At 37.4% G+C, this 106976-nt stretch overlaps 4 protein-coding genes across 5 annotated transcripts in view; 3 read left to right on the top strand and 1 right to left on the bottom strand.

Annotated features, from left to right (window-relative positions):
• The first annotated feature begins 5580 nt into the window (after nt 1–5580).
• Nucleotides 5581–12180, top strand: LOC117416611 (vomeronasal type-2 receptor 1-like). Its single transcript, XM_034027865.3, has 6 exons — nt 5581–5859; nt 7469–7760; nt 8395–9273; nt 9756–9983; nt 10091–10214; nt 10609–12180. The coding sequence occupies exons 1-6, from the start codon at nt 5636–5638 to the stop codon at nt 11604–11606; spliced, it is 2745 nt and encodes a 914-aa protein (XP_033883756.2). The 5' UTR covers nt 5581–5635; the 3' UTR covers nt 11607–12180.
• Nucleotides 12181–20660: 8480 nt separating this feature from the next.
• On the top strand, nt 20661–76699 carry LOC117417349 (voltage-gated potassium channel subunit beta-1). 2 transcript variants are annotated; one of them, XM_034029444.3, is made up of 14 exons: nt 20661–21113; nt 51933–51976; nt 60459–60496; nt 61611–61690; nt 62971–63015; nt 64817–64861; nt 65542–65585; nt 67912–67998; nt 71213–71298; nt 71970–72090; nt 72838–72932; nt 73318–73438; nt 74204–74292; nt 74776–76699. In XM_034029444.3, exons 1-14 carry the CDS (start codon nt 20869–20871, stop codon nt 74863–74865), a joined length of 1230 nt encoding a protein of 409 aa, XP_033885335.3. In that variant the 5' UTR covers nt 20661–20868; the 3' UTR covers nt 74866–76699. The 2 variants fall into 2 exon arrangements, with proteins under 2 accessions (XP_033885335.3, XP_033885336.2); XM_034029445.3 differs by lacking the exon at nt 20661–21113 and adding an exon at nt 35343–36478.
• A 363-nt stretch (nt 76700–77062) lies between these two features.
• On the bottom strand, nt 77063–80118 carry LOC117417339 (translocon-associated protein subunit gamma). Its single transcript, XM_034029415.3, has 5 exons — nt 79852–80118; nt 78908–79034; nt 78649–78747; nt 77702–77833; nt 77063–77301 (listed from the first exon to the last, which is right to left on the bottom strand). The coding sequence occupies exons 1-5, from the start codon at nt 79982–79984 to the stop codon at nt 77235–77237; spliced, it is 558 nt and encodes a 185-aa protein (XP_033885306.1). The 5' UTR covers nt 79985–80118; the 3' UTR covers nt 77063–77234.
• A 15226-nt stretch (nt 80119–95344) lies between these two features.
• The window catches only part of LOC117416696 (protein mono-ADP-ribosyltransferase TIPARP-like), a 16201-nt gene continuing 4569 nt past the window's right edge, over nt 95345–106976 (top strand). Inside the window, exons 1-4 of the mRNA XM_034028055.3 lie at nt 95345–95538; nt 96243–97186; nt 104533–104698; nt 105356–105543. Of these exons, the coding sequence (XP_033883946.1) occupies nt 96261–97186; nt 104533–104698; nt 105356–105543 (1280 nt within the window). The 5' untranslated portion in view covers nt 95345–95538; nt 96243–96260. The remainder of the gene's footprint in view (nt 95539–96242; nt 97187–104532; nt 104699–105355; nt 105544–106976) is intronic.

The raw sequence follows: 106976 nt of genomic DNA, 5'->3' as shown, positions 1-106976 counted from the left end.
TGTGATGAGGGCTATGAGAGTTGGACTTAGACAATGTCATGGATTGGAATATTATAATACATGCACAGCAGATGTTATTGGGACGCCTTATTTTGTTATGGGTTCTTTTTTCACTTTTTGGGGGGATTGAATTGTCCATTCTATTACATGCAAATTACTTTTCCTCCATCCCTATCCTCAGTGGTAAGCAGCAGTTCCCATCATTCCTGCGCACCATTCCGAGCCACACTTTCCAGTCCAAGGCCTTTGCTTACCTGGTTAAATACTTTGGCTGGAAGTGGGTGGGCACGCTGGCCGAGGACATTGAATATGGCACACAGGTGCAGCTGTTCATAAAAGAGGTGAAGAAGTTGGCCATCTGAATTGCCTTCGCTGAAAAAATGTCATTTACTCACGACAGAAGTACGTGCGGATCGTGGAGACCATCAAGAAATCAGGTCTTTTCTGGAGAGACCACAACATGATCCCTTTAGTTGAAGAGATCGAAAGGCAGAAAGTAACAGGCATAACTTGGCTTGCTAGCGAGGCTAGGCGCACAACAACATACATTGCAAGCAAAGTGCAGTACAAGTATTTCGAGGGAGCCTTGGGTTTTGGAACCACGAAGGGGAGCATTACTGGCTTCGATAAATTTCTTAGATGCAGCCACTGAACACCCCTCATGACATTTATTTAAAGGAGTTCTGGGAGAATGTGTTTGGATGCACGTGGTCAAACCAGGGAACGAAGCCCCGCTGCACTGGGAAAGAAAGCCTGCTGGAGTCGAACAACGCATTCTTAGACACGTCGGAGCTCAGGATCACATGCAATGTTTATAATGCAGTGTTTGCTATTGCTCATGCACTGCACAAGCTGCATTCTTGTCAAGTTGGTAAAGGTCAGTTTACTATTTAATTGCTTGTCCTGCACACGGATACATTTAGGCAAATGACAGTAATATTTGTTGAATTCGATAAGTCATTAGTATAAAACTACCGTCAAGCCCAAGGCTTGAAAGGGATCAAACGCTATTAGGGTTGACTCATCCCCACTAAATTGGTCTAATATTGATTACGTATCAGTGAAACAAATGTACCATTTTCTAGGTCTGGCACAAAAGTCAGTTTCTCTGTTAATGATTACCTCTGTGAAGCAAACATTTTGAGACATTTCTACTCACTGATTTTTTTTTTTCTTCTAATAACAATAATTTGTAAGTGTTATTTTATAGATTGTAACAGATCCCAAAACTAAAGGAACATTTTAATACAGGGGTTTAATTATTTGTCACAGCTGCTGCATTGTGTGAAGAAGGTGCAGTTTATTGACAAAACAGGGAATGAACAGGACTTTGATGAAAACGGTGACACTGTCCCCAAGTATGACATCCTGAACTGGCAGAGAGCTGCTGATTGCTCCATTGTGCTGAAGACAGCGGGCAGATACGACGGCAGTGAACTGGGCCAGGAGCTGAAAATCAATGAGCAAGCCATTATCTGGAATGGTAAAAAGAAAAAGGTATTCAGATGTGCAGCTATGGCCAAAAGGTTTGCATCACCTGAAATGTTAGGGTTGAGACATATATATATTAAATATTTTATTTAACATCAAGTAATCAAAAAAAAAACAAACTACAAAATGATATTGCAAAAGTCTACCAGATCCTATAACAGTAGTACAGTATTTAATGTTAGATTTCGCATGTCACATTTTTATCAGTTATTCTATTTGGGAATATTACAAAGCGGAATGTAATTCAATATGTTAACGTAACATTATTTCAGCAGGTTTTAGTTGACTTTATGAAGAAAAAAATGTTATAGGATATAGGATTCTATAGGATGATGCAAAACTTTCGGCCAGAGATGTAAAAATTGTTTTGTAAAGTTAATCTGCAATTAAAAGGGCTTTACTGATACCATGTAGTGCTTCCTGATCTGTGCTTGTACATGTGCTGTACCTACTGTCCATTGTCATGGTGTTTCCGATGTCATTCCAGCCCCCGGTTTCAGTATGCAGTCAGAGCTGCCCTCCTGGAACACGGCAGAGTATCTAGGCAGCCTGCTGCTTTCACTGCATCGTCTGCCCTGATGGGGAAATATCAAATGGGACAGGTGGGTAAACAAACAGAAATATGAAAAACAAACAGAAAGAGGTCTTAACAGAAGAACTGCACAAAGACATTCTATCTAAAATAGGTAATGCAATGTTTTTGTTCACATTCACTGTCTCACATGCCCTGTGTCAGCAGTCTCGCACAAATCAACCACAACCTGCAGGTAGTGTATCAGTCACTTTGGCAGACAAAGCAGCAGCAATATACAGAGAGAATGCTCTTTGTACAGCATATCCTTTTCCTGGTTGGGTGGCGCGCTTCTTTGAGTGGACAGACGTTATAATGGATTTCTCGTCCACCCGGTCACGAGTCAGGGTTTTGACATCACAAGAGCTTGATTTAGGTTGTCGGCTGCTAAAACAATGGGCGGTATTCAGTCTGCTAAACTGCAGCAGCATGTGATTTTAATACAGGGAACACGAAAATATCAAAAACCAATCAGATTAGCAGTTTGAATTACATTGAGAATTATATTATCATTGCCTTCACGAAGACCGACGTACTTTTTAAAAAAAAGATAAATTTGAAAAGCTTCCTATAAAATGTAAAATGATTGGATTTAACAGATAGCAAACTATTCCATACCACTAAAACAGAATGTTATTAAAAAACAAACAAACAATGAAAAAAAAAAAACTTCTAAGTTGCTTAATGGTTCTGCTTTGAGAGGTTGATCTTTTTAACTCCAAATCACAAAGCTCAGACTGCTTCCAGCGTCAGATTGAAGAATTTACAAACACATTGTGCCTTGAATTAGAAAACTACTTTTCAGTGTATTCAGTATTGTATATTTTAAAATGTACAACTTATATAATGTTTCTTCACAGGGTTAAGCGATATTTTGAAAACAATGTTTAATCATTTTTCACCGCAGCATCGTAAAGGAACAGAGAATACGCGTTTAATAAAGAATGTATGATTACTGCCACCATTCCCAAAGCCTTCACTTTCTTTGATATGATAAAGCAATTAAGCCATCCAGTGGTCAAAAGCGGAATTTGAAATTAGTGTGCTGCCTGCCAGCACGTCAGGGGTTAAAAATAAGTTGCATCATTTGATCCCACCTACCACTGGAACAGTGAATGCCTTTTCTGAATCAGCAGCTAGCAGTCTGACTTGAAGGATTACACGCACGCACACTGTGCCTCAGCAAGCAGTTACTGTATTTTGGAAACTGGAGTAGCATTACAGCCGGGGGAAAAAGTACGCTTGGATTATTACATTACGCCTTTCACTCCAGAAAAACAGATCAGGGACGTATACAGCACTACCATCTGGGACTCGAAACCTACTAAAGAACACACTGGTTTACATTCAGACATCAACAACATGCTATTAGAGACCGATACAATACAGCAGTATAGGCTTGTTTTCATTTCTGAAAGGGGTTTACACGTGCATCGTCTGTGCAAATTCCATATATATATTTTTTTAAATCAAGGGAGACAGTTGTCGCCAAGCCGTGCACCATAATCGATCCATAGGCTCGTTATAGTGAATATGTGACGTGTTCTTTTTGAATCTATGTTGGATTTGAATATAAGTCCTGTGACAGACTTCAACAGAATCAGTCATTCGGGCTGCGGTGCAGTGACTGAAGCCCTTGCAAGTGTATTTTCCCGTTCCTTTCCCCGTGGTTATCCTATGCATTTACCATAGTTTACCCTAGTTAGTCGTGTTTTAAATTGGGATTTAGAATGTTTGCCTATGCTTTCAGTATACCTTATTACACTTTGCAATGTTTTTTTTTTAAATTATTATTATTATTATTATTTGGGAAATAAATACGTATTGTTATCCCTGTTCATCCTTTTAAATAAATAAAACTGTCCCTCATTTTATTTGTTTTTTGGAAAGGTTACTAAGCATATTGGAAAAGTTTCACATTCTCCCCGGAATGACAAAGCAACTGGACCATTCGTCTTCCAGCCACACAGTTCTAGATCACGAAATAAAATCAATAGTTTGTCAGTTTGGAAAATAACCAAGCATATGGTCTATGTTAGATTATTATTATTATTATTATTATTATTATTATTATTATTATTATTATTATTATTATTATTATTATTATTAATTAGTTACACACTACAGATATTATTCCCAATTAATAATCCCCATTACCAAGTAGCTGAGGTATATGTAGGTACCCATTTTGCGGAAAACACACAAATATTAATATTATAGGCTACGTTAGTTTCTCAAATAGGGTAGCATTTTAAGTTTTAAAAATGTAAAATGTAAAAAAAATGGCCCCCACTATTTTACACAAGCTCAGTTTAATCATGCGAGGAGTAATTGTACCTGCATGCTTTTATTTTTCTTAAACAAGTTACTTTTTAATTAATGATTTCTGGACTCTGAGCAATCATAACAATCTAAGACTCAAACCCCCTTGCCACCAGAGCGCGCTTGTAGTTCAGGTGCTCGCTTCACTTGTGATGGGTAATCAAGGACAAGTCGCAGCAAGCCGGAGGATGTAAACCCGAGAGGACAATCTAGAGATGACTTTGTTATTGATTCGTGTGACAGACAAGTGTGTTAACATAAACACTTGCTCTCGTTAGAGAAGTTAAAATGGAACTTCAATAACCCCGCTGGGCAAGCTTACAATGTCAAGGGGCATATTGTAACGTCCCAGCTGAATCTCACATGGGCAATTAAAAGTGACAACTCTATGTAACTTTATTTCCCCAAGTTGCATAAATTTTTTTTTTTCTGTACAATAAGTTTTTTTTTCAAAACAGTTGTGCAAAACACAGCATTGACTTGACCTTTAGTGTTTTGCTGTTTCTCATTTCATTTGCAATTACATGCCGTCTCAACCCCACGAGAAGAGTATTACATTCTGTGAAGTATGAAATTGCAGAATTGTAAACAGCCTGAATCTATTATGACACCTGCCCACCTGTTTACCTGCAGAGACCGAGCGGTGACAGCTGCCACAGAGCGTACCTGTTACACCCAAGACAAATGCAACTGTCGCATTGTTGCAGGGTGTTTATTAAGCATTTATTTCAAATACTGTCAAGCTGAAAACAACTTTTTAAAACATATACATTTTAAAACTTAAAATAAACTTTGTTGCCTATTTTGAGTTTTAAATGTTTTCCTTTCCGTAAACATAAACAGCATATAATGATATTTTTATTGTTTATTTATATGATTTATTAATGTCAAAAAAAGCATCTCCTAACTAGCACGATAGTATGCATGAATGCAGCCTATATATTATTCTGAAATCCAAGGTACTTTCCACATCTCCACAGTATTTATGTGCATATAATTTATATATTTAAAAATAAAGGTTTTAAAAAGCTGTTATTTGTGTGTAGTCATTTTGTAATAAGCTCTGTTGAGTGGGTTTTTGGTTGTCGCCTTATGCAATACACACAGTAACATGGCATCTTTTCCCCTGGGGTATCTGGTGAAGTACATTTTAAAGTATACCAACGGGCTCTACGAAAACACGCATAACGCTTTGGTAAGGTTTATGGCAACCACCTTCAGTCTTGGATTACGAGTTTAACAGCAGCTAGGATGAAAGTAAAAATTTTGAGCATTGGACTATTCGTCTTTTTTCAAATACTGTCAAATGTTTCTGCAGAGTCTACATGTAAACTTAAAGCAAAATTCAATTTAAATGGATTTAAAAACACCGAAAAGAAAAAGGTGATCGTTGGGGGAATGTTTCCTATACATTACAGACTGGCCGCTTCAAACTCGTCATCTACTTCAATGCCGGTGTCTGTTTCTTGTGAGGGGTGAGAATTCAAAATATATTATTTCTAACTTGAATTAATGTTTTTGTTTTGTTTTGATTTTTGTTTTGGTAAAATATCGTTTTTACGTTGCCTTGTCAGTGGTTTAAATGTTTGCATATGTAAAATACTCATTTGACGCATTCATCTATATCATTTAGGCAATATAATATTTTTAAGACGATATCAGAAAACATAATTTGTTTTCAGTTTTGTACGTCTGATAATTAACACATTGATGTTAAAACATTTTTGTACAATGTTTGACAATAAGAAATTGAAGCTGATTAGCCTATTTTATCTTTTACTTTAAGGTTAAACTAAAAATTCCAAATGAATTCAGATGTAAGTTAAACTTCGGTCACAACTTGAACTTATTCTAAGTTTATTAAAAGACATCTTCAAAATATTGAAAAACAAATATGCTAAAATAATTAGGCTTAGGGACATCACAGATGTTCAGAAAATTAAAATAGTCCCTATTGTGTGCGTGCATATATATATATATATATATATATATATATATATATATATATATATATATAATATAAACATATATATTGTGTCATGTAGTATAGTCAACAAAAACGTCCACTTATATGTATGTTGTTATACTATACTCACTACCCGTGCCTTCTATGGCAATACACCAGCTAATCTGCGTCACAGCTGAGCAAGTGGGTTTGACTCCTCCCTCCACTGACGTTTCCTGTGCTCATTGGTTACTTGAAGCCCAGCTTTTACTCCAAAAACGAATCAATGGTGGGATAAATTAGACATTTCGAGCGTGACCAATAGTATTCTTTTCTGTCTTTGAGAATACCCAATGCTAGAAAGGAACATTATTTCTTTATTTCTTTATTGCTAAGCAGCTTCTTAGAACAATGAGGTTCTATTCAAAGCGCTTTAACTTGGGAGTTATTTAAAGTTATTCAGATAAAATAAGGTTTGATATTAATGGCCTTTCATTCCTGGGCATAAATAAAATAAGGTTTGACATGAACAGACTGTGTAAAATAAACAAACAAAACCAAAAAAACAGCTCATGAGTTGCAAGTTTGTGAACAGGTTTCTTGTGTGTTTCGTATATTGTCAGTTGCCTGTCAGAAATATGAACCCATTTGATTCCTAGTCTGTCACTACTTAGACACAAAGTACAATCTGAAGACAACCTGCTGCTTATCTGTCATTGGATGAGGATGTGCAAGTACATACAAACAGCTGATATGATTGCCCAAACCAGCGCCCTCTAGTGGTCTCTTAGAAAATGGATTATTTTAGTTCAGTCCTACAGTTCTGCTTCTGAGAGGGCCATTCTGTATCCTCTGTACTGTTTGTACTGATCATACATTTCCCTTAAGCCCTGATTTTGGTCTACAAAAATAAATAAATCATAATTTCTGGACATATTCATATCCAATAGCAGTATAATATTTTCAGTTTGTATCTGTTTTGAGAAGACACATTTGACATACACCATTTTATGTAAGGCCTTATATAACCCCCTCCTTATATATCCCCAGGGGTTCCTAATAATTACTTTCAGTGTTACATTCACATGTTTCTTTATTAGGCAAACCATACGATTTTAGTTGTGTTTGTATCCCCACAGATTCAATTACAGGACGTTTCGGTGGGCACAGACCATGAGATTTGCCATAGACGAGATCAACAAAAGAGAGGACATCCTTCCAAACACAGAACTGGGATATGTGATCTATGATTCATGCTTCACAATCTCCAAAGCTGTGGAAGGAACCCTGACCTACCTGACAGGACAGGATGAAGCTGTGCCCAACTACAGATGCAGCTCAGGGGCTCCGTTAGCAGCCCTGCTAGGAACTGGGGGATCTGCCCTTTCCATTGCCACAGCCAGGATCTTAGGGCTCTACTACTTCCCTCAGGTATTATATATACAGCTATGGTAAAACTGAGAAGCTGCTGATGATTAAGGATTATGGGACTTAACCAAAATGTGATTTTTTTTCAGCTTGATAAGACCTTAAAAGTGCACAGACTCAGGGTGCAAGGTGATGGTCACGCTGCTCAGCTGGATCTAAAAGCAGACTGGTAAAAGATAAAAAGAGGATGCTCTGGGGAAGGTGAACGGTGTCAGTGTGTAGCACATGGCAATTTAATATAGAAGATTTAGTGCCGATTCTTTAATCCACCATATTACATAGACCTTTTTTCCCCCCATCGATTCCAAAGAAAATCCCAAGGGATTTTGCTTATGGATAAAAATAAATGAATGAATAAATAAATAAAAACCCTGTAATAAATATTCATGGGTTTCATTTATTTGAAGCTCTTATAAAATATCCTGTTATATTCCCATCGGATTCTCTTTTGTATATTTTGATGTAGAAAAGCTAAGAACCCTAATGTAATCATAATAGGAAATAACATTGGATTACAATAACTAGCTCTGATCCAGGCAGGAGTCATGCACTAAAATACTACACAGAGAATTATATAGGCATTGTAAAAGCTTTTTGTCCCCGGAGGGTAAATTCAACCAACTGTTTGTGTTTCTAGGTCAGCTACTGCTCCTCCTGTACGGTTCTGAGTGATAAATTCCAGTTCCCCTCTTTTCTTCGGACGATCCCAAATGATGACTTCCAGTCCAAGGCCATGGCGAACCTGGTTGTTTATTTCGGGTGGACCTGGGTGGGAACCATAGCAGCCGACGACGACTATGGAAAATACGGCATCAAACTGTTCAAGGAAGAGGTGGAGAAGGCTGGGGTTTGCATCTCCTTCTCTGAGACCCTTCCCAAGCTGTATTCCAGAGAAACGATCCTCAACATAGTGGAAACCGTCAAGCGATCTACAGCCAACATCGTTGTCGTGTTCGCTGCTGACGTGGACCTGTCTCCACTGATAGAAGAGCTCATTATCCACAACATCACTGACAAAACCTGGATAGCAAGTGAAGCCTGGGTTACATCAGCTTTGATCTCTAAACCAGAATACTATTCAGCTCTTGGAGGGACTCTAGGTTTTGCCATTCGGAGAGCCCACATTCCGAATCTTAAAGAATACCTCCTTAACATAAACCCCTTTGACTCACCTGATCCTTTAATAGGTGAGTTTTGGCAGCAAGCTTTCAACTGTACACTGGAGGATATGCATGCCGTTGAAAACATGTATACAGCCACAGTCAGTGGTAACATGACTAACACAAGACTACACAGCATTGACCCCATTGCTAGCCATCTGTGTACAGGGCTGGAAGAACTGGACAAAATCAATAACACATATTCTGATGTCTCGCAGCTGAGATTCACCTACAGTGTTTATAAATCAGTATACACTGTGGCACATGCTCTTCATGACATGGAGACATGCATCAAAGGAAAAGGGCCATTCGTTGATCAGACCTGTGCCAACATTTCAGATTTTGAACCCTGGCAGGTAATTGTAACATTTTTCATAATGAAAGTCAAAGTAATATCCCTTTCATTTTCACCCATTCCCAGTATTTTGACAACATTTTAAAATGTCCCATATTTAAAAAAAAACACCCCAAAACCCCCCAAAAAACAACAGTTTTTTGCTATAGTGAAAGTACAGTAAACTCACCCAACCTGAAAAAGTGAAGGTTTTAAAATCCATTTTCTTACCCCATAGTCCCCCTTTTCTTCTGTTGAAGATCTTACATGCAAACATTATTTATGAAAAGAAAATGTGTTTGAAGCCTATAAGCTGACAGTTTGTTCTTTTTGTTTTTGCTTAAAACAGGTTTTCCAGTTAATTCCGTAGCTTGTTTATTCAATTACAAATTTGTATATTTTCATAAGAAACGCACAGTTAGCAGGAACATGCAATGCAAACTGGATCCACTGTGCATTGCTATTACTTGTCTTGTAATGCCCCTCTTGTTACTACTGTTACAGTTAATGTATTATTTGAAGCACGTCAGATTCACTGCTCTGGATGACGAGGTCGTCTCCTTTAGTAACGAAGGTGACGTGACTGCAGTATATGATATCTTGAACTGGCAGAGGAACCCGGACGGGACCATCTCATACGTGGAAATAGGACATTACAACAGCACTGCACCTCCGGGCTCCGAGATGACCATTAACAATGGTTCCATTGTCTGGATCAATGACAAAGTTGAGGTTGGTCCATGCAGCAGCAGGGGGGGGTTGGTCTGTCCACTTTAACACAGGGCTACATTTCAGATTGATTCAGACTTCAGATCCGCCCTTTCTGCTCTTTACCGTAGGCTCCTCGTTCCGTGTGCAGTGAGAGCTGTCAGCCTGGTACCAGAAAGGGGATACGTCAAGGGGAGCCTGTCTGCTGTTTCGACTGCATTCCCTGCGCCGATGGAGAAATCTCCAATGAAACAGGTTTGTAGAACAGGGTATAAACGAGGCTGCTCAAATGCTGCTCCCTGTTCTTCGTTTTATTGGTACACGATGAAATCTGACAACTTTAAAAGCAGATTTAGAACCTGCACACTGCATTTAACCACTGGTTCTACAGATACAGATCTCCCACTCTTTTTAAAATGAAATGTTAATTAGGCATTCCGGTGTGTCATGGTGGTGATCCATTGGTTCTGTTTTGATAGTGAGCCAATCAAACCTCCAGGCCGGTACAATATCAGTACATTTTTTCATCATACTTGTTAATCTGGTATAGAATGGCCCTCCAGGACCAGAGTTGCATGTACGGTGAAAATAGGTCTGAATTGAAGGTGTGTTTAATATGTTGTGGTTTTTTTTTTTTTTTGTCAAACAGATTCAAGGGAATGCATTCAGTGTGGTGAAGATTACTGGTCTAATACGAATAGGGATGCCTGCGTGGCAAAGGAAATTGAGTTTCTGGCGTACGACGAAGCCCTGGGAATTACTTTAATAGCTGTTTCAGCCTTTGGGGCCTGTATTGCTATTGCCGTGGCAATCATATTCTTAGTCTATAGAAACACTGCCCTGGTGAAAGCCAACGATGCAGTGTTAAGCTTCTTCATCCAGTTTTCGCTGGTCATTACCTTCCTGAGCTCCATCATCTTCGTGGGCGAGCCAGTGAAGTGGTCCTGTATGACCAGACAGGTGTCCCTCGCACTGGGGTTCTGCATTTGCCTTTCCTGTATCATGGGAAAGACCATTGTGTTAATGTTTACCGCCAGGGCAGCGAAATCGAAAAACCCAGAGAAAACCAACAGCGAGCCGATCAGACCCATCCACCAGAGGATCATTGCCCTTACTTGCATTCTGATCCATGCTTGCGCATGCACTGTGTGGCTGGTCCTTTACCCCCCTTACCCTGTGAAGAACACAGCGTCTCAGAACATCAAGATCCTTCTGGAGTGCGATGAGGGCTCCATCATATTCATATGTTGTATCTTTGGCTATGATGTGCTGCTTGCCCTGCTGGGTTTTGTTTTTGCCTTCATGGCCCGCAAACTTCCAGATAATTTTAACGAGGCCAAGTTTGTGACCTTTGGAATGCTGGTGTTCTTTATCGTCTGGATTTCCTTTGTCCCCGCGTACTTGAGTACCAGGGGGAAATTCATGGTCGCTGTTGAGATATTTGCTATTTTGGCCTCAAGTTTTGGCTTGCTGGCCTGCATCTTTATCCCTAAATGTTACATTATCTTACTGAAACCAGAAAGAAACACAGAGGCTTTAGTGAGAAGTAAGCCCAAAATGAATGATACGAGTGCACCAGGCACCTCAGCTTCCATTACCAGTGAACTAAACAGCACGACCATTTCTACTGTCTCCTTAGATGAGTGAACCTGGTGTGCTGGTAATCTCTCAGGCGATGGTTCTTTGAATCACATTTAAGGGCTGAAAATAGTGTATGATACTTAAATAAAATGATATAATCCCAATTTCAAATAATTGTAACTGTGCTTTAAAAAAATTAAATTTAAAGAAGTAAGGTGTAATATGTGTAAACTATTTTTAATTGCTATTACTGCTTCTAATTTAAATAGTAATTATGAATGCATGGGTTTTATATCTGTCAATCAATCAATATTCGTTATCTATTTATCTATCTATCTATCTATCTATCCATATGATAATTTACCAGTCTTTGTTGTTTTTTTTTTGTTTGTTTTAAATGTCCCTTAGGAAATTGAGTTAACTTTTAAATAAGCTAGTACTGTATGTCACTGTATATGATTGCAAATGTAAAATTGGAAGGAATAAAGATTATATTTATCTTAATTTAAAAAAATTCTATGTGGAAAAAAATCTAATTTGTACAATGCGCTTATCTGTTTGAACTTCACTGAAAATAAAGCAGATTCTTATATTCATGTACTTGTTTAAAAAAATAGTGTCAGAATAAACTGGTTATGGGGTTGAGTCATCATATTATGCCTTTGTATGTATTATTTAATGAGAAGCAAAATAAAGCTCTGAGAGGCTTGGTCACCAACTCAGCGACAGTGTTAGCAGCACACAGTACTATATTAATGACTAGTAGCTGGCACAGGTTACAGTACTCAGCGACAGTGTTAGCAGCACACAGTACTATATTAATGACTGGTAGCTGGCACGGGTCACGGTATTGTGCTATTACTGGAACTTTACCCTGAAGACAAACATGTGGGAGAAAGTCCTGTGCATATACAGTCTTGTACCACTGAAGCACGTGTAGTTTTGAGAAGACAGAACAACCAGGTATACTATCAGGTATGATGAACTGCATGGCTTCTAATTCATTGTGTGGGGTGTAACGTGGAAGATACACACACGTGGACTGAGTCAATGCTGTACTAACTGTACAGAGGAGGCTTCCCCCCGCATGTGTAGGGTATATATTGTCAGGGTGATAGAAGTGCCCTGGCCTCAGTCCATATGAACAGCCATGTGTTCTCATTATTACAAAATAATATCAGTAATACATCTGCAGGTGACACATACATCTGTCACTGGTCTTTCCAGTGGTCAACTGTCACCCTCTATGGGATTATTAGGAAAAAGTTTCTACTTTATAGCTAAAGTTCTTCTTCTATGAGAGAGCATAGCCCTAATATTAATTAAATCCCAATCTCCCCAGTTTATTGCATGAATTTAGAGTTTCCCAGTTAAATAGTTAATTGAAATGAATAAACTGACTGTGTTGCAGTCTTGATGCTACATTACCAGGTTACAGAGTATCAGAGAAGCCACTGAAATGATCCCATTCACACATGAATATTCTTTGTTTTTAATAGTTTTTCTAATTAATTGATTGATTTTTTTTTAAATTCACTTTGCTTGATTTTTATTTTGCAATTGAACTGAAATTGTACGTAGACAATCGATCTAATCAGGGGCAGATTAAATAGCACTGACCCTTATATACTTTATACTAGAAGGACGAAAATAATTAATTCATGCTACACAAAGGGCCCTAGACTTCAAAAGTGTGGTCACATTTATTTATTATTCCAATGTAATCATTTTTGTTCATTTAAAATCTTTCACCTGGCTTAAATACTCCATGTGCTATGAACATGCTTTCCCCTGATGCTGATCCCACATGTATTACTGTACTGTAAGCACCCTGATCTGTGACAGTAATGTATGGCTTCCTGAAGCATGTGGTGTGCATTGCTTAAATCACTGACATGTTATTGTAAAGATAAAAAGTCACAAGGGGAACAGGTCAGGAAGGGTAACTGTCAACTGCGCAAATGAGGCATTAGATCCACACATTAATGTGCCCCGCACTGAAATTAGTTTCTCTGTACCATACAGGCAAGCTTTTGGGACAGAAACAGAACAGATGTTTGTGCTATTTCTTGTTAGAAATAGAAATACTGAAGATAATAACTGAAGGATGACAGATTTCTTTCAGAGTTTAGTGTGGGCATCATTCTGTCTCCAGCAGGCACGAAAATTCCTCAGAAAATCAATCTCTCTTCTGGCTATTGGTACAGAACATGAGCCGATTACCGGTCACACTTTATCTGAAGCTTCCTTCTCCAACCGTGTAGGAGCTCAAAGGCCAACGAGGGATTCGAACCTCAACTCCAAACGCAATAAAATCAACATGCACTTCAAACAGCAGTTCTGTCTTATTGACATGTTAACAAATGTTATTTTGCTTTTTGTTCAAGGATAAAAGTCTCCACAATAACAAAAACAGATATCCACCAATCACAGGTTTATTTATTTTTTTATTTTTTTATTTTTAAACTACCACAATAAATCAAGGAAGTAACAATGTTTATGTACTTCTATTTCATTTTATGAAAAAACAAATAAACCTGCAATGTTCAATTAACCATTACTGTGAACTAATACAATTTCAGAGATGAAGCACTAGCATGTCAAAATTGCCCCTGAATAATACATCTCTGACAGGATCGATTCCACTCCCTGGTTGTACATATTAAACCAGTAGTGCTAAAAAAAAAAAAATAAGGCCCAAAGGTTCAAATACTGAACAGTACAGAAAGACTAATGATATACTATTCTATTATATATATAGCCCATGAAACTTAACCTAAGGGCTAGTTTGCGTTACCTTGGTAACAAATAACTCTGAATCTAGTTCTGCTGCCCTTCCTGTCTTCACCTGAGAAAATCAGCCATTAGACTTTCTATTTTAAGGAAAGCAGCTTTTCAATTAGCTTATTTTAGAAGTTGTTGCTAACAGTTAAGTGAATACTGATGTTGGAGAACCTCAATTTAATTAAAAAAAAACACCTGGCATACACTGAGTTTTAACAAGTGCCCTGAGAAAATATATATATATATATACACACACACACACACACACACACACACATATCCTGGTCAGCGACACTGAGCCCAACCCTAACTGCAAGTAAATAACCAAGCAAGCAAGCTGTGAAACAGATCGTCATACCACAACATTATGCCCAGTTCAACTAATATAAAGAATGAAGACGTGTATTAATCAAGGAGGCAGTGTGGTCCAAGTCCAGGGCTTGTAACCAGAAGGTCATCAGTTCAAATCCCATCTCTGCCACTGACTGACTCACTGTGTGACCCTGAGCAAGTCACTTAACCTCCTTGTGCTCCATACTGCAGATAAGATGTTAAATGAATGTCCTATTATAAGTGACTCTGCATACAATGCACAGTTCATAGCCTACCTACACCCACATTATTTTGTCAAACGTTTCTTTTTAGCATTTCTAAAAAGCTTACGATTGTGTGTTTCACAGTTTATAGATAAGAACCAAGGGAAGCATTCAAGATCATTTAGATAACTTCGTGCAGTTCTGAACATTGAAAATGCTGGATTTTAAATGGAGCCATTCCAATTGTCGAACTCCGTATGCACCACAATCCTAATTCATGTGTGCTTGGTGTGGTTTCTTAAAAAAATTAGCACAATATATACACACGCACACACACACACCTGAGTGTTGGATGTTATGGATGGCTACATCTAAATTATGACAGGATTCACTCACAAACACAGTTCATCTGCAAAACGGTGCAGCTGCACCATTTGAATCCTGACATTCTCTGCAATAAAACATATGACCACTAGAGAGCAGCACTACAGAAATTTTGGGATTATGGTCGTGAATGTATTTGCTTTTATTCTTGAACACATACCAGCCCTTATAAAATATACATTTTAAAAATGATAGATATCGGCATGTTGGAGGCTGGACTAAGGCAGTGTAATGTGGCTCGCTGTCTTGGGTGCTCACAGCTAGCAATTTCAAACCTGACGAGACGGTATAACCAGACACACTCTGTCAATGACAGACCATGAACTGGGAGACTAAGAGTCACAACACCTGCCCATGATCGACAGATCATTTTGCAGCATCTTCGTCATGTCAATTGTTAATCAGCACAATAAAAGAAGTCACCGCACCTGCTCTAAAACAGAGATTGTTCATCTAGTGAATTTTATCCAAATATGAGTGATACATTTATTTTGATGCTCAAATATAAGTGATAAGTTTCTTTTTATGTTTATATATATATATATATATATATAACTTTTTTTTTTTTACACATTTAAAAGGTAGGAACGTTAACACTTGGTCTGTTGTTTTGTAGATGCTTTATGTGTATCGTAGATATTTAAAAACCACCAATTTGACATCTACAGTATGTTATATTTCATGTTTATAACATTAGCCACAATTAAAAATATGCTACCTAAAGCACACTAAATTGAATATATTAGTCATAGTGGTCGTTTTGTTTGACCTTGCAGGCGTTTTCCATTTACTGCATCGGAAAGTGATGTATTCCCACTCTGTTGCCTACGTGGCTGTTTTTCAGAAATACCACGTCTCCTCTAGAATGCGGTATAGGTAGGATGTTCAGCTTGAAACCTTATGACATACTACTAATCACTTATTTTCTTGCAGCAGGAAAGCAAACACAAATCTGTTCTGCTGTTATCTGATATACAGTCATATAACAGTAAATTTATAAAGTCTTTCTTAATTATTAGAAAGGGAGGTGTCAACATTTTGAGTACCAGTAACCGATAGTAATGCTGCATGATTTTCACCAAGACCATGATCCCAGACAGAATGAATCTGTCCATTTTCAGAATTTATAAGGACAAGCCGTTATATTGGTAGACTACAATTTGAGTCTTTTCTGAAACAGATAGCTTCCCTTAAGATATATTGTGCATGGGCAGTTTTACTGAAATAAATGTATTTTAAATAGATTCACAGATGTAAAAATAGTTTTATGTATTGTAATTTGTTAATTTGAATTCAAAAAATGTGACTGTTTTAGATATAATTTGTTCTTTGACATAGTGGTTTTGTGTTAGCTTACTGCACTTAAATGTTGGCTGTTTACGTACAAATCAATAACCTTCAATATTCCCCATATAAAAATTCTTACAGCCCTGTATGAACAATTTGAAAACAGCACTTCTGGTTGCTGGAATTGTGTGAGGGTGATCAAGGGGCACAGCAGTTGGATGAAACAAGCTTCACTTGATGTTCTGCAACCTGGTTTCTACAGCTGGTTTCTATTTATCACAGAGTCTGGAGAATGGAAGGACAATTCAGGCTTCGTATGAAAAGTTGCTGCAGTCTGTAAAGACTATACTGATGTATCACAGATTGTTAGCTTGTTCTGAGATACTGCGATTCATTTAAAATAGGCAAATCCACATACAATGATTTCCAGCAAAAAGTAGATTCATAATTTGATCAATGAAATGTCTCTCACTAGTAAAGCTGTCGTGTTAGTGTTTTTTGCTTTTTTTTCAGCTGAAAGGGGAGAAAATTACATTAAAATCTATACACAGCATAACACTTCACTTAATTCTTAGTGATGGTGTCTTTTTATAAGGGTTCTGAGGGCTGTCAAAAATCCTGAGGCAAGTGGGGGTTTCATAATATCTGATTACTATATTTTGAATTTAGCTTGTGATTTTGTTTCATCCCCATTTACGTGACATGATGCATGCATTGGCAAATTATTATATCAATGGATAATTTCATACATGCTAAAAACACATAGACATGCTAACAGATATGTACCATATACAGAATGGGGGAATATATACTTACTGTATATATCTGATCCTCAGAGTTTGGGGTTGTGTCACCTGCTGCCTACCACCCTATAATAACTTAATTGAATACTGGGATCCATTTCACAAAAGCAATAAGAAATGCACGTGTGCAATTTCCTATGGATGTTCAGAAGGTTGCAGTGACTGGGGTCTGATATGCTTAGTTAAATACCAGCTGTCATTCTTCATCTTCTCATTTCTGTAGAAGAGATTTATTAAGCATCTTCACTGCCTGTCTTATCTAGAGCCATAAACTCACCCAGTTCAGTAAAACAATGTGTCATTAATTATTGTTAGAATCACTCCACTTCCTCTCCAGTGGGGAGAATTAGTTTTGTACAAGCAATCCAGAGAAAGAGTGAGACAGAGAGAAAGAAATTAATGTTATTATAAAGAAAGTTATGTTCATACAAAAATGCATATACTTTCTTTTGGAAAACTAATATTAAATAGCAGCAGTGTGGATAATGAACAGTATGGAGGGAATCCAGAGCTGTTTTAAATTAGCATAGAATTCATTTAACCAAAAATGTTTTGTCTAATTTTGGACACATGACCTGGCTTTATCATTTTGCCTATTTTGATATTTTAAAAAAAGCAACAATTATATCTTATAATGTGCCGGTATGTGAGGTTTAAAATGTATGTTTTTTTTTTTACCTTGAACTTCAAGCACTTAAAAGCTGGTAATAAAATAAGACATTGTTTAGAAATGTGTATTTACTGAGAAAGGCTGAGACAGGATCTGTTGTAATGCTACAACCAACAACAAAGGATTTCAATGCTGTTTACACGCTGTGTTTCAGCTGCACCGTCTCAGCAAAGTATTGTACTTTTACACTCGCCTGTTGACTGTGACTGTCCCACACCTTCCACTGTGAGGATCAGATGAGCTCATGCTAGCTTACATTATCTGGCTGCAAAAAGCCAACCAGCAGTTGGCATTGAAGCAGCAGCAGCACCAAACAAAGCAGTGTGCTTTATTTTTATCTGGAGCATGTTAATGTCTTGCTGTCAGCAGAGTCCAGTGCCTTTATGTGATAAGATTAGGAAGACTGTTTGCTTTATGTCTGACAAATTCCAATAGATGAAGGGCCCAAATTATAGCTATGGCCAAAGGTTTTGCATCATCCTGTAGAATTTAGCTTCATAAAGTCGAATGAAACCTGATGAATAATGTAACATAACGTTAACATATTGAATTACACACCGCTTTGTAGTTTTCCATATACTTAACACTGATAAATTGAAAACTAACATTTAACTTGAAATAGCCTACTGTACTACTATTATGGTTTCAGGTAGACCTTTGGATCAAGATATAATAAAAAATAAAAAATAAACTATATAAAGATCATTTAGATATTTAAAATGATATCGCAAGTCTACACAACAGTATGTAATTAAGTATGTTAACACTTAGAATTTTAGGATTGAGACATGAAAAAAAACAACTATAATTTAAATCTTTTATTTAACACAGTGTCATTAAATAAACTATAAATTAATATTACAATATTCTACTGGAAGCCAAAGTAGTACAGTATTTCATGTTAGATTTTAAAATGTCACAGATTTTTCCATTTTTGTCAGTAAAACTACAAATTGATATGTAATTCAGTATATTAACAGCAGGTTTCATTCGAATTTATGAAGCAAAATTAGTTGATTCTATAGGGTGCAAAACATTTGGCCACAGTTGTATGTGTTTTCCAGGTTTTGAAATTACTTTCGTACCTTTTATTTAAATTGGCAGCATTATCACTGATTCCCTTTTTTGTGTTTAAGATCTCTTGGTTGGATCTCTTGCTTTCAATGCAGAATCGATAGCTATACTTTTAAGTGAGACAGGAATGACTGCACACTTTAGGAAATTGCTACGAATGAAGCATAATAGATGTGTACATTAGGAAACTGTGGACATATGTTATGAACCCTGCCATATATTCTGTGTGACTCAGGAATACATGAGACTTTGGACTAATGGGTGTAGTAAAATCACATAAATCAGTCCACCTACCATTGCCGCATTAACTTGAGTTAATATTCAGAGCAACACAGTAGATACAAACTGCAGTGACTCATCAATTCACTAGAAAACTTGGAAGCGGTTGCTCGTCTCAAAAGAGAATATTACACAGAATACTTTGAATGTACAACTACAGTTTATCTTCTGCTTTGGGATTTATTTAATACACTACTATGAAGCTATGACTGAAAGTTTTGCATCCCTTGCAACTCATTTTGCTTCATGTCAATAAAACCTGCTGAATAATGTTATGTCAACATATTCAATTACATACCGCTTTGTAGTTTTCCATATAGTTAACAAAAACTGACACAAATTGAAAAATGTGATGTTTCCAAGCCATACAGTGGCTTCGTGTTCCCTCAGCTTAAAGGATAAGTCTTTTAAATCCTGAGATTTTAAGTCTCAAAATCTTTGTTGTGAAAGACCCACACTCCATGAAAGTAAGAGGTCAGAAATTCATAACCAAAAGCGGTATAGTGGAACTGTTTTCAGCTCTCCCCATGCTGTACTGTAAATGACAGAGGCGATGTGTATGAAATAACCAGGAAATGTAGAATGTCTGCAAGAAATCAATAATATAGGGCACCCCTGCTATTAAAATAGATGTCTCAGAAGCTGATCTCCAGTCATGTGATAGATTTAGTGTGTCTGCGCAGTGTGGGAATTCCATTGTCAGTTGACTTCTCTTCCCATATTATTCCTGGCCATGTCGTTATGGGAAACAATTTTTGCTATTTGGTAGACTGGGCAAAACGATGTGATGATCTGCTGCAATATTTATTTAGTTGCGCTATTTTTTTTATATGTATGTGTATGTGTGTGTGTGTGTGTGTGTGTTTTGAATTACACAATAGTTATAATGTTGTTTTGTTACGTAGTATTTGGAGAATTTGTTACGCCTGTTTTTAAATGTTGTTGTATATCACAGCGGTCAATTGGTTAAAAAAAAAAAAACAACTCTTTCTTCACATCGTTCTTCATATTTGTTATGAAGTTTTCCAGACAGTCTGGGAACAGATGGTAAAATAAAGGTTTAGTACCAATCCTTTAATAATAGATGTTCCCAGAATAACATGGGAACTGGCAGACCTCTTTAATCCCACAATCTCCTCAAAGACCCGGTGTCAAATTTAGACTCAAAGGTGATCTGAAATCACAAGGTCACTGGACCTGGCCACTGTCCATCTCATGTAGGCATAGTAAAAAGGGAGGCACTCGCTACAGATTATATTGTGAAGGAAAAAAATGCCCTAGATTCCCATGGTATTTATTAGGCAGTGAAACATAACTAAGCTGCTGCATAATACGCTGAGGGAAGTGTGATGGAAAAGGGCATTATTTATAAGCAGCAGAGGAGTCTAACATGTGCATTGCTGAAAATGCAGTTTTCCCTTGTTTTTGAATTAAAAGAATCTGGATTTTAACTTTTTATTTTTAATTTTTTGTTTTTGGGGGGGTTTCTTTCTGTAAAGCAAGACACAGTCATGTACTTGGTCAAAGCTCCATGCAGTGAGATCTCTAACCCCAAGCAACGGGGCGTGCAGAAACCGGACAAAATCCCTTCAAAGTTTCAAAAACCTAGCACAGGTCCAAAAGTGTATCCATCAGGTATGTGCTGGAGCGTGAGGTCAAACGGAGCCGTGGAACTGAAACATCTCGAGGAGTTCCTAAACGTGCATGCGCTGTCCTTGCAGGAAACAGTCAAAGCAGAGACTGGAATGCTGTACAGGTAGAGTGGCTTTTGCATGTTTTAAAAAGCAGAGACAGATACTTTAACACGACCACAAATTAACCCCAGAGCAGCAGGGGAGGTTGCAAAATATATAGTAACCTTGTGTAGGTCAAAAAGTTTATACTGTTGGTACTGTAGCATATTTAGCAAAATATGTAATTATGCAAAATATTAATAAAATCACATCACTCCCCATTAGTGCACAGGTCTTCCTAAAGTACAGCAATGGTCTTTTTTGAACTTGATGCTTGCTTTCATAGACTGATTTATATCACTTTCTGGAACTCAGTAATTGTAACAGACAGTAGAAAAAACTATCATGTTAATAGGAGCCCCCTAACTGTCAGTGATCTGCAAATCGGTTTGCCCTTTAACCAAGTTAGAGTAACCTTTTTTAATTCAATTTTAAAATAGTTATAGAAATTTAGAATTAGCCGTAGTCTTTAGGCATGCAAAGAGGTAGCGTAATTAAGAATGGTTCATGGTTTTTTTTTTATGGATAGGAATAATGGATTGTGGATAATAATGTGTTTTAAAATGTAGAAGTTTATTTCTGAAGTATCAGAATGACGCTTTTAAGTTATTATTTAATTCAAAACTGAAAACATCACATCTCCTAGGAATATTATTGATTTACTTTCCTTATATTTTTTTCCCTCTGACTTTAATTAAGTTCTGCGGTTCATTCTGAATGAAACTTAAAAGCAGCTGAAAATTATTGTTCACAGGTCATTGTGTGTCAGTTTTCTGCCTGTGGCATCTCCATTCTTTTGCCGGTGTTCAACGTTTCAGGAACAATCGTTTCAAAGAATAGACATGCTTTGCTAATACTGACAAGCTACAGTAAGCACCTTGTTCAGAGCTGTCAGTGGAGTCCAGTGTTTATCTAACCTACATAAAACACTATATATGTATATTTTAGTAGTTCTGCTGGGTGAAAAAAATATATGTATGTATCATTTCTTGTGAAAGTGGTAGTTATTGGCATATGAAAAACACCATATTGGCTAATGTTGATAATTGTGAGAAAGGATAGCTATTTTCACTTGAATTAGTTTTCAGTGTCAAGTGTTCCGATCTTTTCTTAAGAGCTTGAGAATTGTAAAGGAAAGTTGAGCATATGCTGCACCTTGGGTTGCCCAGCAGAAAGGACCTGTCTCCTTTAAGCCATTCTGTCTGAATACTCGTTTTTGGACATGGGATTTGTGGGATTGAATGCAACCTCTGCCTTCCCAATAAATGATTTATGTTTGATACCAGGTGGTGTATTTTAAACATGTGTCTGACAGCACAATACTAGAGCCTGTACAATTTCCTGGATTTTGATTGGAAGGCCTGGAACTGCATTGCGTACCTGGTCTGTAGAACGAGTTGGAAACACAGTAATAAATCTTAGACCCGTTGACTATGGAACTCAGTGCCTGGTATCTTTTTGACCCAGCATGAGCCCACTAACTGTGCAACTGGGATACTTCCACATGAAGGGCGCTATATATACCCATATACAGTAGGGTGTGATATGTGCAATAAAACAAGTGCTGATCATTTAATGGCTGTATGTTTTCTAAAATGTGCAGTATAGAGAATGTGATACATGATGTAGCATATAAATGGGATTGAAATATATGCTGATGACTCCTTTGTAACAATGCTGGATTGAAGTAACAACTACAGTTTGATTTTACTGTACTAAAAATCTCTTTGCACAAATTATAAAATGCATTTTAAATCTTATAACAACATATCACACCCATGAATAAAAGTTTGAAGACTGTAGGGTTTGGCAGTCTAGAATCAAACATTGTGCCTGTAAAGTTCAGATTTTTTCAATGATACAAACCCAGGTTCAGATTTAACAGGACTTATCATTCCTCATGTGTAATGACTCTACCATAAGCACTCTGCGGCTCATCCTACCTGTATGGTGCAAGGCACAGCTGGCTTGCTTTCTGCTTCCTGTCTATGCAACCTGTATAATGAGGGCTTTGATAGATGAAATGGATAATACCAGCACAGAATATGGAAAGAAGTGTCTTGCATTGTGTAACTCAAACCAGTAAACTTTAACCTGGAGGTCGATAAGACATTTCCAACTTATTAACCAGCAGTGAGTTCTATTACAGAAGCGAAGATGGATGCTACAGAGATGACTTTGTGGTCATAGATTATATCGCTGGAACCGAATCAACAGTAATTTCAAATAAAACTGTCAATCTGAAATAGAAGAGTAAATCCCTGGACAAATCTTACAGAAATAATTCATTCTTTCCCTGTCTCAGTTAAAAAGTTTTGTTTGACCAAGATTAATATTAATGTGGCTATTGGAGCCGTTCGTATTTCACAGAAAATGCAAAGGCAAATTCTCTGTAGTTTATTGCTAGTTTCATGCTGTTAGAATGGGTTTATTCCTTTCAGAAAGTTTGCCTTTGCCTTTTAAACTTGCTGACCAACAGGACCCTTTATATGTTTGCTCACAAACTCAATTTGTGTTGCAATGTTTGTATGTTTACTTTAAGAGATTTTGCTGCACAAGGTTGTCATTGAAGACACTACCAAAATACACAAGATTTCAAAGTGGATACATTCAATGAAAAGCAAAATAATGGGAATGAAGGTAAAGAAATTAATTCAATTATGTCCAACAGGCTTGATGAACATCAGACTTATCTCAGGAAAGCAAAATAGGGCTGTTAATTTGTTTTGTAACAAAAACACTACGCTCCAAAATAGTTCTAATGACATTTGTCTTGTGGTTTAAATAACCAGTTACCCTTGATGAAACTGCAGCCTTGGGTGACGGCTCTGCAAAGTACTACAGGGACCAAACTCAAAGCATTGAGTGATTCCAATTATAAAATATGACGTATTGAAATTCACTTTGAATTCAAACCTAAAACGGTGCTTCCATTGTGATATGCCTATTATACGCTCTGACACTAATGCTTTGAGAGATTTATGCACTACAAGTGAAGAATTTAATAGACGTGCACTGGCAACTTACATAAGTGACACAGCTGAGGCTTTCAACATGGAATTTCACTAAAGGAAGATTTTATTATTATTATTACTATTATTATTATTATTATTAGTAGTAGTAGTAATAGTAGTAGCAGTAGTAGTAGTATTGGTTCTAGATCATTTCTGACCTTTGCCTATTATCATGCTCAGAGCCATCAGATTTTTTCAAGAAGGTTCTCTAAATCAGTCCACATTCTCTAAGTCAGTCCAATGTATTATTGTGTTTCCTCACTGCAATATGCATTGACAGCATCGTCTTTGAAGTGTTTGATCTGGACCCAGAATGCACTGGTGGAACTAATGTTAGATCTGCTCCTCTGAATCGGAGAAATATCTGTGCACGATACCATTGAAACGAATGAGGTGCACTGTAGCCTGAAGGTTCAATAATGTTGCATTAGAGGATTTATGTAGACCAACTTATCATACTTAGATATGTTTTTGGATGAATGTTTTATTGCAAGCTTAAATTTAGATAGATAACTTTACTGTTTTGCCTTCAGTCAAGTAGCTCCCTGTAGTTTCCCAAGAAATGTCTTGTGAATCTCTGAGGTGTATTAATTGTACTCAACGTGCTTGTCAGCATGATACAACAATCCTAATTGCGTTGTTTTACAAATAAGTTACAAACAAGAAATAATGGAGCTATTGTGTACCTTATGTAATTGGAGGTATGAAAATACATTAACGTTAAGTGCTCATTACTAATTCAGTGTGGAAAAATAATGAATTTTTTATGTAGTCTGGCAGGTGTCCTCATTAAATACTTATAAAGTTTACATAATTATAAAGGAATTACTCATTATTCTAAGATGCCCTTATCTATACAGTCATTTTATCTTGTAAGTAAAACACTTGATAGTCGAACATTATTTACGGTTCATGAATACAAATGGAGTGAAATGGGACGCCTGAAACAACGTTGAGATGATGTCATTAAATCGAACTAGGACTGCAAGCAGAAATAAATAAAAAAAATATGTGATGAACTTCTTTTTTTTTACCTACAATTAGAAAAAAATATATATGGTGGTCTGAGTTTCCTAAATTCTATTTTAATTCATTTAGGTTGATAATGTGAACACTATTTTGCAATTATTAGAATGTAATATTCAAGAAGTTGTGGAAATAAGTTTGTCTAAAAAGATGAAATATCGTCTTTGCTTTGGTTTGGGTTTGGGCCAAACCTGAATCTGGATTAGTTACGAATTTGTATTCATCTTATGTATTTAGGAAGCAGTTCAGAACTGAGAGGGAAAATGGAAATGGTTATTATAGCTCAAATATACTGTTTTAAGAATCTGCTTGAAAAGTGCAGCTTCTGGGTGCAGTTTAAAAGTTGGTTAATGTTTTTGGTTTGTTATAAAACTGCTTATTTAACCAGGTGGCAGGGGGAAAATATCAGTCAGTTATGCTTTTTGAATTAATTTGAATTAAATCCATGAATTACATACATAATTCTGTTCAGTCATGTAATTGCCACAGGCTGTAATAATTACAGTAGAGAGGAAAATTCTGCGTAATGTGCCTAAAGCCATAGTGAAAGTCCATGATGGTCCAGGTAGACCTTCTCCAGGTAGATCTTCTTTGCAGGTGTCAATTCAGCCAACAGCAGCTCTGTAGCCTCTGTGTCACACATTAACTCACATGAAGATAAATGGCAAGTATTTGAACACAAAAGTGAACTCAGAAGGAGGCTGATGTTAGTTATTAAAATCTTGTGCGTCCCCCATAAATCTCTGTCCTGTACTCTGCGACAATGCCCTGTTGAAATTAGGTTATCTAAGCACATAACCAACCTATCTCCATTGTCTTGCCACTTTCAGGTTTTGGGGACCAGAGTAGCTTTTTAAATATCTGAAAGCATTTTTAATATGGATCTCAAACCCTGTGAGCCTTCATGAAATGGACCCTGCTTCTCTACTCTGCTTGAAGTTGGAAAGGCTGTATATTCTTGACCATGAATAGATTTTTTTTTTTTTTTAATCCTCTGAAATGTGTTTTTTCTTGCCCGACTGTAGGGAATCTTAATTTACAGGGGGGTTCAAAAGCAAAATCTATCCAGAGCCGCTGAGGTTCATATTGAACTGCATTTTGACTTGTTCTACAATTGTGAGCAACCACCAGTGATCTGACTGGGGACTTTGGTTGCTGCGATATATACAGTAAATGAAATGTTGCTGCTGTTGTTCTTTGAAAATAGTTTTTGGTACACTGTGCAATAATGGAATACAATAATTCCTAACAGAACCAACTCAGATTATACCCGAGCCCCCATACAGATATAGTTCAGCCAGATATAGGGTCTGGCTTTGCTTCAGTCTGCCCAAAGCTGTGAGATCATCTTAAACCTGTACTCTAATTGAGTATCAACATCCTATCTCTATCTGTCTAAAAATAAGGAAAAAATTAACTATAAACTTAGAGGTGAAGCTTGGTATAATTTCCTTGAGTGGACTGGCAGGTGTAAATATAACAAATCATTTTAAAAGTATTATTTATTTGCCTCATGTACTACTGTAAGACTTAACTTTAAGTTAATAGCTGAGTCTGTTAATATTGCTGTTTGTGTGCCTGATTATAGTTTGATAATGATAACCACCACTAAACCTTACAGTTTCAGAGACTCTCAATGTCAGTTCTGTCACTTAGCAAGAAACACAAATCAAAATGCAGGCTCATAGACAGTGCTATGAGACTCCACACATTAATCCAAGGACTGCAAGTCACATTATGATTTATATGTGCATGTGCTGTAAGTGGGCGTGTGTGTGTTTTAAGATATGCAGAAATTCAAGGCCAGTGTATGAAGACAAGCCCCAGCTACATTATGTTACCACAACCAGACAATCTTTTTGTTCAATAAACCTGCAATACAAATATTTAAAAAATCCTGTATGTGCGGTTTTTTAGGGGGAAATTATAATTTACTTCCAAACTATCCAGCAGGAGGAGCTGTTTTATTGGTAATACTCATTTTTAACTGTGGCATACAACTCTTTATACTATATTGTGGGATGATAGTCCTATTGTAAAGGGTACTTTCATTCATTACCAGTAATTATGCTACCTATGCACATTAAGTCCCACTGAGTGCTGCATTTCTTTTAGCATTCTAAGATCTGCTACTGTAATAGTCAGTTTCCCAAGAAGCCCTGTGTTTGACAGGGTTATAACAAATATAATCTCATGGGAGACTGCAGCATTTTATCTATTTTTCCTGTAAAATCAGTAGCTTTTTTCAAAATGTAACCACAGATTATAGTTGCTGTTTATAAATGTATTTCTAGAATATTTATGTTGAAATAGGAGCAGATAAATAGTTTTATTTTTAAAGCAATAATAATAATAATAATAATAATAATAATAATAATTAAAAAAACTCCATGCATCCTCTCCCCGTTTTGTATTGCTGTTCACTAATTAGAAGGAACCATCTGTGCATCTGACTGTGGATTTGGTTTTCATTTTTAATTTGGGAATCGATCTCACTTGCATTAATTAAGGCGATCTTGAAAACACACAGAGGATATGGCAGACATTGAATCAGAGCAATCTTTACAAATTTGAATTAATCATATAACAAATGTATTTGATTAGTAGAATATAACATGCAATTAAGGAACTGCATCATCAGGAAAGCAAGGCTATAACATAACGCTTTTTTCACGTTAAAACATATTTAAATAAAATAATAATAATAATAATAATAATAATAATAATAATAATAATAATAATAATAATAATAAATTCCTATTTCAGACACAGTAATAGAGCTACCATAACTGGATAGAAATATTATTTTTAAATATGTGTCAAAGATGTGCCTGAAGGGGAACCTGGATTCCTGAAACATACTGAAACTGGGTGTTGTCTTAATCCACCTCAACCAGCAAGCACCCCAACTTTCAGTTACTGTGTCTTGAGTTATACATCTCAGAACTGAAAGAAACCTTACATTTGTAAAGCAAAAACAATAATTAACCATTGTCATCAGATTTATTGGGTTTGGCAGAAGAGAGACCTAATTGGACCCTGGAGTACAAACCACAAGGCCCGACGGTTTCACAGGCATTTCTATTGACAGAACAGGCAGGACAACAGCAGCGCTCGGAAAATATCTTCATATACCGTAGAATAAAAAATAAAAACCTGAACAAACAAGGGAATTTGGTTTTCAAAGTAATCCATGGACTGAAGATTAGAATAACTCCAGTTATAAGACAACATGTAGCATTTCTCTGTTTGCTTGTGACTCTGATAATGCATTTATTTTTTGATTACTTCAAAGTGCTGCATTACCGATTTGAAAGCAGTATACTAAACGGGACTCAAATGTACAAGTCAAGCAGATTTGTGTGCATTCTGTTTTCACAAGGTACACAAATGGTTAAAGAGTTCTGAGTAGAGATTCAGCCTGAATGCATTGCTATGCAGCTGCTGTGTTGGTCCAACCTTTAGCCAGCACCCTGCTAAAGGAATTGTGATTAAATATGTGTACCACATGGACAGCTACAGCTTCAATAGGGGAATGAATATGAGAGCTTTGCAGTAATACAAAACCAGCATCATCAAACGATTTAAACAATGAGGGCAAAAGTTAATTGGTGCCAGTGGTGCAAAAAAATTATAAGTAGTGGGTTACTTTTATCTGCCATTATTTTTGCACATGGCAATTCCCATTCCCACAATATCATTACAAGTATAAAATGCAATCCGTGTTTTTTATTGTCTATTTTATTTAATTGGATAAGCAATTTATTATAGAGCTGTCTTACTGTGGCACAAAATATTTCAAAATAATGTATGTACTCATCGAAGCTTATGTTGAAGCTTTCTCTTAATAGTGTATTCTCCAGGATTGGTAGCGTTATGGGGTTATTCTGTGGTCCATTATAGGCCAGAGGCCAGCCAGAGGGCATTTAAAGGCACAGTGTTCTATTGCTGCCTTCATCATGTGGTCTGTATCATCTGCAGAATAGGTGCCACAGTTACAAATATGAAGCTGAGCAGATTGAAATGCGGTCAGTGCCACAGTTTAGAGGGGGGTGGAAGACATGGGGTGTAGGCAACTGATCTAAACACAGATCTACCCCTCTTTTGGATACATTCAACAGACCCATTATCTCTAACAGTGCATGGGAGTCTCTGTAGGCTATTTTATTTTAAAATGCCAAAGGCGGCCAATTTTATTGTCATCTTAAGAGCTATGATGCTCATAATCTTAGCACATTAAAAAAGAAAAACCATAATAATAATAATAATAATAATAATAATAATAATAATAAACCCTGTTATATTGTTACTATTTCTACCTAGGGATAGGAGTGGTGAGTAGCATGTTTTGAATCAATTGTGACCCACTTTATTTCTGAATTTAATGAGCCTCTCTCTTTAAATATTGAACATGGGAATTGCAATTCTAAAATAATCCTTTAAATCATCTTTTGCATAGTTTTAATGAGTTTGACTCCCAAGTTGCACAAAAGTAGGTTCTGCTCCGATATAATATATTCTACTTGACTGTAGAAATCAGCTGTTGAAGCAGCAATGGCAATTGATGTAAATTGAGACAAAACCGTTCATAAGTTTCACTAAGAAATACATTTTCTATCATATACTACTAATAAATGATGAAATTTGAACATAATTCTGATACAGTTTGGTGTTATATACAGGTAGTACATGGGGTCATCAAGGCCAGATTTAAGTTTCAGATGCTGGTGTTTTGACAGCAATTGTACATAAAAATCAATGGTCACCTCAGCTGTCCTTGACTCCCATATTAAAGAACAGGAGTGTTATAATCAATTAATGGTGCTGCTTGGTCAATCCAAATTGACTTATTATAAACCGTAAAGTAAAAACAGGTAGGGACTACGTAAGAGGGTTAGACGGATGAAAATATCAATTTGACTGCATGTACTGTCCTGTAAAGGCTCTTTAGCCCTCTTGTATCCTAATACCTGAGCAGTGCACAGCACTTGAAGCTGATAACCACACCAACTAACTATTTGAAATCAGCATGACATTATTTTAGCTCCCTTGCAAACACTTTGTTTTTCATGTTTGTTCACATTTCCTGTTCCTGCAAGTTATTTATCTGCTGGATTTTTTCATCTATTCTGTATCTCCGCTGTGCCCTATAGCTGGTTGGGGCTCAGTGTTTTTACCATACACCACGTGTTGGATTTCTGCCATACTGGGTCACCCTCACCCCTTTATCTAAAGCAGATATGGATGTCAGCGATCGCCAGCAGCGTTCATTGCCTGCAACATAACATGACAATAAATACCATGACGTTAATCTTTTCTTGAGGCAAAGTTATGCTGACGTTTCCCATTGAAATGGGAACATAATCCTGCTAGTTCACACGGTTCATGGCATGTAAAAAAACATGATATAACATCAGAATAATTGCACATCAAAATTCATTTACAAATAGCATTTACAGTACATCGTTTATCAGGAACTTAGCTGTACATTTTCTTTGTGTTTTCACAGTACACAGTCACATCAATGTGTACACAAGATGTGTTATGTCACATGTATTATGTAATTTGCTGTTTTTATAAACATTTCTCTCTGGCTGGCCTTATGCCATGAAAAAAAGATAGACAAAAGCCACAACACCATCACTACTAATGTTGATGTGTTTGTGTAGCAGATTGCTTTAGCTTGCAATTTCCTGGAGGTTGGAATTAATTCTTAGTAATGGCCAAAAGTTTTGCATTACCTAGAATTTTTGGATTGAGACATAATTAAAAAAAAATACTATACCAACATAATATACTGCAGAATGATATTGCATAAAGTCTACCGGACGCCATAATAGTAGTACAGTATTTATGTTTTGAAATGTCACATTTTTCAATTTGTGTCTTTTTTCCATTAAGTATATGGAAAACTACAAAATGGTATATAATTCAATATGTTAACGTAACATTATTGAGCAGGTTTCATTCGACTTTAGAAAGCAAAATTAGTTAATTCTATGGGGTGATGCAAAACCTTTGGACATAGCTGCACATGCTGCAAAAGTGTATTCATTTTGTCCTCACACGGAGCAGGATCTACACCTTTTTATTCAGTGTTATACAGATTTCACAGCTCGCAAAAATCTAATTCAGAAATATAATTGGCTTAATCTGGGATATGGAGATGTGATCTTTTATTTGTCTGTTACAGCAACATACTTCTGTGGGTTCTGTAACAGAAAAAATTGCTATTCTGAAATAAAAGCAGCATACGGATACAAAATCTATCAAACCAAAAATAATAATAATAATCTGAGCATCTTTGTACAGCTGTCAAGTATTGTAATTTCTAATTGATTACAGCTTCCTCATAGAACAATACAATTGACTTGTGAGTGCTTGGTTGACATGTTTTACCCAATATAAATTGCTTTTTTTTTTTTGTGCAATAAATGGAAGCATAGTTAAACTTCTCAACTACAGATGCTGTTTCATATTTTAAGAGTAAATCCTTTCGCAATTGATATTTAATTCCAAGCACAGGCATGCATGTACTGTTTAGTGCAACATGAGGCTATGGGCTACCTCACCCCACAAGCCATATAATTACTAACCATAAATATAGCCGGAAAAGAAAAGTGTACAACTAGAAAAACCTATAAAATCTTTTGATGCAGGAAAAACAAAACCCTGCAGTATGGTGCAGAATAAATTAAAGAAAAAAATAAAAAAAAACGTTAAATTCATTCATTGGAAGGATGAATGTATAAACATTAGTGAATCACAATATTGAACTGGGAGCCAGACACATGCCATGATGTGTATTTGAAATAATTGGTTCTGAAGTCAGAAACCTCATCCTTTGGGGGTTAGAGAATTAGCTGCGAGTGAAAATGCTGTACACAGATCAAAGTGCTTAGTTTATTTATTTATTTCAGTGTAGTGTATTACTGCCTCCCCTTCTCCCGCAAACTGCACAAGGCTCCTATCTGCATTGATGGGAGTCTTTCATCATGCTGCAACTACGAGCAAAACATACTTTGCCACAAGCCTTGTTTCAGCCTGTGTCTGCTTCTGATAGAGGCAGTATTTTCTCCCTGCCTATGAAGGGAGACAGCCTCTCATCTCATCAGTGTGCTGAGCATTGTACTGGGTTTGTGTTCATGATTCAGAGAGTTTCAGCAGGGCTGGAGGGAGTGTATGTCCCATGTACTGTAGCTTGGCATTCAAAGTAATATGGCTGTATTTGGAAACATTGTTAATTAAAATTATCACATATTTGAGGTACATTAATGATAAAATGATCTATAATGTGCACCAGCAGTGTTATTTATCAATATGGCCCATACATTAATTTATGAGTGCAACACATATGTAACTTTCACCATTTCTTCCCAGCTGTATTTAAGAGCACTGGAAAATTTAAAAAATACAAATTGCAATGAAGGAATAAATCACTGTAAAATATTATAAGTCACATCCCCATTAGAATCAATGCATTTCTAAACCTACAATTCCTTACCTTACTGATAAATAAATCCTAATTGCAATATTAAAACTGCAAACCTGACTCCAGTCAAGGATATCACTGTATGTCTCATGTATAGATTAAAACGCAGTTAATTTTTTAATTTAATTTCTAATGGTAATACAGATTTTTTTTTCTTTTTAATTGGATTAAACATGCATTTCAATATTACAGATATTAAGCACAATCTGATATACATACATTGAGTACAGTCATGAATAAACAATTTTTACAAAAAAAAAAACACACACACAAATACATAGTTTAACCTATAGTCCCGGTGTCTCTTTATATTATATTGCATTATATTACATATACAATATTACTTGTACAATGTGGTTTTCTCTATACACTTTGCAGTTTATATATATATATATATATATATATATATATATATAATTTAGGATATTTGACAGAGTGGGGTCCAAATCTAAAAACGGTTGCCAAATTCTCAAAAAGGGATCTAGTTTACTGTGAAGCACACTTGTAAGCCTTTCCAATGGAAGTAACTTTAAAATAGTCTGATACCATAAGGAACGTGAAGGAGCTGAATTTGATATCCATAGTTGTAATATTGACTTTTTTGCATACAATAATATAAACCAACCTAGCCCTGTGAGGCTCAGTTATATAATTAAAACTGGCTGCCAAAAGGCATTGGAGTGAAATAAGCCCTGTTGGATGCCCAAGTATTTGACAAATTTCTTTCTTTCCACTGTCCCAAAACTGCGTGATAGTCGGACGTGTCCAGAACAAATGCATGGAAGTGCCAGTTTCTGTGTTACATTTAGGTTAAGCTGGAGATATCTTAGGATCAAACCTGCTTGTAAAAAGTGCGGTCCAATGCATTTTATGAAGAATTTTAAATTGTGTTTCTCTATCCTTCTTGCTTCGCATACTATCCTACTATCGACTCCCAAGTATCATCATCTATTTCCAATGACAAGTCATTTTTGCCAGCTACTCCTATTACCATCAGCATTGGCGTTACAGTGGGAATAGAGAGAATTATGAAATCGAGGAGATTCATTTTAGTGGCTTAGTTGTCAGTATGATTTTCTTTTTTTCCAGAAAGTTAACTTTGGGGTTGTGTGTGTGGTCTGATTGTTAAGATTCCTTAAGATAAAATGCCTTATCTGTAGATATCTAAATAAATGAGAATTTGGCAAATGAAAGAAAAGTGTCTTTGTTAAATAATGTCAATAATTGTGTGAGACCTTTGCTATCCCAGTCCCCAGATACTGGAATTGCGTTAGGTAACATGTAATGGATATAAGTCTTGGTAAAAATATTAATTTTTAAAATACTGATACGGCCCAACCATGATACAGGTAGCGTACTCCACCTTTCAAGAGCGTTCGTGATTTTACTAACCACTGCAGTAAGATTCAGCTTTGCTAATTGTGAAATTGAGGGTGAGACCTGAATCCCTAGGTACATCAATCCCTTGTTAGACCAGCAAAAGGGAAAAGATACAGGTGGAGAGGGTGTGTCCCTAGAACTCCAACTTGCAATGGCTTTGGATGTTAAGTAATTAACTTTATAGCCAGACACCATACCATAATAATTTATGATCTCAATAAGAGCTGTTATAGAGGTCTCTTTTTTAGTTATAAATAATATTTTGTGATCCCTTCCCCTCACCTGAAATTCAGAAATATATGGGCTAGCCCTAATGGCCTCTGCTAGTAGTTCAATGGCTATTGGGAATAGAAGGGGCGAGAGAGGGCTGCCCTGGTGGGTACCCCTCTCTAAGTTCAGTGGAGAAGAGATGCAAGCATTAGTTATAACAGCAGCACTGGGACAGGAGTATAATAGCTTAATCCAGTCAGTAAATAAGCAACCCATATGGAATCTTTCTAATACATTAAAACGATAGCTCCATTCTACATAATCAAATGCCCTTTCGGCATCGAAGGATATAACCAGCCTATTCAAGCCATGTCTGCAGGAATATTGTATAATAAACAATCTGCCAATATTATTAGAGGAATTTCTAATACGGATAAAGCCAGTCTGATCTGGTTTAAAAATGGTAGGTAATATAATTTCAAGTCTGCGGCTAAGAACTTTTGCCAGCAGCTTAGCATCTACATTTAGTAGCGAGATAGGACGCTATGAAGAGAGGTCTTCTGAGTCTTTTTATTTATTTATTTATTTATTTATTTATTTATTTATTTTTTAGGATTAATGATATATTGGTTAAGCACCTTGAGTTAAGGAGATATTTTTTTTCTCTTCAAAGGAATAATTATACATTTGCACCAATAAGGAGGTATAGAGATATTTTTCTTATCTTTTTTTCTTTATATACAATGTTATTTTGCAGCAATAATACAATGACACAGGAGGTTTGTTTAGCGTAAAGTAGGACATTAAAAACGGATTTTACACATCTAATTAGTATTTGCCCTTATCAACAAAAGGTTAGCAAAGCTGCAGTATCCTCAGACCCCTGCACTCTTTTCCTTTGCTTCCTGACCCCCTGAGGCACAGCTCTCCATTTACCTCAGCTGAGCGACACCATCCCTAGTTTATTGTGCCTTGCATAATACTGAGTGCCCCACTGCATTGTAGTCATGTTACTAGTCAACAATAGCGTAAGTCAGCTCCAAACCCACACACTGCCTTGCCAGCTCTCCCCACCCCCCCAATCCTTATAAATCACACAGCCATTAACGATGTCAGTCCTTTCCAGATCTTTTTTTTCATCCTCTTTGCTGAAAACACAGAGCCACTGGTAAAAAAAAAATTGCAGATGATTTCTCTTGGTGCAGATGCAGCGCAGCACAGCCTAGGAAGCAGAAACCGAACGCACAGCACCTCTTTTGTTTTCTATTGCTTTCTGCAGCAAAGGACACATCCTTTTTTTTTTTAGCTGCAGATAAAAAGAGCGCTATCTTGTTAGCATAAAGGCACACCAGACATTAAGCTCTTCTTTGTAGGCGGATAACTTCTTAGATAAAGGACCACAGGCTTAAGAAGTCTTTCTTTCCATGGCACTCCGGTCAAAACATCTAGATGGAAATCTCTGCCTTGGGGATCTGTGCTGATCAGTAGAGGGCTGGGATTTGTGTATTTGATTGTAGCTGAGTACTCTACAGTTATAAGTTATCTGCAGAAAACCATAGCAAGACCTCAGGACTAAGCGACTGTTTTTTTACAGTCCTGAAGGAGATTCACTGAGGTGCAGCTTTGCTACTGTTTGTTTGATTACTGGAACTTCATTATGCTGGTGCAGTCAATGCACTTTAGAAAGCTGCACTAAGTGCATGGTGATTTAACAAAAAACTGAAGGAAAAGAGAATACATTTTGTGATTGCAGTATATTCTGGTTTCCCGTGAATGCAGGAGTGTCCTGTTCTGTACTGCATCACTCACTGGTTCTGTCACTTGCACTGAGCTGTAAAGAGCACACAGTGGATACCTCTCTTCTGATGCTCCATTGACATCATTCTGGAATAACCTCGCCCCCCCCCCCCCAAAAAAAAAGAAAAGAGACAGCCTGTGAATCCCAGTGTATTGAATTGAGTAGTGTTTCTCTTAGAGGGAGAGGAAGACGTTGGTAGTGTGTTTAGTCAAGAATTGTGTTATTTAACTGAAGTTTAACTGATAAAGCCATGCAGGTCTCCATCGCTTGTACAGATCACAACTTAAAGGGTCGGAATGGAGACGACCGGCACAACAAGCAAAATGCCACCAGCCCCAACGTGGTGAATGCAGCCAGGGCTAAATTCCGAACAGTGGCTATTATTGCAAGAAGTTTTGGAACATTCGCTCCGAAGAATCACATTTCTCTAAAGGAATCGACTGCAAAGCTGACAGGAATGAAATATAGGTATGGAATAAGGTTCTTTTAAAATTAACTTTTTTGTGTGTGTGATAAATTGTAAATCTCTGTGTCAGTTTTGCTTATGCTTTTAAAAATAACTCTGTGGGGAATGTATAGTATATCATGCGCATTGAATTCATCTTTTTTCAAACAATGCATTTAAAAATGTACTGGTGGGTTGATAGACTTGCTGTTCCGGTACTTTACAATGCGATAAGCACGGTGTTAAGCAGCATATTAATTGAGCAGGTGCATGGGTTTATTAGGTAATCAAAATTAGTTGTGATTCACTTATTTTGCTGATAAGTGCCTGTTTGAGATCTGGATCAATACAGTATCAGAAAATATATTAAGGACATTATGATGAATGTAGAGCTGTCCAGGTCCAGACACTTTCATAGTCATTATCTTGTTGAGCATTTATGGCGAGGCAGTTTCTCGATTACCTTGAAGAGTTGAAGTTTTATTCAATCATTCTGTGTGCTATAAAGAGCCGTGAGACAGGATCGTTTACTTGCCTTCTGTGATGACCAGTGACTTTATCGTTGGATTTATCAAATATCTTTTCGAAGCTTACAGATTTGTTTTTATTTTATTTTATTTTATTTTCTGATCTGGAATGGCTTATCTAGCACTGTGAAGTTCACCCTGTCATTTTGATGTGCTAGTCATACTGTGATATAACACTGAAAAGTGACTTGCAATGCGAATGTATCCTTACAGAGCTGCAGAGCAGTGCCCTTGGGGGATTTCACTGTAGCAAACTTTAATTGTACAATCGCATTATTTCTATAGGAATATGGCCACAGTGAACAGTCAATGTGGTTTCACTATTGGATTTGAATGTTCCCACAACACCTTTTTAGCATTTAAAACTGGGGGGGGGGGGGGGGGGGTTGTAATGTGCAGTGGTATGGTCCTAAATCTGAAGGTTTTGGAATGCCGCTAAAATGTTGATTTTCTTAAACAAGAATTATTATACGAATTCACATTTTATATGTTCCTTCTAGTAACATGTACAGCTTTGGCCAAAAGTATTGCATCTCCCTATATAATTAACTAATTTTGCTTCACAAACTCAAATTAAACCTGCTGAACAATGTTATGTTAACATACTGAATTACATACCGATTAGTAGTTGTACTGACAAAAATGGAAAAATGTGACATTTTAAAATCTAACATGAAATATTGTATTGCTTTGGCTTCCAGTAGAATGTCATTTAGTAGTTTATTTGATTACACTATGTTAAATAAAAGATCCTCAGTTGGACTGAGACCAGGAAGTTGGACAGGCCAGATAAAAGGGTGGTCCCAAGCTTTGGAAAGGATCTAGTGCCAAATGCCTTTGGAGACTTTTTAACATCTTGTAGACCCATGACATGTGGGTGTTTTCTATCTGTAAAAGTTCTAACTAAAATCTTATAGTGCCGAGCTGTTTCTCTTATCTTAGCAGATGCACACACTGCAGTCTCTGTCAAGTTTAATGTATTATTTACTACAAAGCCAGTGAAGAGGAAAAATATATCACTAATTATCCTATCACTGGCCCAGTTATGAAATTCTATATTAACCCAGTTCCCAAGGGAAACCAGGTTCCACATGATTCACCTTGTCAACCTTACTAGGTATTTAAAGATGTGCTGGTACCATCAGACACATCATTCAACCCAGGTAATATGTTTTCAGATTGTATCTAATTGCATTCTCATTTGTTTGGTTTTTGGAAACTGAATGGATACACAAAACCATGTCTTCAACACAAATGCGGCCTTACAGATCATTAGTGAGAGGGAATCTATCTGTGATCATACCACTGTAATTCTAATTTATGATGAATATTCTTTTACCAATCAAAGTACTTACAAGCTAGTGTAGTGTAGAGAAAAATAATGTGGCTATTGAAAGATGATCATGCTTTATACCTTGCCACTTTTTAAATATTAAAATAGTGCTAAACCAGCCATTTTAGTTACTTTTAAAGACAAAAACACAATAAAGAGACTCTCGCGCACTGTTTTTTAGATGTTTTCTCACAGCCTATTCATTTTAGATCTCCCTCCATTTTTAAATCAGTTTGATTAGACCCTGCATTTAGAACTACACAAGTATCCAACCTGTATAGGGTTTTAATACTGTGTTCAATCACAGTATCAACTTTTATGACCTGGATGTACGAGGAAAGCATTTTAATCTGTATTTTATTTCAGTCCCCTTTCACAAGTCTTTCTTTATTGCTCTTTCAAAGGGCACTCTACATACATTCACCCCAGATGCTTACAACTGCAATAACGTTAGTTTAATCAATACACTGGTTGTAAGCCTCTGCTGTGAATGGTTTTGCTATTGCTTTTGCAGGATCTCAGTTGCTTGCAAGGTAATCCTGGTTTTATTGAATAGCATCACATAGGGGTGGTATTGGGACCGGTTTAAAGCCACAGGCTTCTCGGCAAGTACAATTTGTCAATGAATAAATTAATAAATAGTGTGTTTCGGAAAGAGAAATACATTCTTCTCTTAATTTTCATCACCCATACTGTGGGTGATTGAAGATTAGAAATAATGAAAGACTGTGATTTTCACCCAAACCCTCACAGCAAGGAAGATAATCCCAGAAGCAAAACGTCTGAAAGTCCTTTATCAACCTCTATTCGTTATTTATAATAATGTACACCCTTGTTAAAGAATCATCCAAATGCTTTTTTTTTTTTTTTAATTCAGTGACTAAACTCGACATTATCAAATATAGTGATTACCCAACATGGTATATTCAGCACAAACAGCAATGCCTCTTGCTGTTTCCATGGCGACGCATACAATTTATTATTTTTTTTTTTTTTTTACACCACCAAGTTTTAATCGGCAGCAATTAAAGATTCCAAAGGTCTTTGTTTCTTAGTATATTTGATGAATAAAATATTACACACACACACACACACACGTCACAAACACTCACACACACACACACACACACTCACACTCACACACACACACACACATACCCAAACCTTATTGAGATATAAATAATGTTTGTTCGCCATGAAAGGTTACATTTTTATTTTTGCCATGGATAAATTAGATGAAAGCGGTTACACATATGCTAAAAATGGCTGAGCTGTAAAATGAATATATCAAGATAATCCTCATTGTGTAAGCCTAATCAGTTCAAAAGCTTAATGCTGTTATTAGTTTCAAGTACCCAGGGCAGTGTGTGTCAGTGCGGAAGCAGCAATAATACTTGAAGCAATAGTAATCGTGGTGGGAGTCCATTGGTTTGCTCTGCCACAATAAATCAAAAGCTTTATCCAGTTTTTTTTCACACAATGCTGTTGTTGGGTCTCTAATATAGTTTATGTTATTTACTCTGATACCACTTTGCTTTTTATTTATTTATTTTTTTACAGTATTTTTTTTTTCTGTTCCACGTCCCCAAAGATTTTTCCATACTCCTCCATGGGGAAGGTTAACATTAAAAATAAATAAAAGTAGAAGGATGATTTTGTCAATAGGTGTTTAATTTGGTATTTCCCCCCTTGCTCTATCTTACCAGCAGCTGTCAATTCTCAAGTCGCTCTCTCCTTAGCCGCTTCCCTGAGCAGTGAGGACCTAATCGTCGTGTGCCATTGACAAGACCGCATCACGTGTACTGATGTCTTCATCTCCCATATTGAATATCTTCCTGGCTGAAGTCTTTTCTTTTCTGTTTTGTTGTATATATCTTACCCCTAACTCTGCAGACGACATCTAACAGAGTCTGAGAGCATCACTGGATTCTTCTTTCCCCTGGGAGGGAAATTCACACAAGTCAATCTGAACATGGTGTGCAAACCTGATAGATGAAAGACAATGCTCTGGAAATGGGTTTGAAAATAAATCAATATTGATTAATACATGAGAGCTCGATTTCAAATACTGCATTAGCTTTGTCAACAAGTCCTGGGCTGTTAAGTGGATTTTGGTTGCATTTTGTGGAGAGGGCTGTGAAAATGTCTATTGGGTTTGAAAATACTGTATATAAAAACATACATAAAACCACAAAACCTTAACAGCTGGTTTAAATAAAGATGTTTTGGTTAAAGGGTTAAACCAAGCTCTGGGGAAGCAGTGCTTGAAGGGATCATTGAAGTCTTAAACTAGCACGTCATAGGATTCTCTTATATTATGTGCTGCTACTCAAGAAGTATTTGATGATGGCAGGCTTTCATTTAAAAAAAAAAAAGGTATTGTATTTAGCATCCAACTTGAGTACGTCCTGAGTCTCTTTCAGCCTCTTTTCTGAAGTGCAGCCAGCACACATTCATCTCCACTGTCACAGGAGCTGTGTCAAAATAACTGACAATGTTATCTGAAGGTTGGACTTAGCATTACAACTTTGGAATAACGAGAGAGAGAAAAAACGCAAATAACTTGCAGTCTGTACTAATGGAGAGAGAAGCATGAGTGAGGTGATAGCTAGAAACCAGTGGAAGAAAGGAGCTCAGTCTAGAGAACAGGTAATCTCTGGTAGCTGTGGCGAACTAGCAGATATAAGATAAGATAAGAAAGTAAATGACATAATATGTAACATACACAAATTAGAACGTATAGTAGTCCTGATGTGATATAGCAATCTGAAATGTCTTGGTATCCGAGTTTGTATCAAATTACATCACTTTAAGATTCTTACTGCTACAATTATTCTTATTTAACTATATACAAGAGCCCTATAATGAGAATACTAGTGTTAGTGTAATGGCATTATGGGGCAAATGGCAGCCATGACCGTACCGCCTTATAACCTGTTCCACAGTACAAAGAGCCGCCTTATAAAGGGGGAGCACTGTATTAGAAAACATAGAGTACAGGATGTTGTAAGACAACAAGCTGATTTCAAACCCCACGAAGGTTCAGATTACCTGCCCACAAGTTTGGTGATTGAATGGTGGAGCTACAATGCAATCTAACGTCTGACACATTAATACGAATCTTTCACTGAAGAACTTCAACATTTCTTGTACGTGAACAATACCTGAGATGGAAAACCATTCTTTTAAGTGAAATGAAGCATTGTACAGTAAGTTAAATGGCGGTGGGTGGAGAAGAGGAGGGAGGTCAGCCTTTGAGGCTGAAGCAAATGGCTTTAGAGATGCTTTTGAAGCCTGGATCAAAGTACTGGAGCACAAGATTCAAAGCAATTAAGATGAGGTGAATGTAGGGTATCAGTTACTGCCTAATTTAAATTCAGGGTTCTTATCAGATCTGACAAATGAATTGCAGGGCTGCAAGCAGTTCTTTACAGGATGTAGTGTAATAAACATAACGACTATATCATTGAAAGCAGGTCTGGAGGTCAGGGTCAAAGGAAGCTATGTTGTGTTTGAAAACTAGGTTACTGCATTGTGAAGTAGCCATGAGCTGTATTTAAAAGGTATTGAGGTGGTAGCAAGGAAAAGTATCTCCGCTTATATAAAGCAAATTAGTTTTGCTGTCTTTTGAGAATTAAGGCTGATTCTTCCTGTGTTCATAAGCGAATGTTGCTGAGTAAGTCTGCCGCAGCTGGTAATGATGTGAATTTAAATCTATACCACTGCTCAGCTCTCTACCAGTGAGTGAGACAGAGCTTCCAGAAATGTTTAACTCCTGCCTCTCCTGCATCTGCAAACTTAACCCTAATACAAAAAAAATAATTTAAAGCTTTTATTTACTCCTGATGCAAAACCTAACCTTGCTCCTTGTATAGTCTGTGGAAGATTGCTCTTTGAAGAGTTTGTGCTTTATATTATGATTCATATAGTTCTATCCCCCTCACTATCCTGTCAGTCCCCTAATTCAGCAGGGCTGTTTTACAGGACTCAGAAGGTACAGAGATGGAAGTTTGTGTTTACAGTAATAAAGCCCCCTTTGTCAATTGTTAACCTATACAAATACCTCACTGAGACTCTAATTATACTTGTATTTCTGTGAAGTCTGAACTTACAGTATTAGTTTTTCTCACTGGTTCTAATCACCAGGATAGCCTTTTCAAAGCACTTATAAAGTGGAAGTCTGCATATAATCACTAGTATTAATAATTACCAGCTAAGCATTTTACAGTAAATGACTAGGGTCCAGTACCTCATGCAGGCAAATGAATCAATTACACACTGACCATTGTCAGTGTCATTAACAATGCACTTTTCTATACTAGAAAAGACGTTAAGTACATTATTTATGAGATGACAGTAGCGTCTTCATAGTCAATGCTAGTTATATCAGCAGAAGAGCAACACTAAAGTAGCATGCTGCTTATAACATCTTTTTGTTTCTTTGTATGCATGGATTTAGTGTTCGATTTTCACAAACATGATTTGAATGTTTTGCTTAAAGAATACCTGTTTTGTTTGTCTTCTGTAAAATGAGTAATGTGTCCACAGCACAGCAGACATTTGAGGAGGATGACATAATTTAACATTGAATCCAAGAAACGGTCCATCAAGTGATGCACATGTCTTGATGTGATGTGCTCCCATGTTACAATTTCACTGTAATTTTAGTGAGATTCTTTGAAAGGGCTAATTTGAAATTGGAAAGGAGATTCGTTACATAAATTGCTTTTTACGGTCAGTGTGCTGTTACAGTTATTTTACATTTCATAAATAATAACATCAGTCCTTTTAGTGTTACTAAGTGACTGCTTCATATTTAGATTAATTGCATGGTCTTGGACAAACAATACAAATGGCTGGATTGTAAGCTTTTTTTTGGGCTGCGAGGTCAACGCAGATCAAGTGTTTGTAGGGGAGGACGGGGGATGGGGGACGGGGGACGGGGGGAGTTTGTGTGGTTTTCGACTTGTTTCTGATGATCTAGACAGGGACCCCTGCCAGGAGTCAGCCTATGGAATCTTCAGTGCTGAAATTAGAACCTTTTCCTTATCCACAGAACACTCCCACTGACAGCTCGGCAAGCGTACCTCAATCCTGACCTCAACACCCCCTGCAATTCACACCTGTGGTTCTCTTGAGCAGAGGCTGGCCATTGTACTAATTATTTGTGTTTGTCAGTTTTCTCATGTGGAGTAAAGTCTTCCGGGGGCCTGTATAAAAAAAACTCATTTGACTCAAAACCAGCGTAGATACCAAAGTCTATTAATTTGATCTAACTATGGCACCGAAATACACTAAAGAAACTCTAAAGAAACGTGCACTGTTATGTGTTTGATTGTCATAACATCGGTACATAATAAAATTATGTTTTAGTTCTAAAAAACTATTTAGGTCTGCCGCTACATAGAATCCAGTCATTTGCCAGCCTTGGAATATTACTCAAACTGCACGGTTTATACTTCTAGCTACTAAACTGTCAGTAAATGAAAGACATATATTAATATGCGAAGAGTTACACTGCAACTTTTTAAATTCCACAGCTTCCCCACATCTGGCTCTATGCTGTGCAGTGTATTAGATGAACATTCGGAAATGCATTATCAGCATTTTTCTTTGCACACATAGGAAGCAATTCCTTTCCTGACAAAAAATACATGCTTATTATTACCTGTCTTATTAAATACATGCAAAAATATCTTTCTATAAAAATTCGAAGCTATATTGTAGATGGCTTCGGCGGCTGAGCAGCTCATTCTTTTGTGTGTGTGGTTATTCACATCAGAAGAACATTTCTATATACAGTATCTAAAATAACTCTGGTGTGTTTTGATATATCTGTATTGTTCCATATTTTTATATATCGTTTTCATACACCAGTTTAATAAAGGTCAACCTATGGTTTTACTCATATATGCAAAGGTCTTTCCTGGCATCCTTATCCTCATTTTTGGACCATAGTGCAGTGAATTGTTGCCACCTGCTCTCTGAAATCTTGGAATCAGACCAGTGCCGTAATGGAGCTGCTAATTAAATGTCATCTAGAAAGATTTACTCTTGCTATTTAGAATCGGTGGAGCAGAATTATAATTATTAACTTAACAGAACAATTCAATCGTAACTACCATACAATGCTCAAATGAGCGTTTCAACAAAATACATGATTTGGGCAGATTGCTGTGTATATTTCTGTTCAATTTTGTAATTGTACCTAAGAGTAGGCTTTCTGTGGCTTTAGAAACTCATGACTTTTTTGTTTGACTAAATAAGGTATTGTATCATGGAATCTCTTCCAGGGAGTTTGGAGTTCATTATGTTTTCTCTTAAAGCTGGAGATATTGTTTGTTTACTAGTAATGTTTTTCTATTCAGGCTATGTTATTTTTGCTGTGCAAGTCTCATGATAAAGTAAGAGATGCTATCAAAAAACCTCCAGATATGAATACGCATGACAACCTTAACAAACTAAATGTGGATTTCTGAACAAAAGAAACAGAATTCTCTTATTATACAGAGCTACCTTTAATCAAACTCATATAGTTCAAGAACACTGAACACATTGTTCTAGCAGATATTATATTAATGTATGTGGAGTAGAAAGCTGTGCAATCCCAGTTTGTCAGAGAATGCTTTCAGGTTAAACTCATTCCTAACTTCAGATTCCAGTAAAACAAATAGGAGTTTACATAACTGAATTTAGAAATGATTCCAAAAACCTTGCATTACATATACATGGAAGAAAGGGAGAGAATGGGGTGGGACAATGAATGAAATTTGTACTGAGGGAGCAGAGATTTTGTGAACAGTATAACACAACCCAATGCAGCATCTCTCTGAACAATATGTTGTGCCATCTGTTATCATCGGATGTAGGCTTTTTCTAAAGAAGCCATCCTCTAAATAAGTATGCTGTCAATTGTAAAATGCATGTATTACATGCTCCGTCCTGACTAATACCATTAAATTTAATGATGAATTTCACAGTTCCGAGCAATAAATAATTTCTGCTCTACAAAACTACAGCTGAATCTACTAATGGCATATATTAGTGCCAACTTGATTTTATTCCTTCATTACCAAATCGAAAGGCTCTTTTGACTACAATCTTGGTATGTGCTTTGAACATCAAATGATTTTTACAAGGCACAGGATGATGCATGTTAGTGAAAGGAAAATCAAAACTGTAAGTATTTCAAAACATTTTAGGCATTTTATTTTTGGAATCCTTCGGAATCTTAGGAAACCTATTTATGAAAAGTCCAGCTAAAACTGTCTTGCAAACATCAGATCCTTACTTCAGGATTAATAACATAAATGATATACATATTGTAACTGTTTTAAACTGGAAACATGTAAAGGCTGAATTTGTCTGTTTTTTCATCTTCCTCTATTTGGCATTCCTCTATTTAAACAAGCAGCTCGACAATTATGAGGTTCAAAGGGCTGGCGTTCCTAACAACTATTAATGTTCCCAATCCATCCTCATGATGTGTGCATACTTAACATGAACTAATCCTATACAAGCATGCTAAAAATACCCCTTCCTAGTTAGACACCCACATGGCATTTTATATCAACCTTTCCATTCACATTTAAAGAATGTGATTCAAGGGAACACATTTCTCCTACTTGATCTACAGAATTGCCTTTCTGTTGTAGTTATATGTCGAAAGTTTCCTTTTGGTTGCAATCCTTTTTTTTTTTTTTTTACAGAGCTGTTGCATAAAAGTGCTTCGTGCATGTACTGTAAATGCTTTTTTTTCAGGATCTAGGATACATCTGCTATAGCTTTTGGAGTCTGTACTATATACTACCTAGAGTTTACCAAGCAATCATTAATCTTATCTGCACTTCTATTAGCTACACAGGTCTCAAATATCCAGTTTAAAAAGAAACATGTTTTAGCAGCTGCCTTATTCTCGGGTTATCTTTTTGAGTTTTGAGGCTCCTGGGACATTTCACCAGTGTGATAGCACATTCCTGACTGAAAGCATGTCAGCCATTAGAGGAAGCAGCTGAATGTTTATTGACAGGAAAGAAGCCAGTGAAGGGGACAGTTTCACTCTCCAAGTGAAATGAGCTGGAAAGTACGAGACGGTCTAAAAGCATGGTAGTGTACTATCAGATTGGGATGTTTTCAAATGGGCAGCAGTGTGGAGTAGTGGTTTGGGCTTTGGACTCTTGAGTGGAGGGTCGTGTTGGTTCAATCCCAAGTGGAAGACACTGCTCCTGTACCCTTGCGCAAGGTACTTTACCTAGATTGCTCCAGTAAAAACCCAACGGTATAAATGGGTAATTGTATGTATAAATAATGTGATATTTTGTAACAATTGTAAGTCGCCCTGGATAAGGGCATCTGCTAAGAAATAAAATAATAAATGAAAATAGTTTGCTGTAACATGTGTTTCTTTCAAAACTGCACATGTCAGACCTATACAAATGACTTGCATGCAGTTGTTAGCTGCAATTTAAGGGCTTTGTAAAGCACTTTCTAACTTATTTTGTATCATTTTTAGGTTATAATATCTATAAAAATGTTTCATTAGTTTGCATCGGATTTCCTAGTAGTTTTCATTTTCACATGTCCTAATTGAAAACCACTAATACCAATACAGTTTGTATTACTTTATCAAGATAATATTAGTAGGTTAATACCAGACTGAAAAATAGCAGTCCCAGAATGTATTATGATCACAATACGATATCTGAATACTATTAACATCAAAGGATACACTTTCTTCCAAGGCATATGATATATGAATTAAAGCTTTATGGAGGTCACAGTACTTGTTTCAGCCTGAAACATGGAATACGGAATCTACTTACTAATTAACAGTAAGACTGAACTTGTATCTACCATGGCAGAGTAAGGAGTCATGTACAGTAATTAACTTGTATCTACCATGGCAGTAGGTAGGTATACCATCGTTGTGTCAGTATTCATTTTGTTTCAGGTCACATTTTAACTCAACATAATTTAATATCTATGTTATGCCAACCTACTGAATTAAATGTACCTGCAGTATTTGTGTAACCTTGAGTCAAAATTAGGATTATGTCAGATCAATTTTCTTTTTTTTTTTTATTGTTGACTGATTTTAAACTGAGTCAAAACAGTCAAATAGATCCATCCACTTGGATGACTTGATAGTTTGAGATGACGTATCATGACAAGTTCTATTTTAGTCGTCAATTCAAACTTTACATGAAAGCACTTCAGAAGGTTAACGGATTTCATTTTGCATACCAATGCAGCTACAATGTTTCTGATAATAATAATAATAATAATAATAATAATAATAATAATAATAATAATAATAATAATAATAATAATAAAGAAATACACATTTGAAACCCTTAATAAATTGTTAGTTTGCTGTAAACAGTTTGTTTTCTTTTTCAGGTTTAGGTATTGAAAGCTATACTGGGAGAAAATGTCTGGAACAGGCTGTGTCTTTAGATGTGATAAGTGAGAATACATTGCAGTGAACCAACATGGCCTAATGCAGAGTTGTCCCCCCATTTTTGGTAGAAAAAGACCCAAGACATCCTTCAAGAGCCTCATAGCTATGGCCAAAACTTTTACATCACCTAGAATTTTAGGATTGAAGCACAATTAAAAGAAAAAAAAAACATAATGAACATAATTTAGATATTTTATTTAACATAATGTAATCAAAGAAACTACAAAATGATATCGCAAAATTCTACCGGAAGCCATAATAGTAGTACAGTATTTCAGGTTAAATTTTGAAATGTCACATTTTTCAATTTGTGTCAGTTTTTCAGTAAGTATATGGAAAATTACAGATCGGTATGTAATTCAGTATGTTAACTTAAAATTAATCAGCAGCTTTCATTCGAGTTTATGAAGCAAAATTAGCTAATTCTGTAGGGTGATGCAAAACCTTTGGCCATAGCTGTTTAAATTTAAAACCAGAAGAGACAGGTTGTATCGCACTTAAAAGTAATATACTGTAACGAGTTGCTTCCTGAGATCAATTGAACCCATCTTTGCAAGGTAATTTCATTTTTTAAAGCTTAAAATAAAGCATTGACACTCCAACGAGCTTGATTATAATAAGAGTTAAGGGTTCTTTCTCTCACTGGTGTCATGAATACTACTCAAAGGGATTGAGTCCCATTCAACTCAAATGCCTACCATTTAAGCCTCTTACTCACAAGACGTTGATCACTCCAGTTGACATGATGGCTTCAACAATAAAAATGAAAAAAAATGGCTCAAAGTGGTCTTTGACGGTTGGTCTGGTCTGTTTTTTTTTTTTTAATCCTAATTTCTCTGCCTCCTGTATTGTCTTGCTGTTTGTTTTGCTGCTGCTGCTGCTTTCAGCATGTCCCAGTGATCGAGGGGCTTGTGTGGACTAATCACGAGGAACAGTTACCTATACATTGTATTGATATTGACATTGTACACACGCAGGGATATTTAATATCTCTATGTAGCAAGATTGATATGCCCCTTTAAGAAAACAGGTCTGTGCTCAGAGGGTCAAGGGTTATTTAACTGGGGCTTGCCTCATTTGCAACACTCGATTTAAAGTAGAGAGTGTGCAGTAGGCAATCCCCAGTTACTCTTATACAAATGTCCCATAGTGAAAGCACAGTGTAATAAAGCATAGGTAAGCATTGTGAAGACCAGCGAAGTATAGTAAAGTATATTAATAAACATGGCAAGCCAGGATAAACTATGGTAAATGCATAGTATAACCATGGGACAAGAAAGGTAATGACATGTTGACCTTACAGTGGTACCCAAGAAAACCCTGTAATGCAAAGTGGTACGATCTTAGCAGGAAGAGAGAGGAACAGCAAAACAGCATTTACTGTGGAGGTACCTCTTTTAGCCAATCTGACAGAGCATTCATCTTCCGACCTCAGGGTCTTGGGTCTAAATCTCCCCTCAACGCTATGCTGTTTAATAATCGTATGCCATCAAGCTGCAGTGGGCTAGAAACCTAGTTTTACTTCAGGGGAATAGATCTCTTTCCATTTGCCTTCTCTTGACAAGAAATCATTTTATCCCAGTAATATAATTGACTGCATTTGAAGATACCTATTTCGTAAAAGCATGGATGTACATAAATGACCTTGTCTCAGATGAGAGTTTGATTTATAGGGTGGTAGATGGATCATGTCATGTCACCCCACTCCCAGCTGATTGGGTCTGCACCTTTGACCTTTAATGTCAAGCAGTGAGATTTCAGATTTCAATTATAATTCAGCAAATGAATGCAATCTGTAGTGTATTGCTCTTTGTCACACCATGGACCCCATTCGCTACCATGCAATCATTCCCATGTTGTGGTGCTGGAAATGCTGCTATTAAACCAACATTTACTAGTAGCAAAGTCGACACTCAATTATCAGAACTCTTCTGGCAACACACATTGGGGGGTGGAAGACATTTACGTCATTAGCTTCCTGTTGTTTTCTGAATGAGAAAACAACCCAGGAATTGAATTCAAGTATTCCCAAATTGTTTATTTGTAGTTCTGTAACATTAAAGAGCGTGTTTATCTTTTCAGAAAAAAAATGCAGATGACATTTCGGAGTAAAAAAGCTTTGCAAAATTGCATAAGGATGTATTGAACATACTTATAATTATAGACCGAAATAAAATATGTTTGGATAATCCAGTTCCGGATTCTTGTTTTTAAATAACTGAGAGGCAGTTGCATTAAAAATGCAATTTATACAGTACTCTACTTATAACACTGTTATTCTATTTAAGCTATGTATAATTGTAGGGTAAGAATAGTGGCTCACTGAATCAAAGTACTGGTAATTGTTTAACCAAGCTGTGTAATTCCTCACTATATATATAGGTTCTCAGCATTCCTCTCCACCATGGCTTTTAAATTCCATTACTTCTCACTCCCTCCTCTGCAACAGCCTCTTTTAGAAGGTTGGATGCCTGGCCTCTTTAGAGGGCACCTCCCTTATTTCATGGACCATGGACCAATATGAAATCCTCCAAGCACATAACCAAACCTTTGGAGATATTTTGGAGTGGGACTCACTCATTTGATTTTTTTGGCATGCATTTTTGACTGTAGTCTCCTTTTCTTAACCATACAGCTCAAGGTGTGTATTGTGTGTATTTGTCATTTGCTTTGCTGCTAAAAAAAATAAATAAATAAATAAAAAGAGAGAAAAGAGAGAGACGCGTATTACTGCTCTGTTGCAACCGCTGTTGAGTCAACATCGCTGGGCTGACTCGGCCCACCCACTCGGTGTGCAAAAACCCTACCCATCAGCTTCTGCTGTGTGTGAGTGTGTGTTTGTTTTTCTCTGCTTTGCAGTTAAAAAAAACATGTGCTTCCTCCACTGTGCCTGATTTCAGCACACTGTAGAGTAGACCCCACGGATTCATTGACCCATCCACCTCAGTGCGTTAGGTCTTAATATAAAAATAATTTAAAAAGTCTCTCTTTATTTTTCTTATATACTTTCTGTAGGCTGTGCTCCACACCACTGCAAGCTACGCGCTTCCCCAGTTGTGTGACTGCACGCGGTCAAGACTAGACACCCGGCCCAGTACCCTCCCCTCTGTGCTTTCACCCTCAGCGCCCTCGTGCTTTGGCGCCCTCGTGCTTAAACGCTCTGTGCTTCAGTGCCCCAGAGCCTCTGTGCTTTGGTGCCCTCGATGCTTAGACGCTCCCTGCATCAGTGCCTTCGTGCCCTTGGTGCCTCGGCACCCTCTGTGCTTGGACACTCCATGCTTCGGTGCCCTCAGTACCTCAGGGCTTTAGTGCATTGGTGCTTAGGCACCCTTAGTGCTCAGACGCTCCGTGCAAAGGTGCTTTGCCCCGGCACGTCAAGATGTCGAAATTCCAACCTTGCACGTCCTGCGGAGGGATGCTTCCCCCAGAGGATTCTGTATCAAGTGCCTGGGTATGCAGCACTCCTCCTCCGCCTTAGGGGACGAGACGTTCTGTTCAATCTGCGCAGTGTCCCAGCCACGGACCCTGCAGGAGGCTCGCCGAGTTCATCAGCCATCCAGCTGGGGTTACTTCATATGAGCCCAAATCAAGCGTGGGTCAATGCCTTCTGGGTCAATGCCTTCTGGCTACATCCCAAACGCGACAGACACCATTGGCTGACCATGTCTTGTGTATGCTGGGAAGCCCTGTGCTGGTGGAGGCAAGCCTCTCGCCTGTGCGAAGGCATAAGGATGGGAGTGGTCCACAGCCGTCAGATGGTGAAGGACGCATCCAACTGGGGTATGGTCTGGGCAGGCAGAGGAGTCTGTGGGTCCTGGTTGGGTCGCTGGACATCCTTGCACAAAAATGCACTGGAGCTGCGAGCGGTTCACCTCGCTCTCCAGCATTTCCTTCCAGTGCTCCAGAGGACTACATGTCAGTAGTAGCATATGTAAATCGCCAGGGAGGACTTCAGTCCCTGAGGTTTCACAGTTAAAATGGAAAATTACATTTATTCTAAATATGATAGGATGGAATAGATTTTTTTATTGAGTTGTATAAGTCAGTACCCCTGACATCAGTACATTTATTTGCTCACAATACATTAACTGCATTCAAATGTTTTGCACAGGCAAGCCAGGTTTATATTTCTAACTTGTTTTCTCTCTTTATTGCAGGAATCTGGGGAAATCAGGACTTAGAGTATCGTGTTTGGGTCTCGGTGAGTAAAATTAATTTAAATTATTTGTGGCGCACAGAATTAAAGTAATGCTAATTAATTCAGGGCTGGATGTTGTAAGTGTGCCTAAATTCCCCCCCCTGTAAGAAACATGGCCCATTTAGTTTAAAACTAATTAACCTTTTTAATTGTTTTGTTTGAACACGATACCGCTGGTAAAGGTTATAGGGAATCTGGTGTCGATCTCTCGGGGTTGAGCAAACTGGCGAGTTCAGCATTTATTTTAGAAAACATGCTACTTGAAAACCGAAAGTGTAATCAATTCAGAGCTATCAAAAATGTGTGTCCAGAACCATGTGATTTGATTAAGTCTTTAACACTTCCTGGTGCAGGTCAATTGAACTGTAGTAACATGTCCTAGCACAATTAACTTTACAATTTTAAATAATTTGAAGGTTTGGTAACATTAAACTATTTAAATCAGGAGATTGCAATACTTTTATAACTAAAACTATACCTAAAAGGGAAAGCTAAAATTCCTTTCTCAGAGACTTTCTGGATTTGACTAGAGTAGCAGGGCAGAGGGCTGGGCTCGTTTCCATTTGTGGTTTTAGAGTTTTTATGACCTGGGGACGGAATCACACAGCACTGACCGTTACACCAGTCTAAACCACATAAGTGGATCTGCCCTGAATCCCACAAAAAAATTGTTTGAGAATCTGAATATTAAAGATTTAAATATTTGTAATAATTGCAAATCTCCCTACAGTATGTCCCCATATAGTATGTCTGATTGTTTGGCGTCATTGTTTTCAGTGGCTATACTCGAAATGTGTCTGTGTCTGACCTAAATAAATGCTAGAGTGGTAAATGCTTTTGAATGGCATTCCCAAAGCATAAGGTTAAATCCCAGATGAACTAAAAAAAAAAAAAAAAAATTCAAAGTCCAGTAGCTTGTGAACAGTATATTTAATCCCAACCTAACCCCCCCCCCCCACCCCCCCAACACACACCCTTCAATATGCAAGGTTGGGTAACATTCTGTAACAATTTCTAGCTTATTACCTCTGCCATTATACTCTTCGATTATCTAGATTAAATTGACTGACAGGTCAGTGTTGTATTTGGCTCTCCGTTTGTTTGTTTTTTAATCCGATGGGCGCTGTGCCACTAAAGTTTGCTGAAAAGCAAAAAAGCAAGATAGCAGATTAATGGGTACATCTCAATATGCAGCAATTAAATTGATTGCCGTTTCTTCCGTTTCCATGTAACTATAGATTTTTGGAGATTTTAGTTTGATGAGCAGAAAATAATAAGCCACTACTGTAGACCAGGTGGCAGGGTTAGTTAAATCAGGTTTTCCCAATCCTGGTCCTGGGGGACCCATGTGTCTGCTGCTTTTCATTCCAACTGAGTTCTCAATTACTTAATTGAACCCTTAACTGAACTATTCATTAGCTTAATTAGACTTTTTTAATTGTTTTCAGTTTTTATACAGTTGAAGATTTCAAGTTAACTATACCATTTTATAAGTAACTTGAAATCGACAACTTTTTAGGTGCTGAGAACGATTAAAAAGGTCTAATTAAGCACATTATTAGTTCAATTAAGGGTCTGATTAAGTAATTGAGAACTCAGGTGGAATGAAAACCTGCAGACACAGGGGTCCCCCAGGACCAGGATTGGGAAACCCTGGGTTAAATAACCTTCACATGTGTCAAAAGTGCTTTAAACCAAGCATAGCTACCCACGATTGGTTGCTGATAAATGCGAGGAGAATCTCTTACGATGCCAGCCAATAAACTTGTGACCACTAAAATTCACATGAAGCACCACATTTTGAAAAATCAAAATTAATTACAACATCTAAAGCAGCTCCATAGGTGCCTAGATGTTAAAGGATAGCTGGGAAAACATTTCAAATACACAGCTATACCTCTCCCAGAGATGCCTCACACCACAAGGGAATCGGCATCCTTAAGATAATTAATCATTGGCTGTAACGCACAGAAGAGTTTTTTCAGATGAGTTTCCAGAAGCAGGATAATCTTCTGTACATCATGCTGTGTATAACATGCCTGACTGCCTTCGGGTACACCTCACTACCCAATTAAAACAGCATAGTGGATTATGCAGAATACTTGAACTGCACACTTCATACTGTAGATAACCATGTGGAACAACAGCCACCAAATCATATGATAGAATAAACAAATATTTGGATAACCTTATTTCCATATGTGTGTTTTTTTTTTTTTTAAGATATTCAACAATAGGTGTATGTCAATCAGATGCAGTAATGGAACACTGCAGTGGCATATACAGTACACAGAAACAGCAAAGACATCTCCTATGTTTTATTTTTTTTTTTAAAAAGATGCATTTTAAAAGATTAATCAACAACCTAGAGGACTCACACTTTGTTTTAGCTCCGGCTGATTAATTAGTTAGGTCATGCTGCCCCACCCTCTCATATCCATTGGGTTGGGGATGTCGGGCAATTCCTTAAACTAGAAAATATTTAATTCACACTCTGGAGATGCACAGGAAAATCTTTTATTTTTGCTCATTTGATAAACACTGCTGATTGCTGTACATAAATGTACTTGTTTTTACATTACAAAAACAATAAACAAAGGTTTTTTTTGTTTTTAATGGTTTGTGCTGTGATAAACCTCCTTGACAGAACCCAGCTGAGCTAGAAGTACAGTAAGAACATTATTATGATAGGATTGGTTGTTAAACATTAAAAACAAATAATTATTGCATTTAAACCTGCAAAAGAGAATGATGGAAAACAGATAGAAATAGATTAACTGGCGATAAATGTGGCACAAACACTACTTTTTGCAAGACGGGGTCGATAGTCTGTCAAGAGAATCTTGTGGGTAGTGACAAATAAAATATTGCTCTGAAATCTCATTCATCATTTCTATATAAAAAAAAATGTAGAACACGTGTTGAGAGTTCTTGCATGAAATAACTTTTTTTGTATTCTGCACTGCATTTTGGAATTGATCTTGTGTTCATTCAAATCCGTCAACAGAATAATTATGCGTTGATCAGCAAATGCAGAGCTTGACTTTGGGAAAGTCATTTTCTGAATGAATCTGTTTTTAAGAGTTTAGTTTAGTAGAAAGGCTCCAGTGAACAGGACTAAGACAGCTGTGCGAATGCTGACAAATACTTGTAGCTTAAAATTGCTGTCCTTTGAAGAGATATGTGCGATTTTCTGGAGTGTCATCATGTCTATATAACTCCAAGCCCCAACTCTTTATCCTAAGTAAGGTGGAGCGGAGATGAGAGATACTGATACAATGGTAAGTAACTGACTGACTAAAATGCAATATTGTGTTCTTGCTGGTTTGGTGAAGCTGCCTGTTTGACTTTTTAAAGTGTGTTCACTGCGAATATATGCAAGTACGTTTATTTTTTGTCTGCTTCAAACATTTTAAATGGTTTACATGGGGGATATATTGGTTGGGAGTGTTCCGTCTATAGAGTTTTCTGTCTCAAATATTTTGGGAACTGTGAAAAATGAGTGTGTGTTTGGAATGTGTTCTGTTACAATGGCAGGCATTGATTTCACAAGCAAAAAATAAAATTTGCTTTCATCTTCTTGTAATTTACCATGAATAAAAAGGCATGTTATTTTCCTTACAGTATTTCACACTGTGAATTCATACTTTTACATACTTGCCAAGATTTGGAAACTGTCCAGCGGGACGCTCGTCTCGGGGTGGGGGTGTGGGTGGGGAGGAGGGGGGGGGGCAGTCATATGCATCATACACATGGGAGGAGTTATATGCAAAAAACACTCATTATCATATTATAGACGTATCCCACCCCCACAACTCAACAGGACCATCATAACAGTAAAAATAGATATAATGAAGCGAAAATGCAGTGAAAATGAAAGCAGCCATATTCAGCTGGAAACGAGGTATTCTCAGCATAAGATTTTAGTTTTGGTTTGAAGGCAGCAGGAGCTTAGCCTGATTTTTAATTTTTGCTTGACAGACGCCCTTATGCAGGGCGACTTACAGAGGTAACAAGTTATAGCTAAGAAATTACAATACAGCTAAGAAAAAAAAAAATAATGCAGCTTTTTAATTTGGGGATTTTTTTAGTTTCTGTTTGCACTTTTTTTGTCAAATGAAACAGTTTTTTTGCAATTATTGTGCACAGTGTGTTTGTTTCTGTAGGTTGTATGCATATGTGCTTTGTATTTGTAGTGTGTACGTTCAACTACTGTTATAAACTGCAAACAAAAATTTGCCTTGCTTCACTTGGCACCATACATTTTCAGTCTTGGCTACTTTGCTCTAGTCAGCGTTTTAATCGATTTAAATCATGTTTGTAATGTAAACTATTTCCTGTGACGTCAGACCTTTGGCACTTGCCTGTCCACCCGAAGTTGGGGCCCAACCAAATTTCTATTCCTAGCTACGCCCCTGCTTAGTTTTATGGTACCTTTTATATTACCTCTGAGACTAAGTAGCATACCTCAAGGTGAAGCATATTAAAAGCTTTTACAAAGCTTACGCCAGTAAATGAAAAAAAGATTATATGAATGCATAAAACACACACACACACACACACACACAATGCTAATAATAAGTGCGTTTTCAAACCTCATTCCTAAACCTTTCAAGTTGCAGGACATTTGTGTTTAGCTTTAGAGGTTCTTAAACATGGTGTGGGTTTGAGCGGGGGATCTGTCAGCAGCAGCCACTCAGGGACGCTTGGATTAAGAGTGTCATTGTAAACCAGTCTTTATTCCGTCAGGTACCAGAGGCCAAGTATTCTACCACTGATTTGGAATACAAAAAAAAAATGCAACAGCAAAGGCAATGCTCTTAGTCAGAGTGATGTTGTTCTTTTGAGGTAAATTTAGTGCTTGAGCAGGATAATCATGAGCAGAGACTGGAGACTGCAGGCTGACTGTCTGTCTGCGGGGATACGTGCGTCAGTCCATTGCACACTAGATGCGTTAATATCGTACAGCGCTGAGGTGCAGTAGAGACTTTGTAGTAAATATACCCGATTTCAGTATTTTAATAAAATAAGTACAATTCTGTTAATTCTTACATAATTTTGAACACAAAAAATGTTTAATGTAGTATAAACTTAATGATCAGCAAACGCTGATGGAAAACGTTTGCTAATTATTACGTTTCTACTAGACTACAATAATGTTGTTACGCAATATATATATATATATATATATATATATATATATATATATATATATATATATATATATATGTGTGTGTGTGTGTGGGTTGGGAAGCTAGCAATGAGTTACCGAAAATACTTTCCATCACTTTCATGTACTGCCGCTCTTTTCTGACCGTTAAGCCCTGACCGCTCTTGCCCTGTCACGCTTCTTTCTCTGATGTGTGTCTCCAGGTTAGGCCATTGTTTCTTTACTTCCTCGACTACAAACAATTGAAATAAAAAGTATATGCTTGAAATAACCTATACTGCACAAAATTCAGGGCATCAATCAACACATATCATTCATGCCCAAGTCCATGGCAATGTCTTTCCATATGTGTTCTTTTTTTACAAAGTCTTTGTAATCTTTGTTGGATTTATCATAAAATAATTTTTGTTTGGCGGCACACACAATTAGATTTTCCATTTTGTTCAGGGTACTGCAAGAACCCACGTGTCTACCCAGTCGTTTTTCATTGGTCAATGCCATTGTTAACAGATCGAATCGAACTTGTTTTGATTCCACAATTGACGCATCACCGCCATACGACAATTACGGACTCAGTGTGCAAGGTGCAATAGGGAATGCCCATGATAGTTTTTTTCTGTTTGGACGCACCTCAAATTTGGATGCATTATCAGATCCAGTGTGCAATGGCTTGAAGACTGAGGCAGTGCTGGATTTGCATTGCAGTGGCCTCCAGTGATTGCCGGGTAAAAGGATATTATTGAGGGTTCGGAAGGTCAGATTCTTCATGTTAACTTTTACCGCCACCACCAAGCCATATGCCTCTTTATGCCTAGGACCTTGCAGTTTCGCAAATGTTGGCAAACTACTGGCCAGCCCTGGTGGACAAAAACCAGCCCTACCGGTGTCTGATCAAGCTTGGCGCCTAATTAGTGTGGGTGACTGTAATGCATGAGGCTAAGCCATCCCCCCCAAGCACATCAGGATGGACCTTGTGGAATCCCCATCCAAGATCTGCAACTTGGCACAGCCAAGCACAGACATGTGCTCTCACCCAGGTTCCTCTGATATTTCCTATAGTTTATTTATTTATTTATTTGTATTACGTGTCTGCTTGCGTGTGTGTTTTTATATTTAAAAAAAAGAACAGGTGCTTTTTATGATCTGTAATCATCTTCAAGCGTGGAGAGATTAGTCCCTTGAAGAGTTTGTAAATTGCCAATGTCAAGTGGTAGAAAAAAAGACCTTTTCAGGGTTGAATGCAGAGAAGACAGCTCAGAGCTATTATGATATAATATAGGACCCTTGGCAATGACAATTTCAAAGCAACCTTGTATTAGGATTCCTTCAGACACTCATCTCACTCCATTTATAAGGATTAGCAATATTAATATTCGTTCTTCATTGCTTGAGGACCGTAAGATCATATATTTTATCGCTTAAGATTTATTGCTCTTTTACACAGTCAAGGTGCTGTTAAAATGACCCTACTATCCTGGACCTATATGTGTTTTTTTTTATTATTATTCTTTCACATGCCAGGTACTTGCATTCCCAAATGCAAGATCCCAACACTATTACCAATTTGATTGATTGTGTTGCAAAATATAGCATAAATTCAAATGAAAATTCAACCTGAATCTCTTATTAAAAAATGTCCTACACAGCTTAAAGCACAAAATATTGATTCAGCTGAGTGGAAATGCGTTAAAAAGAAGTCCCTGAATATTACACCAGTTTATTTGTGCAGCAAGCATGACTGAGCACAACCTGAGACCTTGATTCAGTTATGTATAGCTCGGACAGATCTTTGGAGTCAGACTTTAATCCAGAGGAAAATGCACAATAAATTAGTCTGCATAACAAAATAGACCCTTGGGGATCACTGAACAAGAATCTTCATCGGAGACATGAAATGAAAACAAATCTACAATGTCTTAAGCATCACAGCACATCCATTTCCATTGAAATGCCTACTTTTCCACCTCGGAAAACTGTGTGCTTTGCTTCCATTACTTTTTGCAGATAGCCTTTGATGATGATGCCGGTAATTCTGATAGAACTGGAGGCAGTTATAATGAACCTCGCCCTTGGGTAGACTGCTCAATCCACTCAGCAATCTTCCAGTCCACTTCTTGACATTATTCACGTCTGCCCTTATAGTAACCTTTCTCTCAATTCAAACCCATCATTGCATTGTGCTCTAGGGTTTTCTCCATTCCTTCAAAACACCTACTGTTTGTAACTTTTACCTTCACTGTGGAACCTTCATTCACTGTATATATATATACAAGCCTGGTAAGATTTCAGTATAATGTCAATTCTTTTTAATGATATTAATTTAAAAACGAACTGTGTACAACCAGCCACAATCAGACAACACCCAACAGCTGTGGGTTCTCCAAAGCAACATTGTTTTCAATTGATTGATAGGCCAGTTTGTGAAAGTCTTGTCACAAACATCAAGCCAGCTAACTGGAGTTTAGCCTGTTTCAGTGGGCATATTATATTGAAATGAATAGGCTATTAATGCAATATTCTTGTTGTGAGTGGGCGAGGACAAGAGCACTAAAATAGATTTGTCCTGGTAGCTCAGACCACAATTAGATTAATGCCAACATCCTTGCCCAAGATGGGGCAGGACATCCCTGGGAGACAAGCATGTCCCTTAAAATATCATCTTTGTGCACATCAGCACGACATGAGCCAGAGGATATGAAAAGCTATTATATTCTAGTAATGCACTTTTGTAGTGTACCATTTGTAAATCTATTTCAAGATGTAAGGAAAATAGCTCTTTATCAGCTGTGATTGCATTCCCTCAAAGCTGAACATTTGGGAAGTCCCTTCCATTACACCTGTGTCAATTTGGCTTCTGTTCAATCACACAGTCCTCTAGGGGCTCAATGTTACTTAACTGATGGAGTAAAGGACAAAAAAAACGGAAGCCTGTAGGGCCACAGTCCAGCATAACCCAGTACAACAGCACCCAGCTGTGTTCCCCTATCCCCCTAGAAAGTTGTCCAAATACAAAAGTTAAAGGGAGTGTGATTTTACAGATCATTTTTTAATGGATTGCATTGAAATAAAAGATTCTTGCAGATCTGGTAAATTGCTAAAAAGAACACATTGCGTATGCTGCCGTAGGAGACAGTAATTGAATACTATCCTATTTAAAATTGGAACCAAGGTAAAGTGCCGCCTTTTGTTTCAACAAAACATTACAGATGCATAAATGCATAAGCATAGCATCATCTATTGTTAGATAATATGAAAACAAAAATACCCAACATTAACCACAGTTATTTTTTTTTTTTTTTTTTTTTTTTTTTTAAGGAACTTGGGTTACATTTGGAGGTCAGATTTCAGACGAGGTAAGAGCGAATTTATAATTTATACATATGCTTTGATGTTTTCTGTATATCTAACAGACGCCACACACAACTGGAAACAGCTGCTGGAATCAAATAATCTTGTAAAAGTGAAGTGTGTGTTTACTTCTCCTTCCATAAAACACGTATCTTGAGAGAGTGAGTGAGAGATTTGCATGTACTGTACTGTACATTGTCCAGTCATCTCATTTCGGATTATTTCGCTCTGTAGCACACAAACTCTCTCTCTCACACACACACACTCACACACTCAATTTAAATGAATAAGAACATCATATTTCCTGTGTGTTTGGTTATATTGTGAACACAAACCTGTTCAGGTTCTGGTTTGTTTTTTGAAGCACTGTATGTTTCGTGTTACTGACTTAAATACAGGATAAAGCTTTACAACACTGAGCAATAGAGATTACTGTGTGGCCTTAGTCTCAAATTAATCACACTCTACTCCAATCAGGCACGCAATATAACTTGGGCTTGGTTGCTATAGACATTAAAGAAAGGTGTGGAAGGCAGATGAGGAGAAAATTGATTCAATTTCTCTTATAATGACAATTATTTTTTGTAGAAGAATAAGTTAACATTGTTTATGTAAAACACAAGTGTTACAACCTGCATTTTAAGATCTATCTGTCTTCTCTGATAGTTTAAATGATCTAGGTCTTTATCATCAACAAAGGCTTCCAATTGGTATAAGCCTTCCCCTGACAAATGAGCCTTAATACTTGGGAGACCTGGTACATGTATTGTTAACAGAATAGGAAGTGTATTATAAATTGATTGTCCGTAGGGTGTACGTATCGGATTTGGTTTAAGGTTTTATTTTTCAATTCCAAGCAAATACAATGCTGGAGTGACACAACAAATTCACTTAGGATCTTCGCAATAATCTGTATCATAAAAACTGATCTAAACCAATATATTTCATGTCAGCATTGCTCAGGGGTCATGACTGCGAGGTAATAGATTCCTGTTGATCAAGAAGATTAGAGCACTTTCAATGCAGCAGGGCATCAATCTCGGTATAGCTCAGAAACAATGAATTGGGATTCTCTGTCCAAAAGAGCTCAACAATCACTTACTCGTTGCTTTTTTACAGGTGGCCGAACAGCTAATGACAATCGCGTATGAAAACGGAGTCAATCTTTTTGATACAGCGGAGGTCTATGCGGCTGGCAAGTAAGTGAGCTACATCATTAAAAGCTGCTTTAAACAGCAAACTTCAGACCATGTCTGGCTTATTTTAATAAACATCACTGCAGCGGTTTAACCTTGAAAATCTGAAAATTATTCGAGATTTTAATCGTCCTTGAATGTATTTAAATCTGCTGTGTATATATAAAAAAATACAAATGGAAAAACTACATAACATGAATGACCTACGATTTGCAGTTTCATAAGAAATAAAATTAGATATTGTACAATACAGAAGAATAAAGGAAAATAAATGGATACATAGACTCAATGATGCCTGAAGGTTTAAATAGAAAGGAATAGTAGATTGTTCCATCACAAACAATACACTAAATTACATCACAAACACATTAATAGATTTAAATAGAAATAAGTGAGTATAGTTGCCATGGCATCAAAAGCATACAAGTACCTCCGCTGTTTTTCAAACACACTTCCCCTTGACAAAGGTATGTTTAACACACTGAAATGTTGGGAAGTTGGCTGTTTTGAGCAAAAGCTTTTATATTTCGGATTCTTTCACATGTCGGTTAAAAGCTCAAAATCCATGAATGCCGATGAGCCCGGCTCTCTTGCACTGTGTAAGATGTTCGCTAGCAGTGCAAGGGGTTGCCCCTGCCATGTTACACTGGTTAGTAATAACATTACAGTCCGCTGAGGTTGTTCAGGATTGGTGCTAATTGGGTTCTGTGAAACAAACCATTAGACTTGCTTGATTTAGTTTTTAAACCCACTGGGTATCCTAGTAGGTGGGAACTATCCTGAATATCCTTGAATGTGATTAAAATGCAATATCCAGAATTTTATATCAATGTAAATTTAGTAAAAAAAATAGTTTAAATTAAATTGTGTCCTTCAGAGCAGTATAAAAATAATATAAGTACATCTTTAAGGAAGCTGGTGAGATATAGAGTGAATTGAAGCATGCACTGCCTCATTGTGTGACCTGAGCAAGTCACTTCCTTGTGCTCCGTCTTTAGGGTGAGATGTAATTGTAAGTGACTCTGCAGCTGATGCATAGTTCACACACCCTCGTCTCTGTAAGTCGCCTTGGATAAAAGGTGTCTGCTAAATAAACAAATAATAATAATAATAATAATAATAAATGCAGTTCCATTGTATACTCTGCAGTGCTCTTCACATACTTCAAAGATGAGTCGTGTTTGCCACGGGCCTGTCAGTTTGTATAATGCATTACATGGCCTTTTGTTTGCACAAAGCCTACGCAGTGCTGTGAATAATGAGGTACTGTGTTTGTTTTCTAGAGCTGAGGTCATATTGGGGAATATCATCAAGAAAAAAGGTTGGAGGTACTGAAAGTTTTTTTTTTGTTGTTTTTGTTTTTCTACAACAGTGTTTTTTGTTTTTTTTTGTGAATTTGGTGGGAAGCTATTTTTACAGTTCTCAGAAAGGTCATCCAAAATTGTCTTGGGTATATACAAACATTACCTCCTCAATGGGTTTAAATATTGTTCATTGTAAGCTGTATAAAGCCAAACTACATTTTCAACTATGATATACATTGCTGTTCGGTGAAGCTTGATTTTAATGTTCTCTCCTGTTCCGCACAGTCTGGTAAATGGTCCTCTAACGGTAACCATAGTAACGGATGCTCTGAACTGCAAGTTTAAAAACTGCCCTGGTCCAAAGTCAGTGTGGGAATTATTCTGTGGTTATTCAAGGTGGTGATTTAAATCAACATTTCAATTATTTTTGCGTCGACAGATTATAAGGTTGAAAAAAAAAAATCTAATTGCTTTTACCAGAAAGATCCCACTGAAAATTTTAAACAGGCAATTTCATGAAGGCTAGTTAACCCTGGCCACAGGAAATGCAAAACACATTTTTCACTGTGAATATGCCTTTACATGGCATTTGTAATTATGTAAAGTAAAGGATTTTTTTTTTTGGCTTCTAATCACTACATAACAATAAACAGCTTCCCTTTTTTCTCTTACTTTCTTGAGCTCTGTGTGAAATGTTCCAGAAAGCAGAACATCTCCTTCTTATAGGTGGTCAGAGCTGGCTGATGCAAAGCTGCTGCTTAGCTGAAGAGGAAAATCTGCTTTTTCTTTATTCTATCAAATTCAATAAGAGGATAAAGTACGACAGCCTGGGAAAGCTGGGATTGCACTTCATGTTGCTGGCCTGGTGTCAGAAGTGTGGTTAGGCACATATTAATGTACAGAGATCTGGGTTGGGCTTTATTAGAGTTGATTGTATTGTCTTCAGAATTCAGTTACATCCCAATTTGTACCTGTCTGCTCCAATTTGGCTTTTTTTCTCTTGGTGAGCAGTTTTCTAAATTGACCAGTCAGTTCACACCAGAAAGAAACACGTTTCAGTGGTACTAAACACTGACCAACACAGACGTAACCACATATCAAGTATTGCCCTAATAAGGCATTTGAATGTGAAATGCCTTACCAGAATGCAACAGAAGTAATTCCAACAGAGTTAAGTACTTGTATTTATTCTTTTGATTTTTCTAATGTAAACGATATAGCCGCTATACAGTTGCTGCTGCTTTCATACAAGGCAATTCCCATTCGATGTAAGGGGGCAGAAAATGGCACTGAGGAAAATTTAAGAGGTTTTTTTTTCTTCATTTTTTGTTACCAATGCAAGTGCATGAAAACACTTTAAGGAACATACCCTTCAAGCTTTGGTTGCTCAGCGAGTAGAACTTAAATAACAGATGTTTTTCTCCCGAGAAGTCATCTGAAAGTTTTCTTTAAAAATCTCTAGATCGATAGTACCTATAAGAGAGAATATGGGGGATATTGAGGATCTGTAATGAAAGCACCTTTATTTCTTGTACCAGGAGATCTATTAAAATGTAGATTACTGTGATGTTTTAACACTTCAGAACTGTGTGTGTGTGTACATATATACATATACTGGTAAGTGAAGAGAAGCACATATCCAACTTCCACTTACTATCACATGCTTACTTTGTTTGCTGCAAATGAGCTTCTAGTTACTTCTCCTATAATTTGGCTGTATTCTTGGGTTTTAGAATTCCTTAAAGCATGTTGATCATGCAGTGAACCCAGCTGGAAACCTAAGTTCCAGTATTAATGTGATAATTGTGTGGCTTTCTCTGTGCAGGAGGTCAAGTCTTGTGATAACAACCAAGCTGTACTGGGGAGGAAAGTAAGTGAGCACTTTTTATTACAACAGTTATTAATCCCTATAAATTAATCAACAAAGTTCTGATAAAATGCAGCCCACTCATACAAGTATCCGAGCAGAACTCCCTCCTAAACACAATTACAGAATTCATCTACTTCACAGTGCATTCCTCAGAAAAGAGAAATACAATTCAGAGCCAGAAAGTGAAGAGTGGTGTGACCAACAGGACAAGCAGGAGGGAAAAGGGAACTTAGGAGCGTACCAGTAATGTGTAGGAGGGGCTGGCCCATGTTGAGTGAGATGGATGCATATTAGCGGGGGCTGCCTTGAATCCACAGTTAACATCAAAGTTTGACCCATACGACTTCTCTCTCTCTCACACACACACACATTGTGCTGTTGGAACAACCAATCACAATTGATTTTTTTTTCTTTCCTAAGAGCAGTTGTTTTTCTAGTCAGTGAAATCTGTAGTTCTTTGCCTTGAATAAGCTAAGCTTTATGTTTGACAGGTATGAGACTGCAGCATCACAGATGATGCACAAGTTCTTTCACAGTTCTACACAGGTTATTATTTGTAATTTTTTTCCTGTGTGCGCTCTTCAAACTAGGTATTTTTTCCCTGTTTCCCCAGATTTCAGAAATGGTATGTTAATGTCTTGTAGGCAATGTTCTATTCAAATCATTTTTTTCTTCTCCAGAGCAGAAACAGAAAGAGGTCTTTCCAGAAAACACATTATTGAAGGTATCGTAGCAGACATTTTACTTTATTTTTTAAACTCGATTAAGTTAGTTCCCTTTTAACCTGTGCCTATGTAATCCATTTTAATGAAGCAGATCTTAATACTGCCAGGCCAGACATGCTGTGTCACTCATTTCAAGGGGTGTTATCAGTCCTAAAAGAAAGGAAATGCCAATGCATTTTAGTAGAATATCACAAATCTCTCTACATATTTTTTTTTAAATCTCACTCATTTGGATGATCTGGCCTTGGCATCTCTGCTACCACCTAGAAACGTGGCAATCTGCAGCTTTCACAGTGTCTTGAACTGTATTTATAATATGGATGTAAATTCATTACCTCAAAGTTTTTTCTGAAAAGATTTTGGTTGTCACAAAGAAGAGTTTAAGGTTATTAAATGAGTGCTTATTTCCTTTCATTGGAACAAAAACTAATAGAAAAAACAAATAGAAATTGCTTCACTTTAATAGGTAAATGGGAGGGGGCCTAAATGGGCTAGGGTTACTATATAATAACTAACCATCAACCAAAAATGAAAATCTATTAACAAGCTAGCAAGATTTTAAAAGTTAATAAACTAAACTAGCAGAGTACCCCTTAAAATATTATTATTATTATTATTATTATTATTATTATTATTATTATTATTATTATTATTATTATTATTATTATTATTGCATGGGGTGGGATATTCTGTAATGCAGATCACACCATCTAGTGTTTGAGCAGTTAATACTGTACATTTATTATAAGCATTTTGAACATTACATGTTTCAAGGTTGTCCAACTATTATTTAGCCATCTTTAGATACAGTATATGAGTAATAAACAATTTTCTTTTCACATAATAAAAAAGCTTTTAAGGTTATTATTAGAGGCACCATACTGAATTTGTGCCAAGTTAAAGTCCATTAGTGTCAAAGTTAAGTAAAACACCTTTAACTCGAAATACACAGAAAAGGCCCCAATATACCCCCTGTGTTTTTGCACCTTCATGCAGTTAATTCATAACAATCAATGGCCTGTTTGATTTGAGCTGTAGTGAGATGATACTAACCTTGTATAAAGCTGCCCTTTCCAAAGGAAAAGATAACTCTCTTTTTGCTGCAGTAGTATTTAAGGTGAAAGAGGTTAAATGAATTTCAGTTTACTGGGTACAATTTGATTTCCATTTTATTGAAGCTAGAGGCCTGAACATTCTGGCCTTTATTACATCATCTTCCTGGGCTGGCTTTCCAAACAGGCTGCCCCTGAGCTGCCATCATTGGAGTTGCTTGATTGTGAGTAAATATTTAACGGGCACACTGAATAAAATTCAGTCAGGTGTTGCTGAAAAATGCTGTAACGTTTTTGACACCGCTGCAGTGCTAATGTTATAATACAATATCTTTTATTGTTATTGTAATCCTTTAAGTAATCTCACAAAGTAATATGCAACTGCCAGTTCATTATTTACAACTGTCCTAAATCTGATAGATAAGGTTTAAGTAATGAAGCAGATACCTTAGTAATCTTACCAAAGCTGTGGGAATTGATCAAAACATTACTTGGAATCAAGTCAAGACAGAGAAATGGGCTATTAAAAATTCTGCGCAGTAATGCTTAGGGCAATTTGTTTTTGTGACCCCTATTCTCCAGTTGGGAAACAAGACTAAAACCAAACCAAGGAAACACAAATAAGAAACCTTGCATATTAGTTGCAAAGCCTACAGTGCATTCCGAAGTTTCTAATTCAGGTTTGAAGGTGATTAAGCATGCATTTATCTGACACAGAAAATGACTGATCTTTCCGTCATGTAATATTTATTAGGGGCTTAACTCATCCACAGCGTATAGACGCTTACAGCTGAGTGAGACAGGAGAAAAGTGTGTGTGGGGGGGGGGGTGGGGGGGGTTTGGGGGGGGAAAATGGTTCCATCATTATAGTATTGCACATCTAATCAATCTAATCAAATGCATACCACAACCTAGCAATGTACAACTTGAGCTGCATTATTCACAAGCCATGGTACCCTCGTTGAGATCAATCAGTGCTCTTTTTGATCAGCACTTTTTTGAAAGATTTCCTTCTGATCAGCATTCTTTTACTCCGCATTTCTACGCATTCTATTACCACCTGTTTCCCATTTTACCGAACAAGGGGAATCAATTGCTACTCAGCCCGCCCTCTTATCAGATCTGTGACATTGTGAAATAGGTGTATGAATAGAACACGTCCAGGGTGATTATTAATGTGTGCACTGCTGAAGTAATCTGTCCACACTGATGGCTCCCACAGGTCTTGCTCATAGTCGCTTGCTGGCAGTTTTACTGTTTCTGTTTCTTACAGGGTTAAAGGGCTCCCTCCAGAGACTGCAGCTCGAGTATGTGGATGTTGTCTTTGCAAATCGACCAGACAATAATACCCCAATGGAAGGTTAGTGGGATCCCTTTTTTCATTAAAAATAAGGCTTCACACTTCAGAACTGTGACTGTTTATCCCTCGTGTGATGCCATACAAGCTGGGGAGCTGTTGACATATTTTTGCAGATTTTCACTTGAATTTCTATTTCTGTGTCAGTTTTGGACTCTCTTGCAGTGCAAGCGCTCTGCCGAGTCCATTCTGCAAACAACATGAAAGCACAAGGAAAGAATGGCAAACAAGTCAATAATATAGATGCATGTGAGATGGGGTTGCCTTCCTGTTTAACCCTTTAAGGTATAAGGGACATCTGTGACCCACAAATAAAATGCTAACTTTCCTGTTTCTGCAATGAGGTGCACAAAACAGGGTTTAAAAGTTACTAACAGGTTGGATCATCCGAATTGTCAGTTTCTTGTGATACTTGAAGCACTCTTAAATGTATTTTAAGAAGAAACCGTTTGAAAAACTGCTTTATTTACTGCATACCCCTCCAAACTGTTGTGCATCCTTATTAATGTAGGTGAATGTACTATATATATATATATATATATATATATATATATATATAAGAATTGCTTTCTCTACAAGAATAGACTTATTAATGACTGCTATCTTGCGGATAGAAAGGTTAGGAAATTGTGTTGTCTTGTAAAACCCGGCTAGCCTGTTGTTTCATCTATAATGTGGAGAGATGTTTTGTGTCACAGAGAGTGTTTGCTTTTACACTACTTTCCTCCCTGAAATAAATAAGTGGACAATGCTAAGAAATCATAATGGGCCCAAGCAGAGTGTCCCACTCACAGTCTTCCATTGCCTCACTCACGGGACAGATTCCATTGGACCACTTGAGCATTTTACATTCCACATGAATAAACTGTGAGAAATCAAGGGCCTGAGTGCCCAGTCAGCAAAAGTGCTGTTGCTGGGAGATGTACAAGGCCTGTTCTTTACAATAACTGGCTTAAACTTTTTTTCTAAGCCAGGCGTTGCCTTTACACACAGCAGCAAATTCAATAGAAGTAGTAATTCCATTTCAATTGGGATTTAAGCAAAAGCTGTTCAACATCAAAACCATAATGGACAGCAGCTGATATTCTGAATCAGAGATCATTTATACCCATAGAGAGGACCCCTTGTATCCAGATTCTATAAACATCTGGATCAAGGGAGTTACCGTCAATCAGATATAATACTGGTGGAAACTGCTGGGGGGCACTCCTCCGGTTCAGAAAAGAGGGTTCTTATTATAAACAGGGGTTGGAGAAAGGGGAGTGTACATTTGTTATGCAGCACTCGTTTTAGATGCTGCTGATTGATTTGTTGTTCTGGCCTGGCAATGTTAATACTGAATTCTGCAGTTTTCTTATCATTTCCTTCTTCGAGATATGTATGTGAGAAAAAAAAAGCTGTCTTGTTTCTTAAGAGGTTACCCTAAGGAAGGAAAAATGTCCTTGAAAACAAAGCATGGAATAGATGAATAGACCAGTTAAATTGTAAAGAGAAATGAAATCATGGAAATACTGTCTTCCATTTTGGCTTTGCTGGGTGCATCATGCAGGTCACATGTTCTGTTGCAACATGCCATCTTGCCCTCTTGATGGGGGTGTAGAATGAGATGCATTGGAACGCATTTCAATCTCTGTTAATTCACTTATCCAAACCTCCCCCACAGACAGCTCTGGGTGCCTTATGTGGGTCATCTTTCAACAGCCCAATTAGACAGAGTACAAATCTCTACCTTCTACTGCTCGCTCATTGTACACATTCAGCAATTGCAAGACCTGGGTGTAAGTGTTACTGCTATTGGCTTAAATGTGTCTTCACACAGTACCCTGAGGCTTGAGGCTTGAGTCTCTGCATTGCCTAACTATTTTCACTGTGTCTTCATCCTACGGATATCACCCACACAAACTCTGTTTCTAGCAGTAAAAAAAAAAAAAAGAGTAATGCATTAATTACAATAAAAATATGAAGGAAAGTGTAGTGCTAAAAATAATGTTCACCAACCAGATTTTAAAAAGTAGAAAGTGTTATTGTTTGTGGCAAGGCATTCTAAAGCCCTTTCAATTTAATAGAAATACTAGAGTGCATCCTGGAGCATGAAGGGCAGTATATACAGACACATGGGAGCAAAGCATGTGTATAACCTGCCTGTATATTAGACTGGGTTTAAGAATTACAGCAGTGGTTTTAATCTGAACAGTTTAGAGTCGGAAGCTCTTTGTTAGAAAGGGGTTGGGGCACTACATGTTTAGACTTGTATCATGACATATTTTTTAAAGTACTGCTTGTGGTAATGTTGTTAGGGAAGTAAGGTTCTCTTAGCGAAGAAAACATGTATTTAATATAAAAGAATCGATAGAAAGGCAGTCAGTTGGCATGAGCCACAATAATAAACAATCTGGTTTCAGCATTAATCAAGGTAACGTTTGTTAGTCCCAGATTAGTGCTAGTCATGGTTTGTGCAACCAGCTGCAAACACACTGTACAGTTGCAAACTACAAAGAAGTTGCCTGTTAAAATGGTAATTTAAGACCCCTGTTTATCTTAGAATAATCATCATAATAATGAATATATCTCCATACTCAATAAGTTGACAGCTGCTGTGTGCTCTGCTGAGCGACGTCAGTTACCAGTGTTGCCAAGTCTCACGAGAAAAAAGAGCAGCACTGCCTTTTAAAACAAGCACAAAACAAGCCCATTTCAGAGGGAGGGGAGTGGGGGTGTTTATACAAATTCCATATTTTTTTCTAATGACATGCATATATATTGACACCGCTCAATCACCAATAACACTCCTACAACCATTTTTAACTGTTGAAGTCACGTCACCTTTTAAAAAAAACCCGCGACTCTCAATAAAAACAAGCCCTGTTCCGCTTATTATAAGCGGACTTGGCAACTGTCAGTGAATGGGGCTTTGTTCAGCATTACTGCAGCACGAAAAGGTAAAAGCTCCCCCTTGTGTTAATACTGAGAATCGCAGGTCGAATTTGTTTAACGGGGAATTGAAGCCATCACGATTTGAAAATCGATTTCTGGAACCTGTATGCTTTTATCAGGCTTAGAACATTTTGTACAGACTGAAAAATAGTTCAAAATGTAATAATTCTGCTTTCCTTGCTATTCATACATATTCTTAGCTCAGATTAAATATTGTTGTACTCCTGTTTTTTGTTTTTATAACATTTTGTTTAATTTTTTTTCTTTTTATCTTTTTATTTAGAGATCGTCAGGGCAATGACATACGTGATTAACCAGGGAATGGCCATGTACTGGGGAACATCCCGATGGACTGCAATGGAGATCATGGTAGGATGCTAAGCCTGGCACATGTATGGTGAATGCTGGTACAGTTTAATATTAAGAGCACTCTCTGTCGGTGATTTACAAACTGAAGGTCCCCCTGTATCAGGACCAGCCCTGTATTTAAACCATTTCATTCAGACCTGTGGTGGTCATGGAGCAAGACCACTTTAATTTAATATTATATTCACTTGCTTGTAAACCTGCTTTTTTTTTCTCTTGCTGGAGATCCAGTTAATACAGATTGACTATAGTATCAGAGTTCTAATTTAAATTGGATAAAACATCTTGACTAGACCAGGAAACAAATCTACTAGCCAGCCCCATGACTATGGGAAACTTCTTTTTTTAAATCATAGAAGAGAAAATCTACATTTTGGTCTGTTTTGCATGCTTAATGTGATAAAGAGTAGGCCTATGACTTGATTGGAAATCTCTGATGACATCTATGGCTTCTTGTTGTTCCAGACGGCTGGGAATTGTTTAAATCCATGCTAACGTGCAATTTAATCAACGCTAACGGGAAGCTCAGTGGGATTTAACACAGATGAAAGTGAGAGTAATTCTGGGGGCATCAATAATTCATTATAATAAAAAGTGTGCCAATCCCATTGTGAAGAGAGAGATGAATAAAGTGTTGATATGTGTAACACTGAATTCATTGCCTTTCGTTACAGGAGGCCTACTCAGTGGCAAGGCAGTTCAATATGATCCCGCCAGTGTGTGAACAGGCTGAGTATCACCTTTTCCAAAGAGAGAAGGTCGAGGTACAGCTTCCAGAGCTCTACCACAAAATAGGCAAGTCTCACCTACCTTGTGTTAAAACAGCGTCATACCTTCTGTTAAATACAGTGCCATCTGTTGTCATTAACCTTATGCAGCTGAATTTTGAATATTTCTGATACTTTCATCCCAAATAACCAGTCTGCTAAAATAAAATGAATTTGAAACATTTACAAAATATATTTAAAAAAAAATACATAGAGATACCAGGATAAGTGTGGAAGGGTTGTTAACCAATCAGATCACTGGATTTTCACAAATCTTTTGTATAATACCTGGTATAGCCTTACAAAGGTGCTTTGTAATGTATGTTGAATACTGTAAAGCAATTAATATATGCAAGCCTTTTATTATGCGTTTTTCATCTATATATATATATTAAAAAAAAATGTTTGGCACAAAATCAAATTCCACTAACAATACATACTTTGTATATTGCAACAGGTCGCCAACACTTCTGGAACAAAATAGCTTTTTATGGGTGTGATTCGCCAAATATTTATGGCTTTACAGTATACTATTTGGCCCCATCTAGCAGTGATAGTTAAAATTGTGTAAAATAAAATGTCACTTGTGACATGAGCCAGATTCAAACCCAGACCTCTAGAGGTGAACGGCATGAGAGGAAACCAGGTATTAAACCAGGTAAGCCCTCACCAAATGCGTAGGTCAGCTTCAAGTAAAGTATTCAGGTAAGTAGTAGTGAATCTGTTTCTCTATTGTGAAAATGAATGGTAATATTCTGGATATTTGCTTTGGCAGGTGTTGGCGCAATGACCTGGTCTCCTCTAGCCTGTGGGATCATCACTGGGAAGTATGAAAATGGAGTTCCCGAGACTTCCAGGGCTTCTATTAAGGTACCACTCATGATTGGCTTGCTTGAAAAGAGTTGTCTTGTGTCAATAAATGACTCAAAACTAATCAGGGCTTCCTAATGAAAACAAGGTGTAATTCAGGGAGGAAATGTATTGTCTACAAAGTTCAAATTAATTTAGTAGCCTTGACTGAGCATGCATGTCACCCAAGTTTAAATTATGCTGTATTTGATCAAATAACATTGTTTCATACACAACAAATTGCATTCTTATTAAACCAAACCCTTAATGAACATAATATTGGGGAATCTGTGGGTCTTTTATACATGTATTTTAAGGATTATTTGTAACTTTTGCTTCCCCGTTATGTTTGAACACATATAAATACATTCTAATACTGAATTTCTGTAATGTCTTATATCCATAGTCCTACCAGTGGTTGAAAGATAAAATTTTAAGTGATGATGGCAGGAAACAGCAAGCTAAACTAAAGGAGCTTTCACTGATAGCAGAACGACTTGGATGCACATTACCCCAGTTGGCAGTAGGTAAGACAATATTTACAGCCGCGATCTGTCTAATATCTGCGATTCCCATTCCCATGTTTTAAACATAATCCTATTGTTACTAATAATAGTATGGGGGGGGGGGGAACACCATACAGGGATAAGGATGGAGAACATTGATGTTTTGGCAGCAGGCCCTTCAACTGCTTGTAATAAAGTTGAAAGAGGGGGGCTCCCGAGTGGCGCATCCAGTAAAAGCACTCGCTAGAGTGCAGGATGCGCTCTATAGCCTGGACGTCGCCGGTTCGAGTCCAGGCTATTCCACAGCTGACCGTAGACGGGAGCTCCCAGGGGGCGGCGCTCAATTGGCCGAGCGTCGTCCGGGGGGAGGGAGGGTTAGGTCGGCTCACCGCGCACCAGCGACCCCTGTAGTCTGGCCGGGCGCCTGCGGGCTTGCCTGTAAGCTGCCCAGAGCTGCGTTGTCCTCCGACACTGTAGTTCTGAGGCGGCTGCAGGGTGAGTCTGCAGAGTGTAAAGAAACGGGCAGCTGACGGCACACGCTTCGGAGGACAGCGTGTGTTCATCTTCGCCCCTCCCGAGTCAGCACAGGGGTGGTAGCGGTGAGCTGAGCCTAAAAAAAATAATTGGGCATTTCAAATTGGGGAGAAAATAATAAAAAAAAAATAATTGGCAACGACTAAATTTTAAAAAATAAATAAATAAAGTTGAAAGAGCTCAATCTCCATGGGCTATTTGGGCCTGGTGTCATTCCAAGTGCTTTCTATCATGGGCTGTTGTTTTCCTCAGCCTGGTGTCTCCGTAATGAGGGTGTAAGCTCTGTCCTTCTGGGAACATCCAATCCAGAACAGCTTACAGAAAACCTTGGGGCTATACAGGCAAGTAGCATGTCCTGAAATGTTTCCAAGGGAATTTTTAAAATAAATTACAACACTGTTCCATGTGGTGAGGCAGACTGCAGATGAGGGATTTAAGACTGCAGATTCAACCTCTGCCTTCCAAGCGTCAAGCATTTGGTTCTGTACACCTACTTTATCATTTACTACTTCGATTGTATCACCCCTTGCTGCCTAACAGTATCAACTCCAGGCTCTTAAGAGCCAGAAAATGTTGGTAATTTAGCAATCTGCTAGGCAAAATAGTTCTTAAAGCCATGTGTGATATTATCGTTAGCTATCGTCCCCATCCCATTTCATACAAACGTTACTGTGTGGGCAACTATTACCCAAAATATTACCTCCCTTCGTATTTCAGTTACTCTTAACAAAAACGATTTAACTCATCCCTTACCCCAGCACAATACAAAGTGTGTTATTTATTTACCCCTGTAAGACTCATCTGTTGCTTTGGACATTTTTCAGGTACTTCCAAAGATGACCTCTCACATTGTAGGTGATATTGATCATATATTGGGGAACAAACCATACACCAAGAAGGACTACAGATCCTAAAGTGAGGGAATGATGGCTGATTAAAAAAAACAAAAGTACCCAAATCTACACCACCTGATCAATATCTGATCATCGCAACTCCCAGCTATCCTGTGCTCAGTCTGTAAAATACTGGGCTCCTATAGGTGCATGCTGTCTCTAAAATAAGTGTGCCTAAATTATAAAAAGCACATTTCAAAAGAAAAAAAAAAAAATCTAGACAAGGTTATTCTTGTATTTTCTAAAATCTATAAACTCCTTATACTGCAGTCCGCTTCTTTTCATGCTCATGCAATGTAAAGATATTTAATAACAGCAGAAAGGTTTCTTTGCTTGTGCATACTTTATCTATGAAAATAATATTTCCCTAGACGCTATGGTAGTATTAGACACACCTGGTTTGAGGATGTTAAGAAAACAGTGAATCTGCTTTCCTGGCAGTAGAGGGAACATTGATATACAGATTGCTTCCCCCAATGCAGCATTGTTATTGCAGAATAGAAGTTACAATCAGGGATAAAATGGCAATGATAGAAGACAATGGAATAAATTCAGTAAGCCTTCCATCTACTGCAGCAAGCTAGGTACATCACAGATGCAGACAATCCATATGAAAAACCATGTCATTTTAATTCTATTAATACTACGACTACTAATAATGTGTTTTGATACAGAAGATGATACCGACCCTATGTTTACCCTGTGTAGATCAGAAATCTGCCTTGTTCTCGTTCTAGTACGGTCTGCCTGCAAGCTGCAGTACGCATTATTACTGCAACAGTGAGATTGTATCAGAAGCATCGATATTAAGAACCCAAAGATCAATTTTACACAAATGTATGAATAATGCTTGTTTTTGGGCTTTAGGTTAAGCAGTACTGCATGTTGAGGTATGTAGACTTCCTGCAAAAATTATTTAAGGTTAGAATTATTTTGAATTTACTTCACTTAAAGGATAATTAAACAGTATTTATCATGTACCATACAGTAGAAATATAATTGTATATAAACTTTGTTCTGTAATTCATACAGCAGCACATAGAGCAAAAGTGGATTTAAAGCGTTAGAGCACCCTGCTGTTTAAATGATTATTTTTAACCTTTACTGTATCCTGTGTTGTCACATGCTTGGGTTAAAGTCGAGACCCGTATTCCCTCCTGATTTCCATGACGTGTGAAACAAAATTATAACAGCAATCAAGATTGTTGAAATAATGTGTCTCTGTGATAGGGACAACATTGCTACAGCAAAGATAAAAAATGCATTTCCTGTAAACACTGCAGGATGTTCTGTAACACATTAACACTTTGTATTTGAATACCTAGTATTTGTTTTTTGACCATTTTCTTTTTCCATCTCTTGTTGACTTGTGCTCACTTAAATACTTTAGCCATAATCATTACCATATTTGAAAAAAATTCTTATCTAAAAATGTCAATGGTTTTTACACATTTCATAGAAATAGGATTTACTACCTTTTGGATTTTTTGCTCATACATACAGTTAAATATTTTGGTACTTTCAGCCTACTATATAGAGTGCCTTGATTGAAAACTATTTTTTATGCCAGCATAAATGAACGCTCTGTGGCAAGGTAGCTGATCTGGTTTCAACCAGACAGGCGATGCAAAGGAGTGTTAAATGTTGACACTGTTCCTGTTTTTTACAATACGTAAAAATAGTACGATGGTAAGCAAGTCATTTATGTGCGGTGTTTCTTCAAACACTGTTTCAGGTCTTTTCTTTAACTGCAACACGTATTCCATTAATATATTCAAATAAAATGAGTGCTAGCCTGCTGTCAAACTGTATATATATTTGAGCTGGATTGAAATAAAGAAATGCACAATGATAACCCTGGAGGCTTGGTTTGTTTCCTTTCACAGTATAACCCATTTCTTGGTATTGATTGGCATCAGTAAAGTTACAATTACCATTCAAATGAACTGCTTCCTGATGCTTTCTAGATTTGTGGAGAAGGTCCCTTTTTTTTTTTTTTTTTTTTTTTTAAATGAGGTTTGCTTAGAGCTGTAAAAAAAAAATTAAATTAAAAATCCAGCAAGACCCAAGGAGAGTCTTTCATGTTCACTGAAGTCTACTGTGAAGAGCAATTTAATATGTGTACAGCTGTTTCTTTGAATGTAAAACGTAACTGATTTTACCTTTATTGTTGGACATCTACTGTATCCCTGGTATAGTCACACACAAAAGTCAAGTGAATTGTCCAAAAAATTGTTTTATATTGAGGTTTACAGCTCTGTATATGGAGTTTAACATACAAATCTCATTTTTGTTCAAAAACCTAGTCTCAGATGAAGATATAAAAAACCCCGAATCCACCCCACCCAACTGTATTGGCCATCATATTTCTCTGAATGGTTGCATGTCGATTACTTGGATCCTGTAGACAGCAGGGCAATCAGTCCAGAGGAAGCACTGATGGACAAGATGTAATTTCTGGCAGGAGTCTGTCAAGGAAATGCTTACTAAAAACAGTATTATATATATATATATATATATATATATATATATATATATATATATATATATATAAATAATCACACACACACACACCTTATGGTAAGATACCATGCGACCTTCCTCCCATAACCATGTGGTAGCACAAAAACCAATGCAGCAAGCCAAGATGGATTTAAACCACACCACACTCACAACTCGCCCTTCACTCCATATTGCAATGCTTTTAATAGGAGATCCACTGGGTATGTATACTTAAAATGTATCAAAAGCTATTGAATTGTAGTTGATTGAAATACAAGAAGCCAAAAGAAATCGATGTTTTACCTTACTACAGACACTACAAAACAGCCTGCGTAAAACCTGAACAAAAGGATACACTGTCGGGTTGAAGCTCTTCAGCAGAAAGAATGAGGCAACGATCACCAAGAGCAGGAACAGCGTGTTGTTATAGAAGATAGAGAAGGTTGTGGCTTCATAATCGGCCACCTCATTTTTCTTCCACAGGATTCTGTTAAATAAATAAATGTTACACATCAATATTTGTCACATCACAACATTTTTCTTACTGCAACTAACGTGACAATACCTGAAAGACACAGTTTATAGTTCAGGCACGCAACTGAATATCCACTCAGGATTTGTTCACCAGGAAGAATATTTAAATTGTATTTGTGCAACATCAACATTACAAATTGAAGTCAAGACTATTACCTAGATGAAGATTGATAGAAATAACTACATGGAGAAAAATGTAGTCGGGTCATTTAATTTATATAAGGGCCTAAAACCTTACAAGTATTAAGAAAGAGTCAATCACTGGAATATTAAAAGTGCAATGTAACAATTAATTTAGCTGCTTATATTTGTCCTTCAAGGCTTTTATATTCTAACTCTTTCAATACTGCAAAAATCAAAAGATATCTAAGAAATAGAACTCAACAGAGTAGACCAGCAGTAAACCAGTCCTAGTCTTGAGTATGCCCCCATATCATGTTTGTATGGCTTACTTCCACACAAGACACCAAAACTATTTAGTAGTTGGGTTGTTTCTTTTCCAAAGTAACTTAGAGCTGAAAAAAGTTAGGCACAATTAAATGATGTTCTGTTGTACCTACTGAATATATAGTAAAAGGCAGTTTAGATATAAAATCTTACGCAAATCCCCATAAGCAGTACTGTCACAATGCCAATCCGTTAGGAGACCCATTTCCAAGAGTACAGAAAGCAAAACTCAATAACACTCCTCAGAGTTCCAGAAGTTCTCAATTCTAAACAGGCAGGCAGGGTTACACAGTTGAATACATGTGGGTAACAGTACAATACCTTTCATCCTTCTCCTTGCGAGACATCTTCCTGTTATCTGCCTCTGAAAGTTTGCGAGTGACTTCCTTAGAAACGGCATCTTCTCGTTTCTGGGCAACTCTAGATATATAAAAAAAATATTTAAAAACACATATATTAATTGGACAGAAAATATTAAAGTTCGTTTCGACACAAAACATTTGATTTTTACATTGCATTTGCTAATCGGAATCAAGAAACTGAAAAGTGTGAAAGGAATACATAAATGTCAGCGACTTACTTGTGTTTAAGGACAAATTTGACATTTTTGTAGGCAAAGGCAACCAGATAGGTGCTCACAAGAGTCATGACACTGTATAGAACTGCCGACTGGACCAGGTCCATGTGCCATATCCTCCAGAATAGCCCTGGAAATGAGGGGGGGATAAACAAACGAATAGGAGGTCAACTGAAACTGCATGCAGTATCCTAGGCAGGGTTGGTAAAACATCTGCCAAGTCTTTCACACAATGGAGTGCTTATTGGACCTGGATTAAGTGAAAGTCGGAGGTATTCACTATTTCTCTAGTCAAAACTTTTTTTTTTTTTTTTTTTTGTTAACTACAATACCCAGCTCGTGCACGACGGACAATACCTGCGACTCGAATGTTGATGTGTACTAACCGTGACTTGTATTTAATAACTTTATTTTCTGTATATATGACCTATATTGAAATACGTAATTAGCAAGTAATTATGTTTTCTTCTCATTATCTCACGACCATGTATGCTGTTTACTCAGCACCAAACCAGAGTTCCTGAGATTGTGCTGCGTGGCAAAACTCAAATTATTATTATTATTTATTTCTTAGCAGACGCACTTATCCAGGGCAAATCTCCAATTAAATGATTTTCCCGCAATGTAAACAAAAACAACTTTACAAAAAAGAAATACATCAACATTATAGTAATCCAATTCAAATTAAAACATACAATAAAATACAGAGGCCTGACTGACCCAAGCAGAGTCTATTCAGCGAGCAGTCAGTGCCACATCACCCAAAACTGCTGCTGCTGCTGCTGGTCGTAGCAGTACAGCGGTTACTAGTATATGTTATGCACCGTATATAATGCACATTTAAACATGTATCTTCTAATGTAGCATTACCACCGACTCTTCCCATTTCAGGTCATATTAAAATGATGTAAACCCCGTTGCCCATACGGTTTCAATGAAGTACTTACAGATGGGAATGGCTGAGACGATGAGAGCATTGCCGTAGAAAAGCGCCGTTGATTTAGCGGAGAGATTCCTGCTGAAATCCTGCAGAAGCAGGTCTTCTTCGGACTGCTGTTTGCTGCTGCTTTTGGGAGCCATGCTTGCTGTATAAGTTTGGCCGAGTCTCCGTCTGCTAAACCTGACACGTCTGAGCGAGCAAGATATTCTCTCCGGCAACTTAGTCTTTGCCTTACGCCTCGTCAGCACAAAACCGGAAGAGAACAAAACAGACTTGCGCAGTACCACTTCGCACAAGCTATGATCTCTATGGTACTCTTAACACTTCATGGGCGCCATATTATGAGTGGCAACAACTGCTGTTAGCTTGTAGACTGACATTGTCTCGTGTGTGTGTGTGTAATATATATATATATATATATATATATATATATATATATATATATATATATATGAGTCTACTAATTTGTTTCAGTACATATACGCAATGTGTTGTGAACTGGCTTCCAATTGGAGTCTGTGAGTAACATCTGACCCCCTCGGTTTGGTATCCTGTTAGAACATACAAAATGGGGAACATAACATTGAATCACCGCTAGGTGGGGCATTGTATCTGTGTTAGATCTGTAGCTCACTATTGCTCAAGACTTCTTGTGAGGTACCTGCATTCGAAATATCCAGCGCACATTAATGGATTTCGACAGTGTTATTGGTCAGCCCAGTGCTGCTGAGTACAACAAGCAAGTGTAGACCCACTTTAGATGGTATTAAAAAACTGATCAACTTTTGGCATTTTTCTCCTGCATCGACGCTGGGATGGTATCCAATTACGCATTGCACCCAGTTGCACATTTATATTTTGTTCTCAGCTCTTTGCAATTTCTGTCACATCTTTAAACAAATGGGTTTCATTATATAACACGGCTGCTTGGGCTTCACGTCCTCTACTAATAAGCAGTTTTTTTGAAGAAAAATATTATTTTTCCAAATATAGTGATATTCCAGTCTGTTAATTCCACTGTTAGACTGTTGATCAGATTGTAATTTTTGTAACGCCATCTTGTACCTAAATCAACACCTCGTATTAGTGACGTGTAGCCCCAAACTGGGCACAAAGGGATAGGGTCGTTTGCAGGTTTAATGCTGGGCGTGTTCAAATGGTCATATTCTAATTAGGCAAAATCAATTCGATTTTAATGAACATACTACTGTAATCGAAGATCTCTTTGGCACTCACAGAGTTGTTTGTTTTAATCTTTTGTAACATAAACGTGGAATTATCCTTCATAAAATAGGAGCCGTTTTTTTTTTTTAATTGTATTTTATTTTTTTTAAATTAATGATTGTGAAATATTATTCCACCCTTTTTAATCGCATCCAAAAAACGACACATTGGCAAATGTATGAACTGTGTTTATGCTAAAACAATACCGTACGGTGCACGTTAACTCTGAACTCTTACATCTGAGTCATTTCCGTTCCCTGGCTCCCAGGGGCGGGCTATTGCATCGCTCTGAAACATGTTCAATATCATTTTACCTACATGTGGAAACGATATCTATTACTGTATTGTGTGGAATTATAATGCTATAAATATAGGACACTTCGTGTCACTTAGGTGACACACTGAAACACTCGAAATGAAAACTAAACTTCAATTAAGTGGTGAATGAAAACACATTCAAGCTATTACTGGTCACACTAACATACGCAGGCCTTCGTTTATCTTAAAAAATATTCCTTTCCAAACTTAATATTTTTTGATATCCATAACTATAAAACACAAATGGTCTATTTTTAATAATACTAGGCTACGCTTTGACTATACAGAAGACAAAGGAGAGTTTCTTTCAGTATTACTACAAAGTAAAAATCGAGTTTTTCTAAATTACTAAGAACTAACCCTAAATTTAAATTGGTTCGAATTCAACTTGGCTGATAACACAAGGCAAACCCGCGTTTCCTTTTTATGGCGATAAGATTTTTTTTCATTTTTCACACAACTTTTTTATTATTCTGGTTTCTAAAAAATAATCGTAAAATGTTATTTTAGGTATGGGTATGTGTTCGGTACTGTTTATGCCACCTTTTCCACAGATCAAACCCGGACATATTTCTCAGTCAGCATAGGTTTATCAAAACTGCAGTATACTGTAATACAGTTTAACACAATACCACCAGATCAATAATCATGCTCTTGATATTTCTAGCAATCGAGATTTTCGGGCAGCAGTGTGGCGTAGTGGTTAGGGCTCTGGACTCTTGACCGGAGGGTCGTGGGTTCAATCCCCAGTAGAGGACGCTGCTGCTGTACCCTTGAGCAAGGTACTTTACCTAGATTGCTCCAGTAAAAACCCAACTGTATAAATGGGTAATTGTATGTAAAAAATAATGTGATATCTTGTAACAATTGTAAGTCGCCCTGGATAAGGGCGTCTGCTAAGAAATAAATAATAATAATAATAATAATAATCGAACTTGGAAGCAAGAGAAATAGTAGCCTATCTATATCATGGTACGTTAGAGCTATCTATACCTCAGACAAGTAGCTATGGTGATGAGTAACGCCGTGGTAAATCAATACAATTTCTGAAGCGACGATGCTGTCTGTTTATAGTTTCACAGATAATCTTTCCAGACAGTCACCATAGCGCCCGTTTTGAAGGTCAGAATTATTTTTACAGCTGTTGGTTAATAATAAATATTAACAAACGTTATTAATTCATGTTACAGACTAAAACAAACAACAACACTATCGGTTGTGTGTCGGTAAAAAGACAAAGTGAGTCCAAATGTACTCAAATTTGGCTTGGGTTTTTCAATGTTACAAATGGTTACAGTTAAATATTTAAACATAAATACACAGGCATATATGTGGTTTAATTATCATTATATATCGTAAGTAAACCATATTTTACTGTAAAGGTTATGTATTTAAATCACACAGATCAATTTAATGTAAAACATTATTCAAATGCCTGGGGCACTAGACCTATACAGATCAGTAACTTTTGGATGGTATTAAATTTTGCGCATTTGCTACCTTGGTAGATTTTGACGGTTTTTCAATTGGCATTCATCACTACCACGTTCACAAAGAAAAATGCAACACCGTTTTGTATTTCTACTTTCAATTAAAAAAAAACATTCAAATACATGTTTACTTACTGAAATCTGTCTGCTAAAACAGTATCGTATTTACAGTAACTGGTTATAGCATCTATGTCACTGCAGCAGCTTGGGTAGAACAAAGCTTTCTAATGTAGCTGCAGTATACTGTGTATCGTTTTTATATGGCCCTTAATTTTAAGATACCAGTAATTGGAAAGGATTACTAACTGCAGTACCATAGTAATTCACTAACATGACGCAGTGGAATGATCACAGTATTGTCCCGTGTGAAAACTTTAACCATTAATCAGAAACGAAAATGATTTAAATTTAAAACTGGTTTATAGACCAGCAAGCACTGGCAAAATCAGATCAGTTTTATAAGGTGCAAAACATATAGTTTAATGACTTTGCGATACCAGCACGATGGGTGTCTTAATAGTAGTACATGCATCTACTATGTATCGACAGTAATAATCCAATGCAAATTTGCAACATTCTGCTACAGACTTTCTAACAAGTCTGGGATAAATAATTTTGGCTGCTACTTAATTAAAAAAAAAAAAAACTGCTTAACCTTAAAAAGAACAGTCGTACAGGTACCACAGTAGAGGGCGCAGTTTATTACTCTGCCTCGGTTTCTGTTCACATCAATTCCAGATTTTCTAAATCCATTGATGGAAATGTCCGGTCTGCTTTTAGTTTTTTCCAAGCAAATTGGCCTCATCACTCACTGCCATTCTCATATTCACTTTGACATCTGACACATTCTTTCCCGTGTCCAGCGCTTCATATCAGTCTGTCAGAGGGCGGGTTCCAATCAAAACCGACAATAAAACCAAAATAAATTCCACGCCAAACTTTCCTGTTACATGGTATGCCAAAGAAAATATGAAAGTAATGTTGGTGTTTCTTATGCGTTTCACGTAAAACCGGACATTAGGGCGTCCGAGCTTGTTAATTCCTGCCACCCGGACACATATGCCAATTCCAGGACTGTCCGGGTCAAACCCGGACAGGTGGCAACCCTATATATATATATATATATATATATATATATATATATATATATATATATATATATATAGGGGTGGGCACCAATATCGATTTTTTTTTATATGATATCGATAATTTCCATATCGCGATATCGTGGGATAAAAAAAAAAATCACGTAAGATCACAGACACATACTTTATATTGCTAATACTGCTAAAAATACAAACCCAGTATAATCAAGTTTATTTTATATTAAGATCCAACGAATCCTATACATACCAATACCAATCATTGTTAGTCTCCCAGGCAAACATCACACATTAAGTATTAATAATATTTAACCATTTTATTCCATTGATTGGCGTTTTTCTTTTTCTAAGAACCCGATTAACAAATGTATTTAAAACATTCAATAGCTATAAATCAAGAAAAACGACAAATCCACAACCTGTGTACCCTCTCTCGTATGCGCTACTCCTGTTTCTTCACCTGATTCCTCTCACCAGCCAATCACTTACCTGAAACTACATCCTGTTTTTAAAAAGTGCGCGCAAAAACTAATTAAAAAACAGGATCGTCTTTTTTAAAGGGATACACACCTAAAAACAAACGTAACACAAACAAAACTAACAAACAGAAAAATCGTCTTAAATAATTTTTATATATATATATATATATATATATATATATATATATATATATATATATATATATATATATATATATATATATATATATATGCGATTACTTACACTATTAGTAAGGTATTTTTAAAATGTGAACTTTCGGTATTATAAAATTAGATGTACTTTTAAAACATCAAAACCAATCTCAAAATAATGCAACATTCAGCATGACACGGTAGGCTACTTAATACATTTACATGTGTCGTGCATTAGTGAAGACTAAATTACTTCCAGATTGGCTAGTTTGCGCAGTGAAGTACAGTATATAAATATTTCGGTTTTGAGGTGGCTGATGATGGCATGGAATAGTAAAACAATATAACTAGACCTTGTTTTTCTCCATGGATATTAAGATACTAAGTTAAAGTAAGTTATTTATTTTCTTATGTAAATATCTGTTAACGTCTATATGTATGTGTTTCATATTGCAATTGTGTTTTTGTAGTTTTCTGTATTTTGGAAGACTTCGATATTATCGATATACAATTTTCATATCGTTGCCCACCCTAAGTGTATACTATACTATATTGAAAAATAACAACACTATTATTATTGGTGTGACAAAAACACCAATGGGAAAAAAGAAGACTTGCAAATGAATATTGTAACCTCTACCACTGCATGGGGGTACGAAGCACGGGTGCCTGCAACTGAAGCTACACAAGGACAATGCAAACAAGCTGGAAAGCCAACAGGGTCTGGTATTGGATGAAGCACAGTGCAGACAGGGCTCCATTATATACAATAAACCTGATGTTTAGTATAAAACAGATTTGCACCCATCACCTATAGACTAAACAAGCTGTATTTCAGGATCCAGTGGAGTTTCTTTGCATTTTGAATGCTCCAGCACTACGGATGAAAGGCGAGCAGCCGATTTAGGATACATGTGAAATGTCCTATAAAGACGAGGGGAAATAGGCATGTGTAAGATATCTCATCATCTACTGATGCTTATCAAGCTAGTGCTTCCATGGTCTTTGTACTGCCAAGCACCAAGGGTAAAACTGCTGACCCCATTGAGGTAAATGACGAATCTGACCTTTATAACACAGAATTGCAAACTAATGCTGCGTCTGAATTCACACTGACCACTGGAGGCTTAGGGCTGTGTGTTCCGCAGCCAGACAGTCTAGCGTGACAGGCCTGTTCAAGTAGCCTGCAGCTTGGAAACTGTTTGTCTCTAACCTTCAGCTCTCATAACTCTTTAGTTTGTACACTTCAGGGGTGAAGGATCTGCATGTTAAGGTTGAGATGCAATAGCTGGTGTGCCAGAAGTGATAGCATTGATCCTGGCATTGTTAGTAAGACTTGTTTTATGCCACAAATATCACATTTCACAAACAGTACCAGTTAACTTTCAAAAGATATACTGTAAAGTCATACATATTTGTGACCAAAATATTTGGAGAATCACACCCATAAAACCTATTTTGCTCTAGAAATGTTGCCGGCCTGTTGCAATATACAAAAGTATGTATTGTTAGTGCAGTTTTTTTCATACGCAAACAACGCATAATATAAAGGCTGTATATACTAGAAATAATAAAAGGGACATGTACATTTGAAACCAGATACTTTGTAAATAGCTTCTTACAAAAATAGCTTCTTTCTTCTTCTCAGTGAAGTGAATAAGCAAGATTTCCACTGCTTTTTTCAAAACCTTTCTCTATTTGTGGGTGAAAGAATTTGGACTAAAATTAAACTTTTCTAAAAAGTGGTAAGAAAGATGGAAACTCCAGGAATAATGCCTGTTAAATGATTATAATCATCGGGTTTGAGGTTAGATTTCTAGTTTCAACAGTCCTATTTATATTTTTACATTGTTGCCAGTTTTAGATGTTCAGAGGACAATTTTAGACCATATCCAAAGTTATGGTAATGTAATTTTATCATAAACTGTGTTGCATGTCATGTTTATGATCCTACAATACAGACATCTTTAGTTCCCAACGCCTGTGGTCCTTGTATTGTGGAATGATAGGTTTGTGATTTGTGACAGCAGTAAAAACAAACGAAACACAGTAAAACATCTGGAAAATGCAATTAAATGGTGTTTGAATACCCATGGCCAAGCCTGCCAGAGAAATTAATTTCCTTTTAAAACAGTTTTTCATAAAACACACATAAAACTGGCTCCCCACAAAACTGAATAGCTCAGCAACAAGTTTCTTTATCTTTCTTACTTCTCAGAGCGATACTTTATATTACGACACACTCTTGTTGTTTCTGCAGAAATATTTATATGGCACCCTTAACTATTCCAACAAACTGGAAAAGAAGAAAATATTAGGAAAATGTAGCAAATTGTTATGTTCTTGATTCCTGTCATACCTATTAGGGTAGTGCATGCAACTGCTAGTTAATGGATGTGCGCTAAAGGACACAGAGTCACACATTGCTGTGCTCTATCTGTGGCGAATATATTTTCTCTCCCATTGCTGTTTAGTGCCCAGGTGACTTCATAACCACCCTGTACATCTTGTATAAGACAGTGCTCCTTGTATCATCCTTCTATAGTCCCTGCTTTGACCTGGTTTTCATGGTCTTGCATGACTTGCTTGATCCTAGCTCGATCCTTGTGTTTATATTGGTATAGCTGTGATAATTCAAATCAAGTCTTCTGGCTTTCAGCCCATATCTCAGTAGTTGCAGCACACAGAATGTATACCAATATATATGGAATTTCAATCAGATGTTTTGAGCCAGACGTGTATTTATCCAAAAAAAAAAGGAAGGGTACATTTATGTAATTTGTATTATTTCATGTGAATTGACAGTATTTCTTACCTTCTGATGTTTATAAATGACAGTATGGTGCAAAGTCAAAACAAGTCCTCGTTACAAAAAATGTGTTTAATTGTGAATTGTTTGCAGCACTTGCTGAACTAATGTAGAGCAAGTAAGTGATATTAAACTGCAGTCTCTCTGCAGTTCCGATAATCTTCACGTCTAACTTGCACTGCATGGAATTTGATTCCTGATTAATGAATTTAAGAGCAGTTACATTGCAACTGTTTTTCATGGGGGAAATTGCCAGCAGTAGATTAAAATGCTTATGAAAGCTTTCTTCCAAAATCTCATTTTACAAGACTGTCTCCTTTGGAGAATCACATTATAGAGAAATGCTAAATCAAGTGGAAATCTTTCGGTCTGTACATGTTCCTGTTTTATTTATTTTGTGTTTATTACCCCAGTTAGGGTGGGGGTCCATCAAAAACAAAAAACAGTGCTGAAATATAAAGAAACTGTTGGTGTTGTGAGCATGAATGTAAAATCCTGGTAAAATACAAAGAAAAAACTCTTTCATGGTTATAACCTGGGAGGCTATTCTCAAAACTACAGTATAAGTACTCTTTTAAGGAATGTTTAGTTAAGGACTAGTTTGCAACACTAACTGTTAGTGCTGTGTAAGTTTGAACCACATGGTCCAATGGATTCCAGATAAGGACAGACCCTGTGGCTTCGAGGACTGGTCTGCATAGAATGATATTGTAACTTACAAAAGTCTGAACTGCATACTAATACAAAGCTGTTGTTAGTAATCCCAAACTCAGTTTCTGCTGTGTGTAGTGGGTGTCCATAACTCCCAATTTCCATTAGACCCATCAGACCTGGAAGCTATTAACAATGTGCAGCCAAAGACTGGGAAAGATGAAAGACTGGTTGCCTGAATCTGAATGTGTGACTTTTATAGATTTCTTAAAAACGAGAATCTCCAAACACACCCTTGACTTGGTTAACTACCGAGTTCTGTTAGAATATAAAATATGTGAATTCTCCTGAAAGGTCGAAATCAGTAGCAGACCAAAAAAGCTGCATGCACCTTTGAAAACATGAAGGGAGAAACCGGACTGCTGTCTGCTCTCCTGCTCATTTTAACATGCGTTGGTATCATTAGGAGCATCTCAAAGATGTATGGCCTGCCTGGCACGGGCCCACCAGCTGGACTGATACTAAACAATAACGATTTGGGAGATAGGCTCCAAGATTTATGATTTTCCTTGGCTGACATCAAGCTATTCTATTAAAATAAATGAGACTAGGATTTAAGCCTGCATGTCAGGGCACTTGTGGTGCAAAAGCATATGTTTCTGTTTACTAAAAACCTGGCTACTTAGTTTATTAAAAAAAAAAAAAAAAAAACACTCCAACTGCTTACTTTCAATTCATGGGCTTGGGTCCAGGAAGGCTCAACCCCAAGATCTACTGAATGTAAATCCATAGGCAAGTCCAGCAAAAGTCTAACTACAATTCAGTAGAAGATGTTTATTTCCATTCCCCACCTTGATTTACTGTTCACACTGACTGTCCTCTCAAAAGGATTTCATAGAACTCCAGTCCAGGTGTTGTATTCAGCATTGCTGCCCCCCCCCCCCCCCACCACACCACACCACACCACACCACACCACACCACACCACACCACACCTACCACTTTCCAGCAGTGCTGACCAATGTTATGATTTGTTACGCATAGGATGTATTATAATTTGGTGTAGCCAAGGTAAACAAACCAGCTTTCCCACTCCTCTCAGTCTTGCCTTCAATGTTCTCTCTAAATGAGCACTTGCAGTTTAGAAGGTTTTCTTTCGTAATCATTTTCCAAGTATGGTAACCCACAAATGGCACTTCACAAGGAGGACAGATGCCTCAGTAAAACTGAGGTCATGTACCCATAATTCAAGATACCAAAAAAACCTTTGGTTGTTAAAAAGTGTTCAGATAAGTGGAGACAAGTTTATTCTGATCACTAATTAAACACCCGCTGCCATACTGATAATTGTTATACTAAATGGTGACTTCAGATTGGAAACTGAGCCAATGAAAACAGCTTATAATCATGTGTATTAAATAATTACAATGTCATGTTTTGTATTGCGAAACTTGTTGGGAAATACATTTAGAGAACATCTTGTTCTGATCATGGAGATATAAGACGATAAGGTTACAAAACAGAATCAAATGGGGATAATTATAGCATTTTGCAGTTCGGGGTACGTGTAGCTGGGGGGTCTCTAATTAGTCTGTAATTCCCTATTCAAGCCCTGATTAGTGCACTCCTGCGGTCTAGTGTTTTCGTTGTAGCAAACGCTCAGACGTCGACATTGGTACTTCAGCTTAAACGTCTTTGCTAATATCTAAACTTTGTTGCCTCGCTCCTTTCACTGCAGGTCACTTCTCTGCACAGCGCTGCCAAGATATTATCAATTATTTTCCTACCTGCTCCGGTGATTCTTGAGCTCCAACGTTAATCTTTCCTGTTCCATCCAGTCTCCAGCCTAGCAACAGCGCTGTTCAACGCGCAGCTCCATTACTCAACTTTCGTCACGTCTTCGTTAGAAAGACTACTTCATCATTCGGCTATGTATCTCCAAGACTGATTAATTGTGGCGTGGTCCGTTCATTCAGCTGCTGAGTATCGAGTCCCCTATCCCCCTTTTTTTCACCGGCAAGGTATCTCCCCAGCAGGAAACCCTCCCGCCCCCCCCCCTCCCTCTGTTCTTTGATTCTTCTCACTCTATCATCACTCGTCCCTGGTTCTCAACCCTCCTCTCCACCCTCATCTCCAGAGCAGGCCTCCCTCCTCGGCTCTACACCCTCATTCATTCTGGATAGTTGAGCCACCTCTTCTGCGGTGGATTCTTACAGTCATTCATCCTCCTCTGATATAGTTGCAGCCCATTCTAAAATTGCTAGTATGCCCGTAGTGGGGGCTTCCTGTCCGCCGGGGCCACCAGAGGTTTTCCCCTAATCAGCTTTTTTTCCTCCCCACTGAGCGGCAGGTATACACAGTCACACCTACTAATAATTCCTAACCCCTCTGTTTGTCCTGTTTGTCCCTCTAGTCTTTTGTTTAGGTTATGTGTTGGCATGTGTTCTTTGTTATTGTCTCACGGGCAGATGTTTCGCGGACAGCCAAGGGTCCATCCTTTGTAAGCCTACCTTCTTGTAATGGGGGGAGGTTCTCACCGCTGTGAGTCAAAGCGGACCCCCGGCCACACTCTATTGCTGTTCTATCAATTCCTCTCTTTGGGACGTGGCTGCTTTACACTTCCAGTGCTCAAGTCCCATACTAACCTGCATGCCTTCTCTTTACTTCAGATCCCAGGCAGCGCAGAGTCTCGGCCGGTCAATCACAGGGTTTAACGAGCGTCCCTTTATAGAAGCCTCAGATGCAGGGTACCCTACTCTCCCGAGGGCTGACTCCCTCGTACTTCCATTTTGTGTCCTGGCCCCCAGGACCAATTTCTTCTCCCGAGGGTTGGCTCTTCAAGTATTAACCCTCATATATGTCTTTCGGTAGCAGGGCTTCGGCCCTGGGATGCGTTGGCTACACCGCCCTCAGTCTGCAACCATCTTTCTATCCTAATTTCCAGACCAGGCCATCGGCCCGCTACTAAGTCTGGGCTTTGCCTGCTCCTCTGTCCTAAATCTGTTCTTTCAGCAGTATTCTGTCCTACTAACTGCTCTTTCTGCTTCCTCTGACCTATCCTTACATACCCAGCTCACACCCCGTGAATTATCAATAGCGTATATACAGCACTTTCTCAGTTATATTATATAGGCAATATACAATGTCTGGACACTTTAATCACAGGACACAAGGTATACCAGAGGCTTGTAATCTGCATTTTGTAATCTTATCCTTTTAATTGAGATTACTTTAATCTTGATCGTTTTGATGGGTTAGATTTATCCAGATTACAAATAATTACAAAATCTAGATCATTTTTATCCAGATTACAAGTTTTGATAAACGGCCCCAGGAGTACATGCCCCACACCACAGCGATGCCAAATGCAATCAGGTAGACAGGTCTTAAAATAAGAAGACAGGCACAGTGTGTATATATTGGAGAAATGCACTGTGCAAATGTCTGCATAGTCTAACTTAAAACAAGCCTCCAAAACAAAAGCTGCTTTTTACTGTCGTTATAACAGTCAGAAGGCAATTATTTTCACAGAACAGTTAATGCGCAAGACTACAGTAATTGTTCTTTTCTGTTCTTTCAATTGGAATTTGTGATTTATATTACATGTAATTGGATTTGATTGTTTTGGGGCACCGTTTCTCACTGAGAACAAGATCTAGAGCAGATTATTTTAAATCCTTAATATACGTTTTGGACAAGCTTCAATTACGCTTTTAAAGCAAACACATTATATACTTTTAAAATATGAAACAAACTAGCATTCTGTTTTTTAAAATAGTACCTTTCCAGAGATTAAAATAAAGTAAAAAGTAAACAATTTGTAGCAGGTCGTGTTCAAAATAAGCAGTACTGCAAACAAAGGTCTTAGGTTTAGGAGAATTATCCTAGTCATCATATCATAACTATAATATTTCAGTGATTGTAAATAATTTTATTTTCTTTCATTTTGTGCAAGCCTTACAAAAACATAAGAGAACTGTTTTTTAAATAAATCAATAATTGTGATGATCACTTCCCATGCCATTATGATGCAACACTCTATATCTTAATAAACTTGAGGAATTAAACATCTGTATTCCAGATAAATTAATGTAATCGTTTTAAAAGTGTAGCCTTTGACTCCACAACCAATTGTTTAAGCCTTCAGTGTACCAGTGGAAAATACATATTTTTCATCTGAATTTCATTTAAAATAATTTCTGTTAAACACATTATTTTAAAGGGACAGCATATGTATTCTAGTTAAAAAAAATCACAGTTTTTGGCTATGGCTAGGTAAGCTGCTATTCTTCTCAGTTTGCTGATAATTATAATAGTGTATATCAAGAAAAATCATTCTGCTTTACATATTTACCTTAATGCATAAGATACCACAAGACAACAGATTATATTTAAAAAAAGTGTTATTTCCTTAACCACCATTTTCAGAATGTACCCCGGACAAAAGCTATTTCAATAGGTTATCAAGGAGGCTGTGTGGTCCAGTGGTTAAAGAAATGGGCTTGTAACCAAGAGGTCCCCGGTTCAAATCCCACTTCAGCCACTGACTCATTGTGTGACCCTGAGCAAGTCACTTAACCTCCTTGTGCTCCGTCTTTTGGGTGAGACGTAGTTGTAAGTGACTCTGCAGCTGATGCATAGTTCACACATCCTAGTCTCTGTAAGTCGCCTTGGATAAAGGTGTCTGCTAAATAAACAAATAATAAAAATAATATATCACTAGGTGGCACAATTGTTTATACTTTTGTGGAGCACAGAGCTTTTCCTTCCCTTTGTAAACAGAAACATATTAAATCAACCACCATAGTAATGAATCCCTTATTTTACCTACAAACTGTTACTGTGAATACAGTTCAGAATTCCCTGAAAGCCTTTCACAGGAAGCTGGATATGCACCACTGCGTAGGAAGTGTGGTTTCTAAAACTACATGCTGGAAGAAAAATCAGAAGTAAAATTCTTGAGCAATGCAAGTTTAATTTAAAGAAAACTTGTAAAACCAGTGGTAGGCAGTTTCACTCGTAAATTTGCTATTTTACTTCAAAAATAATAGTAATAATCAAAAAAATGTGTATCCTAGTACAGAGTATCCCATTACATGAATCATGTGACACTGAAGGATTTTACAAGGTCACATAAAATGGGTTTAACCAAACGTCTGTGTCACTTACACATGAAATGTTAAGGACCACAGATGAGAAAGAGTACAGATACAGGTAAACTGAAATAAAGTACTTTTTTTGTTGTAACAAGTGGTTATTCAGAATCCCAAGGTAGGAAAAAATATATATATATAGGTTAGGTGTCCACGGTTAACAATAGCTACTAATCATGATTTTCTCAACTGAAAAGGCCATCAAAAGCCCATTTCTGAAATCTAATTTATTTTAGACACATCGTTCCCTGGTAATGACAAGTTAATAACACACTAGTGGCTTCACATACCGCTGCCCTGGTGTGCCGCCTTCCTTATAAAGGGCTTAAAGTGCACAGCCCTGTGATTACATTCACATCCGGATCTGAACTCACCCTAGCAAGTCATTTTCAGATCCTCATTCAGCATGACACTGTGGTCGCTCCCTTTTGTGTTGGGGTCAGTAGTTGAAGAGCAAATGGTGCCAGCTGACTTCGCCCATTAGAGCAGTGTTCTCACCGCTGACTCAAAAGCAATCGCTGACAAGCACCGAGTGATTGCGAGGAACTTCAAAGCTGTTCCACCCCCTAGACAGTCCTTCTCTGTAATCCCTAGCAGCGAATTTAAGGAGAAGCAAAGGGGAAGGACGCAGAATGACATTTTGCTTTCCAAATTAAAATAACATTTCTAAAAATGTTACTGTTAAACATGTTGGCTTTTTAGTACCAATGACTTGTTAATTGGGTTGAGGGTCATTCAAATTCCTGTACAGTTTTATCTTGTTGAACCTGGCGTGTTGGCTCTTGTCCACATTTTTTGAAATTCAGGCCAACAGTGCTTCAATTAACACATTTATATTACACACTCACTTTCGCATTAAAACATTACCTTTTTTTATAGTGTTGGTTAGAGTCTAAACCAGTACTCTAGATAAGCAGGAGGGTGTCACTGTGGTTTTGAACTGTGCTAGGGTGAGTCAAACAGAGTTTCAGCTTTGATCAGCAGATTGCAAATAGGCTCACCATGACCTTGGTCATGTGCAGTTGAAGCAGATCTCCAGTATTCTGTTTCATGTTTCCTGTTTCTTTTATGCGAACTCAGACATCAACCATGACAAGGGGGCTTTTGATTTCCCTTCTAAAAGAACATACTCTTCTCAGCAGGTTACAATGAAATCCATCTCCCTTTAGCAACAGCATTATAGTGTAATGTCTCGCGGTTTTAGCAATTATGCATGTGATTTACAGATTCAAGCACTTGTCAGGAAAGAATCACTTTGTAGACGATTAGCAACAAGTTACTGCCTGAATAGAGAATTTTTATTTCGTTATTATTTTTTAAGGAATTTTAAATCTAGGCTAGGGCTTTAACTGGGATGTTTCTCTTGTGTAAATAACAACTTATATTTTGTTTTTTTAAAAAAAAAAAAAAATACCAATATTGCCCAGCAACAGAAAAAAATAGTTTAATTTTATGTAACAACCCCACGTTACAACACATTAAGACAACTGAATTGCTGGCAACCAAAAACTGACGCAATGAGTGACGTGCGTTAACGTTTATGTAGTTTAATTTTAAATGCAGGTCGAGTATCGGCTCACACAATGCCAAAGCGTTTGGCAAATACATCGCTTTTGTTGCAGAATGCAAATCGTGTTGCAATGCAACTGCAGTCCACAACAGCACAAAAAACAACCGCTCAGCTCAATTTATTATGCAGTTTCACATGGGTCGACAACAGCAAAACCCACAGAAAACAAAAACGTTAAATATATTATTTGTTTTCGTTTCCTCTACCTATTTGTGGCATGAATGATTCATTTTTTTTTTTTTTTTTTTTTTTTTTTTTTTTAGTGCGCCTCCTACCTCAACCCAAACCCCGCGTGGGCCTGTTCCTTAACAGACTTCTGGAACACAATGACCTCAACCTAACGTCCTGAATATGAACTGCACAATTCAAACCCCATGAAAAACAGTATTTATTTTCTTAATTCTCATTTATTTCTCTCAATATATAAGCATAAGTCACCCAGAATCACTTCCTGGTACTGACAGACTTTTTTTTTTTTTTTTTTTTTTTTCCTTCAACAAAACCCCGCCCCTATGCTGCAGTTCCAGCTATGTGAGTGGATAAGAAAAGAACCATTTAAAAAAGTGCTTCAACAGCTGTGAGCCGCAGCCTCTAGAGCGGTCGTTGTACTTGATGCTGGAGCTGGGTGGTTACGCACCAAGCAGCCCTCAGAAGTTATAACACAAATACTTCAGGATACACGCGAAAAATACTAATGATCAGAGGAGTCGGACGATCCAGATCAGACAAATCTTAATATATCGAGGTAGGTTTTTTTTTATTATTATTATTATTTGTGTGTGACGTGTTACCGAGCGTACAGTCAGATATGCTTTGTTATGTTCATTACAGAAATCTACCAGATGTTAACAGTAGTAAAACTGCTTTCACCAGTCCTGTTGATCTTTCGTTTGACTGTTTTATGTTAAATGTGTCATGGCTTAATGTCCTTGAAGAACAATACGATACGGTTTTATGACTTTTTTTTTTTTTTTTTTTTTAAACGTTTCAACGCGACCCCTGTTTAAAATTGAAAAGGTGTATTTTCTACGTAAAATGCAGTCGCCACACCACATTACAGAACACGGTATTTTTTAGTACTTCTTGTTGTAGCCCTTCCTTATCAAGTTTCGCAATAAAAGGGACTGCATTGCCGTGAAAGTAGCACAGACAACGATAGGGTTTCTTTCAATTCGACCTCGCTCATAACCACCCAACGGTCTACACCCATCATGTCACGATTTACAGGAAGAGAACAATCTGCTCGTAAGGTGTTTTCAATTAATTATGATGTGTTGTTGGTTCTGTTTCAATGCCCTACGTGCCTGAGGGCTAACAACATGTTGAAAAAAAACTGTGGAGATTGTAATCTTATCACCATCAACATGACGTTTTCCATTTACCAAGCAGTCAACTGGTTTTATAACAATGTTTTGTTGTTCTCTCCCCCCTCCATCTTCATCTCAACAGGTTTTTTTAAAAAAAGTTATGGAGACAACTTTGCATTTACTGCAAACGGAAACAAAAAGTGTTGATACAATTTTAGGCACAACTTCATTGAACCTAAACTGCACGCCAATGCCGAGTGAAGACTTCAACGAACAGATGGGGCTGTCTGACAAAATCCCTCTTGTCAAGCCTTATTTAAAAAAGAAACACGCTCCGAGGAAGTTGGATACAAAATGTCTCCGGGCTTTGGATCCCATCCTGACCAGTTTATTAAGCTCAGATGCACTTGTAGGGGGAGGCGATGGGGTCTTTGTACCGAGGAATCAGTCCAGAAGTCAAAGAAATTTGTGCGAGGCTGTTGTACAAAAGCAAACGAGGCTAAACCAGATTTGCTTAAAAGAAGGGGGTGCTGTGCCTGGGTTGACACCGCGCGCTGAAGCAGCACAGCTAACTGACCCGAACGCTAAACTTGTGGAACCCGAACAAGAGGTTCAAATTCAGTCTGGTACAATAGATTCTGATGAGCGCAGTTTTCAGCCTCCGGCAAGCGAAACAGCGGTGGCGAGTGCTGCCAGTCCGCCGTGTCAAGATGACAAGATGAATGGAATCTACCCCTCTGAGTCGTTCCAGGGTGCTAATTGCCTTGCTGACAATGACAGCCTCGTGCAAAGCGGGATCTTCCAGGATAAAAGCGACGAAGCCTCGTTGGATCTTGTGTTTGAACTACTGACCCAGCTGCAGTATCACACGCAACAAGGGGACGGGATATCGGTCTGCGTGGATTTTCTGCAGGGGATCTGTGTTTATGGCAACGACTGCCCCGAACATCACACGGTGCTGCCTTACCACTGGCAGATCAGGAAGACTGGGACTCCGATTTGGCAAAGTGTTTCTGACGAATCGCAGGAACAATTGGAAAGACTCTATTGTAATCCAGATAATGAACAAGTCAGGCTTAAATATCAGTAAGTATTTGCCCACTGCCATTTGTTTAAAACCAGTTTTCATTGAATGAATACTTTTGACTGGCACAGTCACACATCCTCTCTTTTTTTTTTTTTACCATACTGGAAATTAAAATGTAAGTCTGTAGTCAAATCAAAGTACCAGGAAGCAATAACTGTTTGTCATAATTCTGGATATCGTGTCACTTTGCTGTTGGTCCGCACAGCAAAAGCATCCAGAATGTGTAATTATATTAATTATATATAGAAATCAGCTGCAATACCTAAGTGTCAGAGAAACAAATATTGACTGCTGTAATAAACAAGTCAACTTTATGATGTGTGAGCTTCAGTTGAGAAGTATAAAATAGAAAAGACACTTTTAAAAGTAGTTGTGCTGTAGAGAAGCATACCTTTTAAGTTACTGTATAACTACTTTCATTATATATTACAGCAATCCTGCCTTTGTGAAGTAGTCTCTTCCAGTAGTGCTGAATATTTGTGAATTCCATGGGGATTTTGTAATGTGGGCTGACAATGCCCCCATGGTTATGAGACCATTAAACTAATTTCACCTGAGGCAGATTCCAGGCCTTGCGAAAGGCATTATAGGCTATTCCTGTGCACGGACTGCTGGGTTTGTGTTGTGAATTAAACACTGTACCTTCCCTCATCAGCTGCTTCACATATGATGTTTTTGATTTGATTAAAGTATGGCTTGGCGTGTAGTCTGAAAGAAGTCCTCCAACTGCATCCAATATGTTTTTTCTGCATAATAGCAACTGGAAAGCTTCATATCTGAAATCCTGGAGATAATTGCTTGCAGTTGTAAAGTGTGTCCTTCTCCTGTCTGAAGTTCTGATTGTAAAACTCCATGTGTTGGCTATTGCCTGCACTAGTAAATTGATCTTGGGTTTCTCTTGGCTCGCTCTATGGTGCTAGATGATGTAATATTTACACCGTATCTCCTTATGTAGAAACATCACCCCTTTTCTTAAATTACCCTGACATGTGATATAATATGTTACACAGAAATAAAGTTCACCCCTTGTCTCCTCATCTTAGTGCCCCCTGTATCCTGGAGGGATGTTGTGTTCCTATAGCAACAGGATGTAGATAACAGCATGCCAGGGCCTAGCTGGGAGGCTTACAAACAAGCTGCTACAGTACATGGTTCACATGGTTACCACATTTGGCTGCTGCTATTAATCTCTTGTGGTCGGACAAGGTTTACAGGCCTATCTCGCAACAAGAAAGTCTGTTCAGCACTTTGCATCAATGAGTAAAGCCAAGTAAAAACACTGCAGCAGTGGTAACCAGGGTAACACAGTACAGTATGTATCACATGATAACTAGTAAAGGTGTAAGGGGTACAGTATTGCATAGTGTTATGATGAAGGTTGTTTACAGTATGCATATGTTTGTGGCTTGAGTCAAATATACCGGAAGAGAGAGAGATTGTTGCTCAGATTGACTGCATGATTCTCATCAAAGAGCTTGCTGACTAAACCAATATTACTGTAGCCTTATTTTGGACTCATCAGCTGGTGTAACCTCAGAAGACAGAAAGCACTTGGATAGTCACATCTACTACCAGTAACTGGGAAATCCAATAGAATCCTCTATTCATGGGATGAATAGATGCCTTGACTAAGAAAAAGAAGAGATGGGGTGGGGTGTTACACTGAGATATCGACATGTTAGGTTTTCCTTTTCATTTATTCCCTGATTGCCTTTGCTAGATAATCATTGAGAACCTTTAGGGGGTCTTATATCTTAAGAGCACTGAACTTAAGCAGCTTGTTGGTAAATCTATAGCAACACCCCTTTGTTACCCTTGTTTGAATTCAAATTGAGTATGCTGTTTTCTGTGCTGGATTCACTACAATGTACGTAACAGGTTTTGACTCAGCTATAGCTTAATCATTCCAAATTGCTGGTTCTCTACTAGTGAATTCTATTTTACAATGAAGATTCCCATTTTAACCCATTAAGTGCCATTGCCCTTCTTTTAAGAACAGGCTATTTTGTACCTATTTTTAAATGTTAATTTATTTATTTTAAAGAAATGTATTTGGTACTTAATGAGTTAATGGATTTTAAAATCTGATTCCTTGACACTTACTAGAGTTAGCATCGTTTTCATTGGTCCCTTTAAAGACTTTTACATTTTTTTTTATTTGTCTCCTAGATTTAGACATTTGTCTGCCATGCAAATGTGAGTTTTTTTCTCCTCCACTATTTGCCAACATTGTTGGTTGTACTGTAAGGACAGTAGTTCTTTATTTTTTATTTTTGAGGAAACAGCATGAGATGAGTCCCAACAAAAACAAGAACAAGAAGTCTCAATGCTCCCTTTATGGTTATTCTTTGTCATAACCTAATGCATAGGAAAATCAGGTCAACTTGCAAAGCAGAACTTAACCTAAGTTTCCATTCTTTCCAGGCAATGAGCTGTACAGTGTTAAAAAATAGCTTTGTATTACTTTGACAGGTTGATATAGCAACAGGTCACCATGGGGGTTTAGCTAAGTGGGGTTTTGAAGCTGAATGGAGTTCTGTGTCGTGCTGGCCCTTGATTTTGTTACAACAATATATATGTTCCTTATGGAAATACTGGCCTCAGATAGCTGACTCTCTATTATAAAATCTGCTTATCTAAGCTAAAGCTTGGAGGATGTGATTGGAAAGTGTAATTAAGGCTGCTGTACAGTACACAGTCCTGGAGCGTGTCACAAGCGGTTAACTAAAGTGCATATTGCCATTATATTGCCTTAGTAATATTACATTAATATTAAGGAGCCAATGTATAGTAACAACTGAATAGGAGAACTAGTAATTGGGGAGGTAATCATTTGAATGATTTATTTTTTGAAATCAGAATGAGAGAAAAGGACATGTTTCTGAACGCCATGTTTATTCAGTATTGTGTTTAAACATTTTCTACTTAGATACGCTTTCTGGTGTCACAATTGAATAGAATGTAACAGGAAATACTAAAAGAAAGCTCATTTCAGAAGAAATTGAAAAGACTTCCAGTTGCAATATTTGTCATTAGAAAATTAAGTTATTATTTATTATTGAGTGTTTAATACAGTAGTTATGGATGTTATTGGCCAGCACCTTGAGACACCTTGGTGTGAAGGGTGCTATATCAAATTAAAGTTATAGATATAGATGTGCTTTTCTATGGACTGTTTCTTAATAGGCTCAGATTACACGAATCGTGTAAATTGGCTTCTCTTCATAATATTCAGTACATGTGAAGTCTCTTGCTTCAAAGGTCAAGTGTGCAGTGGATTTGATTTCCTGTTTTGGGCGTTCTTCCAGTAATACAGTACTTTTTCATTTTCAGTGTTCAACGTGTCTTGAAAGCAGAGTGTACTTTAGCTTCTTTTCTACTTCCAACACATACAGAAGACGTTTTGGACTCAATCGCTGACCTTGCCAAGGAAATCTTATCTCATACAGACTGCTCGTGGATGCCTGTGCTGTTCATTGTCTTTCAAATCAGATAGATTTTTAAAATGATTTGTTGAGAGAAACCAATGCTATAAAAAAAATAAAAATAACGCCTCCCGGTAGAAAAACAATTTCCTTGCAAGCGCTGTAATTATTCAGAATCTAGTTGAATCTACTTCTTTACCTTCCAGTTTATGATTATGTTCTGTATATATAAGAATACAAGAATATGCCTACCTATTCTTAAAATGCATTTTATTAAAGGGTTACATCTATTGAGAAACATTATTTTTTAAATGGTACGGCACAAAAGCATTTTCTTTGTCTTGGGGAAATTGTACATTTGCTGTTGTTTTTATACCTTTTTAGGTAATATAATTGCAGTACTGCAGTGTAACAAAACACTTCCGTACTCTACTGGAAAACAGATACTGCAGTTGCGCCCTTTAGACACTGTTTTGGCGGTGTGGTGTTCCCATACCTGATAGTGCTCTGACTGTCAGTCCTGATGAATTTTTGTGCCAAAGGGCATTCTAACTTCACACAGTTCAGCCCTTTCAGGGTTTAGAATGGGTGTCATAGGAATGGGTCTTGTTAAAACTCAAATTTTGTATAAAGTCAACAGGGGAAAAAAGCTTTAGTCCTATAATTTTTTACTAGTGTAAAATATTAATGTTGGTTCATGTTCTAAAATTGAGAAAGAAACTTGAGTGTGCTTAAAAGGCTTTGTGTTTTTTAGAAAATGTAGCAAAAGTAGTTTTAATCCTTTCAAAAACAGGTCTAAATTACAGACAGAACTAAGTTGCTTTGGTTCTCAAGGGCCCCTTTGTAGAAAACAAAAATGTTCAAACAGAAGTGCAAAGCCTAATCTAGCCCCTTGACGCTTTTGAGCATTTTTGAACTTGGAGATGCTTGTTTGTGTGGAAGGCCTTAGGGTCTCAGCAAGCCCACCTAGGATATTCCAGATTTTCATTCCCAGTACCAGGCATGACTGAATAAATCACACAGGAGCATATTAAATGGCTTTTTAACACTCTGATGCTGATCCAATCAGAGTGCTAATGAACGTGAAAAACAGTTGTTAATTAAAGTGCAGGAATGTTATTTTTAGATTCTTAACTAACTAGCTTGGCTAGCCCCAGTAGAGACCCAGCACCTAGAGCACCTTGGTTCATTCTGGGTGCTGCTTGCTCTTAGTTAGTGTCACAGCTTGATAGTACTGCTGGCCAGCAAATTCACCCGACTTGTGTGCTTTTTGGAGCAGTGCGTGCAATTGTTTGCATGTAAACATTGCACACCCTGGACCGCTCTGTAACTAGAGTTGCAAACCTAAGCATGCATGTTTACATGCAACAGCTGTCTTTTGTCTGTTGTATGGAAACATGCTCATGTCATAGATCTGGTGTTCTGTTTTTTTTATGGCTTTTTTATGCCTCACTGTTTTGTTTTTTTATGATCTAGCTATAGAAAGTCAGTTGGGAAGATGTTATTGGTGTCAGCTCCACCTGTTTTTTTTTTTTTTTTTTTTTTTAAGTTGCTGCTTTTGTCATAGCAAGGGAATTAAAAAGGCCACATCATGCAAGTGCTGACATGTGGTGAAACTGAAGCATAAAACATAGTAGTGCTGCTTTAATGGATACCTAATAGCACCACAACACTAGTCACTGTATAGTAACACAGTTTTAACATTCTAATACTTGCATATTGCCTAAGATTCTTTTATATTTGGTACAAATTTAGTGTGATCGGAATATATATTTGAGTCCACTTGTTTTCTTTTACATGGATTAGATTTATCACATAAGCAGCTTTAATATAGTATGTACATGGAAATATATTTACATGCACTGCCTTCTTTTTGCCTTCCTTGTCGGGCAACTGTGGGTTGCCATCAAAAAGGGGCCATCAAAAAGGGGAGGCTTGCTTAACCGGGATTAAAGATTATAATTATTGTAAATCGGTTATCAGTACCTCTGGCACTGGCAAGGTCCTTTATTCCTTTGATAAATACAATCATGTTTGCTCATACATTCAAATATTAGTCCCACACTAGTGAGAATCGTTCCATTCATTTAAGGAAAAACACGCTGGCCCTTTGTTTGCACTCGCTTGTAAGTACTTTAAATATAAACGCAACAGCAGAATCTGCCGCGTGACTGTCGGCTCCCTTTATTGTGAGTCTGTGGGTCTTTTTCTCACCTCAGCACTACGCAGAAGGAACTCAAGTCAGTTCAGCAGAGCCCCATCTGCCTGTTAAATTGGTTCTACGGCATTAAACAGGTCTCCACTTGCTAGTGCGAAGCCTGCAGAGCTTGAATCTCAGACTGTGCGTCAGAACTCTAACTGCTAAACCTATGTTCCAACTTATCCCGGAACAACTTAAAAGTTGTCCCATTCTCAGATGAGGGTTATTGGGGAAAATATCCTGACCTCATTAAAAGGATATTTGCTGATATGGTTCATTTTATTTATATTTAATTTTTTTTTTTTTTTTATCATTTTTTTTTATAAATTTAGTCGTCGCCAATTATTTTTACCCCGGTTTTCACCCCAATTTAGCATGCCCAATTATTATCTGTATCCCCGGCTCACCGCTCGCAACCCCCCCGCCGACTCAGGAAACGGAGGCTGGAACACGCGTCCTCCGAAACGTGCTCCTTCCAAGCCGTCATTTTTCGCACTGCAGATCCACAGCAATGCTACCAGACCTATAGTGCCGGAGGACAACACAGATCTGGCGGCTCCGCTGCAGAGCCACAGGCGCCCTATCGGCCACAGGGGTCGCTGATGTGCGGTGAGCCGTGGATTCCCCTGCCGACCTAAGCCCTCCCTACCCGGGCAGCGCTCAGCCAATTGTGCGCCGCCCCCTAGGAACTCTCGGTCACGGTCAGCTGTGACATAGCCTGGATTCGAACCAGCGATCTCCAGGCTATAGAGCACATCCTGCGAGGAGCGCCTTTACTGGATGCGCCACTCGGGAGCCCGGTTCATTTTATTTAAGTTTGTTTCATTACTCTGCGTATTTCTCAAGTGAAACTGTGATCGAAACTGAGACTTTTAAGAGGAAGCCCTTGCAAATGTGTTGAGTCACAGTTAGGAAAAGTTGCTCTTATTGTATGTCTGGTTTTTAATTCCCCCATTCTATTTTAAAAGTGCAATCAGTTTGCAGAATTATGTTGGCTGACTTGCTGCACTAGTCCAAACAATTCTGTGCAAGGACTGCGATGTAACCAATACTTCTTTCATACTATTTAGTGGCATTTGCTGTGCTACTGGTGACTACATGCTTGTATCTATCTATCTATCTAGGCCTATATATAAAGGGTTACTAGAATACAAGAAATCTTGCTAATGCAGAGATGGTTTTGGAGTGACTGGATGCTTAATTAATTGGCGCAGTAAAACAGGAAAATGAACTGATTATAAGAGATAATCTTTCTGATTTGAATCCACACCTTCATTTCATATCATATTCTTTTGGACACATTTTTGTCATTGCTGACTTGTTTGAACAGGTTTATTGCTGGTGTTTTCGCTCTAAAATACACTAAGTGCTCCCCTGATTAATTCAGCCCTTTCTCAAATACAATGATGTCTTTAAGGGCCTACTGTGAAACAGGGCTACAAACTACTGATTGCTAGCAATCCATGGTAAATAATAAAGGACTCTTTGGACTGTGAAGCCATTTTATTATGGAGCAGCAAAAAGCCGGTCAAGTGTTTTGTCCACAGTCCACAGTGTTCGAAAATAATACTCTTTACAACCTTTCACATATCATGGACTTTAGGAACTAGCGCCAGAGAGCCTAGAAATCTTCCAATAAATAATAATAACAGATAATATGTGTGGATAATAATGTCCTTGCAATAAAAAATATTCTAACCGAACTTTCCTTCTGTTTCAGGGGACGTGTTTTTGCACTGGATTTCAGCCTCATGAGGGTTGCCGATGTAGAATATGACTTGGTGCGGAGATTGTCCACTCCTCCCAGCACCAACCTAAACTCCAACTACCACACTGTGTGGAAGTACTACTGCCAGGACAGCTTCGGCTGGAGGGAGTACTCTGAGGTAAACAACAGCTTTTTATTGATCTCTCCTCTTTGAACTGTCCACAACCTGATCGATAGCTGAAAGCCCTGCATGACTTAGAATATTAGGAAATCAAATTTTGTTCAGGCAGACAGTATTTCACTGGGCTCTGTGAATTTAGCTAAAAGCAAAGTGCAGATCTAATATAGGAACTGAAAACAAAATACTGATTGAAATAACGAAGAATTAAAATTAAAAATCGTATTCATTTTGCGTGAACAGGATAAGAAAAGAGCTGTCTGTAATGTGGGCAGTACCGATCAGGGTCAAGGGGATAATTGGTAATTGCGATAATAAAAAGTAGATATCAGATTTTAGAAATATAAATACAAAAAATGCCTACAGTGAGTGAACTTGTTTCCTCCATATGATATGCATGGATAGCTCTTTGGTTTAAGCTCAGATGCAGGGCAGGAAGCCCGGGGAATGCTAGACCTCTGCTTCACCCTGCTGCGATGTGATATCTGATGTCAACTGAGGCTGCCTGTTAAAAGTGAGGATGTCTCTGGTGTGAATTTGTGTACAGCACCACAGATGACTATACAGTATATGTACTGTACATACAGATACTGTACATCCACCTTGATTCATCGTATCTCTGTTAAGATAAAGCTTTTTTTTTTTTTCTCTCAACAGCCAGTTGTTCGATTGATAGAAGAAGCTACCTGCAGGGGGTTAAAGGAAGTGCGCTTTGTGACTTTGCAAAATCAGTACATCCTGAACATCAGAGAAGGGTTCCAGCAGAACGCCATCTTTGGTTTCAGAAGACAGATCAAGAAAAGACCCCTTTTCCTCTCCACGGTCATGCTGATGCCTTACTTACAGTAAGTAAACCATTGAAACTGCCCGTTATTTTGTTGCAAATTTGATATTTATATGTACAGTTGTAGTCAAAAGTTTACATACCCCAATGGAAATGTATAATTTCTAGAAATTTGTCAAACAAATCATTATAAGAAAAATCTTTAGTAGCAAAAGTTCTCCTTTTGTGGGTGAGTAAAAAAAGTTACTAATTCAAAAGTATTCATACCCTGACAAGGAAAATGAAATTAATAACTAGTTGAGGCACCTTTAGCAATAATAACCTCTTTGAAACGATTAGGATATTTGTCAATGAGCTTTTGGCATGATTCTTTTGTGATTTTTTTTTTTTTTTACCATTCTTCAAAGCAAAATTGTTCCAGTTCATTCAAATTCTGAGGACTTGTCTTGTGCACAGCCTTCTTCAACTCATACCAAAGATTCTCAATCGGATTTAGATCGAGACTTTGACTAGGACATTCCAGAACCTTGATTTTAATCTTCTTTAACCATTCTGAAGTAGATTTTGATGTGTGCTTTGGATTGTTGTTGTGTTGGCATGTCCAGTTTAAACCAAATTTTGTAATGGAGGGTTTCAGATGATTGGCCAATATCTTTTGGTATGCTATGGAATCCATTTTACAATGCATTGGAACTACATTTCCTGTGCCATTAGAGGGAAAACAGCCCCATAGAAGGATATTACCACCTCCATGCTTGACAGTAGGTATGGTGTTCTTTTCTTTGTACGCCTCACCAGACTTTCTCCAAACGTAACAACTACCAGCGTGACCAAATAGCTCGATTTTTGTTTCATCCCTCCACAAAACCTTTGACCAGAACTCATATCCATCATTCAAATGCCATTTTGCTAACTTTAAGTGATTGTCCTTGTGACGTTTTTCTAAGAGTTGCTTTTTCCTTGGCCTGTGACCATTGAGACCTTCACCATGCAAGAAACCCCAGTCCCACTTGCATCCAATTCACTTTGAATACCTTCCCAATTTTTCTACTTGTTCTTCGTGAAAGAACCTTCTTTCTTCCAGACCGAGGGAGCGTTGTGACAGTACCATGAGTCTTGTACTTCTTGATAATAGAAACAATAGTTGAAATTGGGATACTCAAATGCTTGGAAATCTCATTGTATCATTGTCCAACTTTATGATAATAAATGATTTTCTGCCTAAGGTCTTCTGATAGCTCTTTACTTTTTCCCATATTGACTTATTGGTAATGACAGCAATCATCCTATGCCTAACCCTTTTATACTCTAAGAATGTTCACCTACAATCCAACATTTTCTAGACTTTTTCTAGAAATAGGTTCTGCATTATCATATTGAAATGTCTAGCACCTTGTAGAAAATACTCTCATAGCATCAAAGGGTATGAATACATTTGAATTAGCATTTTTGGAATTATGCAAACAAAATTAATGAAATAAATAATTGTAGACA

Source organism: Acipenser ruthenus, chromosome 12 (genome assembly GCF_902713425.1).
Source record: "Acipenser ruthenus chromosome 12, fAciRut3.2 maternal haplotype, whole genome shotgun sequence".
Classification (NCBI taxonomy): Eukaryota; Metazoa; Chordata; class Actinopteri; order Acipenseriformes; family Acipenseridae; genus Acipenser; species Acipenser ruthenus.
The sequence above is the reverse complement of the archived record's forward strand: the minus strand, read 5'-3'. Positions and strand labels throughout refer to the sequence as shown.

What these genes read in the sequence shown, in the direction of transcription:
- LOC117416611 (XM_034027865.3), top strand. Translation starts at nt 5,636, where the DNA reads ATGAAAGTAAAAATTTTGAGCATTGGACTATTCGTCTTTTTTCAAATA. An exon ending in GGCTCTACTACTTCCCTCAG is followed by an intron (nt 7,761 to 8,394) that starts GTATTATATATA and finishes TTGTGTTTCTAG; the next exon opens with GTCAGCTACTGCTCCTCCTG. An exon ending in GGATCAATGACAAAGTTGAG is followed by an intron (nt 9,984 to 10,090) that starts GTTGGTCCATGC and finishes TCTTTACCGTAG; the next exon opens with GCTCCTCGTTCCGTGTGCAG.
- LOC117417339 (XM_034029415.3), bottom strand. Translation starts at nt 79,984, where the DNA reads ATGGCTCCCAAAAGCAGCAGCAAACAGCAGTCCGAAGAAGACCTGCTT. An exon ending in CGTCTCAGCCATTCCCATCT is followed by an intron (nt 79,035 to 79,851) that starts GTAAGTACTTCA and finishes CCTCATTTCCAG; the next exon opens with GGCTATTCTGGAGGATATGG. An exon ending in AAGAGCTTCAACCCGACAGT is followed by an intron (nt 77,302 to 77,701) that starts GTATCCTTTTGT and finishes GACTCCTGCCAG; the next exon opens with AAATTACATCTTGTCCATCA.
- LOC117417349 (XM_034029444.3), top strand. Translation starts at nt 20,869, where the DNA reads ATGTACTTGGTCAAAGCTCCATGCAGTGAGATCTCTAACCCCAAGCAA. An exon ending in GAGGTCAGATTTCAGACGAG is followed by an intron (nt 60,497 to 61,610) that starts GTAAGAGCGAAT and finishes GCTTTTTTACAG; the next exon opens with GTGGCCGAACAGCTAATGAC. An exon ending in CAGAAAACACATTATTGAAG is followed by an intron (nt 65,586 to 67,911) that starts GTATCGTAGCAG and finishes TGTTTCTTACAG; the next exon opens with GGTTAAAGGGCTCCCTCCAG.